A 144,179-nucleotide genomic window follows, 5' to 3' on the forward strand; every position below is an offset into this window, starting at 1 on the left:
CTTTAGAGTTTAATGTGCATTGCACTGCACTGCACTTTCCACACTTTTAAGACATGGGACATTCTTGCGCACTTACTTCCTGTGGCGTGCACGCACCCTCAAGTGGCCAAGACCGCAAGTTTGGGTATTTAGACAAAGCAGAAACCACATGTGTTTAGTACGCGCCTTTCTGTGCATGCTGAAACCTAAGTGCCTGTTGCCACCAAGTCTTGCTCCAGATCTTTTGCAGTCACTCAAGGGTTTTTCTGAACCTCTCTTCTCAGTGATCTGGTTGCAGCAATTGATAGCTTTCTTTCTCTTTCCCGTCCAGTGTAACCACCGTTCTTTTAACTTGCGAACTATGCCTCTGACGTTGTCTCTAGGAACATTTAGTTCCTTCACTGTTCCTACTCCTTCACACTTTTTATATCCTGTTCCTTGTTTGTGAAGGGCGATGATATCTTCTCTTAAAAGTAGGCCTACATTGTGTGATTTTTACCCCCATCTAGCGGTGAAAAGGTATATGACCATCCAGTGAATATTAGTTTCTGTTCCTCTCAATTCTGATTTCGTTTTAACTCCTATGGTGGCCAATGTAGTCCAAGATTAACATGGCTTCCAGTTCGACCTCGTCCATGAGTGTTAACTCAAACGTAAACGCGAAAGGCGAAGCTTGAATTAACGGTTATGTCCCTCTTTGGCTAATGTACTTTCAAGATGGAGGGGCAACATGGCGACCGACATTAGAACCCCTTACCCGTATGTATTCTCAATGTTGGCATATTATACACTCACGAGAATACTTTATTACTTGAACGAACTAAATATACATTAATGAGCACATATATTTTTGAAAGAACGAAGAGTTACACAGTGTAGCTTTAACTTTTTGGACCAATCTTTTGACTTAGCCATATGTCTAACATGCATTTGAATATGACACTCAACAAACCTAGCCAGTTCAGGTATTTAATGTGTTCTAGCTTAAGCACAACTGGTGCAACTAATGAAGCCCTTGATTAGTTGCATCAGGTGTGCTTGAGACAACACCTGTTTTGCAGATTTGATTCAATTTTTCAAAATCATTAAAAGTTGCATTTTCAGTTGAATTTGGGGAAACCACTTGAAAAATTTGTTGTGTTGAATTATTTCAATTACTTTTGTTTGATTTATTCAATGCAAACAGCTGAAAGTCTGTAAATGTTACCAATAAACCTGGCAATGGGGATTGAAGAACTGTTTATAAATATATTTTTTTTCATCTTGATCTTTTTAAAATTGTTTTTTAAGTGTTACATCTATTTAAAATTAATTACATATATGTTTTGTTACTCTGCATGAATAAAAAAAATACATATTTACTGCACTGTATGTATGTATAAGTAAATTTCTAATAGAAAACACAACTGAAGATCTTACAAAGTGAATCCAGGCTGTAAATTGACTCCTTGAAAAAAACAAAAAAAAAAAAAAAACATCAAGCTTTTAAAAATGTTGTGATTATTTTAATTATTATTTATATAGAATTTTGTCTACACATGTACATGTGTATTTCCTCTTGGGGGTTTGTCTTATTTTCCCTTGTTAGTCATCGTGTTATATAATGTAGTTAATTGAATAATGAAAATAGTTGTAAAACTTAAAAATGCAGGTGGAATACAAAGCCAGTAATGAGAAATAAATTCTAATAAATGCTGGTATTTTGTCAAGTGTCATTCAGAGTAAATTCTAGTAAAAAATAAATCCAATAAATAAAACACGAAAAAGAACAAAGTGGCATTTGTAAAAGATTTATTGTGGTTTTTACAGCTTCATCTTTGGCTATTTGTTTGCCTGTCCAGTAGAGGGCGGTGTCATGCATCTGATCCAGTAATGACTGCACTCGTGGTGTTTACTCACAGCCACATGGCATTTATCCTGTCACCGTTGTAATTAAAAATATATCATGAACAATGCAAACAAATATGTTGCTTTACAAGTTACAATGTCTTAAAATACACCTATATTCATATATTTTACTAACTGAGGCAAACAATTTGTCATTACGCACGCAAGCTTACAAAAAAAAAAAAAAAATCAATTTCTCAGCCTATGAAGACTGATAGCTGATCCGAAATGCGTTTTCAATTGCATTCATTTTTTGATTGAACAGTTAAATGAATTAAACAGCAGGCCTTAGACTTTATTTCTTGAGAAAATTAAATTAATTCTTTATAATTGGGTCATTGATCATGGCCAGAGATAAGTTACTTAAGAACTACTTTATTTAATAACCGGTTTACTTTATAAAACTCCGCCACAGTCTGGCTTAAATCAGTTTTTAAAAGAGTATAGGGTGAGAGGAAACATCTTTGGAATCCTTAAAGCAAATGTTATAAAAGATCACAGCCACATTGCATTGATGGGCACATATGGAAGAGCATTTTATGAGGAGACAGATTTGAACCCTGACTAAGAAGAGCTCTCTTTCACTCTTAATCCTTACATGGTGACAAAGGCCCTTTAATGAAGAGGTCAGCATCAGAACAAAGAAGGAACACAAGCACCACCCCCACCAGTGTTTGCCTTGTCCGTCTGCTGTCATGTTCGGCCTCCCACCAGTGGATGACTGGATTAAGGAATTGCAAAAGAGGAAGGAAGTGCAGAACATGAGCGCTCAACACTGAAATCTCATATCTCATTGCGAGAACAAGGACACAAGCTTGAGTTCTGAGACTTTACATCAGAGTACAAAGTTGAAAGGGGCTGATTCAGCGAGCGTCATGCTTCTGTATTAGGAAACACAAAGTCTCCAGTCACCAAATAAAACGTTCACAGCTGAGTTTCTTTTCTTCTTTTTTCCTACAGAAACAACAGCGCAGAGATCGAGGGTAGAAGTCAGCAGCTTCAGACACCGGCTGAAAGAATGTCTGGCCTCCTTCTCCACAGATGTGTAATCACAAAGGAATGCCAGCAGATCTCTCGGCTTTTCCACCGTTCGCTCGTTCTCTAGTCGCTTTCCCACGCCTTGCCCTGGTCTCCAGCCTCCTGCTTTTTTCCTGGCCGAGGTTCACAGCAAATGAACGCACCTCAGAGGGTCATGCTTTCACAAAGGACACAATGCCACTTCAGTCAGCAAAGCATGCAGCACACAGACCCCAAAATAGAATTGGTGGTGAGAATAAGTTTGTCTGCCCTCCCCATTCATGCGACCGTCGTTACTCACAACTCACACGCACTTCCCCAACATCCGACGAGAGAACTGCTCTCTTCTGAGCATCTGTCTGGTGAATTTTTCATCTGAAATGTCAGTCTGTGAAATTAGCACAAGCTTTCAGCCACTTTTGTTTGCTCTACGTGATTGCGATTGCGGTAATCAAGAAGTGTTGCAATCCGAAACGAGCAAAAACACATGGTGTGGTTTGCTTTCGTTTGGAAGATCACGGACGCTAATCCCGTACAAGAGCATAATGTGGTGTATTTGAGATCATTTTGTCTTGATTAATGTAATATTGCTGTGTAAACATTGTTCCCTCCACCTCTCTCTCTCTCTCTCTCTCTCGCTCGCTCTGCCTGGGAAAGTATAGAGAGCTGACGGGAAAAACTACCTGTTAATTGTTTATTATTTTCCAGTCCTCCAGGTGTATAGTGACTGCTGTGATTACCCAAGCTCCACCCAAAACCACCCTGCCGAGTGGAGATGGACGGCTCATGGGGGATAAATACACACTCGCATGCTGCTGTGGTGTTGAGACGTGGCTATTATCACGGTGTTGCCGATGGCCTAGTTTTGATCATTCAAAAAGGAGGTTCCTCCGAATGCCTGACCCCGCTCAGCGCCTAGAGCACAGGCAGCACTGAGCCGAAATGACTAATTAAAGCAGACGTTGTTTTTGCATAAATCAAGGTTTGATGCGGACTGACAGTTGGCGTGAAAATTGAAATAGATTTCCTGAGAAGGGAAAGGGGGAACAAATGCGAGCGTTCAGTTGGCATTATGCAATTTAATGTTAGCAAGACAGGAAAGGGGAAGGTGTTTCGCAATGAGATCATTAAAAAGAAGTTGATACAGGCTGGCTTTGTCTCTTTCTTCCTTCGTTTTGGATCTTCAGATGTCTGTCTTTGAAATTTACCTTACTGTACTGCTCTTTTGCACATTCAGAATTGCTGCATGTTTTCAATGCCCTTGGCACTGATGCTAGTGGCCGTAAATAGCTCCCATATGACATTCGTAAGAGCGCATATATATGCGCGATAAAGCGGCACGCTAGCATCGTTCCATTGTTCCAGTTGAGCAGAATGTAATTGAGAACAGCGCGTCAAGGCCAGGGAGAATCATTTATGCACACTCCTTTAATTTCCGAATAATTCTTACAACTGTTGTTTAAGGCCTCATTTTTTTTAAAAGGGAATTTATGTTAAATATTTCCATTAGCGCCTCGCACTGTAGGCACTATGATAATTTAAATAGTCACCCAAAAGGGTTATTAAATAATATTATCTTTACAAATGGAAGCAGGCTCAGCCGCTGAAAGCTAATCTCGGGAAATTGATCAGCCGCAGAGGCTGGCCTCTGTTTTTTCCTTCCTTCCATCCATGAAAATGTACCTCTGTCTTTTTTTTTTTTTCTCTCCAAAGGATGGATGTTGCAGGGTTGCTTGACAGATCCTATTTTACTGATCTCGGTGAACGCTCAATCTATTTCCCTCCCCCCTTTATTAATCCTCCTAATGTTTTCTCTCCTCCTCCGGCGGCTGATGCACTCTTTGATATATCATTGCTGAAGGGAGTGAGGGAAAATGTCAATTACGACTGTTAAATGTGAACATTTAACTACTGTACGGATGTTAAAACCACTGCTGTGTTTCTATAAAGAGGGCTGGTGTGTAGAGAACGAAAAGCTGATCATTTTTATTCGTTTATCGGCCAGGTTAAGATGAACTCTGCTACCACTTAAGGGAGTTATTCTCAAATAAAATTTTAAACTATGATGCATTTTGTCTCTTAAATGGAGGAATTAAAACCTTCGCTGCGCTGTTCTCCTGACTCAGACCCGTTCGTTATGAGAGGATGCTCCATTTTAAAGCCATGACTAGATTCGGGTTTTTTTTCCTCCTCACATTAATGACCCCTTCCTGGAAATCAGTGTGTGTGCTCGAGAGAGAGATGGAGAGAGTAAGCGAGCGAGCAAGAGAACAAGGGCTGATGTCAGTGGTCTGTCACACCTCATGTGGTTATCCCCCGTGGGTCTGCCACTCCATCACTTCCTATCTGTTTACCTCATCGCCGCCATATTAACAAGACTTTCCTCACACAGAGATGATGCACCTACAGTAAACAGAAGAAAAAAAAATAGGTAAGCATCTATTCTCATGCCTTTGCAGAATCATTACATCCATAGGTCAAAGGTCAGCTTATGTGCAGCCATTATGATAATGATCGGTATACACACTGACGCGTCATGACCAGGGCGCAAATGTAATTTATTGCCGTGTGAGAAAGTATTTTTGGATGACCTTGAAACTCTATTTTGCATACATTTTGATCTTTTCATAAATGATTTTTTTTCTTATACAACACAGGCTATTGTGTTGCAGCTGTCAACTGCACCTGTCCCAAAAGTGATTTTCTTATCACATTTGTTTTGGTGGATTAATGCAGGGAATATTCCACCTTTTGCGACATGTAAACCCCACATAAATTTTCCAGCAAAGTAAAAACACTCTTTCTTTTCTACACAGTTTGCAATTATTTGATTTGAACCACTTAAAGGGATTGTTCACTTTGAAATTAATTTTTTGCTATTTTTAGGTCAAACCGTTCACCTATCAGTCATATAATGGAGGTCTATGGGGTCCACCACAAAAAGCATGCGCAGAGAAGTCCAAATTAAACATGATTTAATGACTCATAAATGTAAGTACACATTGATGGCCTAAGACACGAAACGAGCGGTTTGTGTGAGAAAACGAACAGTATTTATATCGTTTTTACCTCTTGTAACCACAGTCACAAAGCGCCCGCGCCCTCAACTTGTACGTGGCAGTGGTTACAAAAGGTAAAATCTATATAAAAACTGTTCGTTTTCTCACACAAACCGCTCGTTTTGTGTCTTAGGCCATCAATGTGTATTACCATACCGTTTAATTTGGACTTCTCCGTGCATGCTCTTTGAGGTGGACCCCATAGACCTCCATTATATGACTGATAGACACCAACGGTTTGAACTAAAAATATCAAAATTGAAAATACAGCGGAAGCAAAGACACCTACATCTTGAATGCCCTTGAGGTAAGAGCCAAAAATTAATTTCAAAGTGAACTATCCCTTTAAGTCAACAGGATCAGACAAGTATCCAATCAGTAAAACAAAACTGTGTAATGTTACAGTTCCTGATAAATTCTGTTTTATTAGGGTTTAATTTTATATCCTGGTAATAAATGATGAAACGATCCGTGAGCTACATTGTAATACGAATAATGTTCATTTAAAGCCAAAACGACCGCTTTCATATTTTCCCAGAGATGAAACGGCTATATATACACACACTGATTAGGTAGAAGAAGATAGCCTCTGCCCTAGTCAAATATAAAAATTGTCCTTGCTGACTCACATACAGGTGTGTGTATAGCACACCACACAACCTGTATTTTAACTCTACTACGAACCATAATCAAGCGACTCACTCTCTCATTTGCAGTCAGATATATTAAGAATTTATAGCTGTATAAATTATGTAAACATTTAAAGGTCATCTTTTATTTATGGATACAAACAGCAGCACTGACAGAGGAACAAACAGCTTGAATACATTTCTGCTCGCATTGGTGTTCAACTCTAATTGTCAGTCCGACGCAAAATCGGTTGCTCCAAAGTCAGTCGGGAGAAAAAAAAATGCTCTTTGCTCTTTTAAAACGGGCTAATAAGGCAAACCGAGGAAACTATCGTCTCTTTTGCACTGATTAGCTCTTTGCCTAGTGATTTTATGCAAGACTAAGTGAGAGGATCGCAATTCAATTATTCCAGCAAGCAAAACCTTAAGGCCAGCAAATTGCGCAAAAACACTATTTGAGACTCTTGGAGAGAAATTTGTGTCATTGGAAATTAAACGCTTTTGTGCCGCTGGAAGGTTAGTGTTGTTAATGGTATTAGGGGAATGTGGTGTTCTGAGATGATTAAAATCTGTGTTGGAGAGAGGGTGGTGAGAAAGAAAAGAGGGAGAAGAAGAAAAAAAAAATCAATAGCTGCAAGCGCAGCTCCCGCTCTAGATGGACATCTCCTCTGTCTTTATGCACCCTAATAGAAAAATAACAATTAAATCCAAATCGCCACATTCATTCGGTTTCCATCAGTCTCGAGGGAGATCATCTTTGCCAGTTATTAGTCGCTAGGATATTATATCTTCTAATCAAGCCTCTTAAGAAACAAAACCCAGCCCAATGGAAGAGACAGGCTGTGTTCCCTCCACTTCCCCCCTCCCCCAGCAGGCTTGCATTGCACTCATTGTACTTGTGCTTATTATGTTTCAAATGACCGAGGTACGGCTGACATTCTGGCTGCATGCAGAGAGGCCCAGCCTCTGTTAATGACGCAGCTCATAGTCCTAAGAGCCTCAGCTCCTCACCCACCCACCCACCCACGTCCCAACCCCCAACACACACACACAGGGTCTAATGAAGAACCACCAACACAATTACAAACCCCGGTGTGTCTCTGCTGGAAGAGGGGAGGAGGTTATACACATAGTCACTCAAGAGGGAGGAATATTGCCATCATGTGTGCACACACACATATAAGCGCAATTATGGCTTTCTTATTGTGGTCGCAGATAAACACACATGTTCAGATGCACGTTTTGCACATCTTGTCCTCCCGCTCTTCGGAGCACTGATCCCAGGAGGTCTGCCGTGTCCCTCCATAAGCATCTCTTTTCACCCACCTTCATCTCTACAGGTGAAGAGGGGGGTCAGAGAGGATCAATGGACTCATGCATAAATTGGTAAGCGAATGTGTCCCCTCTATACCCGCTCAAGCTTTCAAAAACACCACTGACCAGCTCTCCTTTGAACGATTTCAAGTATAGTTTCGTTAGACGACAGCAGCAAACGGTCTCCTATTATGATCGGAATTAGCGCGCAGTTGTAGTTACATGACTATAACACTAGTCATTTCTAAATACAGAGTAAGCTTAAATTATTCAAATGTGCCTGACTGTTTGCAACACTCACCAGAGAGTGGAGATGTTTTGTGTGTAAACATGTTTGTCACCTATTACTATACTAAAAATAGAAAACCAGAAATGTTTAAATAAATAAATATACATTCAACTTAATATGATTACACATATGTTTTGATATAAATCTTCTCATTGAGAAAAGCAGCTTTACAGCTGAAAAGAGATTTCTGTAAACGTCTCATTCCAAGTAAACCCTAAACGCACGCAAGTCAGGCATAATCTGAAGCGTGAAGCTAAACTCCCGAAAGAGTTGCCCCTCTCTCCCCTCCTCCTCTAGTCCCTCTCCCACTAAGGAGTGGCAGCGTGTCCCTCCTTGCCCCCCCCTGTTGTTGTTTTCTTGCTCAATGAAATAATCTCCCACCCCCTTCATCCCTCACCCCATGCCAGCCCCTGTCCCAGTCTAGGTCAGAGGGCCCCCCTCAGCCTGTTGCTGATTGTGAGTGCAGCGGCAGGGAGAAAAAGCACACAATTAGGCACAGATGGCTGTCTGCCTCGTGGTGCCCAGCTCGGCTCCCGCTGCAAAGGGCCATTCTGCCTCTCGCTTTGCCCGCAAGTGTAATTCAAATGAGAGATCAATGAGCGTCATCCTAAAAGTAACAGTTCCAATTATTCTGCCTTTTATTTTCTGTTCCTCCTGAGCGTCACGGGGGCAGATCCTCTTTTTGAGTGTGTGTGTGTGTGTGTGTGTGTGTGTGTCTCCTTTCAACGTGAGACGACATCAGCTCATATGATGCTACTATCTTTTGGATTACGGAAATTCTGTTGTCAGATCGGAACGTTATCACCTTGTCTCACTCCCCTGATGATTTGAGGGGAAATAGGGTCAGATTAGCTCGGTTAATCCATAATCCCTGAATTTAGCTATTGAGGTAACTGGAGACAAATGCAATCAAGTTTGATCATGCGTCGCTGTCTTGCGGTTTATCTGACAGCTTTTGAATGACAAGTAACCAATCTTAGAATTAAATTTCCATTTCATTGGACACCATATTATCAGATTTCCACTTCTATTGTACTTATAATGTCTTCAAATTCATTTGAAAGCACAATCTCATTAACATGTGCTGCTTTGAACTTTTACACACCATGTGCCAATTTTGATAAATGATGATATAACTTGATTACAAATGACACCCACCCCACCAGCACCAACAGGCAAATTCAAAACAATGCTCAGCCATTATGTAAATACCAATAATTACTATGAACAGATAACACTTCTGAAACCGTTTTCAAAAATAAAAATAAAAAACAAAAACAAAAAACAGCGTTTTCGGATCAGTCATTGACAGATGTTTTAAAAATATTAACAATGCTGAAAATTCTGTGCGCAACCTGCACTTAGGCTACAAATAGCCTACTTTTGTCTATTCGCAGCGAATAAAAGTTTTATCGTTTAATTATTGTCCGCTGACGTCACTTTGATTCCTTGAAGTGAGGCAGAATAAACCTTGAAAGGACTCTCCTTCAATCTGCTGTTCGTAACTAACACACACGCACACACAAACACACACGCAGTCACTCACTCACTCACACACACCGAGACTCAATTACTGCCCAATTCCCTTCTTCATCATCTCCTGCTACACTGGCCTCTTCCAAAAGCAAATCGAAAAAGGAAAACAAAGAGCAACGTTACCTGAAGTGATACTTCGAACCCGATCGAGACGGAATTACACGAAGTGTCAAAAGTAAGGGTAAGTTTTGAATTTATTGAGAGCTGGATCGGTTATTTCATTGGAGAATTAATGTTGTGTCGCTGGCTGGCTTGATCTCTTAGCGAGGGTTGCTAACTCGATAGTTTCTTTAGGTTGGCTTAACGTTAGCTACGCGCGTCCCTTAAAAAGCGTAAAAAGCGCAAAACTTGTCGAAACCGTTTCAACGGCGTTGTCGAGAAATGTTCCGTTACGACTGCGAATATAGCAAAACTTTACGAGTGGACACAATGTTGCGCGCGGGGGTTGTGACTTCATAATAGGAATCTGCCTTTGTGCCCCCTCGCGTGCGCTTTAACTGTAACGTGTTTTAAATGTAAACTGTTTGTAAACACTCCTGAATGTATCCAAACATGTTTGAAAGGAGCAAACGCTTTCCCATCGTTCATTTGGGTAGGTAAAACTGCAATATTTGATTTTAGAGGGCTTATTTCGAAAGGGCGATGCGGGAGAGTCACTTGGAGGAGCTGAAGCTACCTTTGGTCTGTTTAATGTCCGTCTCTCAGATGATGGCAAAAGCTAACAGCTCTTCATTTAAACAACAGTATAAAGCATTTACTTCACAATTCCGTTTGATATAAATCGTTAAAAGCACCCAGTTAGGTGTTTTCGACGAGAAAATCGCCTGCTTAGTCGGAGTGGGTCGCTGGTGTTGAGTTGGAGCTTCGCGTTGCTCTTATCTTTGTTGCTTCCTTAAAGAGCAGCAGCTGCCGCCTGGCCGAGTTGTTGAAATTTATCCCTTTGTGTATATTACAATATCCTCCATTTTTTCTGCCCTCTAAACAACAAGCCTCACGCCATCTTGGTTAATTTTAACTGGCGGATCCGTGTAATCTTAGGACTCGACCTGCACATGTCGTTACAGGCAGAAAGTTTAGAAATGTCTTATGTGGTAGCGGTGACGTCATGTGAAGTTTAAGTAAAATGTGATGTTTTGCACAGAAGGCGTCGAATGTGTTATCTCGCTTGACAGTGCTGTAAAACTCTGTTTTTAGTGTAGTTTTGGTGTTGGAATGACTCTGGGTGAATAAAAGCAAACATTTGATGTGGTCTTGAGAATTATACGCGATGTTTAATTCGGTGTTTACAGGTGGAATGGATGACATCAGCATGTAATGATGTCACTTTGTGAGATGAACTGTTTATTGTCTTTGTTTCAAATTGAGATATTTTATTATGAACCTCGCAGTTTAGAAATTTCAGAATTTCCATTAGGGGATTTTCTTACAAGAAGAATGGGCTAAATGATGAAGCAGTAAGCTGAGGTTTCACATTCATTTTAGAGATTTTTCCCCGAACGACCTGAATCGTATTTTGATCCTTTCTGAATTAGGAAATCAGACCTATTTGAGTTTGTCACATGGATAGCTCGCAAGGTTTATAATTATGGTCTCACTGTACAATCATTTCCCCATTTAGAAGACTTATGTTCTATCTTATTATGCATATGCAGCTACTTTTGTAGGCTTACAGGTTTATTTGTGCACATATTGCCTCCACACAGAGTTTTACTTTACAGTTGACCTCCTAATGCGTAAGAAGTAATGATAGTTTACCTCAATAAATTAGTTGTGGTTTGTGAATGAACAGTCCACTTCAGCTTCAAAAAGCAAGTGTTACATATTTAAAAGTTTCTGTTATGCATGTCATGAACTTTTTACAATTAGCGGTCAGCGACGCAAAACCCTCAGGCTCGCCATAAGCTGGTTAAATGGCCGGACTGTCTGTTTTGTATCAGTAGGGCTCTGTCTCATCTAGCCCAGTGCCCTAGTCATTATGCATGGAGCAGGCTGTTGTTTTTACAGAATGCCTCAAATGGAGAAGTCAGTGTTTCCACCTCCCATCTCTTTGTCTGAGTATGTGCTGCTGCTGCTAAAGCCATGAGAGCAGGGGAGCAGATGTTTAGCCAAACATCCTGACGTGATGCTTTTCTCTTGTGGGAATGCCGCCTCTTCCTCCCTGTTCCCGATGCATCGCCTTGACAGCTGCTTGATTTCATGGAACCGCTAAGAAGCCATTAGCGGTATCAGTGAATTGAAACGGAACAGTCTCACCCACTCTCTTCTTCCATTAGAAATGACTATTGTTGGAAGCTTTTTTTCCTCTCCTTTCGTTGCGAGTGTGTTTGTGCTTATTCAAAGCACATAGAAGATCTCTTTTATACTTGTGCTGTTTTTCTTACCACGAATTAGGGAGAGCAAATCTGTCAGGGCCTGTTTGTACTGTTGGGGTTTGAAGGGATCTCACACTGTGCTCTCTCAAGCACACACAGACCCCTAGATGTCTGTGACTGCGAAAAGGAAAAAAATGAACTTTGCTCAGGGTTAGAGTGTCAGCCACACGTTTCTACCCAGGATGTTTGTTGTTTTCCCGACAGGATATGGGTTAGGCCTGTGAGAAGATGTTCATATCTAGGAATTAGTTTAATTTGCGATCTTTAGACGGATCTTGTTTAAGCTCTGTTTGCTTGTCTTTGTTGTTCGCTCAACAACAAATGTTTGTAGTGTAATAATGAGCTGATTATGAGAAATGTGGGCTGGGATGCAGTCTGTCGATTCCAGTACAAGTTTAGCGCAGACGATCCCAAATGCACATGGGTTTGAGTTTATAATCACACTTCCTCCGAAACCGGGCACTGATCAGTGCGGTTCGTTTAAAGATGATTTGAATTTATTGGATATTCCACTCATGCTGATACATATGAATGACTGGAGAGCAGTTAACACGCACAGCCCTGGCGCGTCTCATAGTCGAAATGGCTCTATGGGGTTTCATTCTACATCTTATTGGATTAGATGATATTATAGTCAACTGCAGTGTATAACATAGTGCTTTTCACTTTAACAACTTTCTTTTATAACCTTTCCGAGAATTATTCAAGCCTGGGTTCTGTTTGGTAAATTAACGTTTTTTTAAAACTTTTTTTTCCTTCTGTACTTACACACTTAATTAAACTTAATTATTTAACTTGTTCTATGATTTAAATAACTCTCTCGCTCTCTCTCTCTCTCTCTCTCTCTCTCTCTCTCTCTCTCTATATATATATATATATATGAAGAGTTCAGATGCAAAAGCCTCTAAGTGCCATTTGAAATTTTCTTCTAGAATGATCATTTTTATCAAGCTTGTATATTTAAGTTCAGTAATTTCAATTAAATTGCAATGAGGATTACCTAATTGTCATTTATGTGAAATTACTGAACTTGAATATATAAGCTTGATAAAAATGATCATTTTAGAAGAAAATTTCAAATGGCACTTAGAGGCTTTTGCACCTGAACTCTTCATATATATATATATATATATATATATATATATGATAAAGTTTATTCTGTGATAGACTAAAAATAGATTCTTGCATTGGCACCAAAATCAGGGCAAGGTGGACCAGTGTTCAATCAAAACAAGAAGGAAGACGAACAAAAGCAGGAGTAAATGCATCCCCCATCATCAATCTGGATACAGGCAAATTATTTGCAGCATCTTCAGTGGAAGCCATTGATTTTGTTTTTTAATCCCGCATCAATCATCGCCGTGTTAATGGTGAAATTGATTTGAATGAACTTTGGAAAGCTCGGTCCCATAAAAGTCCAAGGCAGCGAGAAGTTTTCACCTGATCATAACACCTGTCATTTAAAGAGCTCAAACCCGAGCGCAGGCTTGATTATACAAGCTGTGGTGTGCCGTGTGTGTGGCCAGTAACTGCCAAATGAATCAGCCCTGAGTGCACTCGATGCCGGAAGGTCAGCGTCGAATTTGTTTTCAGAGAGTTTGCGTCCTTGCACTCATAACGACTTGGCAAATCACCTTGTAAATACTGACAGATATTCTTCCCCATGCTGCTCGGTGAGACAACAGTTGGCATGACGCTAAACGGTATCATGGATAAGTGCATCTCTATCTCGCTTTCCTTGGCTAATGATTTATTTTGTCGTTAGCAAACAGCTTTGATTGTAGAATTTCCTCTCAACAGTTGGCTCTTAGATAATAGCGGGTTATGGGGGTGGCAGTTTAGCGTGAACATTAGCGTTCGGGAGACAACTGTTTGTGTCAGCAGAAGCGCGAGTCGGTCGCAGCAGACTCGATAATTGTGTCGCAGACATGATCTTCTTTACCTTTAGCCCGCCGGTCCGTGGTAACGAGCCGGAGATTCGCGTTTCTGCGGACAGTTAAATGAACGAGCGTTTCTACCAGCAGCTAAAGCGGGTCACACCAAACTGACTCTGTTTTCAGATAAACACAGAGAGGACACAGGGGCCGAATTTCAGAGGCAGGCAATTAGCTGCTTTTTGGTTCAGCGTCCCTCGGGCCTCTGTTTATCATTCAATGTGAGAATATCCCTGATGAAACTCAAGGTTATTTTTCTTGGGCTGTCTGAGCGCTTGTTTTTCACAGACAAGGTGAAAGGGTTGATTTTTTTTCCCTCAAGAATGGCTTCGTATTGAGACTTGAGACTGAGAGAGAAAAATCTCCTTTGCTGTAACTTCATAGTGAGGAATTAAGCTTCGGGAAGTGTACGCCCAGAATACGTGTGTGTCTTTCCACCATACTCTGCTGTTAATCATCGAAGCCGATCTCATGCTCGACACCTGAAGGTCGTCATTCTGAAACCTTTCCGTACGCCTGTTGTTCTGCTTTCCATCCCCCCTTTCTATCTCTTTCAGCTCCTCAATGAGGGTTTGAGTGCATTAGTGATTCCGAGCAGAGTATTCTGGAGAGATGAGGGCTGTTTTTTCCACCCCGCGCTGCTTGTGTCTCCGGTGTTGTTTGCCCTCCAGGAGACTGTCATGTCGCCTGTGCCGTGGGTTGCCACTGCGGCGCTCCAGTCCCCCTGCTGAGATAATGGAGCCCGTGTTTGAAATGCCAGTAGTTTGGCCTATTTGTTCTAGTGCTTATCGCTATATTTGCATCCAGAGTAGAAATAGCCAAGATTTCAGGAATGGCTGGAATAATGCTCCTCTTGTGGGATTTGGCGAGAGCTATGGGATGGGAGAGAATCTACTGCGCTGTGACAGCTGACTGCAGGACATGCAGTATTTGACCCTCACACACACATACACACACTCAAAGACATTCAGAGATTGTGCTCAAGCAGCCCCCTCTTATTTATTGATCTCGCTGCATTTAAAATCTGGTCACTGCCACCACAAAGCCTTTTCATTTTAGCTGCGCTGGCAAAGAGCACCTCGGCACAGCAAGAATTTTTAAATTTTTAATTTGCGCAGAAAGGCCCACGAAATGACAGGGATGAGATGGAGACAGATAGACAGAAAAAGGTTTGAAAATAGAGTCGTTTCAGCTGACAGCGTCATGTACTTTGGAAACCGAAGCCCTTTTTGTTTTGTGTTAAGTTGCTTGCTCTCACATTTTATGTAAGCCCTTTTTGATCTCTTCCAACATTTCTGTGCAGAATTACGGTTAATAGAGCAGCGACACGACACGCCAAGTAAAGGTATTTTCTTTCGTAAAATAATGTAGCCTGGGTTAAACTAGGTCTTGAACAGTAAACAAACCTCTGTTGGATTAGCCGCGAGGTTTTATAAAAAGATCTCCAGATTGAGAGAGCTGGATTAAGGGTTCTAATCTGCGTTTGCTTGAAGGTGCATCGTGGTGTGTTCCTGGAGTCTACAGACGTGGGATTAGGCGCTTCAGCAGGCCTCATGCTCACCGACCCGCAACAAATGTGTGTGCGTGTGTGTGTCTGTGTGTGTTTTGAGGGGGGGCGTCTGTCTCAGTCATTAGAAATTAGGCTGAGGCTGCTTTGTCTAAGGTTGGGACGGACGGGCAATTCTTTGTTTAAATAATGTAATCATGTAAAGAGATAAGGTTAAGGACTGCAGGTTGTTTAGGTAGCGAAAGAGTGTTTGTGTCATCAGATTGTTCAGTGAAACAGACTGCAGTGTGGTTATTTCACACGGCACGCAAAACGAGAGGAAAAACACTGCATTGGCTCTTTCTCTCAGTTTCTATCTCTCTTATCTCTCTATTAGATGGGTAGAAAGCTGTGAAACCCGTCTGTAATATGAGCAGTCTGTAAACTTGGCAATAGCACTAGGAGAAGCCTGATCCGGAGGCCATGAAGAGCCTCTTGTTGAGTCCTTCAAGTGTTGGCGAGTATTATTGCGTGGAAGTATATCTGTACATGTGTGTTCTGTTGGCAGAGGATCATATGGACACGTTCTAGGGCGAAGGATTAAATGAATGGTAGAGTGAGCGGTGCATCCTTATTTGACCACGCTCTCTGTGTGTGAGCACCTTCGTAACCAAAAGCCTCGTTTTGTGCTCTTAGGGTTTTAGTGTGTGTGTAGGCTACACACATACGGGTGACTGTGCATCTGTGTGTGTGTGTGTGTAGAGATGGAAATATCCTTTGCTCCTGCAGGCTAGAATAAATCCTGTGTGAGAGCTCCCTGGTGTAATCCAAACACTGCCAGCTAATTTAAGCGTGCAGCAGGAGCAACAGCATCTTTCATGAAAACAATGCATTTAGTCTAGAGCTCATCTCCACTTCCTTCTGCCATCTTATTCAGCCATCACCTTGCACACAACTACTCATAACACCACTAAACACCCAACAGACCAACTCAACACGCCACTGGACATCCAAATAATATACCTCAACAAACCACCGCACAACTTAATACTACAGCACAACACGCTACCTTACCACAGCATTGCAGATCCAACACATCACTTGACTAAATATCAGTGCACCGCCATAACCCGACACTACACGCAGGCCTACAAACCACCACAGGAACCAAAACTTTTGCTCAACACAACACTACAGCGCAGCCCTCAAACCTTATTCACTTTAGCCCTTAATCCTGTAATTGTGGACAAATATGGGCACAGAGGACTCTGGTGTGATCCTAATTTTTATTTATTATAAATGTTATATCACTGTCTTCGATAAAGTTTTGTCTATCCATTTATGGTGTTTTTTTTTATTTTGGGGGTATTTTTGAATTTATTTACTTCAAAATGTAAATTATGCAATTTTTTTATGTTTTTTTTATTGTTTTTTTTTTTAACTACATTAAAATATCATTCCAATAAGTTCTTGGAGCTAAAACCTAAAGATGAAGTGACTTTGCTGTCACCTGGTGTCTTATTTTGGCTTATTTAGAATGCTCTAAATTAGTTTTTCCCATTCATTTCTATGGGTGCCCATTTTTTACCCAAATACAATACAAACTTAACATTGTAGAATTAAGTCAAAAAATTGTGTGTATTCAGGAGGCAAACTTAGGAAAAGTAGCCAAGTCTTGTACCACTCAGATCAAGGGAAAATTTGATTTAATTTGCTAAAACTAATTTGCCCACATTTGTCCAGAATATGGTTTTAGGGTTAACATGCTACAGATGATGCAAATATAGATCACTCTATACACAAAACACCACACAAATTTACTACTACAGCTCAAAACAGAACCATTGCCCCACATTACTCCCCAACCTGCCACCAGATGATCCAACACAACACCTCAATATGGCACTGAACATAGCACCATAACCCAACACTCTAGACCCAAATCTGTAGACCCAAATAGACCACTGCATGACCCAGCATTTTAGCCCAACCCACCAAAAGGTGACTCAACACAAGACCATGACACTTGACTGAACATCCAGACACTTCAACAATAGTGCTCAAACCCCCATCATCGTGTAACACAACAGCTCCCATAACACCATACCAATGACCCACCGCAACAGCTCAACACACTGCTTGAGTGAACATCCTAAAAATATATAAAAAAAATACCACAAGCCAACACTACACAATTAGCAAAGCACCATGACCTAGCACAACAACCTAAGCCACTACAACAACACTGTAGTGTTGGCTTAACATGCAGTCACACGACCCAACACAATAGCTGAACACGCTAACATCCCAACACCACCATAACCAACACTACATGCCCAACATTTGTCTAAACATCCAAACACCATACCTCAATACTATAGGCCTGCATAATATTGGAAAAAAACTAACATTGTGATATTGCGATTGCGATATGACTTTCACCAGAGATTTTGTAGGGGAGTGCATCTTTCTGCATAGAAAAAAACTAACAAATTACAAGCATAGTTAAATTTCAATAGAACAAATACAAATGAAGCAAACCATGCTTTGTTTTTCAGGTAACAATAATAGAGTAAAAATGAAATATATTGAATCTTTGTTAATGCTACAAAAGTGATTTTCTCTTTCTCTTTTGTTGTTTGATTAACATTATTGACATTGAAGACAGCAGGTATATTAGGCTGCTGTCACTTTAAGACCTAACGCACCGATCCAATATAATACGCTTCCATTTTAATTCTTATTTGTTTACGTTCAGTTAAAACATAGCCTAAGCAATTTAAGGATGTTTTTTAGGGATACTCACCAAGACAGGCATTTTGATTTGTCTATTTAAGCTCCAAAATACGGAAAAGTGGTCTGAATTCAGTGTTTGCGTGCTGTCTGTGCTGCTCTATGTGCGCTCACAGAAAAAAGTTGCCAAGTTCCGAATTGTATTATTTGTGTTTGAATGCTTTAAACTCGCTTAAATTATTAAACTGACAAGACTTAAAAACATCTGTAGGCTAAATGATAAACTTTGAATTTTGCATTCTAGTCCATGACAAAAACCATAGGTATATATTTTATGTTTCACAGAAGAAAAAAACATCACTGAGCTTAGATTTACCAGAACAGTGTAGTGGGCTTTTACACTACCGTATTGCCATGAGCCAACCTGCTATCAACAACACTGATCACCTTTGTCGGCATACTGCTTAAGACCAAGTTGCATCATGCTACTGTTTATAATATATTGTAATATTTGTTAGAAACACATTTTATATTCGGTAAAAAAGGCAGGCAGGTTTCGTCATTGCTACTTCTTCACTGGATTGATGTCAGGTTGCTGGCTAGAGCTTTCATGTTGGGTGTGTTGAGCTTAGCGATGATAGATGACTATCTGGTTGGTTTGTGTGTGTCAGTGTGTTTCTTCATATGTGTGCATGTGTTTGAGAGGAAGGCGTGACAGCTGCATAGGCAGCGGGATTGACCTTCACGCAGAGAAATCTCAAGGCCTGTTTGATTACACGGTATTCTGCTGCTTTGCGTTCTTTGGCGCTTAACTTAATTCTCGGACAGCGTTTAATCTGTGATCGGCTACTTTTGGCTGCCAGTGTTATTGTTCAGGACCCTCAATTAGGGTACATGTTGTTCAAATAATATGGTCGCGTATTGCTGTTATCTTTGTTTTTTGAATTGGTGGTATTATGTTAGGATTAGTATATACTTGTATATACTATTTGCTTGATACAAAGTGGCCTTAAAGAGTTTATTACAATGATATATTTAGACACTATCAAGATTACAGAGTCTCTTTGTGGTTTATCAAAATGTAACAGTAGATTTAGTGTTAGGCCTATACTATTTGCATGTTCTATACTGTACTTATTATTTTCAAGATATTTATCTAAAAAAGAAAATAAGAGAGATTATGCATTTTCCTGATAGATTCCACTAGACAAAATAATAACTGAATTTACACAAATGTTTTGCCTTAGTTCGTAATGTCATACGTTGCCTCCACAAGCATCAATGACTTTATGTAATAAGGCTGTAATGGTTGATTCATATGTAATGGTTTAAGGGTCACGTTTTAAGGGTTTCACTAGGGTTCAGTATGTGTTATGTTTAGGGAAAAAAGGTCTACTGTCAAATAAAAAGAAAATAAGAACAAATAATCAAACTACCAGCAACAGCACAAATAAATACAATAGAGCAAAGATACACAAAAGGTTTTTTTCATGGTATCAGTAGTTTTCAGGTACAGCAATAAAGCAACAGTAAACAATAAATAAAGATGAATCATAATTAAAGTTACAAAAGCCATTCGGTTAAGAGCAATGAGGGATTTCCTTGTCTTCTGTTGTTTGATTAACATCAAAAACACAGACAGCAGGAATAAAACTTTAAGACTGCATCCAGTACACTGATATTGTACACGTGCGTTGTCTTTCTCAACATAAACAGACATAACCTTAACCTACTATGTTTGCTAGGGGTGGGAATCTCTAGGCACCTCACGATTCGATTCGATTAAGATTCAGAGGGCTGTGATTCGATGCTAAATCAATTATCTGAATCTTTGTGTGTGTCTGTGTGTGACTATAAATACTTTGCTTTAAAAGTACAAAGTAATGACCCTTAAAGAATTAACATACAATATTTTATTAACATTGCAAAGATCCAACAGGAAATGTGTGCCTGCACTAGCAGCATACTTGTAGTAAATTAATAATATAACAACGACCGGTACAGCCGAGTGTTTTTCCTCCTCTGGGTGGAAACGCGTCATATGGCTTCTCATATTAGTCGTGTTTCCGAAATAGTTTTATTTTACAAAGCTTACAACTAGTGTGGCTCTTTACTGTCCAGCTCCTTTCCCCCTTCAACTTCAGAAGCCAAAATATTTCCACACGTCAGCTTTTAACGACGGTGTTTGGATCTTGCGCGCCATCACGTCTCTGTTATGTGACGGTCCGGCCACTGCACTTCCGCGCTTCAGAGTTCCGTCTCTTGCGTTCCGTCAGCATTACGTTATTATAAATGTCTAAAAAAAAAATTTTTTTTGAAAATCAATTTTTGACATTTGTGAATCGATTCAGAATCGTCCACGTCCGCATCGCGATGCATCTAAGAATCGATTTTTTTCCCCCCACCCCTAATGTTTGCCAGGATACTCACCAAGACAATATTGAGTTCTTTTTCAAGCGTAAGACTTGAAAGAGAACTCAATATTTGCACGCTTTCTGAGATGTGGCTCTCCGTGGGCGCGCTTCAGATGATTGAATTTTCTCACATCACGCGCGCAAGTTCTCATTCGCATCTTCTTGCTCTTGAATGGCTTAAATGAGTTTAGTTTAACACGGATAGCAACTTGTGCTGCTGAGGTCTCGCCTGCGGTCGCGCGCTATCAAAACCAGGGTGATGACGGAGTAAATGACTGCATAAAGCATATGTTTAGGGGAAGCCAGAATGCCTATTGATTGACAGTAACATACATTAGCCTAACTCTGTCTGTCTATAGTTGTAGCCTAAGGGTCACAGTCAGTTAAGATTTCAAAACTCCTGTAGTCTGGCTTGCTTTAGTCTTCTAGGTTCTATAAGGTAAATAAGTTGTCGCCTAGATGTTATTTGTTTTCTCAGCATGCTTTGCATATTTGAGTTCTCTTCCATATTGGCTATGCTGTGATCCTGCTTTGCCAATTGCAACTCAGGTGGAAAATTGAGGGCCTGACTATGTTTGGGATACAACTATCACAAAAGATGACCAGATAAAAAGAACAGTAATAATTTCTGTAAATTCAGTATTAAAATATTTTATGATTGTATGTGCTCCTTTTATATAGGGGATTTTTTTAAACACCTTTAGTATTTAGGTAAACTTAAGAGTTTGTATACTTTTGAGACAAAATGGGTTATGTAACTATAGTTCCTTTTAGTTATGACTTTGTCATATCATCATAAAGATCATTAAATGTGTGTGCATGAGGCATCTCAACTAACGAGAAACATTTCGAAACACGACACGCACCGTCGTGAGATTCCTTTGACTGACTAGTGAATAAACCTTTTAAGTGAATGCTCTTGTAAGGCTTGCATTTTGCTCACATTTTACAGCATTTCACTTGTAGGCTAACCTAAAGAAAAGCCTGTGATCATTTTGCCATTAGTTTGTTTGTTTTCGTATCTGGGAGTGCCTAAAACATGTTTTCTGTTCGTGCCGTGTCTGGCGATGGAGAGCTTCAGAAACTTTCCCACATGTTGTACCTTTGTTTAAAAAGCGCTCCATTCCATGTGGAGACTCTCTCTTTTGCTCACTCTTGTTCTTCCTTTTGCTTCCATCTGGTCTTCATTTCCACCAGACTTCAAAGGTGAAGGAAAGCGAGGATAGGAAATGGGTTGAATATTAATTTAGCCTTATTGTCACGAGTTGCTGTGTTCTGCACAGATGAACTTTTACCACAAATGTAAAGCGAAATTACCACAGTGTTTAGCAATCCGTTCAAACACGATTGCTGCGTCCTTGTGTGTTTGAGAGAGAGATAGCGACGTGTGTGTGTGTGTGTGTGTGTGTGTAGCATGGTTCTTCCATTAGCGTGTGAGTGATGACCTCCAATGTGGGCAGTTTAAGTTATAGCCCACCCCCTCCTCTCTCTCAGATGGAGCTAATTGTCTGGTGGCCATTTTTGAGGAAGTGTTTCCAGGTATGAGGATTTTTTTTTTTTTTCGCCATTCTTTACTCAATACTGTCTCCTGGAGAATCCTCATTCCTAATGATGAAAGAATAAGATTATCAACAAGAGAGAAAGAGATCTGGTCCAAGGCTGTTTTTTCCCAGTCACAGAAGTTACACACAGATTCCATTTTGTCAGCTTTCAGCTGGGCATAATACAGCAATAAAAGACTCTGCCCTGCAGCCACACTGAATCATACAGAGCAAAGAGAGGGAGAGAGAGAGCAAGAAAGAGATGAGAAAGCGAGAGAAAAGGAAAGAGAAGTCTCTTTGTGCTGTGTGTGCTCATATTGTATGAAAAAAGATGAATCACTTCTATTTAGGGATCAGTTTCCTGAAACTGGACGGGTGAGACGATTCCACGGGAGATAGATTGTTGGGACTTGCCTGTGTTTCTCTGAAGGGCTGGAGCTAAACGTCTGCAGTCGTGGCAAGGTGCTCCCTAAAGGACCGGCTCCTCCGTCAGGAAGTATCAACCTGGAGAAGAAAGGAAAAAGAAAAAAAAACTCGCTCCCCTTTCTCCTCGCACACCATCCTCACAGCTGCGCACAGTTTGCAGTCTATCCGAAGGGGGTGCGTTATCATTTCATCTAAATTCCTCCCCCTAGGCAAGTCAATAAAAAAAATGTAGCGTCAAGACGTTTTTGATTAGCTGGTCCTCAGGATGGATGAAGATGTTTGGGAAGAGCTCAGCACTCGTAGAGTGCGCCACTACACACACATTCCGGCCTTTGTTTGCTGTAGCACCGTGTTCTTGTTCTAATGATCAGGCTGTACGTATCATCTAGAAAATGATCAACCCCACCAGTTGTTCTCACCAATATCTCAGTCTTCGTCTCTCTGAGCTGTCATTACGACTGAACCCCCCCCCAGCTCTAACGGCGCACGTGTCCTTGGTCACTGCGTGGACGGATGAGTAAGATTTTGATTGACGTGTGGATGCTGTCAGTCACAGCCTGGTTCAATGTGTAGCAAACAGTGGTAAACTCTTCCAGACTTCTAACTCTGGCCAGATGGAAATGTTTTAAAGAACTAAAAAGAGGAACTAACTGCCCGGCCACAGATTACTCTGAGTGTGTCTGCTGTTCGTTTGTGGTAGTAATTTGTTTGAGCTTTTTTTTTTCTTTTCCTTGTGCATGTGGTGTTTGTTTCTGAGCATCGTGTGTATGTGCAACAGATCGAGGAGATTGCAAACCGAATCTGATTTGTGTGTCTGTTTCACCTTTGTGTCTCGTTGCTGTGATGTTCCTGATAATTCTTAAGCGCACACACACACACACAAATGCTGTGAGAAAACTGGAGCAGGCTGGTTTTCTGTACAAGACAGTGTGTGTGTGCTTGGAAAATTGTCCCACACACCCTGGGTTTTAAAGCCTTGCTGTAATTCCAACAGGTTTAGCAGGAAAAAGACGGAACCAGGAGCGTGTATTCACACATTCATGTGTTTTTGCTTTGCGTGTGTGGGCTTGTGAAAAGTGGTTGTCAGTGTCTTTGTGTATGTATGCATGTGTTTTTCTTAGTTAAAACCATTGGCAGCCACAGGTTGGGTGTAAACACTGTATCTCTCCAACCTGTTGCCGTAGACTTTTTCCCCTTGGGGCCAAGCCGCTTATTAAGTCTTATTTAGGGCAGTTTATCTCCGTTTTGGTACTGTTTAGTGACCAAATGTGCCATTAAAACACTTCTCTCTGTCTTTTTTTTTCTCTCTCTGGTCTGCTACAGGTGGACAAGCAGTGATGTCACACAGCTGAGGACACTCCCACTTAGTGAGTATTCATACTATAATGCTTAATAGCCAGTTGTCATCCCTTTTTCTTTTATTTATACCTTCCTTCTGTGACTTTGCATTTGTTGCAAGACCAGTTTTCCAGTTTTGAAGTCATTTGTCACGGTTATGCGCCTCTATGTTTGTTTCGGGTAATTGGACGCTGTAACCGAAAAGAGTGAACACAGATCCAGCTGATTTAAACCTAATTTAATTTCGTTCTTGATGTGAGCTTCTCTTTTCACCCTTCTCCCTCCCAATTAGCTGAAACAAAGCTCTCCAAAGGCAATTGTTAGGTTGACATTTCTTAAGCGTGCTTTGTTTTTTTTTTGTTTTTTTGTGTTCGTAAAGATCTTTAATTTAGTAATATATTTTTTACACCCGAGTCTCTTGAACGAACCGCTGCGGTGAAGAGAGTTTGTGCTTTGGAACAAACAAATCAGCCAGTTTCTCTCTCTCCCTGTGTGGGCTCAGGCTAATTGGTAGCGCGGATGCTGGTCGCGGTGTTAGCGGTGATGCTAGGCGGGCGGCAGCCTCTCAGGGCTCTCTGCTCGGCTGCATCGTTTCATTCCCCAGCTCCCTGGTGGTTTCAGAGAGTGACAGAAATACAAGGACATTTCTTTCCACTTTCTCGCTGTCTCCTCCTCCCTCTCATTCTCTATGTCTCTACCACTAACAAGTGACAATATAGAGTTTGAGTTCTGGAGTGCTTAAAGACTGAGAAACGTACTGCAGCTGCCTCAGGTGAACATGCAGCTGTGTGTAGACCAAGTGCTTCCTCAGATGTGTGTGTGTGGTGGCTTACAGATGTCTTTTATTAGAGAAGTGTTCCATTCACACTCCAGAGGAAACAATATATATGGATGGCAAGAAGGAGAGAATGGGATAGGGAAAAACAGAGAGAGATAGACAGGAAATTGGCAAACAAAGACCGTGAGGCAAGGACGGGCTCTCAGCTACACATCATTGCGGCCTCTCACATTGGCAGTAGTCACTGCCACCGTCTCAGCCATCAATAATGGTAATGGAAGCTCCATCTGAGCATTGATTTCTGGGAATTGTAGGAAGGCGTGAAGGGTCATCCGTGCTCAGCGGCTCTGCTCGTTTAGTAAAGGCGAGACAGGCCAGGATTTCAGCATGAATCATTCTAACGTTCCTGTATGAAGGCAGCACCATGCATGTCAATTTTAACGCTTAGGCATTGCCCTAGAAAAGTTAGAATAATGTTTTTGTTGTTTTTAGGTTGTCAACACCTTCATTTACTAAAATTAAGGAATTGACGCATTTAATTATGGCCTTTGACTTGCTGGCAATGTGCCTCATCAAACAACATTTACTGAGTGGAGGCAGCAATGGATACAGTCTCACTTACATACAAAATAAGCTGAATGGAACGCAAATGTGGAGAAGAGATGCGTCTTAAACTGTTAAAAATCATTTTGGGTAATTGAAAAACAGTGGAAATGAAATAAAATATAAATATTAGATGAAAATCAAAAAATTGAGAAATATTGCAATTACCTGAAATAAGACAAATTTAAGTACTAGAATTACGATTAATTAAAATCAACAAATCACATAACAAAATTGTTAACTATAATTATGAAAACAGGATATAGTAAAATTAAAAGCTATTTCAAAATATGTATAAGTTCTATAATAGTATATAAATCATACTAAACACTGGACACTAAAAATGTTTGACTTTAAAAAATAATAGCATCTTAAAAACTGACTCAATTACTGAATTAATTGCTGTGGACTGTAGGTCAGTGATGGGCTCATAAATCCACTTTTTGAAATGTTTATTTAGTGATTTTAGTTTACTCTTCTACCACAATAATGTAACCTGTTTGATTTATTGTAACATTTCTCAGCAAATATTGATATACCGGTAGGCATTGTGACTTTTGTTATTTTATACATAATTTTTAATAGAATTTTTTTTCTTTAGAATATTAGAACAACCATTTTGAAGTAAGGATATAGTGTTCCTGTTTCTCAGAGAGCTCGACAACAACAATGTCATCGGTTGAAGTGAAATGCAAATGAAGTTTCTCAGGATAGAAGTGTCTGCCAAATGCATTAAAACTAATATACGAAGTGTTAACTGATATTAGAAACTAAACAAAAGCATACCGTGCAAGAGTATCAGTTATAAGGAAGAACTTTGCTTTCTCATGAAAAAAGAGAGGACTGAACAAAACAAAACAAAACACTGCTTGAGTACCCAGAGGGAATTACAAAAGTTTATGGATGGAGAGAATATCAAACTAGTCTCTTTGTCTTTGGAGAGTTGAAATTGAAGAGTAAAAATCAGGTCTGTCTGGACATATCGAGGAAAAACACACTCCTCTATCCTTTTCGTTCTGAAATAGAGGTTATAAGTTGTAGTCTTATAAATGCGGGAGACTGTATAGAAAAGAAAGAGAACTGAGCTCTTGCAATCTTGCCCAGGGGCAAAACAGCTATTTATTAGCGCACATGTTAAACCCTCTCCCTTCAAAGCAAACTTTCCTCCCAGCCTCCCACAGAGGGGGAAAGAGAATAATAAAGCAGAGGAAATGGCATTTCTCTGCACAAAGTGGATATGAGTATGTTCAGTGTAACCCACTACTCTTTATTTCGAGTAGAGAAAGAATGAAAAATGAAAGCAAAGGAAGACAAAAGAGGGTGGTGAAAGAAAAAAAAAAAGAGGCAAGAGAGTTTGTTTGAGCACAGGCAGTGTCAGGCTCCTGGCCTCTCTCTTTCTCTTTCCTGCGTCCCTGGGGATGGCTCATAGCTCATACTTCCTGCTGGATCTTGAACAGGAATCATGGTAGAGGGGTCTGTTTTCATTGCTGGTGCTACGCAGTAGGATTGTGTCTGTACTTGTGCGTCAGAGGCAAAACATACCAGTTGTTTGATACAAATAATGCAGGCCTGCTGTTTTTTTTTTTTTTGCATGTGTGTGTATGAAAGGTGTAATGGACCCCTGCCTGAACTCGACTGGTCCCTCCAGATCCCTCGTGAGAGTTATAACCTCAGTACAAAATGCTGGACACAACAGAGAATGAGAAATGGGGTACCTCAAGTGTCTGTCTTGGGTCCCTTTTGTTTTTTTCTGTCCCTCTGTTTGCCACGCTTGCAATTTTACGGTTCCTACTTGTCTTACATATTTATGCCCTGGCTAGGGTATGGGGCCATGCTGATTCTGACTGTACTGGAGGGTACAGCAATAAATGTCGAATCTTCCATAGAGAGAAAGAACGAGTCGGTTAGATGAGGCAGTTAATGTTCAGAGTACATATCATAAACATAATCTCCTGTTATCTTGTTTCTTATCTTAGTCAGGTCCCCCACTTGCAAAAGTGTGTCTTCATCTATGGCTCCATACACCTACACACATAATATACATGTTTCTATGCAGGCTAAAAAGTGGATAGATGCTATTCATTTGCTGATGTCGTTGTGCTTTAAAATGGCAGCACAATGACAACATAAGCCAAAAATAACAGTATCAGACATGTATTCACTCTAGTATCCATCACAACTAGAAACATAGATAAATGCATACATAAAATAGAGGAGTTGGAAGACAGGGCTGAGAGAGCGGGAGGGAGAGAGAGAGAGAGGAGAAGGGAAAAACATCCAGAAGGTCAGGATCAGCGGGTGGCCATCTAAGTGAGCGACATTCAGAGTCTCCGATTGAGTTTCACCCGCCCTGTTACCGTGGAGATCCATCCAATAATACCTGCCTATCCGCATCAGAATCGCTACAATACACTACACCTACAACAAACTGACAAATAGTGCATTGGCTAAACTGACACAACCACAGCAGGCAGTGCTCAAATCTGAAGCAATATCTCGACATCTGCAACAACACGAATGTTTTAAGTTGGCGATTCCAACCGTAAGACTATGTGTTGATTGTGGTTCAGCTAAACACTGTGGTACCGTGTAGGCATGTCTACATGGTTACCATGTTTTTGGATTGCAGATAACTTAAGACCAACCTATCCAAACTTTTGTATCCTGATGAAAAGCCGACACACAAAGCGAATCTGAGAATTAAACAAGGGCTTGATCGCCACTGCTCTGAAAAACTTACTTTACTGCTTGGAAGTAGTAACCAGCAGTCACCTTCAGGCTCCATGCAGCCACTTATGCCATTAAGCAAGCAAAAGTACTTGATTTTGAGTCATTTTCTTACCTCCTCAGTGGGTAAATGACCATTTGCTGAAACCACTGTCTCATTGTCTCCCTTGAAACAGCATATTCCTTGACATTCCATTAAATGTCATTTTTAAATGCTTTCAAGCCATTCACTTGAAAAAGTTGAAATGCTTTATTGAGATGCCACAACTTTTGTTATTTTGCAAACAATACACAATGGAAATCATCAGATAATATTTAACATAAAACGCCTTCTAGAGTTTGCCTCCAGTCCAGTTGTAGACCCACTAAAATCTGTCATGGTGCAATAATCACAGGGAGCAGATGCGAGTGAACAGGGATTTATTGAAACTCAGTCCAATGCAGTAAGCCAGAAACAAGGTGACGCAGGGACTTCGACGGTCAACCAGATGATGTGAAGACAGACGGTGAAATCCACAGGACACGGTGAACAATACTCAAAACACGATCGACACTTCACGGAGGACGAGACGATCAGGAATACAGGGACCAGGAACAGAGACACACCAAACACCAAACAACGATCTGACAAAGATGAGAGAACAGTGGTGAGTATATATGCAAGGTGGTGATCGACTGCAGCTGGTGATGATTGATGATGAGCAGCTGGAGTGGATCAGGTAATGCCACACAGACACGCCCCTCACACACGTGCATTCATACAACAACATAAACACGAGACTAGAAGGAAACAGAGGAACTGTCCACCGTGACAGTACCCCTCTCCCTAAGAACGCCTCCTGGCGTTCTCAGACTCCCTTACCTGTCGATTGTAATCATCGATAAGAGAGTGATCCAGAATGTCTCTAGCAGGAACCCAACTTCTCTCCTCCGGACCGTAACCTTCCCAGTCCACCAAGTACTGGAATCCGCGTCCCCTCCGTCTAGAATCCAGAATGCGATTGACCGAATAGGATGGTTCCCCATCTACGAGTCGCGGCGGTGGAGGAACCGGGACTGGCGGATTAATGCGAGCATAAAACACGGGCTTGACTTTGGATACATGGAACACGGGATGAATTCTCTTGTACGCAAGAGGAAGTTGAAGGCGGACTGCCACCGGACTAACGATCTTGGTGACAGCAAATGGGCCAATAAATTTGGGAGCAAGTTTATTCGAGACGGATCGGAGAGGAATGTTCTTGGTAGAAAGCCACACTTTGGAACCGACGACGTATACGGGAGGCTTCCGCCGGTGGCGATCGGCTTTGGCCTTGGTGCGCGCTCCCACTTGGAGTAGAGTCTCACGGGCTCTAGTCCAAGTGCGATGACACCTCTGGATGAAGGCGTGGGCGGAGGGGACCGCGACTTCGGATTCCAGACTGGGAAAGATTGGTGGCTGGTAACCTACACTACACTCAAACGGAGATAGGCCCGTAGATGACACTGGTAACGTATTGTGGGCGTACTCCACCATAGACAGTTGCTGACTCCAAGAGGAAGGGTTCTTGGAAACCATGCACCGCAACGTTCTTTCCACATCTTGGTTGGCTCTCTCAGTTTGACCATTGCTCTGGGGGTGAAACCCAGAGGACAGACTAACAGTCGCCCCCAGTAATTTACAAAATTCTCGCCAAAATTTGGACACAAATTGGGGACCCCTGTCGGAAACCACGTCCATCGGGAGGCCATGTAACCGAAAGACGTGATCTACGATCGTAACCGCTGTTTCCTTAGCTGAAGGTAATTTGGGTAAGGGGATGAAATGTGCTGCCTTCGAGAATCGGTCCACCACAGTTAAAATCACTGTGTTACCCTGAGAGGGTGGGAGGGCGGTAATGAAATCTAGAGCGATATGGGACCAGGGTCTCGAAGGCACCGGCAGCGGTTGAAGTAACCCATCTGGAGGTTGATTGGAAGACTTACCAATAGCACAAACTGAACAAGCCAAAACAAAATCGTGAACGTCGCGAGCCATACGTGGCCACCAAAACCGTTGCTTGACTGAAAAACCAGTGCGAGTAACTCCTGGATGACAGGCTACGTTGGAACTGTGACCCCACTGAATAACGTCAGACCGTAATCCCTCCGGCACAAACAGACGATTCGGTGGGCAACCGGGCGGAGGCGTTACCCCTTCTAAGGCTCTCTTGACCTTCGCTTCGATCTCCCATGTGAGTGTTGAAACGAATATGGTTTCGGGTAAAATACACTCGGGAGTAGACGGGCGATCGGAAAAATCAAATATGCGAGATAAAGCGTCCGGTTTGATGTTCTTGGAACCCGGACGGTAGGAGAGAGTGAAATCAAAACGACCGAAAAAAAGTGCCCACCGAGCCTGCCTGGAGTTCAATCTTTTGGCAGTTCTAATGTATTCAAGGTTCTTGTGATCGGTCCAGACGATAAAAGGTACCCCCGACCCTTCTAACCAGTGGCGCCACTCTTCCAACGCCAACTTGACTGCCAACAACTCTCTGTTACCAATGTCATAATTGCGTTCGGCTGGAGATAAACGATGTGAAAAAAACGCGCAAGGATGCATCTTGTCGTCCACAGGTGAACGCTGGGATAACACCGCTCCTACTCCCACCTCTGATGCGTCGACCTCCACCACGAACTGACGTGATGAATCAGGGGTTATTAAGATTGGAGCTGAAACAAAGCGGCTTTTCAGTTTAGCGAACACAGCCTCGGCTGAGTCGGACCACCTGAACGCAGTTCGGGGGGAGGTCAAGGCAGTCAGAGGCACGACTAGCTGGCTGAAATTGCGAATGAAACGCCGGTAAAAATTGGCGAACCCCAGAAACCTCAACAGGGCCTTGCGTGAATCTGGGCTTGGCCAATCCACCACAGCCTTGATCTTCTCAGGGTCCATCCGCATCCCCTCGGACGACACGATGTATCCTAGAAAGGGAACAGACTGTGCATGAAAATCGCATTTCTCCGCCTTGACAAAAAGCCCATTCTCTAGCAGCCTCAGAAGCACTCGACGGACGTGCTGCACATGTTCCTGGAGAGACGAAGAAAAAATCAATATGTCGTCCAGGTAGACATAAATGAATTGGTCGATCATGTCTCGCAGCACGTCATTGACCAATGCCTGGAAAACTGCCGGGGAGTTGGACAATCCGAACGGCATGACCAAATATTCAAAGTGCCCCCTAGGGGTGTTAAAAGCAGTTTTCCATTCATCACCCTCCCTGATGCGAACCAAATGATATGCATTACGTAAGTCCAATTTCGTGAAAATGGATGCTCCCTGCAACCTCTCGAAGGCTGAAGACATCAACGGCAAAGGATAAGTATTCTTTACCGTGATGTTATTCAACCCTCGGTAATCAATGCAAGGTCGCAGCGATCCATCCTTCTTCCCCACAAAAAAGAACCCCGCCCCCGCTGGAGAAGAGGAAGGGCGAATGAACTTGGCTGCTAGAGAATCAGAAATATATTTCTCCATAGCCTCTCTTTCAGGAATCGAAAGTGAAAATAACTTGCCTTTAGGCGGAGACTTACCTGGCAGTAAATCTATCGCACAGTCATAGGGACGATGCGGAGGGAGAGAAGCAGCACGAGACTTACTGAACACTTCCTTCAGGTCTAGATACTCCGCGGGCACGTTAGACAAATCCCCCGCCTCCTCCTGTAACACAGAAACAGGTACAGACGAACAAGCAGACACAAGACAAGACTTATGACATTCCTTATTCCACTCCAGCACAGCTTTATGAATCCAGTCCACACGGGGGTTGTGTTTGATGAGCCAAGGATGTCCAAGAACAACGGGTGCCAGGGGTGAGTCCAAAATCAGAAAAGAAATAGTCTCGGTGTGGTTGCCAGAGGTGATGAGAGTGATATCTTCGGTTCTGTGTGAGATGGTGGGGAGTTCTTGGCCATTTAATGCGTGCACAGAAATCCGGTGATCGAGGGAACGGAGGGGAATTTGAAAAGTGCGTGCAAAATTAAAATCCATAAAGTTACCTTCCGCCCCGGAGTCCAGTAGTGCAAGACAGTCGTGTTGATTAGTTGACCATCTCAGTCTTACCGAGAGGAGAGTGGAAGTAGATGTTGCTGATGAGGTCTTCCTGGCGGAGATCCCACCCGACAGTAGCCTCACGTTTACTGTCGGGCTTGGCCTTTTACCGGGCAGCTGTAAGCATAATGACCAGTCCCTCCGCAATACAGGCAAAGGCCCTGGGACCTCCGCCTCTCCCTCTCCTCCCGGGAAAGCCGAGCTCGACCCACCTGCATAGGCTCGTGATCGTTGACGGGACTGACCACGTCCCTGCCGCTGGATCGCTGGACGTCCATCTCTCCGAACGTACGGGTGGAAGTTGTTCTGCGCTCGACTCTGGACAGTCGAGCGTCCACCCGTAAGGCGAGGTCAATCAGGCCGTTGAGAGTCGTGGGGAGATCCAGGGCGTAGATCTCCTTCTGGACGTGGTCAGCCAGCCCATGCAGGAACATGTCCCACTGCGCCTCCTCGTTCCAGCCACACTCCGCCGCCAGGGTCCTGAACTCGATTGAGAACTCCGATACTGAACGTCTTCCTTGGCGAAGTTCCGCCAACGTTCTGGCCGCCTCTCTTCCTGATACTGACCTGTCGAACACTTTCTTCATCTCGTTCGACAGGTCCTGGAACGAGGCACAGCATGGGTTCTGGTTCTCCCACACCGCCGTTCCCCAGAGTGCCGCTCTCCCAGTCAATAAAGTCAGTACAAATGCAACCTTGGTCTGTTCGTTGGAAAAAGTGCGTGGCTGCAAGGCAAAATGCATAGAACACCGGTTTAGAAATGCTCTGCAAAATGAAGGCTCACCCGAATATGCTTCTGGTACCGGCAAACGGGGTTCCGACTGGGAGGGGCTTCCCGATGGTGCGAGAGGAACGGCAGGTGTGGGGGGCGCAGCGGGAACACGTAGGCGCTGGATCTGCTGGGTGAGCTCGGACACCTGCGTCACCAAAGCTTGAACTGCGCGACCCGTGTCGCCGATCTCCTTCTCCTGAGAGTTCATTCTCTGAATGCTGTGATGTACGAACTCCTCGATGGATGTGGCTGCCGCACTCGCTGCTCCCATTTGACGGTCAGATCGTTCTGTCATGGTGCAATAATCACAGGGAGCAGATGCGAGTGAACAGGGATTTATTGAAACTCAGTCCAATGCAGTAAGCCAGAAACAAGGTGACGCAGGGACTTCGACGGTCAACCAGATGATGTGAAGACAGACGGTGAAATCCACAGGACACGGTGAACAATACTCAAAACACGATCGACACTTCACGGAGGACGAGACGATCAGGAATACAGGGACCAGGAACAGAGACACACCAAACACCAAACAACGATCTGACAAAGATGAGAGAACAGTGGTGAGTATATATGCAAGGTGGTGATCGACTGCAGCTGGTGATGATTGATGATGAGCAGCTGGAGTGGATCAGGTAATGCCACACAGACACGCCCCTCACACACGTGCATTCATACAACAACATAAACACGAGACTAGAAGGAAACAGAGGAACTGTCCACCGTGACAAAATCCAGGTCAAGAATGGGATTCTTGAGGCTTAGATTCTGACAAAGACCCATCCAGTCAACCTATCAACTGGAATAGAAAAAAAAAAAATTATAGCTTAGGTAATATCTGGGACTTCCCATGAATATATTTTTTCCTTTTCAGTAAATGGTTGTGGAGTTTGGTGGTTAGAAAATAAATTGTCAAATTTAGGAGGCCAAACTAAATATATTTAGTTAATATTATGTTCTTATTGTTACATGTTTATTTTCCATTCATATTATAGGTTTGTGATTTTTGCAAACATGATATAAAAAAATTCAGACATGTCTAAATGTAAAACCTTCATTAGAGTGAAAAATTGTTTTTTAGCAATGACATTAAATAATCGTCAAAATGTATACTAATAATTAAAATTGCTAGTAAGAGGTTTTAAATTAAAGGGATACTCCACTTTTTTTTGGAAATATTCTCATTTTACAACTCCCCCACAGTTAAACTGTTGAGTTTTACCTTTTTTTGAATCCATTCAGCCGATCTCCGGTTCTGGTGGTACCACTTTAAGCATAGCTTAGGATACATCATTGAAGTGCACACGACCATTAGCATTTCTCCCAAAAAAATGACCAAAGTGTTTCGATATTTTTGCTATTTAAAACTTGGGTCCCACTTTATATTAAGTGGCTTTTAGTACTATGTACTTACATTGAAATTAATAGTTTGTAACAATGGACTTATTGTGTACTTACATGTTTTTACATTGTACTTATATTTTAAAATTCCAGCATGTAATTACAGCCATAATTACTTTATGTAATTACATTAGTAATTACACAGTTGACCCTCCCCTCACACCTTAACCTACCCTTAAACCGACCCATACCACCACACCTGTCCCTAACCTTACCCGTATCACATCTCAATAGCAGCAAAAGTGTTTTACAATACAACAGGAACACAATAATACATTGTACTTATTGTTCAATGTAAGTACATAGTACTTAAAGCCACTTAATATAAAGTGGGACCAAAACTTGACTTGGCTGATATAACTAGGAACTATACTCTCATTCCTGCGTAATAATCAGGAAACTTCACTGTCGCACCATGAGTGCAGCAGGCGCAATGACTACACAAACTTAGTCCCGGTAACGTTGGAAGCTGGGCACTATTTTCAGGCGCTGCGTCATAATATTATGCCTGCTGCACTCATGGTGTGACAGTGAAGTTTCTTGATTATTACGCAGGAACCTATTAAATCGCAATTTTACATTTTCCCTCTGTCTTAGTGCACGATGTAATTACAGAAGAGCCAAGTTTTAAATAGGAAAAATATCGAAACACTTTGGTCATTTTTTTGGGAGAAATGCTAATGGTCATGTCCACTTCAATGATGTATGCTAAGCTATGGTAGAAGTGGTACCACCAGAACCGGCCAGATCGGCTGAATGGATTCAAAAAAGGTAAAACTCAACAGTTTAACTCTGGGGGAGTTGTAAAATAAGCGTATTTCCCCAAAAAATCCCTTTAAATTAGGTTGTCACTCTACTAGTTTATATGACAAAACGAATAGTTTTCAGAATCTAAAAATATGGCAAGTGCACCTGTAATGCTTTTTAAAGAGCCATGAGTGTACAGAATTTGTCGGAATTGCTATAGAATTCTTGTAAATTCTGGTAAAGCCTTTTAAGTACATTGGAGACAGACTACTGTCGTGTCTGACCATAAACTGAGACCCAGACCAAGGCCACTCAAAACCAATAGCAAAAAATGAAGACCCCAACTCTAATATCTTCTCACTAAAGTGATTCTACCAGTCAGCATCCGTCAAAATGTCTAGACTTGATCACATTATGTCGTAATTAGTCTGGGTGAACTTATTTCCGTAAACAGCGTGTAGGATTTATTGCCTCGCGAATGTGAAGTATTTTCTTTGCGTTTGAAGCGACAAGAGTTTGAGATGGTTTGGTGGATGGGCAAAACGCAGAACATAGCTAATCTCTTTCTAGTGCTGGTGTATGCGTTTGTGTGCGTGTATATGTGTGTTTTCCCGTGCTGATGCTAAAAGCGGCGTAAGGATGGATCTAAAGGAGTGAGTGCTGGAATACTAATGAACAAACAGCAGAAGCGGTTGTGTGCTCTCATCTACCTCTCTGCAGTGGGCTCGCTCGTTCCTCTCTCTTGCTCTCTCCCTTCATCTGCACCTCTCGCTCACACAGAGGATAAACTGTGTACATGATGACATTTACACCGCAGTTGCACGCAGAGGGAGTGTGTGTGTGTGTGTGTGTGTGTGAGCCCTCTCATTCCTCTCCCCACCTCTTTTTTTTCCCCCTGCTCTTCCTTCATTTTGCTCTGTGCTCATCTTCACTCCATCTCTCCTTCTCTCGCTGTGTGTGTTCAGCACAGGATGCGCACCTCAAGGGAGCACACACACACAGGCCATTATTTATGTCTTTTTTTTGAAGGGCAAATATAAAAAGGAGTGGCTTTGCTTTACTGCCACCGATTTGACGTGCTGGCTGTGGATCCAAACACACACTTACGATTCTTACTGAACAGTAGCCATAAACCATGTGTGTTGTGTGAAGAAAAAGCAGCATCACAGCTTACATGCTTTACTCTGTAGGGTTTATGTTCCATTTAGAGTGCAAAAATGTGTGTGAATGAGGTGCGACGACGATGAGGGGGTGTGTGTTTTTGAGGTCGGCCGGCGGGCGTCCCTCCAAACTCCCTGAGGAATTGGGCGGTTAAGGGCAGTTAGAGGGGCTCTTGGGGAGGTTGGGGGCCCTCAAAGAAGGTTAAAAAGATTATATTGAATCTAACTGTCCCACTCTCTCACACACCGAGATTTGACCCCTCATAAACGCACCTTTCACACCAAACACACACTTTCTCACACCTCTCTCGTTCACATAACTAGACATAAACACACGCACACACCCGACCCTGGAATAGCAAGCCATCCAGAGGACCCCATCCCTTGGGCTGGGGTATTTAGAGAGAACCCATGCCAGGCCCCAAGCTCAGAGCTGTAGAGTGCCGGAGCCAGGCAGATCTGGATCCAGGGTGGTCCGGGGAGATTCTCAGAGCATATCAGGGGCTTTTTGTATTCTGGGTGTCCAGGGAGAGCTCATTACTCTGGGTGTGCATTCGCAGAACCTCCCTCACCTCTTGGAAATGGAGAGAGAGCTGAGATAGTGGACCTCAGGGAGGTCATTACAGAAAGAGAGGCTGAGACGGAGAAAAAAACAGGAAGAGAGGTGGGTATTGAGTCTTAGAAATAGAAGCCATAAAGTTTGCTGATTTGTGTGCGTTGATAGGGTGTCTGTGTGATTTCGGGCGTTGGGAAATTGATGCTTAAAGGGTTAGTTCACCCAAAAATGAAAATTAAGTCATTAATTACTCACCCCCATGCTGTACCAACCCAAATGAAAAAAACACAAATGAAGATATTTTCGATTAAATTTGAGAGGTGGATCACTGCTACATAGGCTGCCTAAGGCCGTGTGTCCACCAAAGCGTTTTTAGCCAGCTGAAGACACCGTGCTTTGGGCGCTTGAGAGCGTTTTGGCAGCGTAGCGTTTTTTTCCGTTAAAGGGTTAGTTCACCCAAAAATGAAAATTCTGTCAGTATTTACTCACCCTCATGTTGTTTCAACCCCGTAAGACCTTCGTTCATCTTCGGAACACAAATTAAGATATTTAGGATATTAAAATCGCTCCTGCATACTAGTCCATAGGCTTCTTGAGGGACTGGCTCTTGCTGTCCTCGAAAAGTAATTGAAGACATCGTTAAAATAGTCCAAGTGACTACAGGGGCTCAATCTTAAGTTTATCAAACGACGAGAACACTTTTGTGCGCAAAAAAACAACAAAAATAACGACTTTATTTCAACTATTCACTTCCTTCTCCATAAGCCTATAGTCCGTTAACGTAGTGTGATTGCGTAGAGCTACGTCACACGTAGGCTCACTATTGGTCGACGCTGGTCATGTGTGTGTGATGCGTGTGACGTACAATAACAGAAGCTTACGCTATTAAACTAGTTAGCTGACTCGCGCAGAGGGAGAAATAAACCAATAGTTGAAATAAAGTCGTTATTTTTGTTGTTTTTTTGCGCACAAAAGTGTTCTCGTCGTTTGATAAACTTAAGATTGAGCCCCTGTAGTCACTTGGACTATTTTAACGATGTCTTTTATGACTTTTCGGGGACGGCAAGAGCCAGTCCCTCAAGAAGCCTATGGACTGTATGCAGGAGCGATTTTAATATCTTAAATATCTTAATTCGTTTTCCGAAGATGAACGAAGGTCTTACGGGGTTGGAACAACATGAGGGTGAGTAAATACTGACAGAATTTTCATTTTTGGGTGAACTAACCCTTTAAGACGTTTCGTTGCTATGATACAGAATATCCGCAGCAGTTTGAATGTTGACAGTTGGTCGGTGTGGTATTAGTCCCGCCCCTCCTCCACCATGATTGGACGGCTGGGTAAAAAGTGACAGTGATGAGCGCTGTGTTTTATCCAAAGTTGAACATTTTTCAACTCCCAGCGACCAGTAAAAACGTTGGGCACTCGGCGCTTCAGCGTGAAAAAAACGCTCAGCGCCTCTGTACGCTCATGGCATTTAAAAAACGCGGCGCTCCCATTGAAAACAATTGAAAACATACACCATGCGCGTGGAAAAACACTTTGGTGGACACACGGCCTAAGGGATCGAAACTTGATGGCCGAGAAAGTCAATGAAGAAAATGTTTAAATATTCCATGTGACTACAGTGGCTCAAGTATAATTTAATCAAGCGACGAGAATACTTTTTGTGCGGAAAAACAAACAAAAATAACGACTTTATTGTAGGCCTTGTAGGCCTGAGACGAGAGTTCAAGAGATTTCCACGACGCATGCGCGAGAATTGCGATCTCCTTCAACTACTTCAGTTCAGTTCTCGCGTATGCGTCGTGGAAATCTCTTGAACTCTCGTCTCAGGCCTACAAGGAAGAAAATGAATAGTTGAATAAAGTCGATATTTTTGTTTGTTTTTCCGCACAAAAAGTATTCTCGTCGCTTGATAAACTTATACTTGAGCCACTGTATTCACATTGGATATTTAAACATTTTCTTCATTGACTTTCTGGGCCGTCAAGTTTAAAATCCCGTAGGCAGCCTATGTAGCAGTGATCCACCTCTCAAATTTAATCAAAAATATCTTCATTTGTGTTCCGAAGATGAACGAAGGTCTTACGGGTTGGTACAGCATGGGGGTGAGTAATTCATGACTTAATTTTCATTTTTGTGTGAACTATCCCTTTAAAAGATGATGCCAGGCAGACTCGAATCTGCATCACCCACACAAGCACCACTGCGCAATAGCTACATTTATACATGCTCGCAAATAATCCCTTAGTAATTGGATTGATGGCTCAAACGGATTGAAAAGGCTTCATGAATGAAATTTCGATTGGATTGAAAGGGGTGGTTTTGTTCAGGATGTGCACAGGTAAAAGGATTTGTGAATCCGATTGCCAAATTTATGGTTCATATAAACCAAACTTTCAGATTCTTAAATCAGATTGGATTAATTCGGATTGGTGACAATTAGTGCATGTAAACATGCCTAATGTAGAGATAATGCTACACCGCAGTATTAGAGCGTCTTATGAATATTAGGACAATTTCTCTGTCATTATACCAAAATATTTGACTGACCAATCAGAAAGTATTTCAGACAGGACTGATAGCAAATTTCAGATTGATTTCACACAACAACATTCAGTCAAGAATACTTAAAAAGACAAAAAAGTACATAATAATACCATAACAAAACTAAGTAGATTTTAGAAGTGACACAATGGGGAACTACTACAGGAAAAAAAACTAATTATCAGCCAGTGTGGGGATAATTTCAAAATTGCGAAGTATCGATTTATTGGTCTGTCACTAATCAGGGTGGTGGTTTAGAGCCACAGATACAACAAGAACGTTTTTCCATCATATCTGGCTATTGTTTACAGCTCACAAGGGTCTTCTTGAGTGTCAGGGGGGAGGGACGGATGGTTTGGCGTGCAGATGGTCCAGGGAAGAGGGGGGGCATTGTGTCTGTTGTGTGGGTGATGTGCAGGGAGATGTTTAGTATTTTATTGGTCTGTTCCAGAGGACCCAGCTGCTAGGTCATTCCCTGCTGGCTCACACGGAGCGCGAGAGAGATGGCGAAAGAAAATACAGAGAAAGAGGGGGCATTAGTGTAGATGTCGATGCGAACAGAGAGGATTTAAAGCAGAGAGGAGAGAAGAAAAGTGAAAAATCAGAGCCAGGATGAGAAAGAGAGCGAGACGGAGAGGAAAAAAGGGAGGGAAGGAGTGGGAGAGAAAGGAAAAGAGAGCGGAGAGAAAAAAGGAGGGAGGGAAAGAGAGATAAGCAGCGAGCGAGTGAAATGTGTCCGCCGTGATCCATCAGCCCTGCAGCCACACTAATCACAGGTGGAATTCAGCGAGGTCTTTAAAACGCTGCCTCTCATTTCAAACCCTGCCCTCAGGCTCTCTGTGTGTGTGTTTAGAAGTGTGTCAAAAATCTCTCTGCTTGCCCTATTTTGTGTCTGTTTGTGTGTGTATGTGTGCATTTTAAGAGAAAGACGGGGATCTCACGAGACGGTGTGTGTAGGTCGGTGTGTGTGTATGTGTGCATATTTCTGCACGTGTGTGCACCTGTTTGTGTGTGTAAATCCCCCAGAGACGATATCTGGCTCACACAGCTCCAGTGATCACAGATTGTGCCGTTACTCTGTGCGTGTGTGAGCGAGCAGAAAAGAGATGGAGCACAGAGAAGAGAGGTGTTAGTGTGTGTGGGGGGGGGGGGGGGGGGGGGGGGAGAGGGCAGAGCGTCTTTGTGTCTCTACCTATCCCATCATCCCGTTCAGCTCAGCAGAGGTGACACCAAGGTGAGCGTGAGTGCTCTCTCTCCTTCTCCATCACACCAGCACTGCCTCTTGCCCTCCCTCTTCTCCTTCTCTCTCTCTCTCTCTCTCTCTCTCTCTCTCGCTGTGCCTCTCTGCACGGCTCAGTGGCAGATGGAGGCTGTGTCAGCAGGGAGAAATGGCCATTCACACACTCTTCCTTACACACACTCTCCTCTCTCTTTCTCTCTTGCTCTATCGGGATGAAAAATGTTGGCCGATACGCATAGCCGATAATGAACTGATACTGAAAAAGATAGACTATCTATCTATCTATCTATCTATCTATCTATCTATCTATCTATCTGTCTGTCTGTCTGTCTGTCTGTCTGTCTGTCTGTCTGTCTGTCTGTCTGTCTGTCTGTCTGTCCATCATCTATCTGTCCATCATATATCTATCTATCTGTCTGTCCATCTGCCAGTCCATCCATCTATCTATCTATCTATCTATCTATCTATCTATCTATCTATCTATCTATCTATCTATCTATCTATCTATCTGTCTGTCTGTCTGTCTGTCTGTCTGTCTGTCTGTCTGTCTATCCATCTATCTATCTGTCTGTCTGTCCATCATCTGTCTGTCCATCAAATATCTATCTATCTATCTGTCAGTCCATCTATCTATCTATCTATCTATCTATCTATCTATCTATCTATCTATCTATCTATCTATCTATCTATCTATCTATCTATCTATCTATCTATCTATCTATCTATCTATCTATCTGTCTATCTATCTGTCTGTCCATCATCCTATCTATCTATCTATCTATCTATCTATCTATCTATCTATCTGTCTGTCTGTCTGTCTGTCTGTCTGTCTGTCTGTCTGTCTGTCTGTCTGTCTGTCTGTCTGTCTGTCTGTCTGTCTGTCTGTCTGTCTGTCTATCTATCTATCTATCTATCTATCTATCTATCTATCTATCTATCTGTCTGTCCATCATCTATCTATCTATCTGTCTATCTATCTATCTATCTATCTATCTATCTATCTATCTATCTATCTATCTGTCTGTCTGTCTGTCTGTCTGTCTGTCTGTCTGTCTGTCTGTCTGTCCGTCCGTCTGTCTGTCTGTCTGTCTGTCATCCTATCTGTCTGTCTGTCCATCATCCTATCTGTCTGTGCCTGACCATCTATCTATCTCTCTATCTATCTATCTATCTATCTATCTATCTATCTATCTATCTATCTATCTATCTATCTATCTATCTATCTATCTATCTATCTATCTATCTATCTATCTATCTATCTATCTATCTATCTATCTGTCATCTATATATCTGTCTGTCCATCATCCTGTCTGTCTTTCTGTTTGTCTGTCTGTCCATCATCTATCTATCTGTCTTTCCATCATCCTATCTGTTTGTGTCTGTCTGTCTGTCCATCACTTATCTATCTAACTGTCTGTCTGTCTGTCATCAGTATATTCACTGTTACATTGTACAACCCTTCTGTCTATCAATTTTTTGGCTGCTTGTAATCATGGGGTTCTTGTAGTAGTACTTCATCAAACATTAGAAGATATTTTTACATCTTTCTCACTTATGTCACTACAGTCAGTCACAGTGTATCTGGGTTTCACCTCTTTGCACAGGTGTGTGTGAGCGTGTCACACAGGTCAAAGAAGTGGAAATGTGCGATCATCATTTTGTGTTAATACAGCTATTAAAACTCAAGGTGAGCGTGAGATAGAAAGGTCGGATAGAGTGAGAGAGCGGGAGACTGAAGAGACGGCAGGAGGAACAAACGATGCACAAAGCGGGTGACAGCGCAAGCTGCTTTAATATGTATGTATTGCAGGTTGATGGTTGATTTCATTAGCAAATCTCATTGTTATGCATGGATTGTTCTCCTGCAGCAAAATGAATATTGCATTCACGCCGCCCGTAGGTTTGGACAAAACCGTTTGGATTTTTAACTGCAGCCTTAAGGAAAAACAAAACATGTTTTATGAGGTTTTCCCTCCGTTTCTCTCTAGATCCAATTGATGGCAATTAAAAGCATTTAGCACGTTGTCATTCACTATAGATGAGGCCTTGCGTAGAGAAAGAGGGTTTAATGTGTTTGCCCCTGGTTTTGTGTCTCTGACATGTTTAATTGTAACCAAATGCCCGTCTTTCAGTGTGTGTGTCTGTGATTTGCTCTTTCAGCCGGGTGTTTCTATAGAGGTAGTGTGTGTTGGATGCCTGTTTGAGAGCGTGTGAAATAAGGGGTTGATGTTAGTGCATGTGGAAGTGTGTGATATTAGAGTGTGTTTTGTTAATGACAAGCCTGTATTGCCAATCTTCGGTTGTATAACAGGACTTTTGAACTGTGCTGGCTCTCTGGTGTATATAGAGGTCTGTGTGTGTGTGTGTGTCTCAGAGGTATTAATAGCCTGACCAGGCACAGGAAAAAAAGACTCATGTTTTTCCATCTGTTTTCACAGGAAACAGTCAGGACGGATTATCTCTCTCTCTCTCTCTCTCACACACACACACACACACGCTTTCCCTTATTCTTTGGGCTAATGATCTGATGGCTATTGCAGCACATCTCTGGTTTTCTGTGAGGATTATGGAATCATTTGAAATATGGACGTTACATTTTCCATTCGGATATCCCAGTTTCTCTGTCATATTCATCAGAGTGATTCAGGGAGATATAAAATCATTTCTGGGCTCAGCGATCAAACTGACGGAGGTGTGGAGTTTGTGGATCAAAAGCACATAGCAGACTCACACACTCAAAACCACCGTGTTATTTGCTTTCAGGCAAAACACACATTTTTGTTTGAGAATTAAGAGAGAGCTCAGACTCTCTGCTGCTCTGAATAAAGGTTAGTCACACATTCGAACAAATTCACAAGTGGAAATAAAGAAAGGTGTGTTGAGATGACTGTACGCTGGGTGATTACAGTAAGCACACCCAAACAGACACAAGCACAATGTGTGCACAGGAACAGACACAGACACACACACACACACACACATTGGGTTTCCATGTTTCATAACTTTTCATAGACAATGATTTTTATACTGTACAAACTGGTCTCCAGGTTTTGGTTATATCGTTAAGTGTAATTTGAACAACAATCTGACTAAAATGTTAAGTTTAGCGAAAATTAACATGAATAAACATTCAACCTGCATGTTCTTCAACATGATTTGACAATGATCCAAAGAGCATCTTGAGCTTCTGTACAGTTCACAGATTTGCTTAGTGCCCCTATTATGCTATTTTAAAGGTTCCTAATAGATTTACATGCTTCAAAGGCGCATCACCTCATTTCCAGACTGATCTCATGAAATGGCGCATGTATGACACGCCAATTCGTATTTCCATTTTTGCCGTGCTATCAAAACGCATAATCGCTTTTCAGCGTGTTTATCAACGCCGTTGACTTGGGTATCGAGAATCGAGTATCGATTGGAACCGAGACTAACTTTTCGTTTTTCCCGGAATCGTTCAAAAGTTAAAATTTCGATTCCTAGTTTCAATATTCACAGTCCGCCGAGCGGAAGAAGAAACCGCTGAACAACACCGAAGAAGCGTCTACCGGAAGTGTTGGCATAACCACGCGAGTCGAACATGAGTACCTTACGTCGGAGATCCAACGTGTGGCTTCACTTTTCTAAAAATAACGAAATCTCGGCAAAATGCAAAATTTGTGACAAAAGGAGTATTTTTGCAGAAGGAGTATTTCCTTCAGAATGGATTTTTTCCTTCAGAAAGGCCGTTGGTTAGCAAGGTTAGCTAAACTTTTTTGACCCTGCCTCTTAAAAGAATCGGAATCGAGAATCGTTAGGAACCGGAATCGAAACAAGGAATCGGAATCAGAATCGTTCAAATTCAAACGATACCCAACCCTAGTTACATTACTGTATATATAAATATATGACCTACCCCAACCCCGTCACTAAACCGACCCGTCACTGGGGTTAATAACTTTTATGAGTCTTCCCCTACCATCCTAGGAAAAAAAATATCGCTCCCCAGATGTAGATCTACGTTTTGCTTCGTTTCGCTCAGACATTTAACGGCGTGTACATACACGCGGAATCAGTCGGACATTTAACGGCGTAGACATCAGAGGTGGGAGTCAAGTCCAAGTCTTAACATTGCAAGTCAAGGTCAAGTCAAGTCATTCTGTTGTAAGGGTCAAGTCAAGTCATACTCTTTGTCAAGTCAAGTCGCAACTTGGTCTTCAAGTCACACAGATCGCAAACAGGCTAGTTTTACACATTTTTTTAAACTCTGGGACTTTTATTACTTTATTTAGACACAGAGGGCTGATGGGTTACAAAAATAAATACATTAACTTGTGTGTAATAAATAAAATATAATTAAGAAGCACTTTAAATGCTCTAAATTAAAAATAAATTAAATGAACACAAGTAAACAAGAATTAATACAACTTTTCCCATCTTGTAAAAAAAAAAAAAAAAAAGATATTGCATTCTAAATTAGTACTGTATGCCAAAGTTTGTATGTTCTCACTCTAAATATCCAGGTGATTTGATCCCATAACACAAAAAAACAAATCTAATCATTTAAATGATTTCAACCCGGCTATTTTTTAAAACGTGGGTCGTTGTGATTGATGTTCTCAACTTTCTATATGACTTTCTTCCGTCCGCAACATTTATGTCTCGTCCCGCTCCTGCTCGCAAAAAAACTTTTTGTCTGTACCTCCAAATACTTTCAAGTTAGCCTACGTGTCACCACCATACACAACAGCATAATTGCTCCTGATAAATTATTTGTTATTAAGGCATTAACACACACACCGTTGTTACAACATAAAAGCATGCCGCTCCTGCATTCATGGTTTGGCATGACTGTGCGCTCCTTTAAAGAGGCTACATGCGTTTCCTGAAATTTAAACTCGCGACTGACACCTGTGGCCAAAAAACAGAACTGCTCTCGCAACGCGCGCTTTTACGTGCACACTTCACTAGTCATCTGCTGCAAGGAGGTCAACATTATGTTTACAGAGGTAAGAACATTGTTTGAGATAAAAGTGTTCTGCTTGCGAGTGTAGGCTACTTGCTGACTAGCGGTGGTGGCAGAGTGATCTGAAACGTTTAACATGAACGCGCTTGACGTCACATCCGCAGACAGCGCGGGAAAAGTCCGACCTGACAGAAAATAGGAAAAATAGGATACAGGCTTATAGGTGCACCCACTGTGAGCGGACAAGGTGTCAGTATGCTCATCAGGAGATGTTTTAGTCATAAATGGTAAAATAAAAAGGGTATTGTTATGTTTATTTTGGGGAAAAAACTGCATATAGCCTTTTTAATAATTCCAATAAAGCTGACAGTTCATCACATCTGTTATCAATGAAGCTTTCATAATATATACACTTTGTTTGTTATAATTAGAGAGGATTTGCCAACATACAGAATTCAGCACTGAACAAAAAGTCAGTTTTGAGCGGTGAGAGGAGTTTATCGTTAATGCTTCTGATTGGCCATTGCGTTCAAGAAAACAACACACATGTCTGTGATAGTCAAGTAAGACTCAAGTACAGAAAATTGCGACTCATGATGTCATGTTGTCATTTCTCAAAAAGTATGAAAACGGTTCGTTCAAAGATTTTTTTCTCTCTAAACCCCTTCGTTCCGCGAGCCTTCTGTGCCCTCATTGGTCAGATGGCCCAGTCTGTTGTGATTAGTCTACCGCTTACAGCATGTGTGGGAAACAAAACGGCCATTACCATGTCAAAAATGTTCTGTTTTTTTCCCGTATCAAATGTCCTCACCTTTTGGAAATGCACGCTGTGAATTGGCAGTGTTGAAAACAGGGAATGAGACTAGAATTGCTGACGAATCGATTCTATCTTTTAGTAGATTTGTCATGCACTTTGATCTTTAAAACTTAGCAGACTTTTACATTCACAAACGGCTATATTACACACTGCATGGAAGGGTAATATTTACATAAAAGAAGCATAAATGGGGGCACTTTTAATTTGATTAATTTTGATGAATGATCTAGAAATGGTAGATCATTTGATATATTTCTTAATTTTATGTTATAAAAAAAGTCCTGGAACTTTATTTCTAGGTTTTAAGTACCGTATTTGGGTCCCAGACTTTTGGACTCCACTGTACATATGCAGACTGATATGTTTTGCAGAAGAGGCACAGATTGTGTCCAGCCATCTGCTATTGAAAGAGCACATGCTACAGTGTCTGTCAGTACATGTGTTTTAGAGCTGAGGAGAGAGATAGAGAGAGAGACCTGTCAGATGCAGCCACATTCACCAAACCAGCTTAAAAGTGATCTTCAGTTGCTTCATAGGACTGAAGCACTATGTGTGTGTGTGTGTGTGGAGAACATCCTGTGCCATTAGTGTGTTTTTGTGTGAACAAATACACCCACATTCTCAGTTTTTCTCACTGATTTGCAGCATTGTAGCTGCACAGGAAGGGCAGAATCAACTTGCGGTCAAAAGTGAAAGTGACACATTTGTATTTAGGGGTGGGGGGGCTTTGCTATACTTAGGAGAAAAAAAACTGCTACCACTGATTTGCAAAGAAAACCTTACTGTGGGTTAAAAGTGATTTAATAAATCATAATTTTGAAATAAATAAATCATGGTGATCAAAACTACTTTTTTTCGTTACTTTTAATGCTTTTTTGTGTGCCTGTTATTTTATATATAGGGACAATTTTTTACCCAGAAGTGAGCTAAACCTGACAACTTCCTTTTGGGGAAGTTAAAAAAAAGTATAAGAGTAAAGTAAATAAAGTTTTTTAGCAATTTTAATGTTAACCCTAAAACTGTATTCTGGACAAATGTGGGCAAAATAGTTTTGATTTATTTAAAAAAAATACTTCCCTTGATCTGAGCGGTACAAGACTTGGCTACTTTTTTAAGTTTGCCTCCTGAACACACACACATTTTTTTTTTTACTCAATTCTACAATGTTAAGTGGGTGAAAAAAACCCCCTCCTAAATCTTGTATTTGGGTCAAAAATGGGCACCCATAGAAATGAATGGGAAAAACTGAGCATTCTAAAATAAGCCAAAATAAGACACCAGGTGACAGCAAAGTCACTTCATCTTTAGGTTTTAGCTCTAAGAACTTATTGGAATGGAATGATATTTTAATATAGTTAAAAAATTAAAAATAAATAAATAAATAAAACATAAAAATAAGCATAATTTACATAGAAAATATGGTACTTTTTGAAGTAAATAAATTCAAAAATACCCCCAAAATAAAAAGAAACGTCATAAATGGATAGACAAAACTTTATCGAAGACAGTGATATAACATTTATAATAAATAAAAATTAGGGTCACACATGAGTCCTCTGTGCCCACATTTGTCCACAATTACAGGATTAAGGGCTATAAAGTGAATACGGTTTGAGGGCTACAATGTGGGTTAGGCTTAGGTTACATTAATTATTGCTAGTTCTTTTTTTTTTTTTTTTTTTTCACCCACCTCCACCCCCCCTCTTCGGAGGACAACTTTATCTATATACATTTTATCTATATATCTATATATTGTATATTTATCTATATACAATTATTGCTAGTTCTACATTGACGTCTATTGTTTTTTGTTTGTTTTTATACAGTGTCCCCATTTATATCGTTAAGCAAATGTATGTATGTATGTGTGTGTGTGTGTGTAGCATTTCAAAGCCAGTCATTTTGTGTCAAATGTACAGAGACACTCTGTCACAATCAAAGCAGGAGACATGAATACTGTTGTAAGCTGGGTGTGTGTGTGTTTTTGTGAGATAGTCGTGTGTCATGTTCTCTGATAACGTCTTGAAAGGATCAGCACGAACGGAATGTTTAAACAGTGAGAGAATATTTACAGGTACATCTGTAAGACACACAGCTGCAACCGTTGCGTGTGTGTGATGGAGATGTGACCGTTTGCCCGTCAGGTGATTTAGGAGACCATTAAGGGCTTAAACCATCAGCTCATTTTACCAGCACAGTCTATTTCATTCATTAAACTGCATTAGCACGATTCAGTCAAATGCATCAAACAGGTCCATCCGTGGAGACAAGTGTGTGTGTGTGTGTGTTTTGTCTTCCCTCCTGCTGCTCTGGTTTTTCGTGTGGGTATCAGGTAGTAGATTCTAAACCAACAGCGACCTGCGCTCTTCCCCTGATCTGATCGTCTGTAATGGCAGACACACACTCACAGCTCTCAAAGATGGCCGCCTCCACAAGGATGACAGTGCGTTTGTTGTTCTCGCTCCGAGGAGATTGGAATGTCAGGATACGTGAGCCGAACGAGCGAGAGAGAGAGAGAGAGAGAGAGAGAAACGGCTGTGTTTTCTCTCGCTCTGTATCTCTGCAGGCTGTCTTCCTGGTTGTGAGTGAGGCGTGAAGGATGTGTGCTGCCCCTCCCCTCCTTCCTCTCCTCTTTCTCCCTCCCCTCGCTCGTCTGATTGGCTGAAGGGACAGAAATGGAAACATTATTCGATTCCGTCTCCTCAGAGGTCAGCGACCTCTCTGAACGCTCTAAAGACCGAGCTCAGCATTTGGCTGTGGGACGGCTCAATGTTAATGAATGTTTAAAGAATAGCTAAAAAGCTCAAAGAGAGAGAGAGCTAGAGGGAGACAACAGAGAGTCCATGTTTAGTAAAGTGCGAAGAACCCTGGCTGTGTGCACAGTATATCGGTGTACTGTCTACTAACATTTTAAAAGAACATATGAAACCGTAGGCTATTATTCTGAAATATATCAAACTATAAATAGGGGTGCATTGGTAAAATTGCAATACTAATATTAATGGCTCTCTTCATTTTAAGAAATAAAATAAAATGAAAGAGCTGAACACTCTGGATCATAATCATGCAGCCCTTGAAATAAAGTTTTCTTTTGCATTTTAAATCTGTGCGAAATTGTCTTAGTTTTTTTGTTGTAAGTTCTCCTGTCCCAAGTTGATATTTCGAGTCAGTAAGCCATTTGTAAGATGATTGATAAGATTTGTAAGACCCCTGAAAAGTGTCAACACAAGCGTGACTCAGCCTGACAAAGCAAAATTGGCTTTACCAATGACATAAGTTTGGGGCGTAGCTATTTGTGTATATGACCAATAGAAGACAAGGGGAGTGTTTGTTTAAAACCTGTTAGAAAACTGTCATTATTTTTACAGTTTTGTTTGCTAGTAGTTCAGAAATGACACGGTTCAGGTTTAACATTTTTTTTTATTTATTTTATTTTTTAAAGTTAAGCTTATTTTCATTACACCATTGCCTTCTAGGAAACCCAGTGCTGTGTGAAATATTTAGGTATTCAGGTATTTTCTGTATACAGTATATTTGCATACCATGCATGGTACTATATCCCGCTGGAATAGTAGGCTAGTACATGATTTTTTGGTGAAGTAAATACTAGTGAAAAAAAATGTAATGTATGTAAAAACGGCATGTAATGTAAAACGGCATTGTAATTTACTTGAACAAGTTAGTTCAGGCAAGAATTAAAAAAACTAAGTAAATTCCATATCAGTACTTAATTCAAGAGAGTAGAAATGAAAGTGTAAATATCAACTCAATAAAATTAAGTAAAACTACTCAACTTTTCTGATACTGGGTTTCCCACCATGCACTGAAACTTGAATAATTAATGAGGTTCATTTTTCACTGTTTTCCAGCTGTATTTACACTGTTTTGTCTGATTTTTGTTGTCGGTATTAGTAACTTGCCATTTTGTGACATTTCGAGTAAATTTTCAAGCCAAGTTCAAATTACTTATTTTTTGTGAAGTTTACTTAATTCCATATTCCAAGTAAATTTAACTTAAAGATTTCTAATTCAAGATACACTGTAAAAGAATATTATTGGTTCAACTTAAAAAAAGTAAGTAACCTGGTTGCCTTAAAATTTTAAGTTCATTGAACTGGAAAAAGTGAGTTAATACAATGAAGGAGAATGATTTAATCATCAGAAACTCAAAATGATATGTTATCTGAACTAAATAAATTATTTAAGTTGATTTGACAAAAGAAAAAATGGTTGGATTACTACACTGTAAAAAATATTGTTGGTTTAACTTAAAGTAAGTAGCCTGGGTTGCCTTAACATTTTAAGTTGATTGAACTGGAAAAAGTGAGTGAATTTAATCATCAGAAACTCAAAATAATAAGTTATCTCAACTAAATAAATTATTATAAAGTTGATTTGACAAAAGAAAATATGTTGTGATAACAAATCTTGAAAATATTTTTTACAGTGTACTGATTAATATGTTTAGGTTTTTACTTGGCAAATCTTTGTAAATTTACTAGCATTTTCTGAGTGAAAAAAGCTAGCAAGCTTTTTTTCAAGTAAATCCTACTTTTTTTTTACCGTGTACTTGTATGGTGGTTTGCTGTTCTGAACATGCCCATGTATCCTTAGAGCTTTGTGATGGCTAATTTTCTAAAAGTACATATCCTGGTTTAACCCCAGACGAGATGTTGCATGTTACACTTTCTAAAAGGAGAATAGAAACAAGTTTAATCCCTCATATATAACACAGGATCAGAAAGCCAGAGTCCTGCTCTGTGGTCGTTTTACCCTTCAGCAAGGATGTTAACCTCAGGTTGCTCCATTGGGACTCTGCCTGTAATTAGCATACTGAAAGTCACTTTAAATAAAACGTGTCTGCTAAATACTACTAATAATTTGTTTTTTTTACGCTTGCCCTTCAAGTTTGCTTATGTACTTAATTAGGGTAGTTTGGAGTAGTGGTTAAATATCTGGGTTCGTAACCGAAAGAAAATCTGTTTGAACTCCACAGGGGGTGCTCCTTGTGCTATTACCATTGGCATTGGCACTTAAAGTCAGGTTTCTCTAGGGAGACTGTCCCTGTAAATTTCAGATGTATGGGGTGGTGTAGGTGGTGCCAATGCAAAACGGACTCGGGTAACATATTTTATTTCTATGATCCACTTTAGACGTTCTGAACTACGTGTCGACTTATTCTAACCCGAACCCTAACTCAGATTACTAATACTCTGAGGGCTAGTTGACATAGTTGAAAAGTTACTTATAGTTAGTAGAATGTCTGAAGACCGTCAAAATAAAGTTTAATCAGATTAGCTGACTGATTAATATGGTGACTATTTTAGCATTGTTATTCCAGTAGGTGGCAGAAATTATTGTGTTGTTATTCATCATTCACTCCAGTTTGTTAAAATCGATTCATTGATGACCAAATGAGTCAGACGTGCCTTATTAAAATTGATGTCCGAACAAATCTACTAATAGCCTATACTTTAAAAAGATGGTTTATCTGCTGGGTTTTACTCTTTCAAGCTATAGGAAAATAGAAGAAAAACATAAGAGCAGTAATACCTCATAATCCTTTGTTGTGAATGAGATCGACTCACATGGTGAACTTATCAAACATCAATCAGTGTTCATTCACTCTCATTCAGTGCTGCTCTAAGACAGAATCAAAACCGTGAGTTGGGCATATTCATTCAGTAGGTCTAACCTATAAAATGTGCTTTCACTTTCACTTTACTCGGTTTGCTAGTGCTATAGAGTCAGTCTACAAAGGCAGGAAAGTTGGTTGTGAACTTAATGATTCGTTCGTTTAAAGCATTTGTTCAGAAAAACGTTTTTCACAGTCTTCACTGAATAATCATTATATGCGCACATTAGATGTTCTATGTGAACAATTAATAAATAGTAAAATCACCCTTTCGTGACCAACACTTGTCATGTGGGGGGGGGGAATCTAAGGTGCATTGATGCTTGTCACGTGACAGTGCCTTAAGTTGAATTAAAGCGTATGCTAAATGGCTGCTTGCCTGCATTGTGTCATGTTGAGGACATATGAAAGCTACGCTGAATATGGCTGTTTTTGTTGTTGTTGGTGGTTTTTTACATGGCCATGATGACTTATAACTCCTTATAGTCACCTCACATCGCCTAGGGTCGATTGCGAGCACTGAGCAGGATTTGTTTGGAGCAGGATTCAGTTTAGATTGGATTCATTCATTTGGAAACAGATAAAACAGGCCAATTGTATGTGTTTGCGGTGCAGTCCAAGGCAGAGAATGTCTGCTATTGCTCAAACTGAATTCTAAGTGTCTTGCTATCTCACAGAGAGGAGCTTATCAAAACTGTGTAGATGGACACAATGTATGTGTGTGAGGAGCGACAATGTGTGTTTTAAAGAGTTTGTGTGTGTGTGTGTGTGAGCATTTTATTTGTTGTTTCCATTTATCACACGCAGCTGCTTCAAGGTTTATTCTCTCGTTTTCTCTCTCTCTCAAGCTTGAATTGGGTTCAACGTCCACATCTGTGTGTGGCAGCTGTGTGGGACCTTGATTGGATGAAATGATCAGATGAGAGGGGGAGGACAAAGGGAAAGAATATATAGAAGGAGAGATGAGGAGTAATCAGAGGGAAGTCTGTCTGATTCTTTTGATTTGTCTGTCTCTCACTGTTTCTCTCTTCAGATAAAGCTCAGTGTAAAATCAATTTTAGATTATATTGACCTCGGCCTGATTTTCCCTGCCGGTTTTTATTTGGCTCTAAAGGCGATTTGAGTGATTCTTTGAAAGAGAGAAACATTTTCAGAGCCATGGCCTCTAGTTGTTAGTGCACATAGGCATTTATCAGCTTGCTTTTCCTGAACCTGTTGCACATTCAACTCAAAAATGGGAGACTCGCGCAGTGGAATAAAAAAAGGGGAAAAAGGCGCTGAAAAGATGTGATGTAGCTCACCATGCTCACATTTAAAGGGATACTCCACTTTTTTTTGAAAATAGGCTCATTTTACCACTCCCCGAGAGTTAAACAGTTGAGTTTGACCGTTTTCGAATCCATTCAGACGATTTTCTTATATTTCGAAGAATATCAGTAACCAGACAGTTTCTGGTCTCATTGACTTCCATAGTATTTTTTTTTTCCTACTATGGAAGTCAATGAGACCAGAAACTGTCTGATTACTGATATTCTTCTAAATATCAGAAAATCGGCTGAATGGATTCGAAAACGGTAAAACTCAACTGTTTAACTCTGGGGGAGTGGAAACATGAGCCTATTTCCAAAAAAAAGTGGAGTATCCCTTTAAAAACAATGGAAAGTAGCTTAGTAAAATGCATGTTTGGCGTGAACGGGCTCTTGTTCACCTTAGGGATGTCAAAATTACCAGTACTTGTGTAGTTTGTCCCAAGTCTTGTCTTAAAAGCCACACGGAAGAGGAGGCTGACACCAAAAAAAATGTCCCCATGAGTGTTAGCAACGGCTAATAAACATGACAACATGTTCTTAAGAAAGTTAAAGAAAATGGCTGAATCTGATTTGACGGACATGCATGTAGGTTAAAGGTTACCAGTTGAAGTGTCACACTCTCAGTTGAATGTTTTGTAACAAAATAAACTCGATAAACTTCACAACCGAGTCCGCTGTTTGAGCAAGAGTTCCCTGAGGACAACCACTCTCCCAAGAGAGAGATAGACGGTCGGATTTCCGCTCGAGTTTGTTCAGATGCAGACCTTCACTTGTTAACTCTTGTATTTGAGCAGAAACAGCTTTCTTGTCATCCCTTGTTGTGGTTTTTAGCTCTCGCAGGAGGATGAGGTGCACGCGGGCAGTGTGTTGCGTGGCCTAGATTTAGCGTGTTTGTGTGTTTACCTCGCTTGTGTGTCTTGTCTTACCTCTCTGTGTTATTGTTGGGGGCTGTGAGTCACTGGATGTTAATCATTTCCCACACGGGCAAAGTACACACACACACACACACACAATCACAAACACACATGCTCACACAAGCAAACTGGCAGGATCAGCCGTGATTACTCACTGCTACACAGGGCTAGTTTTATTAAGAGCGTGTTTACAGCCTGACTTTTAGTCATTAGTCTCTGCCTGTAAACACTTCAAAATCTCATAAACAAACAAAGAGTGATTGAACGGCCGTAAATTGTGTTAAAGTAGAAAATCTTTTTTGGAGAATGATTTGTAATCAGTCCTGGATTATTTTTAGCTACCATTAAACCAATGAAACGGCGCAATGCTAATGCTACCGTGTTTACGTCTGGTAAACAAACATGTACAGGCAACGAACAGGTGCCAGTGAACCGGTGAGGGGCGCCCGAAGATCTCTCTCCTCCACGGCCCTCCGAGGGTTTCACACCGGAGGAGCTCCTGGTAATTAAAAGACAATTTTGTGAAATTGATTAGATTATGCTAATCAGGGGAGATAATATCTAGAGAAGCCTGAGAGTGTGTTAGTGTGTGTATGAGTGGGTGGATAAGCGTGTGTGTGTGGGTTTGAGTGATTATGAAGAGATGGCAGTCCGGTCGCCATTTCAAACCCCTGAATCCACCGCACTTGTGTGTGTGTGTGTGTGTGTGTGTCTGGAGATCACTCTCACGCCGCCATTTCACACAGCTCTGCTCGGCTGTCTCTGCCGTTCCTGAAATGTCAGAGCGATGTTCCCTGGACTAGGCGTGAGGATATGACAGCTGGCTGCTCACCTGCTGCGTGTGTGTCCGCACGCTGGGTGCTTTTAACTGATCCCGTCCCGTGCCTTTAATGCATTCTGTCAATGATAGATAATATCTGTCTCGAATGAAAAATAACTGGAATCGTTGTGTCCAGGACAAATCAGTTGAGATGAGGCAAGTCATTGTTACAGACTGATGATGTAACGGCCAATCAGATTCAAGATTCTCTCTCTCAGTCTGCATTAAGACAAACTGCCTGTCAGTGACCTTTGACCCGCTGGATAAAGAAACACAACAGGCATCGTTCGCCGCTGCAGCAATCTTTATCAAAAAGTACAGCTCTCTAAAAGTTGCATGTAAGTAAACAAACAAATAAATAAATAAGCAACATTCATCTCATTAGATGCACCATGGGTGTCTTTGTAACTTGAGACACTCGCGCAACCACAAAGACACACACGCATTATGACTCATGCATGTTATCATCAGAGATGAACGGTCTTGCCTATATTTGGCTTGCAAAGCCACATAAACTTCACATAATTGGCTTTCTGTTGGGAAGGAACGAGCTGCACGGAAAGGCGCTCTGAGAGACTGAGAGAATGCATAAAGCTAAAAGACTATCTCTTTAAACGAATGCCTAATTATGCCATTACATTAACTAAAGAAAGAAGCTCTGTTCTAAAAAGAACAAGGAAAAACAAAGACAGCATTTTAGGTGGAGAGAGAGGTGGATGGAAAAGTCCGAGACTGAGAGAGAGAGAGAGAGATTGTTGCCTTCAGGCTTTATTTAGCTGGGACAACAGAACATGAGCTCATTACACACAAATACGTTGCGGCAGCTACACCTCCAGCGCACAACTACACATTTAATATGATCTCTCTGTGTAAGCTCTTAGACACTCTTTTAGCCTGATCTCTCCATCCAGATCAGCAGATCTTCGATGGGGCTTTGCAGTAACTGATCACCGTAGCCGTTTTAAAACCCTTTCTGCCTTTCTATCTAATATCCATATAGGCAGCTGCATTTTAACACAAATGGAACCTTGTAATTGGCTGATTTAAACAAGTCTTGGCTGTAATACACTCTGAGAAAATGTGCAAAAATGTTACCTCAAGGGGCGAAACAGCTTGTCACTAGGGCAGTTACCTCAAACTTGCCTCTCCATATTTTCACCTAAAAGGTTCATACTAATATGCCGTGTTACAGGGTACAGAGTTGTCCTTTTAACATACTAGTGACAAGCTATACTAAGGTACAGTTGTACTGTACACTGTAAAAAAAAATATTTTCAAGATTTGTTATCGCAACATTTTTTCTTTTGTCAAATCAACTTAATTTATTTAGTTGAGAACTTATTATTTTGAGTTTCTGATGATTAAATTAATCTCCTTCATTGTATTAACTCACTTTTTCCAGTTCAATCAACTTAAAATTTTAGGCAACCAGGTTACTTTCTTTTTTAAGTTAAACCAACAATATTTTTTTTACAGTGTACGGGCTGGGTGTCGAGTTCACTACCTTTAAGGTACTGACCGGATTGCCTAAGGGGTTAAAGAAAATCTGTATGCTTCAGCTAGCTAAAGTACATTCTATTGTCAACAAACCAGTGATTTGGCTCTCTTCACGGTACTTTTAGCTGTAAGTTACTTATTCTGAGAGTCTGAAGTATTCATGCTGTTCACTGCATTTCCAGTTTGTGGGCAGTAAAATGTCCAGTCATGCGACTGACGTTGTATGTGACATGACAATGCTGACATGGTGGATGTAATGTGCCTGGATTGTATTCATTCTACACACCTGAATACTTTATTAACTGTTGAGATGTGTACATAATCATTAGAATTTTCTCTTTTTGGCATTAGCATGCTACGAAGCTAACTAAGCTCATTACTGTTATACGGAAAGAAAAATATAGCACACGTTTTGAGCCATGAAATAATGATCTGTATCATGAACATTTGTGTTGGCTTCTGTTGAGCTCATCACAGTGCATCTTGTAAATACAGAAGACAATAGCAATGGCTGTCTTCTGTGATACAATACTAACTAAGAATTTGACCTAAACTGGAGGTGCATACTGTCTATGTACAGTGAACTTTGCAATAGTTAAAGTATGTTACTATATAGGATGAATGTAATGAATTAAATGTCGACATATGGACTAAATCTGCCATATCTTTTTGTCATGCGTCAAGAGGTTACGTTCAGACTGCAGGCAAATGTGTCCCAAATCCGATTTTTTTTTTTGCTCACATGTGACTCAGATCTGTTTTTCTCGTGACTGTGAATGGCTCAAACCACATGGGATCTGATCTTTTCAATTCCGATTTGTGCCACTTCCATATGTGGTACTAAATCTAATACTGGTCAGATGTTTTGCATTGCAACTGCAGCTTGAACAGTCATATCGAAAATTAATTTTTCCATCACTCTAGAGCAACATTCGTCACAATTCTGTGCTCATGGGAGTCACTCAAAAGGAAGTCAGTGGAGAGGACAGTGATGTGTCCGTGTCAGAGCTCATAAGTATTACAGTGACAGCTCATATAAGCGAAACACGAGGGCTTGTATCATAAATGTTTAAAAAAAACTCTGCTCTTTTTTCACATCCTTGTCTTTCGTCACAGCAGATCACACTATAAATAAAGGCATAATCACTTTAATGTTCTCTGTGTTTACCTGTGTTTGACAGTTTGCTGCGTGCGTTATTGACTTTTTAATTTATTTATTTTTTGCATTTGGGTCAGTTCAGGACAGTGATTTGCACTGGAATATGATATCGGCCACATTTAAAACAACAATGTGAAGAGCTATTAAAAAAAAATCGGCTCTTAGCAACAAATCAGAATTGAGCACTAGTGTGAACGTAGCCTTCATCCAGATGCGCACTTTAGAATCTTACTTTTGAACCTCATTTTGCATATTGTTTTGCCTATTTTTAGTAGGGAAGTAGGCATATTGGGATGGCAGCATATTTACTACCTATCAGAACTGTTTTTGTGTCAAGACTCGGGAGTGTAATGCATTAAAATGCTCTCTAGCTAGGCAGCTCATTAAGTTTTGGAACAAAGTTAGTCGGTGTTCAGGATTGAAGGATTTGGGCCAATCTAGTCTGCTTTACTTCAACCGAGTCCCTCTTTACCTACTCAAACCCACATAAAAATCACGCAAGCAGCTATTCTCATCTGCTCTCACTCTGTTTGTCCTTTCCGCCCCTTCTCGCTCCTCTTTCTACTTTCTTTCCTGTCAGCTCCTCTCTCTTTCTCTGGAGGGAGAGAGGCTGATGCAAACGGGTGGGCTGTGGTGTAATCCAGGGCCTGGGAAGGTCTGCGGATCAGACTCCGCGTTCCGTATCCTCCGCGTGTCCTTCGGCCTTGACGCCCCCCGACCCGCCCGCTCGCCCACAGTCCTTGACGATGCCATCATTCGCTCGTAAATTCCGACCGCATCCTCCCTGACCCCGCGGCCGACTCCTCCCACACGGCGCATGATTGACTGCTCGCGGCAGACCCACTGATTCCATTTAGTCCTCCCAGATTAGTAGCGCTTCCCGCTCTTGTGTACATGTTTTTTTTTTCTACATGTGTGTGGGATTCCTCACGGTTTTCCAGGGCTTAGCCCACCTTTGTTTTAAAGATCAGGCACAGTAACGGCATAATCCAACGCCTGTTTGCCGCCAGAGCTCTTGGTAATCGTAATCGCCTTGAAATATTGTTGCGGTTGTCGCCATGTGTTCGTCCTGGCACTTGGAGAATTCTCTGGAAGGCTGCCGGTACAGTCGAGCAGGCCCAGACTCAGAGAGGGGCAGGGAGTGTGTTTGGGTGCGCAGATGTGGGCCGTTTTCAGACAGATCTGTCTGAGGAGGTAACGGCTCAATAAAAGGATCATATGACCGGGGTGTGATGCACAGAGCAGAGGAGGAAACTTCAATGTGCTTTTTCAGCTAAAATTAGGCAGATGGTTAGGCTGCACTGGAGTAAGTCTAGAGTGAGAGAGAGAGAGAGGTGGTTCTTGTTTAATTTGCAACTCGTTCTGTATTACTCCCTAAACTTATAACAACACAAATGACTGAAAAATTGAACTTGACTTGTATTAAATTATGCAACGTGTCTATGTTTGTTGTAGGTTTTGATTTATACTCTGGGTTGTACTGAAACAGTCTAGGTTCACCTCTAGTTGATGCTTTTGGGTGTTTGTTAGCTAGTCAGGATTACATGACCTCAGTTTCAGTTGTTTTATATTGTGGAGGAGGAGGAAAGTACCCCTGCCTGCAAACTTTGAACTTGTGTATTTGTGTTATCTTTTCACAATATTAATTGATCAGGATTCATTTTACATGTTCATCTACAAAACTGTAAAAATAAACAAATACCTGATCTGAGATCACTGAAACAAACAAAAGTGTTGTCTAGAGAAACTGTGCTTTTGGCGTTGACCGAATTAATTTGGGGATTGGAGAGATATGCAAGCTTTCTTGTTTCACCATCGTTCTCACTTTTCTGGATGACGTTTTATTTATTTATTTTATTTTACCAGGAAGGTCCCATTGAGATACAATATCTCTTCTACCAGGGAGTCCTGGTTAAGATAGGCAGCACAAACAAGAATACAAAGTAATGAAACAAGAAAAAACAAAAACTGAAAAGCAATATTAATCCAAATCAACTGTTAACATTTACACCGTTCAATAAAAACAGACTTTAAAAGGGTTTTAAATGAAGCTAAAGATGGTAGACATTTCATATATGATATACCCTGTAGTTCGTTCCATACATAAGGAGCATAATTAGAAAAGGCTGATCTACCAAACTCTGTATGGAAATTTGGAATCTTAAGTAAAAGTTTGGCTGTTGATCTAGTATTATAATTAGTACAATAAGTCAATAAACTAGATATATACAATGGTAATTTACCCCGTAAAGCTTTTAAAATAAAGATTAACATATGATATTTCCTCTTCAAGTTCAGTGAAGTCCAGTTTGTCGATTTATATAAGTTACAATGATGTGTGCAGCATGATAAACAGCATCTAATTTTTTCAGAGTATTTAAAGGCGCATGCCTATATATTATATCACCATGGTCTAATACTGACAAAAAGGTACTTTCCACTAGTCGTTTTCGAGCAGCAAAGGAAAAAATGTTTTCAAACGAAAATAAAACCCTAATCTTGGTCTCAGTTTCTTTAAAATATTATCAATATGAGTATCAAATGTAAATTTATCATCTAGCCAGATTCCAAAATATTTATAGAATGCAACCCTCTCAAGCTGAATACTATCCATAGTTTTAATCATATAATAATTTAATGAAAATAATCTGGAGCGGGTAAAAATCATATATATATATATATATATTTTTTTTTTTTTGTATTCATTGCTAATTGGACTCATTGCTATTGGACTAGTATTGTGCAAGTCCGACTATTATTTACTTCTTTTTTATTTTCATTGATCATTTTGCTTAATTTCAAAAGGCATGCGTGTGTGATTTTGTTGATGAGACAAACGCGAGTTTTCCCTGCTGCTTGTAGATGTTTATGTGCTGTGCATAGCATCCAAAATTCACTTTTGGCCACTACAGTAGATAATTTGTCCCAATGTCAGAGTTTATAGCCCTGTAGTTTGAGTCTGGCTTGTAGTCCTTTCTGATCTTGAAGGTATAAGATAGACTTAATGTATGTATACTCCACACTGATTTGTTATCACAACATTCTTTTCTTTTGTCAAATGAACTTAAATAATATATTTAGTTGAGATTACTTATTATTTTGAGTTTCCGATGCTTAAATCAATCTCCTTCATTGTATTAACTCACTTTTTCCAGTTCAATCAACTTAAAAATTTAAAGCATCCAGGTTACTTACTTTTTTAAGTTAAACCAACAATATTTTTTACAGTGCAGTGGTACAAGATGCATGGAGATGTGACTGATTTGAGTGGCCTACATCCCTTATTCTTTGAAAAGTTTCCATTTATTTTACTCATAAAAGACACTTTTTACTCACATTTGGCACTTGCCAATTGTTATTGTTGGACCCTGAGCGTGTGTGTGTGTGTGTGTGTGTAGTTTGCAGGGACCGGCGCATTGCTGTGCCCTACAGTTTCCTTTTTGTTTAGTGGGACTGGCACCTCAACGCATCACCCCATTCTGTCTCTCCCCCTCTTTAACTGAAAATGAATCTCTAATTTCACAGTTATCATCATCATAACCCCCCAATGAATTATGCAAAGTTATTCAAAGAACCAATCTATAACTTATTAATTGCTGCCTTTTCTCATTCAGTCTTTTCTCTACTCGCTCTCTGTCTCTCTCCCTCTCCTCTTTGCACACTTTTATTTGAGACGCCACTTCCATCACCCTTTCCATGTAGAAATATGATGACTCTTGTGTTATAGCACTGACATGCTGATTTTACTCCCTTTTGAATGTTTAAATCATCCCTAGAGCTAGGCACTGTCAAACACACACACACATTACAGAGTCTACAGGGTGAGTGTTGTGGAATCACACACACACATTACGGAGTCTACAGGGAGAGTGGTGTGGATCTTGCACGCCTGTCTCGCCAATCATGGCTGTTTTCTTAGCTGATGGTTGTTTTGCAGTGATCAATAGAAGATATTTCTGCTCTGTCCGATCTGAAACAGGAGATGGATTTTCTCATCAGGTTTATGCTTTTGTCAATGTAAACACACACACACATACAAACACAGGAGATGAGGGGAGGGGAGGATGTGTGTTCCTCTTTTGCAGAGCTTTAAATCATGTTTATGACTGTAATACAGGTATAGATCAGTGTGTTGATGGAGAGAAGAATTGAAGTGATGAAACTGAATGTAGTATAATTGTTTCTTTCTGTCTGTGTGTGTATGCGTGTTGTAATGTGAAAGTGATTGCATATGAATGTCATTTTTGTGTGAAGCCTCCTCAGATGGAACGTGTGTGTGGACTCGCATGCTTGTGTTTGTGAATGTTAATGGAGATTGTATAGGGACATTGAGCATGTCTCTCTCTCTCACACACACACACACACACACACAGTTCTCTCTGTAATGGAGTGTCTAAATATATCCGGTTTTTGCCGGATCTGCTGCCTCCGGAGTGAATAAGAAATGGGCTTTAGTAAAGGACAGAATCTCTCTCTCTTTCTCTCACACACACACATTCACACTCTCTCTCTCTCGTCTTTCTGTCTAACGGTGTGTCGTTGGCATATCGCTGCTCACTTGCCGCGTGTAACAAACCTAGATCAGTGGTTTTTGTGTAAATTAGAGCGATCTAGTTTTGTCACGTCGCTTACTTGTAGATGGAGCATAAGACACCTGCGCACACACTTATTACAGCACAAACACACACACACATTGAGCGTGCTGTGGCAAGCTAAACATCTAATGCTCCTCAATGGTCCCACTGGGATCTTACGGAGGTCAAAGAATGCCAGTGAATCCTGTGAGACTTTTTACGCGCCTCTGAACTGACCAGTCAGCTTGCACGTCTCATTGGTGGTCAGACGGCTGATTATCTGTGCGTCAGACTCTTTAACGGAGCTCATAAATTAACATTGATCTTTTAGTTATGTGTGGCCCGTACATGAAAGTGTTTTTTTGTGTGTTTCTTAAACTTTGACAATTGTCAAATTAATTAGCCATTGTTTTTGCTACTGATATTGATACAGATGGTATTGCGAGAAAAGGAAATGATGGGGTGAAAACGGACAGATGACATAACTGGCTTATTCCGTTTGTCTATGCAAGTGAAAAAGACACGATTATATACAAGCCACGGAATTTTGGTAAAGCTTATATAAAGTAGCTGCGAGAGGAAATATTATTTTTCAAAGTCTTGTTTTGCATATATTATTTTAAAATACATTATTTAATAAATATTTGTATAAATAATTTATTTTATAATGTATATATATATATATATATATATATAATTAATAATTATAAATATTTTAATTAATTTCATAATACACAAATTTAAATGTAATGTTTACATATTTTTCAAAGCTGTGTTTTGCTTATTGTTATTAAAATAAATATATACATTATATTATTTTATTTAGGCTATAATAAAATCAATTTCTAAATTATTTTTATAACAAATATAGCCTTGTTTTGCAAATATTATCAAAAATAAATATATTATTTATAATAAATAAATGTATACATTTATTATAAATGAATTTTATTATAGTATGTATTAATTTATTATGTATAATATTTAATAATAATGTAGTTTATCATTTTAACAATGTATTTGACACAAATTTAAGTTTAAAATGTCCCTATTTTATTATAATTTTATTTTATTATAGTAGTATGTATTAATTTATTATGTATAATATTTACTAATAATATAGTTTCTAATTTTTAAAATGTATTTGACAAAAATTTAAGTTTAAAATGTCCCTATTTTTCTCAAAGCCTAGTTTTGCATACATTTTATAAAACAAATATATATACAATATATTATTTATAATAAAATTAATTTAGAAGTTATTTTTTATAAAGTATAGTTATTCTAGTTTATTCAATTTTAATGTATATCATTTTATAATACAGCTGTCACAGTAGAAGTGGCATAAAAGTAAACTGGAATCAAACAATTTGTGCCAAATGATAATGATAAATCAGAACAAATTTCAGACAAATCAAATAACTAGTTCTTAAACTTCTAGTTATTCGAGACAGAGAACATTGCTGTTATGCTAGTTCACTGTGTGTGTGTGTGTGTGTCAGCGCCAGTGTGTGAAAAAGTTTGTGTGTGTGTTAATGGATCCATACCTATCTTAGGGCTATATGTAGCTGCTTTATATGCACTACAACAACTACAAGTGTGGGCGTGACTAGAAGCTTGTGTGTGTGTGTCAGTGCCAGTTGGCCTAAAGGAATGTGTGTGTGATGCTTTCCAGCTGACTTAAGAATAGAGATCATGAGATCAGAACAAAAGCATCCACCATTTCGCATGTGAAGAAAGCCGCTTTGCTTATAAAGAATGGTTAATTCCTCCTTTTAACATACACTCTGCCACAAACAATTTAAGAGATGTGCTCTTGTAGGACAGTGATGTGTGTGTGTGTGTTCCTCAGGTCTCATTTTGCATTGTTTGTGTGGCATTGTTTGGGCAGACGATCCGCTCTGTATCTGCTGATCTTTGTTGCTGTGGAAGCGGATCTGGTAACTCCTTATTGGACCACATAACAGCTCACGGACGAAAGGCCGAAGTATCCCAGCATGCAGCTTTCCACCATCTGTCACGGGCCCTTTGTTTGGGTGTGGGTTGAGCTGCTGGTCTCTGGTTACTCATAACACGCAAAGACACACACACATATTACAGCTTTAAATCACGTTCCCGTCCTTTGAATTTCCACTTATCTGATACTGTGCAGCACAAGAGTGATGTTTGTTACGGCGGAAAGGCGCACTGACGTGATCAATGGCACCTGTCTCGTTTTGGCTCATGATCGAAGTTGTAGAGTTTTTGCACGAACGGACACAGCAGCACAGATCCGTGGAGAAACGCGCGGCTTTTACCGCTCGGAAATCCATTTAATCATTTCGACCCTGTTGCCCTGCTTTTCTTACCTCTAGATTATTCATCCATGGGGCAGGACACACACACACACACACACACATACATAAAATCTAATACCCTCTCACTCACATCTGAGACGGCTGAAGAAAGAAAGGTGAATCCCACACCTCTTTGTACAGGCCCAGCCCACATATCATTTCTCTTCTCCATCCGCCCTCCCTTCCTTGATTTAGAGACTGGTGTTTTTAACACGGCGCCATTCTCTCTCTCTCTGTGCATGCTGGGACACTGACGGTGGTGTGACTGCCAGTGTCACCAAGCAACCGTGTCTTGCGACAGGCGAAGCCATCTCACGCTTCAGGAAAGCTGCTCCAGCCAATGGCGGCGCCGCACTGTGGCCAATCGATGAGTCAGAAGGGCCGAGGAGATGGATGTATTTGGACACTCGTTAACCAGAATCGCGCGCCCTTGTGAAATAGCGTGTATTCTGTGTCCTGTGTACTTACTGTTGTAGGAATGAGCATTTATGCCACTGAAACTGGGAATTAACAGCGATATAAGGTCAAAGGTCACTGTTCTCCTGCCGCAGGTCACCGGGAAGGTGGCAGGCCTGTGCTGAGCGTGTGCTGGTTGAAGAAAATGGAGTCTTTGTGTCAGTGTGGTTGCTGGCGCGCTCTGATTAGCACTGATCCATGCTGACGACTCTGTTGGCAGATTAGCGTGGCTAGCATTGGCCATCTGTTACCACGGGCCACAGCAAGTGAGAAGTGTCGGTCACGTGCGCACACACACAGACAGATACGCAGCATTATGAAGAAACACACACTCCATGTTCTGTCTCTCTCTGATTTTCCACACACACGAACGTACACAATTACTCGCACACTCGCCCAAACTCAGCAACCTCAGCAGTATATTTCACTGCCTCAGGAGTGTATGATTGATTTTCGGGTTAAATTAAATAACACACAGCTTTATGTAGTGTCTCTCTTTGGAAGCACGTTCATGAGAACGGAGTTCGCGTTTCTCCCAGCTGGCTGGAGAGCCTGGAGGTGTCGTCCATATTGCTCGGACTAAACATATCCCGCAAAGCGCCCAGATCGCGATTAGCATATGATTCGCTCATTCGCAGAATCGAGGACCTGCTGTTTTTTTTGTTTTTTCTGACAATCTCATTGGCCGCGTGCACCAAGTCAAATTAATTACGCAGCTCATGGAGATTACGATGCCTGCCTTCCAGTGCCACAGTGGAAGATGGCTAATTAGCTATAAAATCAGACTAATTCTGATGCTAAAGCTGTTTTAATTTCTGATAATTAAGTCAGGATTGGATCCTTAAATACCCTGGCATAGCATTATTGCGGTAATCATGGTTGTTGTTATGAATTATTTCGAGGCCCTCGTCTTTTACCGTTGATGTTTAAGGTAATCAGCCTGAAGTGAGTAGCTGGAGAGAGGTAGATGGGAACCTATGAGCATTCACTAAATAAATCAATACTTTTTTTCAGCAAGGTTGTATTAAATTGATCAAAAGTGACAGGAAGGATATTTATGATGCTACAAAAGATTTTTATTTCCAGTAAATGCCGGTAATGCTTACTATTTATCATAGAATACTTAAGTTTTTGTTTTATCGTGGTCCCCAAAAAATATTAAACTGCGCAATTGTTTTCAATAAAAATAGGAAATGTTTCTTGAGCACCAAATTAGCATATTAGAATGATTGTGATGTGCTGATTCTGCTTTGCCATCACAGGAATAGTGTCAATATTACTGTTTTCTCTGTATTTTGGTCAAAGAAATGGCAAGCAAAAGCGACTTTTGAACGGAAGTGTACATAACATAATATACACTTTGCATTATATATGTTACATTAAATTTAATGACATCATAAAATGTATTTTAATGTATAGTTTAAACTTTAATTACATTTTATATCACATGTGAGACATGGTTGTGAATTTTAGAAAATGTAAGTTTTTCCTTTATACAATTTGCTGTGAGTTGCGCCATTGTTTTTTTCCCCCACAGTTTTATTACTGATTGTCGGTGTTACCACATCTAACTGTGCTCTTTTGTAATTTATGTCACAGTTTCAACAAGAAATGCTTTTCCACTGAGAAGTTGGGTGGTGGTTGAGGATATACACTCTTATAGAACCACAAAGGGTTATTTCAGGTGCTTCATATATAGAGTATTTTAGGGGTTTCCATCATGGGATCATTTTATGGATTTAGTTTTAATTCTCTTTTCTCTTTTTAAATTTTGAATTAAGCTTGTAAACTTACTGTATCTCTCGAAATTTTTTGAAATGGCATGAAAGTGAAATGCAATCATTTAAAGCTGTAGTCCGTTACTTTTTTGTGTGTTCAAAATGTACAAAATTTATATAATAATTAAGTACATCATGAATCCATTTTGCAAGCCCTGATTTTGTCTCATCCTAAATAAAGTGACTCGTCATAGACGTACACAGAGAGAAGTAGCTCCAGCTACTAGGGCTGTGTAACACCGACAATGTCACGATACGATATTAAAGCCACGATACGATACGTATCACGATATGGATCAATTTGGAATTTAAATTTATTTTGAGCTGAGTTTAGTAACCGTGTTATAACAGTTGTGATAACTGAAAAACAATTTAGTTTTTGTCATAAAAAACAATGAGTTAAATAAATAAAAATGCTACTGCTTTTAAAGTCTGCCTCAATAACTGAAATGACAATTATAGTGGCACTAAAGCATGTCTAGTCTACACTGCTCAATGACTAAACAAAACTTAAAACATTTCATTAAAGCAAAAACAGTAAAAACTTAAATTTAACTTAGTTTTCTAGTTAAAAACTAAGTTACGCCTAGTATTTAACAATTTGGTCTTAAGAAAAGATATTACTTTGTTTGGTGCACATTTCAACAATGTTGAAATCATTTTAAATTATTTCATTTTCAGATTTTTATGCAGAAACAACAATTGATTGACATTTTCAGGCTGAAGAGAGTGACAACAGAATATCTCGCTTAACTTAACGTTTGTGCTTATAATCATAACCAATTGTGTTTAGAGAATACTTACCAAGACCCAAACTTTTGACATCATTTTGTGTGTTTTAGTCTGTTAAAGCGATATAATCTCACGAGCTGTATGTGAGGTGGCTTTACTCTAGTCTATATGCGCGCAGAGAAAAAATAACACAGTCTCATCCCAAGACGTCATGTAACTGACGTCTTGGGACGTCTTTTGACCATACGTCAACATCCGTTTTAGGGTACCCTTTAACGTCAGTTACATGACGATCCTGGGACGTCATACAACTGACGCTTTACCTTTAATGTCAGTTAGGTGACGGGGTAAGTTTAGGTCTGGGGTAGGGTTAGGATCCGATAACGTCATCTAACCGACGTTAAAACGGCGGATGTGGACGTATGGTCAAAAGACGATATACTGCGCTGGAAAAAACAGCTATCAGAGAGCGCGCAAGTACTGAATAGTTTAAAATCGTTTGAATGTTTAAACTGGTAAGACTTAGGCTGTGTGTTCACCAAAGCGTTTTTAGCCAGCTGAAAACGCTAGACGCTCTGCTGAAGACGCTGTGCTTTGTTGCGCTTGAGAGTGTTTTGGCAGCGCAGTGTTTTTTTCGTTGCTATGATACAGAATATCCGCAGCAGTTGAATGTTGTGACAGTTGATCGGTGTGGTATTAGTCCCGCCCCTCCTCCACTGTGATTGGACGGCTGGGTAAAAAGTAGGCCTGCACGATTCTGGGAAAAATATGAATCACGATTTTTTTAGCTTAGAATTGATATCACGATTTTTTTCTCATAAGTGTAATCGGGGTTCGTACAGATTCGTGAAATTCCAGGACTTTCAAAGACTTTTCAAGCACTACTTTTTTGGATTTCAAGGACTTCAATAACCGATCCCTGAATTGTCACTGCATTTGTAATTTTTAAATGTATTTAAAAAAAAATAAAAAAAAATAATGGAATTACAAATAGGACAAATAAATACAAAAATAGAACAAAGAAAAGCTGCAAATGAAATAAACAGTGTTTTTAGAGTAGATCGGTATACATTTGAATAAAGTAATCAAATGTGAAAAAATTGCATATTTATTACTGTATAAATTAAATATAGATGGATATTTTTGTAATGCGCGTGGAAAAACGCTTTGGTGGACACACGGCCTTAAAGACGCGCAAATGGTAAACTTTAGTCACGATGCAATGCTGACCCAATAAAGCAAGTGAATATTCCGTCATGTCCCGACTACTTAACGCAAGCGTGTAGTTTCAAGCAGCCGTTTTGAAAGGGAGAGAGAAGACGCACTGTTCGTGAAATTGCGTCTCACAGAACGTTTTCAAACTACTGATTTGATTTTACAATTTGTGTGGATTTATTTTCTAATACAAAATACATGCTAAAGTAAATCAAAATTTGCGGGAATGTCCTGCATTATAAGTGCGAGAGCTGTGGGAAGTATTAAAATTATGCGCCAAAATTCGAGCCCTGAATTGGCTACATTCAAAAGTACAATATCGCTACGGCAGCTGCTGTATCGAAAAGCGCATCGCCAGGAGTTCATGACGATGTATCGTTGGATCGATATTTTGAGCGCGGCCCTACCAGCTACAATGTTCTTCCGCAAGACGCACAGTTCTGTTTACGCTTTGTATATCTGCACTCCTAGTTTCCCTTTTTGAGTGAAAATACTCTATTGATGCCTGCTGATATAGACAGATAGTCCTGTTGGTGTGTTCGGGCGCATCTTTTTTGGCCGAGACGCCGCACAGTCGGCTTTCATCACCGCTAGTTCTTTGACGTCGGTCTTCGGTGTGTCCCGGGCTTAAGAGTGCAGATTTTCAATCTAGCATTAATTTTGAGTAACCTACCATGAACTTGAGTTGGCAGGGTCATGACCTGATGACCTTTGACATTTAGAGGCACGGTATGAGTGAGGAAAAAATGGTTCGAAAGTAAAGATGGAAGATAGATCCTAAAGACGAGAGAGTGAAGGACAGGTGGAGCGAAAGAAAGAGGGGGATAACAACCGCAGTGGCAGATTGTGGCCTTTGCCACTGTTTACGCCAATATGCAGACACTTTCTTTGTGTGTGTGTCGGTTTCAGCATTGCTCTTGGGCGAGGGATGTTAGTTGATATTCTGTGGACGTTTCCATCTCCGAGATCTAATCGGTGTGTGTATGCGTGTGTGTAGCAGAGACATACAAGAAGGAGAGAAGCTCAGGGAACCGGCCACGAGTGTTTATATATAATGACAGAATAACAAAGCTATGTATGCCACACCATGGTCCTCTCTGCTGCTTCTCACACTGCGAAATCTCCTTGTGAGATCAGCATCTGTGCGGACATGCGAACAAACTCAAGATTTACAAACACATAAAGAGTTCACTCGTTTCCAGCATGACTCTTTCGATAAAAAATCTACATACTGAAATCACACTCTAAAGCCTGTTAATTGTGTTTTCATGGGGTTCGTTTTAAGTATGTGCGGATATGGTATGTTTTGAGAATGAAATGAACGCATGTGGGGGTTTGTTGGCTGTGTGCGTCTTTAATATGCGCCTCTCCAAACTGTGAAATCTCGGCAGAAACAGTTAAAGGCATAATTTGCCTGTTAAGCACATCAAGTGTGAGAATGCTTGTTTTACGCTGTGTAAAAAATGACTGTGAATAGTCTCGTAAAACAGCGCGCTGCTCACTTTGTGTGTGTGTGTTTGAATGTGCATGAGCTCGTGCCAGTCTCTCTTCTATCCTATTGAAGAGGGTCTCGACAGTGAATGAATGGTTAATGTGACAAGCCGAGCAAACCCTCTGCCCAAACGGGACGTTAATATGTGGTCCTGTAGAAATGTGCTCACGGGGTTGGTTCGTCTTGCGAGCAGACGTGTGTGTGTGTGTGTGTGAAGGAGACTGACTGGTGTTAAATAGAAATATTGTTCATGGCAAGTGAGATGTGAAAGTAAGAGTGGCAGGCCGTGTGTGCGTGCAAGAGCTCACTCTAATTATCGATTGGATTGTGCTTGACAGATATGGAGTCTGCAGAACGGCTGGCCTCGCCTTCCGCCACCCCGGCCTCCGTCCACACCACCTCTTCAACGTCATCTTCCTCTTCCTCCTCTTCCTCATCCACAGCAGCCTCCAATGCCAAGAGCAGCCTGAACCACGGAGTCACAGCCACGCTCGGCACATGCGGTAAGAACTTGCGCACACACTTGCTCTTTCATACCCTGACGCAAGGGTTGCTTATTGTTACAGTGTGAAAAGTGCTCAGTCAAAACTCAAGCACATCTACACACACACACACTGAGTGTCACACAGACGCCCTTTGAGCATGTCTCCCAGTTTAGGTTGGCGGCAGATCGGAGACTGATGTCATCGGGGACCTCCCTTCTTGTCTGATGAAGCATAATTTTTTTTTTCCCTCTCTGGGTGACATGTGATAAAGCGCAAATCTTCTCTGCTGATTGAGTCTCGTCTGATAAGCCACAAGGGTTCACTTTCTCAGAGTCTGCTCTGTTAAAGGGATAGTTCAGGAAAAAATTAAATGATCTCAAGTTGTTTCAAACTCTTCCTTCCAAGGAACACAAAAGGTGATTTTGTCCACTCCTCTTTTATTGTAATTAGTACAGAGGCCAAAAAGGACAAAAAAACACTATAAAAGTACCTGTAGACCTCACTGGTTTTTGTGCATCAAGCAAGTATTTTATCTTCAATTTATGTGCTTTATTAATGTGTGTTGATCAGTGTTAATGTATGAATACAATCCTCAATGAATCTGTTCATCATATAAAGCAATTATGTGTTTTCAGAAGATTAGGATTAAACTGCTTGATTCATATGAGTTATATTTAATTATATTTATATATTTTGTACCTCTTGACACTTGAAATTTATGGTTGCATGGTCTGTCAAGGGATGGACGAAAATGAGAGAGATGAGAGAATATTAAAAATGTCTCTCGCAGATGAACGGAAGTGTTCTGGGTTTTGAACGACACGTAAAATGTAAAAAAAATCCTCCCCTCTGCCACAGCTCGTGAATCTTAATCAGTTCAAAAATAGGGCTTCTATTCGTGATGGGACCACATTTGACATCAGTGGTTAGATTTGCGAGAGCCAATAACATTGGCATATTTAAATTTAACACGATCATGAATGAGATTTAAGAGCTATGGCGGTGGGGAAGATTTTTTATTCAGCAGATAACGACTTTTTCTGTTTCTCACAGAGAAAACCTTTTGTGTTCCACAGAAAGAAAGTCACACAGGGTTGGAAATACAAATGATGACAGAATTAGCTTTTTTTGTGTGAACTAAACTAAACCTTGAAAAGCTTTGGCAGTAGCATCACTAAAAATAGCGAAGCTATTAGATTAACTATATTTCTCCATAACAAAGTGTCGCTAGTTTTTAAATAATGCCTTAAAGCTATTTTAGCTGTACATTGCAGTGTTACATTTTTCCTAAGGGTATTTAAAGGGGCACTTGGCAACTTTTTCAACTTAATAAAACCGTTTAGAAATCATTTGAATGGTTTAATAACCTGTTCTGGAGAGAATGGGGACTTTCCCTGTTCCCCCCAGCGTTCCCAGGCGGAAAACTTATACTTCTGCATTGGGTGCGCGCAGTAGGTACGGCGTAGCATACGCACAGCCGTGTACCATATTGCATACCCTTCGCCGCCTGACCCGCACCTCCACAAAAATGTAACTACATGTCGCGACGACGCGGACCTCAAGATCTGCGATTGGTCGGCTTGGTTGCATCGCATTTCCTCCTACGCATTTCCTCACGTACCATCTCACGCATTTCCGCACTTACCATCTCCTCCGAAGTCTTCTCTCGTTTCTGCCTTTTAGTTTTAGTAATTTCACTAAAATGAACTGTTTTTCCACCTCAATAAGCTCCAACTCCAACATGATCCGCTTGCTTTCAGTCGCCATTGCTTGTAGAAACCTAGCCGCAAGGAATCTAAACATAGTGGGACATTAAAACCCTCCGCTGCCAACTAGCGTTTCGGAGCAGTACTGCAGAGCAACCAAGACCTGAACGCAGAAGTATAAATGCTCACAACGGCGTCGCCCACGTGCGTAGCAGAACTATAAATTGGCCTTAACCTTGCAAAATCGGTAAGTTGAAAATGAGAAAAGTCTCGTGAGAAGAGAGAACGAGCGAGAACAAGTGAGAAACACGAAGTGCTTTATGGCAATTCGACATAATTCTATGATAACACAGTGTATGATGTATTACTCGGTAGACATAGCTTCACACGATAAAGTTGGCCGGCTCCGATAATAACAGACGCACATAAGGAGCGGTAAAAAGCGGGAGGAAGGTGCTGCAAGCGAGTTTTTTTATGACAGTGTTGTGAAAAATATACGCCGCATAGCTGTAGGGGGAGCTGATGAGAAAACATGCGAAAACAAAAGTGAAAATCAGTGAAGAAATGACTAGAGTTGCCAAGTGCCCCTTTAAGCAATTTATTCACATTTCTGGTATTTTCTGTTGGACAGTTACATAAACCGCTTAGACTAGTCTTAAGTTAAGTTAGTCATCTATTTTTTTTTTCTTTAAGAATGGTCATAACTTTAAATAAGTTAATTAAACCGGTAGATTGGTCTAATTTCAACCCAAAAAGTAAGACTGATTACCTCTTGAATAAATGCTAGTTGGTCAGACTAATTCTTAAGACTCTGACTTAATATATTTTCTATATGCAATTTGGTGGCTGTTTAGAATCAGAACTACTGTAGCAATGGCTGATTTTTGAATGAATCCAATTTTTCATTGAACCGATTTACAGTTCACTCACTAAATTCTAAAAGGTCTCTTTCTCAGTCAAACAGTAATGCGATACTTTAAAACAACTGGAGTGCTGTATGCAAAATTAGAATCAGAATCAGTTAAAACCATTTTAAAACCTAGCCCTGGCTGTCCCCCATGATAAAACAGAGCAAAATTACTCCATACGTGTTACCCTGAACGAAGAAAGACAAAAAAATTATTTATTAATCTTTTTTTTAACTGTCTAGAGTTTTTCCATCTGATAAAGCATGTCTTCTCCCTCCCTCTTGGGTTTTGTTCTTTCTGTGGTGCAGTCAGGGCTGAAGAAAGCCACCGACTTGCTCCTGTCGTAATTACACACTTATTGTTCGTCATGTGAAAACACCGACCAGGATTTAGCACTCGCAGTTTTGGCTGCAAATTGAAAAGCTGCTGCATTAATGAATCTCAACCAATTAACCAGACCTTTGTTAATACTGCTGTCATCTCACTCTCCAACCCCCTTCACATAAACACACGCGCACACGTGAACGCACAGACACAATAACACAGCTTTCCCTCCGTCCTTCCTGACACTCTTAAATATCCTCTTCTAGTCTATAAACTGTGAAGTTTGTAAGGCTCCACTGGCTCTTTCCTGTTTGAAAATCGCTCTGGTTTAGTTTTTGGCCCCATGTCGCTTTCTGGCGATTTCTCTCGGCTTTCCACTCCTTTACCTCAACACCAGCCCGACAAGAGGAGTTACGGTGAAGGGAGACCTTTTGTTTTTGCTGAGAGACTGCTATTTTTTTCCCTCAGAGTTTTGAATTTTTGAACATGTAATTCCGGCTCTGACTCGTCTCTCTTGAAATTTAAGTACCCTGCAAAATTCGGGTTCAAGTACTCACCAACTCTCTCTGCTGTTTTGTTTTTACAGAAATAAAGCTCCAGTTTTAGTCAGAGCCATGACTTAGCGGTTACTGCAGATACACTAGACATAGTGTTCATGTGGCTATCGCAAGCTTGATTATTGCTTTCTGAATCCATTCCACTTTCCACTATAACCCTTTACAGTAGTTAGCTTCGCTCGACTAATTTGATAAGGAAAAGTGGCATTCAAAGTAGGGATGGGTCACAATACAAGACTAGTTGACTGACTATTCGCTCGGGGATGCTGACTTTATTTTTTAAAAGTATCACATTTTTCATATTTTTATTACATTGATCATGTGTGTCTTAGCTGTTTACACTTCAAAACTGTTTTCACTACTTTCTCTGAGATGTTGCGTCTTTAAAGGAGTAGTTCACTTTTAAAAAAACGTTTGCTGATAATTTACTCACCCCCATGTCATCCAAGATGTCCATGTCTTTCTTTCTTCAGTTGTAAAGAAATTAAGTTTTTGATGAAAACATTCCAGGATTTTTCTCCATATAATGGACTTCAATGGGAACCAAACGGTTCAACGTCCAAATGAGACTTTCTGTGCAGCTTCAAAGGGCTTTAAACGACACCAGACGATGAATAAGGGTCTTATCAAGCGAAACGATCGGTCATTTAATAAATAAATAAAAAAGTTTAAGTTTTATAAACACAAATGCTCACCTTGCTCTGTTCTGTGATGAGCGTTTGTGACTGCCCTGTTCAAACGCGTTCATCAAAATGAACAAATCTTTTTTGAGTCATGACTCGAAGGGTCCTAGATAAGACCCTTATTCATCGTCTGGTGTCGTTTAAAGCTGCACTGAAACTCTCATTTAGACTTTGAACCGTTTGGTTCCCATTGAAGTCAATTATATGGAGAAAATCCAGTTTTTCATCAAAAACCTTAATTTCTTTTCGACTGAAGAAAGAAAGACGTGGACATCTTGGATGACATGGGGGTGAGTAAATTATCAGCAAAAGTTTTTTTTTTAAAGTGAATTACTCCTTTAAATGTAAAGCACTGCTGCTACTGCCAAACATGGATGTCAGATGTCTTTGCTGCTGTTTTTGAACATCTTGCAACACTAGGATTGCATTTTTAAGACAGCAGCATGTCTAGACAGAAATCATTTTCTTTTTCATTCTGTTTTACTGGTGAATCAGCCGAATTATTCAGGGAGACCCGTTAGCCAGCTAGCTATTCAATAACCCACCGAATAATTTTACAAATATGAAGTTTTCAATTCCAAGAGTGCTGATGTTTCATAAAATAGGACTGGGACAGTTTGCATCACTCCACCTGTCGGCGATTACTACATAGAATCCCAGCGCTTGATCCTGCTTTGTCCTCTATTGGGACTATTTTTGTTGGCTGTGCAAAAATAAAATAGCTGGCCATATTGTGTCCGAAATGTGAAGCTAGAGTGATGTATTACTTAATATCACCAACCATGGCTGAGATTACCTGTGATACAGTAACATTCCTTCTCATGTGATTATTGCTTAATTTGAAGAGAAAAAAACTCCCAAAACAAAGACTGATCCATTATAAAGTGATTTTACCTGGGTTAAACCGACAAGAGGACCTCGGTAATTCAGTCCTAGTTGAGCTGATTAACGTTCAGAATGAGACTTTCCCTCGACAGGTTCGCACAGTGCTATCATTACCACTTTAAATGCAATTAACACTTTGTCCCACTAAATCACCGGCCCACAAGCGTGCCGGAGCGATAGATGATGTTCAGGTCGAGTATGAGGTGCATCTGGGCTTAAACAGAGAATATTCTAACCTCTCTCAGAACAAACGGCGGCCACATGTTCGCACTTTTTCTCTCCGTCCCCCTCAGACACACAGACAATTAAGTCAGCTGTCAGATCTGTCTGTAGAAATGTGATTGATGCAAACAGAGGGCACATTAATCGGCTTCCGCCGCATCCCACATAAGAGAGCGAATGAGGAGACAGGTGGGGGAGGACAGTGCCGCTTTTCAAGATGGCTCGGTTTGTCAGAAGATGGAGAACATGGGAAGGTGTGTTGGTGGGGGGGTTGGGGGACAAGCGAAAAAAAGAGAGAGACGGTGAGAGAGAACGAAGGAGAAAGATAAAATAAGAAGGATATCAGGTAATCCGGTAATTCTGCTCTGCTCCTCTCAGAGGCTGATTTAATTATTGCCGGCTGAAAGCGCATTAATATGAAACTGGCGTTTCTGCCACTGTGTGTGTTTATGTGTGTGTGTGTGCCAGCAGGAGCGGATGATGGTCTTTGGGGGAATATTTCCTCTCATTTATCTTCACATCCGTCTCTCTCCTTCTCAAGCTCCTCCTTTTCGTCCTTTTTCCCCCTCTTTCATCGCCACTGTATATATCAGGGCTAAACCCAAAACATACAGGCTGTATTGGATTTGTGTATTGAATTAAAAAGGACAGGCCTTAAGCTCAGGAACTGAAAGCTGTCAGTCGTCGTCTTTCTTCTCTTTTCCATTCTAGAGCCTAATTAAAAGAGGGCATATGCAAAACAGGATTTTCTTGCTCTTTTGAAATGCGCACAAAAACAAACACACGGCATGACCAGTGAAGTCCGATTCACTTACAAACAACTCTTTGAGCCAGTTCTTCCGATGAATTTGGCAACAGAAAAATCACAGACTCACACGTTGCTGTAATGAATGCCATTTTAATAAGCAAAACATTCAAATGTGTCACGAACACAGTGGTACACACAGTCAGGTTTTTGTAGGACACGATGCATCACAATCAAACTAGTCTTACACAGGAAAAATTTATAAAGACTTTTATCACTGGCAAATGATACATTCGCAGGTTTGGATTAAGTGGATTCTGGGTAAATATTCCACATCACCCATCATTAAAAAATCCTGTTACTGTTTCACTGAATGAGAACTGGGTCACAGTTCAGTGGGTGAGGAGGCTGTCTGAATGATTCAAATGGAATTGCGAATTGATTTTAACACGTTCTAGTCCGTTATTCACAAAATTAGCGTCACTGCTTCTAATTCTAAATGGCTAAATAAGTAAATAAATTGTCAGGGAAATGTAACGTACTGTTTGTCAGTGTTTGTTCTCAATCTTTGCTACTGAAAAGCAACATGGTTTAAGAACTAGCTGCATTACCACCTCGCCAGGGCTTAAAGGAGTAGTTCACTTTTAAAAAAAAAAAACTTTTGCTGATAAATTTTCTCACCCCTATGTCATCCAAGATGTCCATGTCTTTCTTTCTTCAGTCGAAAAAAGAAATTAAGTTTTTGATGAAAACATTCCAGGATTTTTCTCCATATAATGGACTTCAGTGGGAAGCAAACGGTTCAAGGTCCAAAAGACAGTTTCAGTGCAAACTGTTCAAAGGGCTTTAAACGATTCTAGACGCTGAATAAGGGTCTTATCACTCATTTAAAAAAGCAAAGTTTAAGTTTTTATAAGCTCAAATGCTTTATAAGCTCAAAAGCCCTTTGAACAGTTTGTAGTTTGCACTGAAACTGTCTTTTAGACCTTGAACCGTTTGGTTCCCATTGAAGTCCATTATTTGGAGAAAAATCCTGGAATGTTTTCATCAAAAACTTTTAATTTCTTAAGGTTGTAAGACTTATTCGACTGAAGACAGAATGACATGGATGTAGTAAATTATCAGCAAAAGTCCTTTAATTTGTCATGGAGCAAGCTAGATCTGGCACCTCATTTGGGGGATCCTCCATCTCATGCATCACTGAAAGATGTTTTTGTTATGGCTTGTATTCAGGAAAGTTAAATATAATAAGGCTAAAGTTATTTAATAACTTGCTATGTTAAATTAAGAAGTGGGAGAAACAGCAACAAAGTAGTCCATGCCATGTTTGGGCAACGATTTATTGGATTTGACCACTAATCACATTTCCAACGCATGACCAGCAATGTATAGATAATATTTAAACTTCAATTTGCAACGTTACATCATAAGTATGCAAATAAACACCTTAATGTGTCTTTGAACACAAAACTCAAAACAAAACTTGCGTCTAGTGCTTTGTTTCTATGTTAATACTGAGAGTATATTTGCATGTCATCCTCTTCCATTAAGGATTTCTTATCCGGATCCGGCATGTTAGTATGTTATATCTTAAAGGGATACTCCACTTTTTTTTTTTTTTTTTTTTTGGAAATAGGCTCATTTTACCACTCCCCCAGAGTTAAACAGTTGAGTTTTACCGTTTTTGAATCCATTCAGGCCATTTTCTGATATTTAGAAGAATATCAGTAACCAGACAGTTTCTGGTCTCATTGACTTCCATAGTAGAAAAAAAAATACTATGGAAGTCAATGAGACCAGAAACTGATATTCTTCCAAATATCAGAAAATCGTCTGAATACATTCGAAAACGGTAAAACTCAACTGTTTAGCTCTGGGGGAGTATCCCTTTAAACTTCCCCCCCCAAACACACTTTTTTTCTGGAATCTACAAAAAGCTCTGCACCTCGCCAAAGAGAAATGAATAGCTATTTGTAGCAATGCTAGTACACAACTCTGCCTTTTCAATGAATTGTTAACCCAAATTTTTATAATTTGCTCACCCTGAATGTATTTTTCTTTCTTCTGTGAAGCATAACAACAGAAGAATTGAATTGAAAAATATTCACACATGCACTATACAGGTATGTGAAGTCTTAAGATTAGATGAGCGACATTTAGGGAAAAGGTTTATTTGCTCAATAGCTCACTCAGAAGTCACTTTCAAAACAAGCAGCTTTCTGTTGGTCAACATGATAAATCGGCATGACCGATATAAACCCGTTGCAAAATCTTTCCCGCATGCATGAAATATCCATGGATTCATAACAAAACTACTGGATTTATAAAGACATTTTGTGTGGAGAACAGTGGAAATGTATATAATATTGGTCATATGGGTTATGACGAGACATATAAGAGACACACAAGAGTTAATGACAGAACTTTCATTTTTAGGTCAACTATTATTTTTTTTTAAAGGTTGCGGTTTCTAAGGGTCAGAAAGAAAGTGGAAAATGGAAAATGTAAAATTAAATCATGACTGTTTTTGTGGACGTTCCAAGTGGACAAACACTTTAAGTGGACTCTGGGGGAAAAATACTGCAATAAACCCTGTATGCAGCAGAAAGTTTCTAGTCTTCACACATAAACAACAGCAAAGGGAAGTCAAGGCCCTCTCCTCCTCTCTCTCTTCCTCCTGGAGTTATAGCTATCTGCAAAAGTCCTGCATTTCCCATCATCACTTTTCTGTCTGTGTGTGTGTGTGTGTGCAAGAGCGAGAGAGCTGGCACGGTGCTGCGCTGGCGGAACGGTGCGCTCAAGCCTTTCTTCTCTGTGCTCCCTAATGGAAATTGAATTTGCATGAAATATGCGGCTTAGAAATTACATGTGACTCCTGAAGGAGACAATGGGCAGCATCAGCGCTGCCAGAGGAGATCGATCCCAGAAAGGATGCAATCTGGATGATGATGATGACGACGACGATGATTAATACGAAGAGCTCTGTGTTTACATGTATGCCGAGAGCCCATACAATGTCAAACAAGAGATTGAAGTGATTTATCGGACTTGGAGAGGGTGTTGTTGTGATATCTTATAGAATATTGTGTAAGGTGCAGGAGCGCTTTGGATGTCTTCTCTCCCACTTCTTCCTTGTTCTATCACGCAGAGACTTTCATTTGGTCTGATCATAGTTATTAATCAAATAGTGTCAGAAAGCCTGTAATTACATTAACATTAACAGCCATCAAACTGTCTGTCACACACGGAGACACACACATACACACACACGTTTACTAACGGTCGAAATGAAGGCGTACCATACTGCTGTTTTTTTAAAGCTAATTATAAATACAATAGACTGTCCCTACCCCTAATATAAAACCTTTGCATTTTTACATTTCAAAAAATGACACTTTTTAAGGGTGTCCTCAAATGTCCCAGAAGGGGGGGTTATGTCATATTCAGCTAACATCTGGGAAAACCCCTTCATGTCTGCTCTCATGGACATTTAAAAACACGATATTGAAAAAAGGGAAAATACTCATGCTGTCGCTTCTTCACTAGGCATGCAAACATAAACGCCTCACGTCTTTTTGACTGAGAATGCAGCTTTATGAGCAAACTGAATGTTAGAACTAACATTAGGGGTGAACTGTTTTAGTCATATCCAGATATGTGGCTTCAGAGGCTGACACAGCACTATGAGGCGTACTCTTCTCTAGGGACACACACACAGAGCCATAGAGATTTCCGAACTTCTCTTTGAAGCCCACACACCTTGACAAAACACTCAGAACACATATACTCTCTCACTGAACTCTGAATCAATCAACACTAACACTCACTTTCTTTTTCATACAAATAGCTTCCCACTCCTAAAGTATCACAAGAGGCAGAGAGAGTGATTCGACTACTTCAAAAGAAAAAAAATAAAGAATCCAGTTGCCATTTTAAAATCAATTTACTTGGATGCAAAACTGATTTACATATAATATAATTAGGATTATTTATTTATTTATTTTAGGGATGCACGATATATCGGCCAACATATCGGTATCGGCCGATATATGTTCATTTTTAATGTCATCGTTATCGGCCTGGTAAGAAAATGTGGCCGATATATTAAAGCCGATAAATAATGTATTATTCCCTTCTGTTGAGGACTGTTTGTTTTTGAATTTCTTGAAATATGATTGAAATCACTTCAAAAAATGAAAATCTGTCATATCAGCTGAGAACATTATTATAATTGTGCGCTTGGGACATGGATTTAATTGTGAGACTTTTGTTTTTGTAATCAGGCTCTCAAAATTAGATAAAAAATTTGGATTTAAGTTTATCGGCCGATATATCGGTTATCGGCTTTCAAATATAAAGAATTATCGGTTATCGGTATCGGCGCAAAATTTTCATATCGGTGCATCCCTAATTTATTTGTTTCCCCCCTGTGGCAAACATTTTCTTTTTTTAAGCATTGACCTTTCAAAATGGTGTGATTATCTAATGCTGAATGTGTAATTGTGTCTTCTCTATGTGTGTGTTTGATGGGGCAGGTCCTCTGTTTGGACTGACGGGCAGTGACCAGAACTTCAGTGTCAGCTCAATGACCTCTTTGCCCAGTGCGTACCCTCTCATGGCCCACCCAGCCTTTGGTTTGCTATCACCGGCCACGGCCCGCCCAGAGTTTGGAGGTCTAGGTGGACTGGGGGTCTCTGCTGCCCTCGCAGCTCACCCACAACTAGGAGCCTTCTCAGGTATGTGTGCGTACAATGTTGGTGGCCGTTTATTCATGACCGAAGGCCTGATGACACAAAGTCCTGGGTTATTAATTGGCACAAAAGTTTCAAATTCGGAAGCTAATATAAAGTAATAATATTGTCATAGTATATAACAGTATAATAATAATGAGCTCTATGCACGGCGGTATTTCCGGTGAAGGTCTAAGGATGCTGGATTACTTCCGCCAATCATAGAGTCCAATGCAATACCGAGAATTTATATTGGTTTTTATACTCTATGGCTATACTAAAGAAACGTCAGTCAAAAAAAAAAAAAAAAAAAAACACGCACACCCCTCATTTTGTTTATGCTTCTTTGTTTATTGTATTAAATAAACATAACGATTTATAAAATTACATCTAAACGTATTAAAGTTTCGTTTCAAAGACGGGAGGACAGTAAATTTTGAAGACTCTGCCATAATCCTGTTTTCCTCCGCTTTAAATCTCCCCAACCGGAAACTGAAGAGCAGCCTTGCGTCACCATATAGCCTATTATTATTATTATTATTATTATTATTTGTTGTTGTTAATATTGATAATGTAACTGTTTTTATTATTATTATTAATAATTTAATAATATTATTATTATTATTAATAATATTAGTAGCATTAATAAATAATAATAGTAGTAGTAATACATATTATTATAATAAAAGTAATATTCTTATAAATAATAACAAAAACATCATCAGTAACAATAATAGTGATAATATAATAAATTATTATTATTGATATTTTTTATAATAACCTAAATGTTAAAAAATGTAATAAATATACTGTTTATTTTGAATTATATTGGAAATAATTAATAAATTATTATTATCATTTATTATTTACTTCAGTCCTGTCTCATTTTGATAATCTACAGTACCCTAATGTATGTTATAAGGTGATTTACTCTACTCTTTTTTTTTTTTTTCTCAGAATGGTGGAGAGCAGCAGAAGCACACGGACGGAGTCCTCCAGCTTTCTTCCCGCATTTTTTGAGCCTGCCACCTATGTTCGCCCCACCCCTTCACAACCACGAGGCCAATCCGTATACATCCAAAACACCCAGCAAGAGCAGTCAGGCCTCCAAAGGTAATAATCTGTCTATATCTGCCTCCTGGGAATCTGATATCCCTCGGAGGCAGACTTAAACATGAAACAATAAAGTAATAATTCTTAAGCAAAAGTAAAGCAGCAGTAATGTAGCCTTCAGGCGGCCGTACACTCACAGTAATCATCGCCTTGAGCATTCGCCTGCAGTGTTGAATTCATCAGGTGCTTATCAGGAGATCTTCTGCCATTTGAACCTATACTTTAGTCTCAGAAATCCATACCAAAGGCGATTTGACATACATTGTATATTTTTTGAGGGAAATTTTGATTTGTCTCTCTAACTTGTTTAAAAGCATCTCACTGGTTCATGTAAACTCTCTGGAGCGCAGGTGTGAACGGAGCTGTGAATGGTCGTTCACTGTCTCCATCTGCGGCTAAAGGAACTGTTTCGGCTTCTGCCTCCCCCTCCCCCGCGCCCCGGCCCCCTGAGCACAGCCGGACACTCAACGCCAAAGCCCGCGACCGCAAGGCCAGTCACCATAGCAACAGCACAGGGGAGCTTCAGGAGAAACCCTCGCAGAAAACTAAAGAGAAGGTACGACGTCATTGCTACGCAGTGTGTGCGGTCCAAACACACAAACATTACATATGCATGACCAATTATTTAATGGTTTGTTGAATTCATTGAAACTGTTTTACAAGATGAATCATTGATGTCTGTGTCGACCAAAGCAGAAAGCCCGTAAGAAGCAGGTAGAGGGTTCTGCCGTAAGCGAGAGTGAATCTGGATCATCGCTGGATACTGACAGTGACGGAGTGAGCAGCAGTGATATTGATGATCTTGGAGAGGAAGAAGATGATGACGACGAAGACGAAGACGAGCAGAGTAAAGACAGCGAAGAGTCAGACTCGGAAAGGGAGCGGCAGAAAAAAAAGAAAATGAAAGTAAGAGACTGCTCATATTAGCTTATTACTGTTTTCCAGGCTTGGAACCAAAAGGTTACGGGTTTGAATCCTGAGCCATTGAGTAAAGCACTTAAAGGAGAACTCCGGAGAACAATGAACCTTTGGTCTAATAAAACATCGGTACATAGTCAACCATTCTCTGGGATTTGTTTTCATGATAATCGAATGTAAAGAGTTTTATCTCTAAAAACTGTTTAGCGTATAATGCTAGTAATGGGGGCATTGAGTAAGTAAAAAGAAATCGCTAGTTTATACCACTAACAAGGTTCAAAATAGCCCCACACTCACACAGTAACATAATGAGGCTCCATACATGCAAAACGAAGCATTGAGAACTTTGTAAGTGTACAGACCGTTTAATAAGAAGATACTTTATGAAGATAGTTCACTTCGCGTATACAGACAGGAGCCATCTTAAAAAATAGTCTCGATAAGTCAAACCACGAACGTCGTGCTGAGTGATCTGAACTTTATGAAGTTCAACGAACTTCTGAACTGTATGAACGGCGTTCGGGAATCGACTTATCGAGACTATTTTTTAAGATGGCTCCTGCCTGTATACGCGAAGTGAACTGTCTTCATAAAGTATCTTCTTATTAAACGATATGTACACTTACAAAGTTCTCAATGCTTCGTTTTGCATGCATGGAGCCTCATTATGTTACTGTGTGAGTGTGGGGCTATTTTGAACCTTGTTAGTGGTATAAACTAGCGATTTCTTTTTACTTACTCAATGCCCCCATTACTTATACGCTAAACAGTTTTTAGAGATAAAACTCTCTACATTCGATTATCATGAAAACAAAACTCAGAGAACGATTGACTAGGTACCGATGTTTTATTAGACCAAAGGTTCATTGTTCGCTGGAGTTCTCCTTTAACCTCAGATTGCTCCAGTGAACTGGAAGTCTTATTATATAAAAGTATCTGGTAAATGACATAACAAAGGTTGTTTACATATGTCTTGAGTGACAAACACAACCTGTTTAATGCTGAAGGTCTGTGAGAATGGAAAATAATCATGTAAAAACACATTCCAGACTGGTTTTGGTGTAAAAACCTTAATCAACAAGTGGATTTCTCCCTGTCTTGTTTGCCCAGATTGTGACGCCAAACTCTGGGCTCAGTAAGAAGGAAAAGGCCAGGCTGCTGGAGGCCCAGGACTTCCATGTAGACCTGCTGGGCAGTGCACCTTTAGAGCCCTCTCCTCCAGTGCACCTTCATCGCTCTCCACCTCCGCCAGCCCTGTCTCAGTCCCCTCTGCTGTCTCTATCGGGCAGCAGAGCCAGGGATAGACCCCTCCACACCAGCGTCATCCAGTCCACCGGCCTGGCTGCTGCCGCTAAACCGTTAGCGCTTATCGCACAGTCACGTCGAGACGTTTCTCCTAAACATTCTCCACAGCATCTTAACTCCTCCTTTCCAAAAAAACCCTCAGCCTCTACCAAGCCCCTCACTTCCTCACCTCAGCCCCTCCCACTCTCGTTATGCTCCTCCCCCAAACCACTATCAGTCCCCTCCCCTCCGAAACCCCTCCCCCTGTCCTCTTCCCCCAAACCGCCTCCGCTCACCCCTTCCCTCAAGGCGCAATCCCAAGCTTCCTCCCACAAGTCCCAATCTCCAGCACTGGATGCTCTGACCAGCAGGAAGATTCTGGAAAGTTCTCTGGCACAAGTCACTGCTGACTACAGGCTGAAACAGGTGAGTGTGCCACGGTCTGGCAGGAGAAATGTGAGAATGTTTATCCTTCAAGTCCATACATTAATCTCACTTTTCCCTCAAGGCCGGCATCCACATTTTCATTTTCCAGAAAAGCAAACCAGCTAAAGCAAATTCTCCACAGTATCCGTCCATATCTTTTAAGCCAATTTAGGATTATCGCTTTTAGGGTGCTGTTGGTATTCAGGACGTGTCTTTCCTTATTGACCAGCCTATTTGAAAAGGTCAGAGTAACGGAGAGGGAGAAAGTGAGTGGGAGAGAGAATTATTTGTGTGTGTGTGTATGAGAGAGAATGTGCTGAAGACACAAACGCAGAGAGAAGGACAGAAAGGACAGCTCCATTCTCTTATCAGTGGGGACTGGCTTCCCTACTGTGTAGCTTTAGTTGGTAAATGAAAGTGACAATGTGCATCGCTTTATTAGAATTACTGAAGCAAAACCAACAGGCAATTAACTCCATGACTTCTTAAGGGGCCAGATTTCAGCAAATGAGTATAATAAATGTGCCTTTTCCTCACCTCTCCTTTTGTTGCCTTGAAATTACTGTTGAAGAGGTTAATATGTTTTTTTCTTCTTCTTGTAATTAACCAGAGTAATTTTATTAATATGTTACAGTGTGGAACAGTTTCATAATATTTTGATTTTATTAGTGGCGCTTACTAAGGCAAGCAACTGTGTTGCTCTTGCTTATACCTTGGGTTGCAGTTTGTGTGCTGGATGAATGATTCCTGAAAACACGACTGGTTAAGGTGCTATTACTTTTTAATAAAAGTCAATAAAATGACCCAGTTCATAAACCTAGTTCATATGTAGGGAATGGGGCCTGGTTGCACTAAACCTTAAAGGGATACTCCACTTTTTTGGAAATAGGCTCCCCCAGAGTTAAACAGTTGGGTTTTACCATTTTCGAATCCATTAACCAGACAGTTTCTGGTCTCATTGACTTCCATAGTAGGAAAAAAATATACTATGGAAGTCAATGAGACCAGAAACTGTCTGGTTACTGATATTCTTCTAAAAATCTGAAAATCGGCTGAATACATTCGAAAACTCAACTGTTTAACTCTGGGGGAGTTGTAAAATGAGCCTATTTCCAAAAAAAGTGGAGTATCCCTTTAAAGGACAACTCTGGCGCAAAATGAACCTTTGGTCTAATAACTCATTGTTATTTGTTTTCATGATAATCGCATGTAAAGAGTTTTATCTCAAAAAACTGTTTAGCTTATAACGCTAATATATAGGGCATAGAGTAATGAAAAATAAAAATCGCTTGTTAATACCACTATCAAGGCTCAAAATAGCCCCTCTCTAACACGGTAACATAATGAGGGTCCCTACATGCAAACCAAAGCATTGAGAACGTTGTAAGTGTGCAGACAAGATATTTTATAAAGACGTTCTACTTCACGTATACAGGCAGGAGTTTTCTTAACTGAAGGTCCTTGGAACGCGCAGCTTTTTATGTGTTGTTCCTACTGAAATAGGAAGCTAAGGCAGGACATATTAAATGGCTTTTAGCGTTTAGTTTACCTCACAGACTGCAAGTCGTACTTGACAAAACCATGAAAGCTCATCCAATAGTAGAGGTGTGAATAAATTCTAGCCATTTAATTCTTAACCACTGACAGTTAGAAAACGGAATAAAACTGAAGCGTTTGAGCAAGCGAACACACGTCTCCAACCTATATTGCTCCGTGACGTGTCAAACGGTCGCTTTGGCCAGGTGGTATTTATTGCATGGGGGCGGGGCACTTTAGATTAGAGCGCATTTGATTGGACAGAAGATGTGATGAGAAGCTGAAGTCTGCGGTGATGTTATACAAATCTGTGATCAATTTTAACGGAAGTGTGAGATGTAAGATTAATGTTTGTATCTCTTTAATGCGAATTTTGTCATTGTTTTAAAACGCATAAGGCTAACATATTCATACTAAAAGCTAAAAAAACTTACATTTTGGTTTCAGGGGGCCTTTTAAGAAGTTTATTGAAAGGCTCCAGAACATCATAGAAACTCTTTGGCAACTCCCAAGCATAGAAACACTCTCTAGCAAGTGCAGATTTTATTATTACTTCAGAACAAACTTGTTCACGAGTCAGAAAACTATAATGTTGCTATAAAGATTTCAAACCATTGAGCTCAGCGGTTGAAGGCAGGCAGAGTTTGAGCATTTCTTCTCTCTTAATGAATGTTGTGGAGCTGATAGAGTCATGGCCGCGTTGTTGTTCTCTGTTTCAGTGAGTCAGAGCAGCATTATGCTCACTCACACTCTTCCTCCACCAGCACTTAAGCCACATGACAACCAGCGCAATTACCACATCTCCTCTGCTGTTTTCCCCTTTCTCACTCTCACTCTCTTTGTCAATTTTTTGTTTTTTCCTCCTCTCATCTTGCTATCAGTATACATATCTCCCTTTATCTGAAGATGTGCTTCGTTCAAGGAAATTCATTTTTTTTCCTTTTTGTTTTGAAAACAGCAGTGCCCCGCAGCAGAACTTGCCGTAATATTGATTTCAAGAAAAAGATAAATAGATATGAATAATAGAAATGGATATAAACAAATTAAAAAAGTTAGTTTTACGCAAAAATATGTCCGAAAAAAGGTCTCCCATGTGCACTATTGATTTCTTGATGTAAGAGCCATATACATTAAGAACAATATCTAAAGAGATAGCTTCTGAATAACGATAACTATATTAGCGTCCACACCAACGGATGATAATGGCTTTATATTATAAGCCCACGCTGCAGTTATGCCATCTCCCATTTTAAAATCTCAATGTCTGTAAAGTTGGGTGGATTGGGATTGACTTGCAGTGTTTTTATTGTTCATCACTTGGAAAAAAATCATTCTGATATGATATCGTTCCTCTGTATCATTATTATTATAGCTGTGGTTTGGTCTTTAAAGGTCCATGGCGCAAGTATCTGAGTTTTCGCAGAACTTCGCCCCCTCTGGTGACAAGCGAAACTGCAACCAGAGGTGTGCACGATCATGCATGAGCTGTTCAAAACCAAAGGAGCATCAGCCACACAAATCTTTTGTCACTCGAGTTGTCTTCTCTGATACGGAGAATGGTGGCGAATACACAAACCTGTCAGACATAGCCAGGAGAGCGTGAACGCGCATGACGTCACGCCCAGTCTCAAATTCGAGCACGAATCCCTCTCGTTTATTTTACTGTATTGGATTATAGTGATCGGAGTGATCGGAGAAGGGCTCATTCAGCCCATCAGGCAATTGTTTAAGCATGTATAGGATAGAAAAACGGGTATTTTTAACATGAAATGTTGCATAATGCACCTTTAATATACTCATAGAATTAGAATGATTCTAATTATTTATACTTTATAGTTGTAGTTATTGTCCTTGGTGTGATATATATATATATATATATATATATATATATATATATATATAATTTTGCACTTTGAACGTTTGTGTTGATATAGCTTTGAAACTTCTGTATAGTTTTTTAGAGCATAAAACTGAATGTGACGTAGACTCGCTTTTCTTACTTTCCATCATCGTTCTCTTTGTTTTTCCTTCTGCAGTCTTTCCTGTCCCAGGACCAGACGTTTCCACTCCTGTTAAAGAAACAGCAGGACCACCCATTTAAGATAAAAAAGAGGGCAGGGGTGCCCACATCCTCATCCTCATCTTCATCCTCCTCCGTGCTCCCTCTTAAACTCAACTCGGAAGCGTCAGGTAGGACCAAACCCCCCTCAGCGCAAGGCTTGTCCTCCTCCAGTCTGCCTTTCTCTCATGGACTGCTGGGTCTTGGCCAGCCCAACGGAGTCATCCAGAGCACACAAGATGTGCCGTTGGCACTTACCACCAAACCCCGCTCAGACGTACCCGTCAACCTCAGCACAGGAGGTCGTAAGAGCCCCGCTTCTGCGTCTCCCACTCCTAACCGCACTCGTGAGCCACGGAAGAGCAAGACTCCCAAAGCATTAGAGGCCTGGAGGGGTCTATCCCAGAATCACCTGGTGCAGTCTCTGGTGGACCTGTTTCAACACAGCGGAGCCGAGCAGGAGCTGCCCAGCAGTAAAGACTCGGATGACTCTGCTGAAGACGAAGACGACGAGGATGATGATGTGGAGGATGAAGAGGACGATGATGAAGAGGACGATGATGATAGTCTTTCAGGTGAGATGCCTAGAAGAGTGGTTTTGTGGGTTCATTAAAGAAATAGGTCTTGCCACCTAAATGAACATCCTTTCATTATTTACTCACTCCAAACCATAGAGTATCAATTATCATGGAAACAGTTCATGGTATACTATGTAAAAAAATATTTTTCAAAGTTGTAAGTAGAGCGGAGTTTGCTGGAGTATGTTTTGCACTGCAATACCATTTCAATCGTCCTCTTAAAGGGATAGTTCACTTTGAAATTAATTTTTGATATGTTTTAGCTTACCTCAAGGGGATCCAAGATGTGGGTGTCTTTGTTTCCACAGCATTTTCAATTTTGACATTTTTTGGTCAAACCGTTGTTGTCTATCAGTCATACAATGGAGGTGAAGGGGGTCCTCAATCGGTTCACCTCAAAGAGCAGCACAGAGAAGTCAAAATTAAACATGATTTAATGACTCGTACATGTAAGTACACATTGATGGCCTAAGACACAAAATGAGCGGTTTGTGTGAGAAAACGAACAGTATTTATATTGTTTTTACCTCTTGTAATCATAGCCATGACAAAATGATCTGACGGCACGGGCGCTTCGGTCTGCGCATGCGCTGGAAGTGATCTCTTGCGCGCTTACGTCACTCTTTGTTTATACAGAGATTTCGGAAGTTTTACCTTTCACTAAACATATTTAGATATACGGGAAACCGCAATGGAAGACGATTTCGGTATATCTAAATATGTTTAGTAAAAGGTAAAACTTCCGAAATTTCCGTGTAAATATTGAGTGACGTCACACGCAAGCGATCACTTCCAGCGTAACATTGAACTGATTCAGTTCGGTTCAGTTGGACATTGAACAACTGATTCAGATCACTTGGATTACACGAGGTAAAAAGATATAAATACTGTTAGTTTTCTAAAAACTATCTGAAAAATGTCAAAATTGAAAATACTGTGGAAACAAAGACACCTACATCTTGGATGCCCTTGAGGTAAGCTAAAACATATCAAAAATTAATTTCAAAGTGAACTATCCCTTTAATTCAATGTGTTACTTTACCTAAGATCCTGATCCGATGAAATACTCCTTACATTATTTCATGCTGAATATAATTGCATTTTTTACTGGGAAATGCATCAGATTATGGAAGTTAAATATGTTGTTATTGTGATTTCTATTTCAAGTTGCCTTTAATTTGGCTCTTTGGTGCCAAATTCTCATGTCCTCTCGTCTTCTATTTCTCAGAGTCGGACAGTAATTCAGATAGCGAGATGAACGGTTCAGAGGGTGGTAAAAAGAAGCGCAAGGATGGAGTCATGGAGATGGACACAGATGGAGAGAAGACTCCTCAGAAACTCAGCAAGGGCTTTTCCCATCTTAACTCGTCCACCAATCACAGCCTGTCAGACTGTCTGCCACTAAACCTCCAAGTCATTAAGCCCTCCAGTGTGGCCACGCCCACCATTGTGAGCAGCTCCGGTGCCTTGACCTATCACAGCTCTCCCTCCTCATCGTACTCTGTTGGCACATCTCCAGGTAACCACAGGCAACATCATTACTATAAATAAACTAAAACTGTAAATGCATGACACCTTCCTTCAGAGCTCCGTCAGTATTAAAAGTGTGCACGAGTTGAATATGTGTTGTGTGTTTGCGCATGCCCTTTGGTTTGTGTGTTTGCCTGTGTGCGGGCTGTCACACTCAGATGACGGAGTGTCTATTTTTAGAAAGATAAATGATGGCGTCTGGCATCACTGGGCTCCCTCTGCTCCCGTCTATTTGGGTGTGTGTCCTTGGACCTAGCCATTGTATTGTAGCCAAAACAAAAAACAACAAAGCGGAATTCATTTTAAACTGTTTCCATTAATTGTTTTCCTCTTGTGTTTGGTTTGTACAGGGTCAGGTTTAGGGTTATGTAAATGTAGCTGTAACAAGAGCTCTTTGTGCGGTGTCTGGGTTAACTCCGGTACCCGTGTTTGCCTTAACCTGTTAGCTGAGACACATCAACCAACTCTGTTTGGCTGACTTAATCTGCTTTTTCCTTCTGAAGCTAACAGAGACATTTGTTAAACAAAACACTCTCAAATCCAGCAAACATGGCACAGGAGTGCATCCGCTCTTGGATGGCGTTCAGCATCCCTCACCGTGATGGAATGAAACACTTATTCTAATGAAGCAGAATTGTGTCCATTGAAAAGTGTGAGGAGTCTGTAATAAGCTGAGAAGAGTTACTGGGAGGATTTGTTTTTGGAGCATTATTTGAGCTGCTAAGGGATTCACTTAACACCCGTTATGTTCGCAGACTTCCCTTCTCTGAAGGAGAGATTTGATCGATATGATTTTTCCTGTGGTTTTTGTTAGTGTCACTATTGCTATTAATCATATTTTGAACATCACCCTATTCCATTATATGTGAGGGGGTAGCTCGTCTTGCATCATTTGTGCTTCGGAAGTAAATCATACTCTTAAATCATGCTGCTTGTTTAGGAGAGCTATTACTTTTACTATTATGTAATCAGGTGTTTCCTGCCTAAAAGAAATTAGGCTAAAATACTGCATTGATCTAGCATACAGGAGGTCATGTTTAAAGGAGTAGTTCACTGTAAAAAAAAATGCTGATAATTTACTCACCCCCATGTCATCCAAGATATCCATGTCATTCTTTCTTCAGTCAAAAAGAAATGAAAGTTTTTGATGAAAACATTCCAGGATTTTTCTCCATATAATGGACTTCAATGGGAACCAAATGGTTCAAGGTCCAAAAGACAGTTTTAGTGCAAACTGCAAACTGTTCAAAGGGCTTTAAACGATTCCAGACGATGAATAAGGGTCTCAAGTGAAACGATCGCTCGTTAAAAAAAAAAAAAATGTACGTTTTATAAGCACACATGGTCACCTTGCTCTGTTCTGTGATGCGCGTTCGTTCGTGACTCTCCTGTTCGAACTCGTTCATCAAAATGAACAAATCTTTTCCCGAGTCAACTTGTTCAATTATTTTTTTTTAATGGACCAAATGACACGAAAAAAAAATTCGTTCATTTTGATGAACGAGTTCGAACGGGAGAGTCACAAACGCGCATTACAGAACAGAGCAAGGCACTTTTTTTTTTTTTTTTTTTTTTTCAAATGAGCGATCGTTTCGCTTGATAAGACCCTTATTCATCGCCTGGAATCGTTTAAAGCCCTTTGAACAGTTTGCAGTGTGCACTGAAACTGTCTTTTGGACCTTGAACCGTTTGGTTACCAGTAAAGTGCATTATATGGAGAAAAATCCTGGAATGTTTTCATCAAAAACCTTCATTTCTTTTCGATTGAAGAAAGAATGACATGGACATCCTGGATCACATGGGGGTGAGTAAATTATCAGCAATTTTTTTTAAAAAAGTGAACAACTCTTAAGTCATATCAATGAACCAAAATATAGCATACTTGAGACTTGAGATTTGGTTCTTTTGATTTTGATGAAACTATCAAAAACATCATACAAATTGACTTCTAAAAACACTGACACACTTAAAACTAGGTATGCATAATATATAGGTACCATATCAAATATTGGCCAAAACTTTGCAGTTTGTGATATTTTTTTTATCTGCTCACCAAGGCTAAATTTATTTGATACAAAATACAATATTTTGAAATATTATTACAAATTTAAATAATGTTTTTAAATTTTAATTTGTGAAATGTGATGCAAAGCTGGATTTTCAGCATCATCACTCCAGTCTTCAGTGTCACATGATGCTTCAGAAATCATTCTGATATGCTGATTTGGAGCTCAAGGATATTTCTTTTTATTAATGATGAAAACTGTTGTGTTGCTTTATATTTTTATGGAAACAGAGATTTTTTTTCAGGATTCATTGATTAGTCTTAGTCTAGAAAAGTCTAGCGTTATTAATGTCTTCACTGATCTGATCAACATAATGCATCCTTTCTGAATAGTATTACTATTTTGAAAGAAAAAAAAAAACTGACCTAATATCAGCCAGTATTGCAAATTTTATTGTTCATGCTCATTTGTCCTGTTTTTACATTGGATTTTTTTAAATAACAGTGTTACATGTAATCTTTAGCTAATCTCAAAATGAATATCAATTTTTCATGCTGTATATTACAATGTTATGATGCCTAGATTTACATTATCTTAGTTCGTGTTCTATTTTTGATTTATTACAATGATTTTTTTATCTGCCAAGACAAAATAATTCGCCTTATCGCTATTGGCCAGAATTTTCATATTTGTGAACCCCTTGTAAAATCCAATCAGGACGCCTTAGCAATTGCATTGCAGTCCCCTGATCTTGTGGAGGCGGGTTTTATGCATGCAGGCACCATCAAAAGCAGAACAAATAAAAAATCGAGGTTTTATTTGATGTTGTTTGCTGCTTATTATGTGAATTGTAATTTGTAAGAGACGATGAAACGGTTTACTTAAAGTGTGTGTTTTTGTGTGTGTGTGTGTGTCTGTCTGGCTGTTGTCTTGTCTCAGGCTCTGCAAAGAGAAAGCGAGTGATGAATGAAGATGATTTACGGATTCCGCTGGAAATGGGGTACGTTTAAATATGACACGCTGGTGGCAGCATGACTCAACACCTGTTAACTGCAGATCTGCATTCTGTGCTTCTAAAACAACAGAGCACAGTCTCGTATAAACATCACATTAAAACTGCAGATGAGTAAACATTCTCCACAAATCACAATTATTTTCTCTATTATTACAAACCCATTCAAACAAGCACTGGGGCAGAACCATTGCAAAACGATGGTATAATACCATCGTACTTTGCATTCATATTTATTATTTACATGATGTCATGGTACAATCAAGGTACATGTGAATGCCACAGAAATAAGTTCTAGTATCAGAAAAGGTTATTTTTAGTATTTTCAAATCTTACCATTCAAGATTTAAACATGATTGAAAGGAGAAGAACCACCATCATGCCTTCCTTTGCCTGTTAAGGGTTAACATATTTTCTTGACTGCACCGTTTTAATGTAAATACTGTAGATGTGTTTGCTTAACCGATGTATTTTTAAAAAGCTATCACCTAGAACAGCTAGATTTTTTTAATGTCTAATTATTGACACGAAGATAATCTTTCTGCTGATCTGCCGTTAAAAATAAAAATAAATGAATAAATTAAGCATAAAATCCATGGTATCATAAAATTACCATATAGAATAAATTAGCATAAATATAAAGATTTGTTGTTTTTTTTAAGTTTGTGCACAATGATAAACACAAGCGTTTTTCTTCAATGTGTTTGACATTGTTCTAGCTGGCAAAGAGAGACCAGGATGAAAACAGTGGGCGGTCGGCTGCAGGGAGACGTCGCGTATTACTCTCCGTGCGGCAAGCGACTGCGACAGTACCCGGATGTCGTAAAGGTAACCAGTCTTCCCCGCTGCCTCTCGCTTAGACCCCCCCCCCCAAATGCTCCCTCCCGTTAAACCCCTTTCCTCTCCCAGTGCACCATTAGCAGTTATTGTAAGATCCAGCAGTTTTCTTGAATGATCTGGTCACTTTAGCTAGCTATGCACTGTTATGACAGGTGTGCTAGGCTGCTTTGAGTTTGGTACCATTATAGTGCTAATGGCTCTCTGGATGTCCTGTCTGACAAAATCACTATTATTCTCTCTTCTGTAGTATCTGTCCAGATACGGAATAACTGACATCACGCGTGATAATTTTAGCTTCAGTGCAAAAATAAGGGTTGGTGACTTCTATGAAGCCAGAGAAGGACCCCAGGTGAATGCCTTTCATCTCCTCTTTTTTTTTTTTTTGTTCTCTATGTTCTTTTTTCTCTCTCTGTCTCTCTCGCTCGTATTCTTTCGCTCTCCCTGTATCTCTCTTTCATCTTGAACAGGGCAGGGAATTTGATTGAACCCCGATAGCCTGGATTTCCCCTTTTAAACTGTAGGGAGTCTGTGCAATAATCAGCGCTCGTTGTTTCCACAGGGTGTTACTTCATGTTTTGTCTGTCATGTGTGTTGAAAGAGATTCGTAAGATTAAAGTTTTAAAGTTTACTGATTAAAATGTAAATCAAAAATTGACTTTCTTGACTCTTGTTTTTCATGCTTTTAATTCCTTTGCTAAAATTGGATCTGCAATGAGAATAACATTTCTGAATATTACCAATTTATTATCGTAATGTATAGTGATATATTAATCTATAGCGTTGTGGCACTAAATTAGGAAAGTTTCTGTGTTTTTACCGTCGTCTTCATAAGCCTGACCCTCCTCTGTTCCCTGCAGGGTTTGCAGTGGGCTCTTCTGAAAGAGGAAGAGGTCATCCCTCACATCTTGGCCATGGAGGGTCGGCGAGGTCGTCCGCCCAGCACGGAGCGGCAGGCGAGGGGCGGCAGTGAGGGTTCGGGCAGCCGACGTCGAAAGGGCCGCCCTCCGAATCTAGGAGAGAGCGAGTTCCCAAGCCCCTCTGAGGCCAAGCTGTTGCGCAAGCTTGAGGCTCAGGGTAAAGTGCTACTGTTTGACTTATCTCATTCACTCAGTCCTGTTAGACTATTACATCCCCCCTCTGAAAAACGTAGAATATTCCACAAGACACATTTTCAACAGTAAGTTGCATCATCTGGATCTTCTGAAGGCAATGGGGCGACTATAAGTCACTCCTCTCATTTTCATTTCTGTATATTTGATGAAATTGTAACTATGAATGAGAAGGTCAATCCCAACATACAGTCCTGTTACCTAAACTTTTTCTTAGATTTAATTTTTTTATTTTAAAAATATTAACTTGTGGTAAGGCACTAGAAATGGCTCAGTGTCCTCACGCTATTACTGTAGCATCAATGCTATGTGGCCATATGCCATATATTTGATAACTTTTTGCTTAAAAACCTGTTACTTTCAGTCCTGTTACAATTTTTTTTTTTCTAAAAAAATAAAATGAAACCTCTATTTTTTTTATCATTTTTGTTTGGCCCATAATATATACAATTATTGAATTAATTAATTCTAAAAAAAAAAAAATCTACTTTTTGAACATATAACCAACAATTTCTTTAAAATAAACACTTTCTTGTGGGGAAAACAAAGGAATTAATTGACATGCTTCTAAACTTGCTTTTAAACGACACATTATTTTCGGGAACAAGATTGAGAAAACATGCGTCCATATTCTGCTTAAACCTTGTAAAAAAATAAAGTTTGACCAATACACATTTTTGAATAGTTAAATATGTGTACACTAAAAAATATTTTCAAGATTTTTTATCGCAACATATTTTCTTTTGTCAAATCAAGTTTATAATAATTTATTTAGTTGAGATACCTTATTATTTTGAGTTTCTGATGGATAAATGAATCTACTTCATTGTATTAACTCAACTTAACATTTTAAGGCAACCCAGGTTACTTACTTTTTTAAGTTAAACCAACAATTTTTTTTACAGTGTAGTAATCACAACATTTTTTTCTTTTGTCAAATCAACTTAAATTATTTATTTAGTTCAGATAACATATCATTTTGAGTTTCTGATGGTTAAATTAATCTCCTTCATTGTATTAACTCACTTTTTCCAGTTCAATGAACTTAAAATGTTAAGGCAACCAGGTTAAACCATCAATATTTTTTTACAGTGTAGTATTAGAATCAATGTTGAAAAAGATTATTATTTAACGTTTATTTTTGAAGAGTTACAACAATCAAATGTCAACCATTCAGTGGAATGGCCCATGTATTCATATTGATGTGAGGGATTTGTCTGTTTTCATCATAGAAATCGCCCGGCAGGCGGCTCAGATGAAGCTCATGAGGAAACTAGAGAAGCAGGCACTCGCACGGGCGGCCAAGGAGGCCCGTAAACAGCAAGGTAATCCACGCTTATGAATACCACTCTATTGCTCACAAAGATGTTCATACATCTCACCTCATTCTGTATCTCTCGTTCAGCCATCATGGCTGCAGAGGAGAGGAAGAAGCAAAAGGAACAGTTGAAGATTCTCAAACAGCAGGTGAGTCAGTCTTAGGGTCAGTCTTAGGGTCATGTCACATGAGATTATAAGCGTTCATTTCAAACAGAAACTGATGGTGCTCCCACGACTGCAGCTTGGCTGCCATTCGACTTTTTTAAATGCATAGCAGCACTTTCAATTAACAGACTTCCTCCTCCTCTCCTACCAGGAAAAGATAAAGCGCATTCAGCAAATCCGTATGGAGAAGGAACTCCGCGCACAGCAGATTCTCGAGGTATGAAGTGACTGCGGGAAAAGAAAATATATATAAAAAAAAAAAAAGAGTTGAAATGGGCTTAACATTCTTAAAATACACACCACCTCCTTCAGTTCCTGTTTAACATGGAACCTGGAGCACGGAAGAATCACTCACCAGCATTTTGGGGCTGTGAATTTTGCATAATTGTCGTCAGGACTAATGCTAAATTGGTTTTGGTGGACAGTTTTTGAATATTAAATTTGCTGCCTCCTGTGTTTCAAACCAGAGGTAAATTAGACATAAAAGATTTTTTTTTCCATCAGACAATGGCAGTTCTTGCATAAGTAGCAGGAGGAAGACACTGTTTACTTTACTCACCCAATTATAGAGGCTTCAAAAGTGTTTTAGCTGGGCAAAATCAAATTGAAGCTGACACGCTTGGCAAGCCATTCCGAACAGGATTTCTTGCTGTTTGTAATTACGTATTTAAATTTTCAGCTAATTCGCCTTTGCTTTCTTTTTATATTGCCGTTGTCAAAGCCCGAGGAATATTGAATAGTTTTGAAGATCTGAGGGTTGATTCCGACACAGACTTAAGGAGAAAACATTCTCAATCACTGACGCAGTGATCTGTAGCTAGAGCTAGCGCAACAATGGCAAGACTTGAGACTGAAGGGCTTTCCTGAGTGTGTGTGTGTGTGTGAATGTTTTGGATGCTCCCGCTTTTCCTCTCGCAGACTCATCAATCAAAGTGTTAGTATAAGTTATAAATAAAACAGATGTTGGTTTAGCATGTTTAATTTAGGTTTATACTCAGCACGGCAGCACTGGTCTGACCCAGACCTGTTTTGCATTGGCAGGCAAAGCGGAAAAAGAGAGAGGAGGCTGCCAATGCCAAAATGTTGGAGGCGGAAAAGCGAATAAAGGTCAGTTTGTGAGTGAGAAGAGATGCTACACACCTACTCTGCACACTATGAATCATCGCCGTGGAAACCCCCCACCCCAAAAAACTTCCGTCGTTCGCACCTACCCCGGCTAACCATTAACATTCCTCGGCCACAACAAAGGAGCAGAGCCTCTGTTTGACTGATGTCTGTTGGGGAATATTAGCTTGACATCTGGATTTTTGCTGTTGTCGTTTAAAGTGAAAAAATGCACAGTGCATCTTTTTATGTCTTGTACACATGGGGCCCTCACTGGAATACAGAACCTGCTCTAAATAGCCTCCCTTATTTAATCAAGTTTTGTGTTGAGTTTTATTACTTGTTGTCCAGCCATCTTGTATCATATACACACATGAAATTATTTACACCATGTGATCATACTGTAGATTTTAAACATTACAATAACAGTATTTCACTATAATGTTATTTTGTGGGACATTTTTTTTTTTATAAAAATGGTTTATATACACTACCGTTTTTAAAGAAATTATTTTTATTCAGCAATTACACATTCAGTTCATTAAATCGTTTATTAAATTGAATCAAAAGTTTCGGTATAGTATCGAAGCTTGTTTCCGCCACTGAATAAAAAAAGCAAAAAATAATTGCGACTTTTTATCTCACAATTGCATGTTATAAAGTCAGAATTGTGAGATTAAAAAGACAGAAGTGCGACTTTTATCTCGCAATTCTGACTTTATAACAAATAATTGTGAGTTTATGTAGAAATTCTGACATCTTTTCTCAGAATTGTAAGGTATTAACTCGCAATTGTGAGATATCAGGTCAATTCTAAGGGGAAGAAAAGACTAACTTTTGTCCCCCTCAGAATAGTTTAAATCTCACAATTCTGACTTTATATCATGCATTTCTGACTTTATAACACGCAATTGCGACTTTATCAAGCAATTTTTATTTTTTATCTCGCAATTCTAACTTTATAACACGCAATTGCGACTTAATATCACGCAATTCTGACTTTATATTTCGCAATTCTGACTTTATATCTCGCAATTGCGACTTTATATCACGTAATTCTGACTTTGCGTCCTGCCATTCTGAGAAATAATGTCAGAATTGCAAAATGTAAACTCGCAATTGTGAGATAAAAAGTTCGAATTGTGAGATAAAAAGTCGCAATTACCTTTTTTTATTTTTCATTCTGTGGCAGAAACAAGCTTCCATAGTATAGACTTTTCCATTGTTATACAAAAAAAATATTTTTCAATTAAAGCTGTTCTTTTGAACTTTCTATTTATCAAAGGATCCTGAAAAAAGAATATTTGTGCAGTTTCCACACAAATATTAAGCAGCACTGTTTTTAGCTTTGATAATAATAATAAGAAATGTCCATTAGCTCCGAATCAGCATATTATAATGATTTCTGAAGGATCATGTGACACTGAAGACTGGAGTAATGATGCTGAAAATTCAGCTTTGCTGTTGTAAAATAACAATATAAAAAGCAGTTATTTAATATTGTTGTCTTTACAACATCACACATATTTTTCTCACACAGTATGAATCAGTTTTTAATCATGTTTATGCAAAAAAATAGCTAGCTGCCTTTACATTTTGGAAAGGAGTCCCTCGCAAGTGGATTATCATATTTCCCTAGCATCAACATATTTGAAACAAAATCTGCCTATTTTTTAAATAATTTTATTGTAACACTGATTTGATTATTTTCTCTTTTTATTAAAAAAAATATATGGACACAAACTTAAAGATAATATTATTCATAATATATACTATTGCATTGTACAGTATATGCCATCATACCACTAGGCCCTAGTCATTCTCTTCAGGGAAAATGAAGCCAAAGTTGATGATTCATCTTCTTTTTAGGGGCATGTACGACTATGTAGATGGTAAAGCTCGTTCCAAGAAATTATTCTCATTTCCAGGGTTAAATATCACATCTATCTTGCATGACTTTTTGCAGAATAAGAGTTACCATCTAGATACTAGATACTGTCAGAATATAGAAAAGTTTGTTTAATGAAGTGGTCTCTCCCCCTAAATTATAAATATTACCTGCTTCCGATTATCTTTTGATTATTAAAAAAGGGAAACATTTTGATATGTCCTAACCCAATCTGATTCACTAGCCAACAGAGCAGTTTCATGTACTATTTAAATCCAAAGAGATTGATATTTTCTTGCATTCATAGGCCTCACAGTTTGGACTGAAGGCCGAGACAAGACTCTGATTGGCGGTTTCTTTTTAGACGGTGTCATAATGAGTGTTTTGGTGCAGCGTTGAATCGTTTTTATGTTCTGTGTTTGTAGGAGAAGGAGATGAGACGCCAGCAGGCTGTTATTCTCAAGCACCAGGTCAGTCACCACTCTTATAAATAATAGGTCTCATAATGGCCATTTATATAGTAGTACTGATTTTTGCTATAAAGAAAGGAAAAAGCAATGTTTTATTGTAGAGCTCACAGTCACCATCTGAGATGCAGTGCATTATGGGTTTAAAATTGTCCTAAAATAGATTTGTTCAGCCTATGCCCAATGTTAGAAGTGGCGAGTCTCATGTGGTTCTGTCTTTAACTTTCTGCTGTTTCTCTTGGTTAATTTCCATGCTTTTTTTGGGAGTGGGGTCTGTCTCTTTGGGGTTACAGGCTACAGTTTTGAGTTTTCCTTTTCTTTTTAAATGACGCTGTGATTTTTTTTTTCTGTCTCATAATACTCTGCCAACTCTCTCTCTCAGGAGATGGAGAGGCATAGACTAGATATGGTATGGGTATGTTTCATCTTCTGTACATCTAACACTCGCATCGTGAATCCTGGTTGTGATATGATGTCATAGCAGCACATGTTTAAATGTAGCACTGGCTGCTGTCAAAACTACATTTTCCTTCTGCATGGCTTTTCGAGCTAAAAAAAAGAGAACAAAAGAAAAAAAACTGCATCGCCTACATCTGCTATGTGTGTCAATAAGAGAAAACGGCTTTGATGCAGCAGGCCTGTGCCTTGTGTGTGTGTGTGTGTGTGTGTGTGTAAGTGTATGTGTGTGTGTGTGCGTGTGTGAGTGTGTGTCTATGGAGCCTGTTGAGTATATACTCTCATTGGTGGAAAGTGCCACACACCCTCATTCCACGTGTAAAGTCATCCCAATATTGTATATATTATCATTACCGCTGTGAAAATGTGAGTGTTGGTGTGTGTGTGTGTGTGCGTGTATGTATGTTGTTGTGGCAGACTATTTGTCACAATGTTGCATTTGCACTGTGCTGATTGTCCTGTCTGTGAGATCATCAGTACAGGTCAAAGGTCATAGTGCCTGACCAATGAGAGAATTTGAGGAAACTCACACTTCCCTCTGTTGTACATTCCATGCCATCTGTGGGTCAGAATTGAAAATATCACACTAATTGGCTTTGTCCTTAAAGTCAACATGAAACGCCATCCGCAACCCATTTTACTTCCTTAATGTGCTTTTTCCAAGAAAAAATTGATATTTAGTAAATGATGTGGATATTCCATACTATAATGTAGCCAAACCAGAATGTGAGTTTTCTAAAATAATGAATACATAATGATTTGGTTAATGGTTCCCTCTGAAATGTAAGATTTCTTGTTTTAACTTTACATCATCAATAATCATATTGACTTAGCCCAATAAAAGTTGTAATTTACATGGATCTCTTCATGGGGACAACTTGGATGATGCAACATCCACACCACTAGATGTCAGCATGAATCCAAGGCATCAGTAGCACAAACTAAACAACAAATTACTGATTGCACATTAACATTGACTGCGTTTAACTCCACTTTTACACACTCGCAAACTACCCTAAGCACCTGCCCTCGGGGGAATCCCTGCTGCTATTTTGAAGTGCGTTCAAAAGTGGATGAGGGAAGTTTATTTGGACTAGAGCCAGACCGATTTATCGGCAGACCGATATTATCGGCCAATTTTAGGCATTTTCCAAACTATCGGTATTGGCAGTTTTAATGGCCGATAAATAAATATTTCAAAAATAAAATAAAAACGGACTAAACACGCTTCAACCATGTCATGAGTGTTGGAGTTGTACAGTTTGTCCACCAGAGGGCACTCTACTCCGATGGCAACACTTGTGTATAACGCGCCACACATCCGGTGCATAAAAGTTAGCTTTTCTTTTACACGTGTGTGAAATCCAACGACGCCAAGTGTGCGTTGCATACTGTCGTTCTGTAATCGATTTAGAATCGCTAAATAGTAGGTTTTAGAAGGCGGGAAAATGGTTTGATGTAGCTTGATGGAAAGAATTTAAAAAGTGCAGGTAAAGGGATAAGCAAGCTGACATTGTAATTATAAGGTAGCTTATAAGGCAATGTAGGGACTAATTATTATTTTATTTATCAGAACTTTAATACATTTCGATTTTCCTCTGTTCTGTTGTGACAATAAAAGAAACAAGTTTCCTTTTAAAATGCATTATCATATTATTTTAGTTAAAACTCATAAATAACTAAAAAATAACTAATGTTAGGGAAATCTGTTAATGTTTTGTTGCGCGTTTCTGAAAAAAAAAAAATATCGGCCGATATATCGGATTTTAAAACCAACAATATTTGTATCGTATCGGCCTTCAAAATCCTTTATCGGCCGGGCTCTAATTTGGACCCCTCGATTTTAATTCGATCCATAGACCACAATTCAACACAATTGTGACGTCACAACAGCAACTTGCAGTGTTCACACTTAATTTACCCACATGTGATCTAGGACCTAGGGTGTTCCACTTGTTGTAGGCACCAATTGAACGAGACGGAGGAAGTCAGTGAGGGAGGGGCAACAAAAAAGTGGACTTAAATGCAGCCATTACAACTGCAAATGAGTTTTACGTTTAAAGAAAGATACCAGAAACGCGTATTAAGAAGTAAATAGGGGCGTTGACTGTAAATCATGTTGACTGTAAATCCATAAATAACAGTGACCGAGCAATGTGCTTCACTGTAAGAACTGAGGGAAATCTGCTTTATTTCCCCTTGTTAGCTTGTAACAGTAGCTACGCTAATCTAACTCAAGACGCACCGACAGCTTTCCTCCTCTGACCTGCCCATTACATCTGTGGCTTTTCTTTTCGCTCTTTTTGTTTCCGTCCGATCAGCTGTAACACATGTTTTTGTGGCTGCCTCATCCTGGCCATAGCAATGTGTCCGTTCTTCACCTACTTTTTCTCTCTCTCTTTCTGTGCAACATGCTAAACCACGCTGATCAGTTTTATCGTCTGTCTCTGGCTTTTATATTTCATTTGTTTTCTCTGTGTGGATCTGTATGCTCTGCTTTCCTCCACTGAACGATGGAATCATTCTGTCTTTTCAGGAGAGGGAGAGGAGGAGACAGCACGTAATGCTAATGAAAGCTGTGGAGGCTCGGAAAAAAGCTGAGGTGTGCAAAAACAAAATAAATAAATAAAAGAACACTGTCCTTCACCACTCCACTCTCCTCTCTGCACCTCAAGGCTTTCTCACATGTCACGTCTATCTGCTCTGCTACGCTCCCTGAATGTGTTTGCCGAATAATTTTGATGTAGTTCCATAAAGTCCCCTAAACATTCCTAATTCTCCAATACAAAGTTTTCTTGAAGAACATAAAAGCCTAATGTCAAACACGGCTGGTTTGGCATCCAACCGGTTAGTAAAGCCTCTCTTCCACCCCTCAGGAGCGCGAACGCCTCAGGCAAGAGAAACGCGATGAGAAACGTCTCAACAAGGAGCGGAAAATGGAGCTCCGAAGGCTGGAGCTGGAGTTGATCCGTGAGATGAAGAAACCCAATGAAGACATGTGTTTGACAGATCACAAGGTAATGGAAATATACGGCCAAACCGGAAAAAAGTTTTGCATTGCATCAACTTTAATATTCATATTTTGTAAGATTATGCATAAATGAGCCATTAACAGAAAGACTCGTTCAATCAGAACTCTCAGAGGTATGATGTCATACACCGAACCTTACCAAAACACTTTACAGTCAATTCACCTGAGACAGAATACTGCCACCTAGTGGTGATGCAGACAGGATTTTGCTGAAAGTTTGCACCGTTGTATCTTGGATCAAACTTTTGATTTTGATTATAATGACCCCACAATTTGATGAGCTCCTTGTGAAGGACCCCCTACCTAAAATATAAAGGCAGCTGCCTAATTTCATATAATTACTTTTTAACCTCCCTTTTCTCTCCCTCTACAGCCCCTTCCAGAGATTCCTCGTATCCACGGTCTGGTTCTGCCTGGGAGTGTGTTTGCGGAGTGCCTGATGGTGGTACAGTTCCTGCGGAGCTTCGGGAAGGTCCTGGGCATGGATCCCTCTGAGTTGCCCACTCTGGGAGTACTGCAGGAGGGACTGCTCAACCTGGGCAACAGCATGGGCCAAGTGCAGGACCTGCTGGTCCGGCTACTCTCATCTGCTGTGTCTGACCCAGGATTACCTCAAGGACACAGGGTGAGGAGGATATCTATCTATCCATCCATCCATCCATCTTTTAATTAATATGCTTTAGTAATAAATGTCATCCCCTTTTCTCCACCAGGCTAAGTCTATCTTGGGTGACCACCTGACCAATGTGGGTCTGAATCGGGACAATGTGTCTGAGGTTTTGCAGCTATACATGGAGGCTCACTGCTCTCAGACGGAGCTAGCTGATCTTGCTATGAGTTTAAGGACCAAAGCCTTTCAGGCCCATACTCCAGCTCAGAAAGCCTCTGTCCTGTCCTTCCTGGTAAATGAGCTGGCATGCAGTAAAAGCATAGTCAGGTAAGATCCAGTAGATTCCAGTTCTGTTCAGCTGCTGATAATTCATGACTTGATTGATGTTTATATTGGTACAGAATTCAGTTGTTACACAACATGGCAGTTTTTTTAGTAATCACATTATGTGCTATGCAATACAACACTATTTTCCAGCAATCATTCCTAAAGAGCAGTCAACTGCTTTTAAAGGTAATTTGTTGTTATAGGCATAGATTATTAACTGAATAGCAAAACATTTAAAAATGGGGCAAGGATAGATTTTGTTTACTTTAAACAAATGGCATCCGTTTGTTTTTGAGAAACATGTCACATACCTTTCAACTTCAATTCAATTATGTGACATTTTCAAATTCAAATGATTCCTGCTTGGAGTATATGATATGTGTAAAAGTGATATGTGCTTATTCTGTGAAGCCTGTGTGGGCACTGAAATATTCATCTTGGAATAATAGTGCATAAAGAGGCAGTGGCAGTGGAGGGGTCACATAATGTGATGGTCACAGAGCTTTGAATACTTAATGCATGAACACTGTAACCTCAACAGCTTGAGTTGATCACGTGACATTATCACACATGTACTGTATGACATGTATCTACCAGGGTTATTATCAGGGTTATAATATTATACAAATAAAATATATATTAATATTCAATTAAAATACAAGAAATGTTGCCTTAGTTTAAGCACTAAAATTAGTAACTGTAAAACAAACTAGCTAAATCTGAAGTAAAAATAAATCTGAAATAATTCAACTTCAATATATATAAATATATATTTATATTACATAAAAAAACACACTTTTACAAAAATAAAAACAACAAAATTACTAAAAAATGAGCTTTAAATAAAATTTAAATTACAAATAGAAGCTAATTCAAAAACTATTAATATTTATAACTAATACTAAAATAACACTGGAATCTACAGCAGTACGAAACTGTTTGTGTGTTTTGCAGTGAGATCGACAAAAGCCTGGAGCACATGAATGTGCTGAGAAAGGACGAGTGTATCGTGGAGGGCAAACTGAAGAAGTGAGTATCTTATTTTCCACTTGATTTCCACTATTTTAATGGCTGTTTCAAAACTGACCCTCCTAGACAGAGTTTTTAGCGTAGAGTCATCTTACCATGCATTAAACACAACCGACGTTTCTATTTACGACTGCGAAAGATGTGTGCTGAATGTACATAATTAATTATCATAATGCACATCACTAACCAATCAGTATTTCTGCATGTGTTCATGCAGAATGAAAACAATCTACGCTAAACGGACAGGAAAACGTGAATCAATGGCTGGAGGGGAGGAGCCTCAGGCTGCGGGCTGCTCTGGCATTGGTCACAAGCGCAAGAGGAAGGCTGGGGATAGTGATGACGAAGACGATGAAGATGAGGACAGTGATGACGCAGGGGATGAGGATGATGATGATGAGGAGGAAGAGGCTAAAAAGGGAAAAAAGGTGGAGACGTGTGATGAGGTAAAAGGCGTTAATTTTGAGTACATTTTCATACATGGATTCTACCTTTATCACTATCTTTGACCTGTATATGTGTGTGTGTTTGTGTCAGGATGAGGGAGACCCATCAACAAGCGTTGAAGAGCTAGAGAAACAGATCGAGAAATTATCAAAGGTAAATTCAAACATGATTTAGGGCTGCATGATTTGCTATTTCAATTTAAAATGTGATTTTGTTTAAAATTGTGCTTGTTTGTAGGGCTGCCGTTTAGCCCAAAATATTGTGATTTTATATCAATATGCTGCAATATTATTATAAAAATATTTGATATTAAACAAAAAAGTAAATATTACTGTTGTTACTCCAGTATTGTTTTTACTATTTCACTTTTTCACAGCTTCTACGATTTGATATCTTCACTAAGCAATAGCACGGTTTTGGTTTTATTTCGATGAATCATGCAGTCCGATCATAATTACATATAAAATCCCCACCACACACACTCATAAATGTATTTCTTTATGAGTACAGCAGCAAAACCTGATCCGTCGGAAGCTGTTTGAGTCGTCTCACGCCCTGCGGTCCATGTCATACGGCCAGGACCGGTACCGCCGCAGATACTGGGTCCTCCCGCAGTGTGGAGGGGTTTACATAGAGGGGTTAGAGAGTGGAGAAGGTGAGTCTCATCTATCCATCCATCCATAAATGCATTTGCAAACAGCCACACCATTCATTTTACACTTTCTTTCTCTCACGTAGGGCTCGAGGAGTTGGAAAAAGAGCGTGAGAGGTTGAGGAACTTTCCAGTTGTGCAGGTAAAAGAAGAGCCCAAGGAGGAAGCTCTGCAGCTTCATCAGCATGAGGAGATGCAGGGGGCTGTGAAGGAGGAGGTGAAACAGGAGGAAGAGAAGCTCATCCAGCCTGATCTGGAGGCACATAAAGAGGTGAGCTCCTCCCCATTAAAAGAACTGCAGGAAACAGTGGTTGCGACCACGCTCCCTCAACCGCCAGAGCTCCGCCCCTCACAGAGCCCTCGATGTCAGGAACTGCCTTGCACACCTGCCGGGGCCAAGGGGCTCGGCCACGCCCACAACGGCTGCCCGGCAACAATCGCCATGGAAACAACATTAGCATCATCTCCGGCTCACTCATCAACTACCTCTAAGCTGACGGAGGCCAGCAGCCCGAGCGCGGACCACGCGATCCCTCCTCCTCTGCAGCTGGGCATCCCCGCGCACATCCTGCAGCCGCAGCTGACGCAGACTCAGCTCCTGGCCAACGACCAGCTGCTCAAGGTCCTGAGCGAGCGCAGCGGCCACTGGTTCAGCCTGCTGCCTCGCTCACCCTGCGACGACACTTCCCTCACCCAGCCGCAGTCCTCACACAACAGCAACACCCCCAAAACTCCACCTTCACCGTCTACCTCCTCCCCGCACCATCACCTGCTTCCTCTTTCTGCATCTGCAAGCACTCTGAACCCCTCAGCTGCTGGGATCAGCAACCTCAGTTTGCAGGTAATTACCCGTCCTATTTAAAACGTATTTCATATTTACAGTGTCCAACATGATTAAGCCGCAAGCAATGAATCTCTTTCATGTTAATCTGAGTTTATGTCCTGACCAGCTGCAACCCTGTCAATTAACGCCAGACAAGACATTTTATCGGTTTCTGTTTCTTTCATGTCACTCTGGTAGGGCTGCGCGATTGATCGAATTTTAATCGTGATCAAGATTTTGGCGAGCGATATTAAAAATGCGTCATTCCGAACGCTCATTGTCTGATTCCACGCTCATTGTCTGATCACGTGCCTTCATGAGCCCCAGTGCACGAGAGAGACTGAGTGTTTGTTTCTGCGCACGAGAGAAGAGCGCGCTCGAAAGTGCGCGAGAGATACCGAGTGTGTGCATTAGTAAATTGGTACATAGTAATATATAATCACTATATAAGAGCCATGAAATTTGCGATTAATGGACTCGATTAAAGTAGTTTGAAATATTTTTTAATAAATAGAAATAATTCGAGCACATAAACTTTCATATGGAGGATTAAATAGATTCAATTTATGCAGTAAGACTTCACAACTAATCACTAACACTGTACCACAACATTTTACATTTCGTAAGCGTCAAATAACAATGACTCTGAATTTCATCCATTAATTGAACCTCCATAGTGCGTAGTTCTGCCTTGACATGTTCTCATTTGGTTACATTCTGTTATGGAATATTAGATTTTTATTGATTGTATATTTTGCACTTTTTATTCACATCCATTATGCAGGGACAATGCAAGTTTATATTTTGCTTCCTAAAATATATTTACACAATGTAAAATAGTGCCCTGTTGAAGTTTTGCTACCTTTTCTTTATTGTTTTATTTATTTATTTTTTTATTTTTTTATTAAGAACAATTTAGTACAGACATTTATGTATACAGCAAAATTAACATACAACATAGATATTACAAAGTCTTTCATACTAGGGGGGTATTGTAAACTTATATGAAGATATTATAACATTTGCATATTTTCAATGTTTTAATTGCTTTTTGCTTCATAGAAAATCGGAGTGAATCAATATAAAGCTCAATTTCTTTCCTAAATAAAATAAAATTTGTTGTTTTTTTTTACTTATTTTTATTTATTCTTTAAAGGAGATGCACTGAATTTTGGTGAATAAGAGGACCTATTTTATTGTACATTAGCAGGAATGTAGCATAATATGGACGTGAAAGCAGTTATCATTAGCGTATGTAACTATAAACTTTGTTTTGGTTAAAATCAACAAATAATCATGATAATTAATCGTGATCTCTACATTGATCGAAATAATCATGATTATCATTTTGGCCCAAATCGTGCAGCCCTACACTCTGGGTTGCTCTGCCCACAGTGAAATCTTATTGGTTTGTTCTGATTGTGTTTAAAGCAACACCATAGATTTTTATTTTTTTTTCTCTTCGGTCGCCCTACTGGTCGGAAACGAAATTGTCCATTACAGCTGTCATAAATAGTTTAGCCTACCATCGCACGCACGCTTGTTGTTTATCCAGCACCGGCTTTAGAATGAACGATGTCCACAGACAAGATAGATTATGTTGCATGATTTCATGAAAGGATGATGTATTGGAACATCAGAAACGAAGAAAAACGAAATAATGACTATTGTAGCGCTTGACGTAAAGCAGTCGAATTTTGTAGTTTTTTTTTTTGTGGTCGGGTTACTACCCGAACCCCGGAGTTCCGTAGTGCCAGTAAAAGCGATACAGACCCCGTCAGGCTATGGCAGAAGTGCCTTTCACCCTGCTATGACTTGATGAACCACTGAAAAGATTTTGGAAACATTATTTTAAGGTAAAACAATTTACATAGTGTTGCTTTAATGTTGCACAGAATAGGCTTTATGCGGAGCCTCACGTGACCAAACCGGAAAACATAGAAAGTGTTAAGAGCCGTAAGAACTGACTACGATATCTATGGATTTTTAAGGTAATCAGCTAACCCCCCTAGTTCACTTTGTTATTGGCGTTTTATTCCATTTAAATATCTAAACGTTACTGTGAAGAAGAAAAAATATAAAACGTTTAAATTTAAATCTGCATATGTGAGGGACATTGGTTATGCTAATCTTTGCTCGCTCCTTTTAAGTTATCTTGAGTAAAACCGCAAAAAAAAAATTCAATGAAGCACCATACAAAAGACCTGGACCGGAAGAGATGAGACCTGTTTAAACAGAATGCGGAAGTAAGTTGTGCATAGAGCCTATTAAAAATCCTTGGCCGAAGCCAAAATCCGATTGATTTTAAATCAATATCAATTACTATATATTACTATATTGATGTAATATTATAAAATAGCTGATTGGGGTCCATTTTCCTTCAATTGCGGTGACTTTTATATTCCATATTCAGGGGCTTGACATTAACTTTTTTCCACTCATTATTTAACTTAAATTCAACACTGGCTACAGTTTTGACATCGATACCATGGGAGAAAAACTGCCACATAGATATTATCTCATAATCTGGCAACAGGTATATTAGGCGGCTGTCACTTTAAGACCTGACACATTATACTGTTACACATGCGGTTTCTCGTTTTTGTGAATACTCGCCAAGAACATTATTTTGACATTATTTTGTTTGTATTTGACTGTTTGATAATAAATTTCCATAAGCAGCGAAAAATAACTCAATTTAATACTGAGAGAGGTGGCTTTATGTGTGCACACTTTGGGTATGAGCACAAAACCTGCAGGAATGAGTAAAAACATTAACAATATTCATCCGGAGCAAATGAAACGAATGAGTGTGGGGAGGTGGGTTTGTGTCACCTCACTGTCGGAGACATGAGAAACCGCAACTGGTATCTATTTTACAGATAATGAGTTTTGGAAATCTATATCTTTAACAACACTACATTGCACTTAGTTTATTATTTCAGATGCCTTTTTAAAACACTACAATTGAAAAATGTATATATAAAATTCAATATCTAAAATCAAATTCTGTGCATATAACATAAACAATTTTGATATTGTTTAAATAAATGGACATTTATTATTATTATTGTGAGTGTTAAACAATGTAATACTTTTGTAATAGTTTAAACAGAATTAAGCCCGAAAAATGATTAGATACTGAAAACATTATGCGAGTGGAAGTGAATCTAAATCAGTGACTCGCATCCTTTTTTGACTCCAATGTCCCCCATTTTCTACAACAATATTCAAAGCCCCCATGACTGAAATATAAATGTGGTTTGTATTTTAATTATTTTTTTCTCAATTCTACCTGATAAAATATTTTAGCTTGGCATAAATGGAAAAAAGAACAAAAGTATATTCATTTGAATTTAAATTGTTGCTACATCTCATGTATTCTCATTATCTCCCACAGGTGAAGCCCAGTGGAGCTGTTATTGGTTTGCCTTTGTGCAGCTGGTCCAGTGGGATCATCAGCCCCAGTCTACCCCTGTGCAGCAGCCCCCTGCACATGTACCCCTCAGTGGAGGGCAGCGCCAGCCCCCTGCTGGCTCACAGCGTCTCAACCAGCAAAAGTGGTTCTCCTGTTCCCACTGGGGAGAAGCTTACAGCAACGCCTTCTCCAATGGCACTGGACCTTCCCAGAAATCATGACCACCCCGAAGCGCTGCCAATTCCAGAGGGTGAGTGTTGTGTTGGTATCATGCACACAAATGCTACTTTGTTAAATGGTAATATCGAATTTTTAGGTTGCAAGATTTAACCATAACATATATCAACAAATGTGTCATGAGTCTAGTTTTGTTTGGGGTTGTTGATGGTAATGGTTTTGGCGGATTGGCAGACATGCTGCTGGGCTGGTGGAAGGTGACAGACATGGAGGAGCTGAAAGCCCTAGTGAACACCCTCCACAGCAGAGGCGTCCGAGAGAGAGCCCTGCAGAAACAGCTGCAGAAATCCATGGAGCTCATCGCACAGACCTGCAACAAGAACCGAGAGGGTGAGCACCATGTGGAAACAGACCAAAATAAGATGTTTATTCATCATCGTTAACACAATTTGACATTCCAGTTGTTTAATTCTATTCACTGTATTGATTCCAGGACACACACGGCACACAATAGTTCAAAGTTGTTTGTGTCATAAAATATTGGAGATAGTCCTTCATGCTGTCATTCTTTCTAAATGAAATCCAGGGAAGACTTTACAAAACTATTGTTTTCTTTTCATTTTTATTTCATTTTTTAAAACTGATGGTTCCGGTGTTCTGTCGATTTTTGCTGCCTTGTCGAAAAATGCTACCGTAGCGCGAATTGATCACAGAAAGTCGTATGAAATACAATTATAATACAATTCTAAATTATGAGTAGCTACTGTATACTGTCGACTACTGTTTTTATTTTTAAAACGGTGTGAAAAGAAAAAATTATCATAAAATATTCATCTTTGACTTGTCAAAGTACTTTCCTCATAGTAACTGAAACTTTCAGTTATTCTTTTTCAGCTGGTAGTAAGGTATAGTATGGTAGTAAGCATTTTTTAAAGGGAAATTATACATTATAATTGAGATTATAATATAATTGAGATTGTTTAATAGCTGTGATTTACTTATGATAAATTGTCCGTTTCACCGAATAGATCTGTTTCACTGAGAAACACCCTTAGCAACAATCAATATAGTGTCAAAACTGTTCCATTTATTATGTATTTCTGCAAAATTAACAGTTTATTGTTTATTTCACCCTTTCTGCCATTATGTCTGCATCATTTACCTTTAAATTTAAGACCACCCCCCTTTATGTGTGTGTGTGTGTGTGTGTGTGTGTGTGTGTGTGTATATATGTATGTATGCATGTATGTATGTAGGTGTGTGTTTGTGTTAGTGTGAGTGCATTTCTATGTGTGTGTCTGTGTGTGTGTACACACATAGAAACGCACTCACACTAACACAAACACACACCTACACACACCTACATATACAGTACATATAATATATATATATATATATATGTAGGTGTATGTATCACACACACCTACATATACAGTACATAATAATATATATATATATATATATATATATATATATATATATATCAATTTAAGAATATTCACACATTATATAAACAAAAAATGTTTATATTAGATGCAATTAATTTCGACGAAACGATTTGACTAGCACTAAATACAGTATATTTTCAAGTCACGAAATGTGAGTAAATTTAAGCAAATTCTAAATCGGAGGTTAATCAATATAGAAAGCAAAAATGTCAATCAGAATAACTGCAATTAATTATTTTGCCATTTTATTATTTGCCAGCCCTAAATAACAGTCATAAAAGCCCTCTAAACCACTATGCAACTGACTCAGCCGAGCATGCAGTTGTCAAAACGCGCTCGATTCTGCTGTGCTGTGCCTTACGGATGTTATTTCTCCTGGGGTCTTACGGTTGTCTTATTTTTTGTTTGCAGTGGCAGTTATGGAGGTCTCGGAGCTCGACGAGGGCCAGGTTTCCGTGGAGACGCTGCAGGAGTGGTGTGTGGAGGAGCAGGCCATGGAGACTGACATTGCTCTGCTGCAACAGGTGGAGGAGCTGGAGCGCAAAGTCACGTCCGCCAGCCTGCAGGTCAAGGTGAGCGCACAGTTAGAATGCCTCCAGAAATGCATCAAATCACAGTCATTTCTTATATTAACCGTCACTTTCCCACAATCCCTTGCTCCAGGGCTGGACATATCCAGAGCCGCAGTCTGAAAGAGAGGACCTAGTCTATTTCGAGCACAAGCTCCTCCCCAAGCCCCGCCCTGGGGCGGAGTCTCAAGAGGAGCGCAGCTCGGAGAAGGGCCTGATCCGTCGTCCCAGCAACCCTCTGGACATCGCTGTGACGCGATTGGCAGAGCTGGAGCGCCACATCGAGAGAAGGTACCTGCGGAGCCCCTTAGGGACCACCATCCAGATCAAACTGGATAATGTGGGTACAGTCACTGTCCCAGCACCTGCACCATCCACTAGCGCTGGAGGGGAAGGGTAGGTCATCCAGACTGCCAGCCTTCGTCTCTCCTCCTCCTCCTTCTCCCCCTCCCCCTCTCCCTCTCTCTGCTGGCTGGGGCTTCTCTGCTCGTCCGTCCATGCGTTCTCACCCTGGCTGCAGTTTCGGGTTTCGTGTTTGTTTTTTGGTTTCATTTTCCTCTCACTCCCTTGCCTGCACCCTTCCTGTTTTTGGCTGCATGGTTTTAATCAGCGGTGCACAGACGGAGTTTGAAAACTTGATTTGTTTTCTAATACTTCTAAGTGCATGGTACACCACGGCATCCTGTGCTCTCCGTCCTCATGTATGGCTGTGAAGTTATGCCACGGAGTTGAATGACACTATATAGAGCGTATGCCTGTTCTTCACTTCTCTGTGTGTGTTTATGTGTGGATCTCAGAGTTACTCAATCTGATATACATTGAGGGCAAATGACATCTTTGAAATAAAGCCCTCTCTGATGTGTGTGTGTGTTGCAGGGGAGAGGAAGAGATCGCTCCAGGGATGAAGCTGTGGCGGAAGGCACTGACTGAGGTACGCAGCTCCTCTCAGCTGGCCATGTGTCTGCAGCAGCTTCAGAAATCCATTGCCTGGGAAAGGTCCATCATGAAAGTGGTAAGTGACGTCATAAACTTCACTGTCCTTAAGTTTTGGAAGTGGAACACTCGTTTGTTATGGATATGTTGTAGTTTCCATTCTTACGTGCCTGTTTGTGTTTTCAGTACTGTCAGATGTGCCGAAAGGGGGATAATGAAGACCTGCTTTTACTGTGTGATGGCTGTGATAAGGGGTGTCACACCTATTGCCACAAACCCAAGATAACCACCATCCCAGAGGGAGACTGGTACTGCCCTGCTTGCATCTCCAAGGTAATCGCCTCCAGATCAAATCACCAATGGTGCAAGTTTTCAGAGTGATATCTCTAAAATATTCAGATACTTTTTTCTGGATGGAGCTGGATGAACCAAATTTAACATGCAGATTATATTTCTATATCTTGGATTAGATTTAGTTTTATTTATATATGAAATGAATGACAGAATTTTCACTTAAAACTAATATATATATATATATATATATATATATATATATATATATTAGTTTTGTGTGAAAATTCTAATATATATATATATATATATATATATATTAGTTTTAAGTGGTTTTAAGTGAAAATTCTGTCATTAATTACTCACCCTCATTACTCACCGTAATACTTATGTTCATCTATATGAGAGAGATATCTAAGAGATTTCTGTCCCTCCATTGAATTTAGGCTTTTATTCATATATAAACATTCATCACCGAATACATTAAAAATGATAAATGGAAACTCAAGCATGCTTGTGAACCAATGAGGTTCATTCTCATGTAACACAGCACGTTTGAGCTTCCACAAGAGGGTTGTTCTCGTGCGTCAAGCAGGTTCGGCTGAGCTTCTGTTTATATTAGTTAATCAATGTTTATATGTGAATAAAAGCCTAAATTCAATCTGTTCATCATAAAAAGTGATCATGTCTCTTCAGAAAATGTGGACTAAACCGCTTAAGTCAAATGGATTTGTTTTATGATCTCTTTATGAACTTTTTGAAGCGTCAAAGTGGTAGTTGTGTAGCTTTCAAAGGAGGGACCGATTTTATCAAAAAGTCTTGCGGGTTTGGAACATCATGAGAGTAATTGAAGAGTTCAGATGCAAAAGCCTCTAAGAGCCTTTTGAAATTTTCTTCTAGAATGATCATTTTTATCAAGCTTGTATATTTAAGTTAAGTGATTTCACTTAAATGGCAATGATAATTACCTATTAATTGTTATTTAAGTGAAATTACTGAACTTAAATATACAAGTTTGATAAAAATCATCATTAAAGAAGAAAATTTCAAATGGCATTTAGAGGCTTTTGCATCTGAACTCTTCAATTATTGACAGAATTTTCATTTTTGAGTGAACTAACACTTTCAATTTTCTCTCTCTCATTCTCATCAAGGCTGAATTTATTTGCTTAAAAGTTGCATTCCCCTTTTTGCACCCTTGCCTTTCACATGCAGAATTCAGAATTTAATAATGTGAATAAATAGTAGTTGTATAAATAATGATAATACATATGTTTTTGCTTAGTCTTCTCATTATTTCATCTGTGAAAGTGACTGCAAGTGCTAATGACTTGCATTTTTTGACTTGCTAATGACATTTGGAGCAATGATGTGTACTGTTCACTGGCTGATTTGAAGAATTATTCCTGTATGTTAACTTGTAAATCTAAACTGGTCCTGTCCACCATTTCAGGCAAGTGGTCAGTCACCCAAATCTAAGAAGACTCCGAATCGTGCGCCACCAGCCAGTGGAGGAAAAAAGACAGAATCCGCCAAGAAAAGCAAGAAGCAGATGGAAACGTGTGAAGAAGAGGAAGCCACCAGCAGCAACAACAGCACCCCAAAGAAAGCAGCCGCCACCTCCACCCAGGCCAAGAAGAACACCTCCACGCCCCCTGCACCCAAACCAGACAGCCCTGCCTGCGTAAAAAGAGCCAAAACAGCCAGAGACAACAACAGGGACCTGGGTCTCTGCAGGTACCACTCGCATGCTCTCATTTTCTATTTATTTGTGGATGTAATGTTGCTTTTTATGCAGAACTCATGAACGTTTGAACTTCTCAGGATTCTGTTGGCTGAACTGGAACGTCATCAGGACGCCTGGCCCTTCCTCACACCTGTTAACCTCAAATCTGTCCCAGGGTACCGCAAAGTCATTAAAAAACCCATGGACTTCTCCACTATCCGTGAGAAACTCGTCAGCAGCCTGTAAGTGTCTTTCTCTTCCGCTTTAAAGTGTCTGGAATTCCCTCTAACTTCCTCAGCAAAGCTCAGATCTCACAGTTTTGAAAAATGAAGAAAAAAAAAAGAAAAAAAAAAAGCTAAATCTGCAGAGTGGAGGGGAGAAGGATATGGTGCCAGGGACACTTTTTTTTTTTTACAAGTTTATATCTTGTAATTCAGACTTTTTCTTATGTAATGTTATTATAAAGTTGCAATTCTGAGAAATAAAGTCAGAATTAAGTAATATAAATTCAAAATAATGACTTTATAACTCACTATTGCAAGCTTATATCTCACAATTTTTTCCCCATAATTGCGAGATATAAACTTGCAATTGCGAGTTATAAAGTCATAATTTTGAATTTATATTACTTAATTCTGACTTTATTTCTCAGAATTGCAACTTTATAATAAACTTGAAAAACTTGAGATAATTGTGAGAAAATAGTCACCTAAAACATCGGTTCCCAACAAGGGGGGGGGGGGTTGCGGCCCACAAGGGGGCCTCAGAGAGCTCTGTGGGGTGGGGGGGGGGTCGCATCATATTTAAAAAAAGTTGAGCAATGAGCATTAAATAAAAGTACTTAAAGGAGTAGTTTACTTTAAAAAAATAAACTTTTGCAAATAATTTACTCACCCCATGTCATCCAAGATATCCATGTCTTTCTTTCTTCAGTCGAAAAAAAAAAAGGCTTTTGATGAAAACAATCCAGGATTTTTCTCCATATAATGCACTTTACTGGGAACCAAACGGTTCAAGGTCCAAAAAACCGTTTCAGTGCAAACTGCAAACTGTTCAAAGGGCTTTAAACAATTCCAGACGATGAATAAGGGTCATATCAAGCGAAACGATCGCTCATTTAAAAACAAAAACATAGTTTAAGTTTTATAAGCTCAAATAGTCGCCTTGCTCTGTTCTTTGATGTGTGTTTGTGACTCTCCTGTTCGAACTCGTTCATCAAAATGAACGAATCTTTTCCCAAATCAATTCGTTCATTTCGTTCGTTGAATGAACCAAATAACACGAAAAAAGATTCGTTCATTTTGATGCTATTATATAGTATATTATAGGCTATTATTTATGCATAAACATATCTGGTTATAGTAAACATACCGTTTGTTTGAAAACAACATATTTTGTCATCCTTGCTGCAAGTTTACAACAGCGATAATATAATTAAATGTGAAGGGGGGCCCTAAAATATTTTCCACCAAAATTAATAAATAAAATATTAATAAGAATTATACAAATAATAACAAATATTCATAAATAAATACTTTTTTTTTTTTTTTTTACAAATGAACATAATATCAAGAAAATATCAAAATGTGTTTATAAAAAATGAAATGCCTGTTTAAGTGTTTCATGAACCTTTAACAACAAGATAAAGATGCAGTAACCGACCTGCAATTTTTGCTGTGTTTTTTTAGATATCAGAATTTAGAGACGTTCATCATAGACGTCAACCTGGTGTTCGACAACTGCGAGAAGTTCAACGAGGACAACTCGGACATCGGCCGGGCCGGGCACAACATGAGGAAGTTCTTCGAGAAGAGGTGGACTGAGCTGCTGAAGCAGACTAACTGAGGTGGTTTCAGACCACAGGCTGTCATTTCAAACCTGCGATAAGGCTCAGAAGCAGACTATTTCTGCGACCTAGGGCCCTTCAGGACCGACCAATCACACATCAACACCCAAAGAGACACAAGACAGAGGGTGTCTTTGTGCAATAGCATTTCCTTGTAGAAAAGAGAAATCGCACTGAAATTTCAACCATCAGAGCTGTACTAAGGAGAAAAATCCCTTTCCACTACTTGTAAATATCTTTTTATTTTTGGTTTTGTATTTTTACTTTATCGTTAATATTATAGTGAATGTATTTAATTTTTTTAAATGATTATTTATGACTTAATAAAAGAGAGGTCCACTCTTCATTTTCTATGAAAAGGAAGAAACAGCGAAACTGCTTTAAATCTAATGGAATGTTTATTTGTTTGTGTTTTTCCTCTCCAAATATGAAACAAAGCCAAGAAAAAAAAAAAGAAGAAACTGTTTACACTGTTCTGTGCCATGTGGCATCAGAGTATTCAACCCTCTGAAAGTGAACTAACGGCATCACTGTACACACACACGCACCCACACACACACACACACACAGACAAGCAGGAGGCACCCATGTGTACATACTGTCTATTAATGTCAATATATTGAGTCTTGTTTGGAATGATGTGTACATATTGTTTCAGACATTGGATATTGTTTATGCCTTAGAATGATTGTAGCAATTAATTTTAGTCTTAAAGTGATTAATAATATACATTTATTGTTTGTACAGTATATACATATCCTCTACAAAACACTGTGGTCTCCTTAATCTTAGTAGTGCCTGCCCTTCAGAACAGGGTATAGGGAAAATAATTTGTTCTTTTTTTGTTTTGTTTTTTTCCCTGTTTTGTAATGTTATTGTTTTCTTATATAAAACACATCACGGCCTCCACTCAAAGGTATACTGTACGAAACTCATATCTGAACCCATATGAAAACTGTCGGAGTATTCTTCAGTATCCCTGGCCCCAGAGCCGCTCAGAGATGGACAGCAGGCGTTCTGTAACCACATGTGTCTGAGTCTCCCGCGTGCGTCGTGGCCCACTGGAGGCAGCTAGAACAGAGTTTTTTTGTACCTGCGTCAGAGTACTTGAAGTTATTTTATTTAAAGATATTGTGGGATACAAATGGTAGCGTTCTTTTTGTAGGAGCATTATTTTTCACTAGTGAGTGTGTGTGAGTGTGTGTGTGTGTGTGTGTGTGTGTGTGAGAGAGAGAAAGTGTGTGTGTGTGTGCACGAGAGAGTGTTTGTGCGAGTGTGTGGATGTTTGGCACGGACTTATTAAAAGGATGTTTTTAAATCCAGCCAGTGTCTAGTGTTGTTTTATTTAATTGTCCATGGGCAATGCTTTCATTTACTGGTCACGATTTTAGTATTTTAAAAAAGGAATGCAATAACTTTTATTCACCGTTTTATTTCAATTGAAATGGGCAGCAAAATAAATAAATACTATCAAAAATCAATGGATTTTTAAAACCATTTAAAAATATTAATGCAATGTACATTTAATTTACCATTTTTATTCAAGTGTTTAAATGGGCAGCAAACATTTTTAATTAAAATAGTATCACACTGAACTATATATATATATATATAACTATACAAAAATATATGTTGGCTTTAATTTTTTTTCGTCAACAGGTTCCACATAACTGATCCTGTTAAACAAACATAATTTGTTCATGCAACTTCAACATCATGGAATTAAGACATTTTAAATTACCCAATTTAAGTAGTCTCAACGTGAATTTTTAAAGGCTTCCTGACATGATTCAGGCATTTTATTATATTCATTCATCCATTTATATTTAATTTAATTCAGTGACATTTAATTAAATGTATAAACTATAGCTATAGCTATTTGCTAACAGTAGCACATATTAACATCTGAAATGCTTAGATTGACATGCTCCTTCATCCAAAACTATACAAAATAATGAAATCTCTCGACAGGCAAACAAAATGCTCAACTCTTCTCCACAATGGTAACCCACTGTAATTTAAATGTTTTAATAATTCTAATGTAATTTAACATTAAACACTATTACACACTATCAAGTCTCCCCCTTTTCTAAATTTCCCCAAAAAAAACAAAACAAAAAAAACCCCATAAAATAACACTTAATTTTAACATTTAATTCAACCATATGCAAAGCATGCTGGGAACTAAAAGCATTGCCCAGTTTCAGTTAATGCAGCACAAATCAATCATGTAATCAAAACACAAATGGTAAACTTAAGTTGTACGTATATTTAAGCAGATTGAACGCAATAAAATTAAGTTCGGGCAAAATGGCAGTTGGCTCGCGCTACACTCCCACCCTCTGGATGTACAGAATTTTTTACTTAACATAAATGGTTTGTGTTTAGACAACGTGTTAGGATTTTGTACTGTTAAGTTGAGACACAATTACATAGACCTTAATAGAAAAAAAAACATTTCAAGTCAAAAAAACACAATTATTATAAGTAAACTATTCATATTTTTGAGTGTAATATATATATATATATATATTATTATTATTATTATTATACTCTCAATTTTGTATCTTGTATCTTGCCAAGAAAATTAGTTGTACCAGATATCAAACATACTGTACCTAAATGGATAGTTTACACCAGGGGCGTTTCTAGGTTTCAAAAACATCAGGGGCTGAAACCGAAACATCAGGGGCTGGGGTGGGGAATAACAATAGCATGATTCGATACAGAGAATAATGCATATTGCAGGCCTATATGCAGCGGCAGACTGGCATCCCTGGCACTGTAACCATACCAGCTCACATTACCACACAGTCACACATTCAAAAGTGAGGAAGTTAAGGGGGTTCGGGGGCATACTCCCCCGAGAAAATTTGGATTTCTCAGACCTACATGTGTGCATTTTAGGGTGTTTAAAGGTCATAAAAATGGTATAACAATAGCTTTAAAAGTATGTCATGGGCACTGGCAGTAGCATAAAAGATGACAGATTCTTAAATATGAGAATGAGGATAAATGTTGAAATGAATGATCCACGCTTGGATGCAAATGCAGAATGTTTCTGCTTATTGTTGACAATACACAATCCATATTCCTAACAGGAATGGCCTTAATGAGAAATCTTTCAAGGATTATTTTGCATAGCCTAGATGAATTTCAATCAAACACCAGTGCAATCTTTTTGTGTCCAGACGAAAATGAGCATTTTATATATTAGCATTAAAGATTGGTTTCAGCAACTTGTTTCTTTCTAAGGTTAGATAATCAATTTTTTTGGCAGTAATCTTTAAGTTAAAGTTAAATTGTTCACTCATAAAGACAGTCACTTGTCGCCACCTACTGACTAACTTAATAATGCAAGTTGGGCAAACACAGACAAGCAGAGTGATACATTGTGAAAAGGCTGATACTGAACAGGTAAGTTTCAGTTTAAGTGTAAGTTTCACGTTTGAGGGGGTTTAAACCGTGACATCTACGCGTTTTCAAAAGTGCACCAAAGTGATTATTTCACGTCTTGTCACGATACCGGGTTGAAGAAATATTGTTTAGGCCACTTTTGTTTGATATAATCACAACAAATTAACGCAAGTATGGAAATTGAACTCAGGTCTTCTTAATTAAAGCCCAACGCTTTATCAACTGAGCCACTGAATCTGTTGAGTTCAAGGGTGTATGGACGGTGTTTTATTGCTGGTTTGGTTTTATTTGTTGGAAAAAATAAATATAGAAATATAATTTGACACAAGAGGGCAGTATAGCCCTATTTATGGTTCTGAGTTTAAACTAAACCGTGACATCTACACGTTTTCCAAATTGGACCAACGTGATTATTTCACGTCTTCTTGTCGTGATACGGGTTGGGCACTGAAGTTACAGGAGTTTCTTCCCGTTGCTAAGCAATGGAACTAGGTCGAGTATTTAAAAGGTTATGGTTAACACGGTTAACGTGGGTTAACGTCGACGTAATACGTTAGCGTACCTTTTGCTTAACCCCCTCAGACCTGAATTATGTTTCAAGTTTCTGAAAAATATAAAAGTACATTTTCCCAGCTCATGAGGTTTCTATTAATGAAAACAAATGAAAAAAAATTATATAATTGCTTTCATTGTGATTTTCTTTTTTTGTCCATTCCAATGGATATCAGGTCAAAACAGGTGTGCTTCCCAAAAATGTACCAACATGAAATAAATTAATAAACATAAAATTTGTTGGTCTATACTTTAAGCTTTTTCTCAAGGTCAAAAAAAATCCAGCAGTATACCATTTAAACTATAATTTTAGGTTTTTGTTCTACAGATTGCATATTGTTTGTAACAAACTAAATATATTCGAATCAATCAATCTGGTCATATTAGAGTCATTTTCTGTGTGCATCTTTCTTTTTTTAGAACAAAAACTTCAACATTATAACATTATAACTTTAATCGTAAGGTTTTTCCTTAATATTGCACATTTGTTTATTCACAACAATATAAACCTAGGAATCAATCAATGCATTCATGTTAGAGTCTTTTCCTGTGTGCATCCTGTGTTGTCTTGTAGTTTTACAGTACTGGCAGGACGGTTGCCCGCAAGTCACTGTATTTCGATTTCCAGTAACTCTAGCTAGTCTAAGGCCGAAAAAAAGGTCCATTCCGTCCTTGGGCCATAGGCAAACGGACGTGGGTTGGCGGTCAAGCGGTCAATTTTTGGGGGCCGCCCTGACCCCCCCGGGCGACAGGAGGAGCCCAAAGTTTCGGGACCCCGGAGGCAGTTCTGCAAAGGCCCCCTCGGTGGAGCCACCCTCGAAACATCCCACGAACCCACTATTCATCCGACCGACCACCGCTTCAACAGGGCGACTGGCCCCTCCGCCCCCCGCCCACTCCCGGGCCACGCCCCCGTCCCACGAACCCACTATTTGTCCAATAACCCACTATATTTTTTAAAGTTTTTCCGCAGTTCATTCAATATGCTGCAATTGGACGCGGTCCCACCGGCAATCTATTGAATGGGGATTCGGGTAGTGTTTTTGATAGACATTTTAATTAAAGTTCCTGTCGTGAAAAAAAACTATTTTACCGCACTCAGGAGGCCCCCCGGGGTCCGTAGCACCAAGCGCCGTCCCAAAATTCCACTGTCCACAAACTCACTATTTGTCCAGTAACCCATTACTAACCCCAGCCTTCATGAAATAAGCTGCAATTGGACAGAATCCCACCGGCAATCTATTGAATGATGATTCAGACAGTTTATTTGATGTAGACAATTTAATTAAAGTTCCTGTCAAGATGAAAACCATTTATTTGCAATCAGCTGGGGCCCCTGAGTCCGTGGCACCAACCGCCATCCAACAATTCCACTGTCCACAAACCCACTATTTGTCCAATAACCCACTATTTTTGAAAAGTACTAACCCCAGCGTTCATGCAATAAGCTGCAAATGTACAGAATCCTGCCTACAATCTATTGAATGGGGATTTGGATAGTGTATTTGATGGACATTGTAAATAAACATCCTGTCATGATGAAAACCATTTTACGGCACTCAGAACTTCTTGAAACTCTGGATTCTGATAGAGAGCCATGAGACTTAGACCTGAGAGCAAAAACTGGAGGCTCTAGACCCTCCCAGAGCTGAGATATTGAGATCCCACGTAGCATTTATGCCATTATAAATATCTCAATATCTCAGCTCTGGGAGGGTCTATAGCCTCCATTTTTGCACTCAGGTGTAAGTCCCATGGCCCTCTATCAGAATCCAGAGTTTCAAGAAGATTGGAGAAACTTATTTTTTCGCAACAAAAAAAAAACAAAAAACGAAAGGGGTACCACTGTCGTTTTTTTGGAAGGGGTCGAAATTTTGGGTTTCTCTGATCTTCTTGAAACTCTGGATTCTGATAGAGGACCATGAGACTTAGACCTGAGTGCAAAAGTGGAGGCTCTAGACCCTTCCAGAGCTGAGATATTGAGATCCCACGTAGCATTTATGCCATTATAAATATCTCAATATCTCAGCTCTGGAAAGGTCTAGAGCCTCCATTTCTGCACTCAGGTGTAAGTCCCATGGCCCTCTATCAGAATCCAGAGTTTCAAGAAGATTGGAGAAACTTATTTTTTCGCAACAAAAAAAAAATCGAAAGGGGTACCACTGTCGTTTTTTTTTTTTGGGTCGAAATTTTGATTTTCTGTGATCTTCTTGAAACTCTGGATTCTGATAGAGGGCCATGGGACTTACACCTGAGTGCAAAAACGGAGGCTCTAGACCCTTCCAGAGCTGAGATATTGAGATCCCACGTAGCATTTATGCCATTATAAATATCTCAATATCTCAGCTCTGGGAGGGTCTAGAGCCTCCATTTTTGCACTCAGGTGTAAGTCCTATGGCCCTCTATCAGAATCCAGAGTTTCAAGAAGATTGGAGAAACTTATTTTTTCGCACCAAAAAAAAAAATCGAAAGGGGTACCCCTTTTCCTTTTTTTTTTCGTTTTCGGGCGAAAAATAAAGTATCTCCAATCTTCTCAAAACCCTGAATTATGATAAAGTGCTGTGAGACTTTGACTTAAGTGCAAAAATGGAGGCTCTAGACCCTTCTAGAACTGAGATATCAAAACTCAAAATTTCGACCTGAAAAAAAAACGACAGTGTTACCCCTTTCGTTTTTTTTTTCGTTTTCGGGCGAAAAATTAAGTTTCTCCAATCTTCTCAAAACTCTGGATTCTGATAGAGGGCCGTGAGACTTTGACTTGAGTGCAAAAATGGAGGCTCTAGACCCTTCTAGAGCTGAGATATGAAAATTCAAAATTTCGACCCGAAAAAAAAACGACAGTGTTACCCCTTTCGTTTTTTTTTCATTTTCGGGCGAAAAATTAAGTTTCTCCAATCTTCTCAAAACTCTGGATTCTGATAGAGGGCCGTGAGACTTTGACTTGAGTGCAAAAATGGAGGCTCTAGACCCTTCTAGAGCTGAGATATGAAAATTCAAAATTTCGACCCGAAAAAAAAACGACAGTGTTACCCCTTTCGTTTTTTTTCATTTTCGGGCGAAAAATTATGTTTCTCCAATCTTCTCAAAACTCTAGATTATGATAGAGGGCTGTGAGACTTTGACCTGAGTGCAAAAATGGAGGCTCTAGACCCTTCCAGAGCTGAGATATCGAAATTCAAAATTTCGACCCGAAAAAAAAAAACGACAGTGTTACCCCTTTCGTTTTTTTAATTTTCAGGCGAAAAATTACGTTTCTCCAATCTTCTCAAAACTCTGGATTATGATAGAGGGCCGTGAGACTTTGACCTGAGTGCAAAAATGGAGTCTCTAGACCCTTCTAGAGCTGAGATATGAAAATTCTAAATTTCGACCCGAAAAAAAAAACGACAGTGTTACCCCTTTCGTTTTTTTTTTTTCATTTTCGGGCGAAAAATTAAGTTTCTCCAATCTTCTCAAAACTCTGGATTCTGATAGAGGGCCGTGAGACTTTGACTTGAGTGCAAAAATGGAGGCTCTAGACCCTTCTAGAGCTGAGATATGAAAATTCAAAATTTCGACCCGAAAAAAAAAACGACAGTGTTACCCCTTTCGTTTTTTTTCATTTTCGGGCGAAAAATTATGTTTCTCCAATCTTCTCAAAACTCTAGATTATGATAGAGGGCTGTGAGACTTTGACCTGAGTGCAAAAATGGAGGCTCTAGACCCTTCCAGAGCTGAGATATCGAAATTCAAAATTTCGACCCGAAAAAAAAACGACAGTGTTACCCCTTTCGTTTTTTTTCATTTTCAGGCGAAAAATTAAGTTTCACCAAACTTTTCAAAACTCTGGATTATGATAGAGGGCTGTGAGACTTTGACCTGAGTGCAAAAATGGAGGCTCTAGACCCTTCTAGAGCTGAGATATGATAATTCAAAATTTCGAACCGAAAAAAAAAACGACAGTGTTACCCCTTTCGTTTTTTTTCATTTTCGGGCGAAAAATTAAGTTTCTCCAATCTTCTCAAAACTCTGGATTATGATAGAGGGCCGTGAGACTTTGACCTGAGTGCAAAAATGGAGGCTCTAGACCCTTCTAGAGCTGAGATATGAAAATTCAAAATTTCGACCCGAAAAAAAAACGACAGTGTTACCCCTTTCATTTTTTTTCATTTTCTGGCGAAAAATTAAGTTTCTCCAATCTTCTCAAAACTCTGGATTCTGATAGAGGGCCGTGAGACTTTGACTTGAGTGCAAAAAATGGAGGCTCTAGACCCTTCTAGAGCTGAGATATGAAAATTCAAAATTTCGACCCGAAAAAAAAAACGACAGTGTTACCCCTTTCGTTTTTTTTCATTTTCGGGCGAAAAATTAAGTTTCTCCAATCTTCTCAAAACTCTGGATTATGATAGAGGGCCGTGAGACTTTGACCTGAGTGCAAAAATGGAGGCTCTAGACCCTTCTAGAGCTGAGATATGAAATTTCAAAATTTCGACCCGAAAAAAAAACGACAGTGTTACCCCTTTCGTTTTTTTTCATTTTCGGGCGAAAAATTAAGTTTCTCCAATCTTCTCAAAACTCTGGATTATGATAGAGGGCCGTGAGACTTTGACCTGAGTGCAAAAATGGAGGCTCTAGACCCTTCTAGAGCTGAGATATGAAAATTCAAAATTTCGACCCGAAAAAAAAACGACAGTGTTACCCCTTTCGTTTTTTTTCATTTTCGGGCGAAAAATTAAGTTTCTCCAATCTTCTCAAAACTCTGGATTCTGATAGAGGGCCGTGAGACTTTGACTTGAGTGCAAAAATGGAGGCTCTAGACCCTTCTAGAGCTGAGATATGAAAATTCAAAATTTCGACCCGAAAAAAAAACGACAGTGTTACCCCTTTCGTTTTTTTTCATTTTTGGGCGAAAAATTAAGTTTCTCCAATCTTCTCAAAACTCTGGATTATGATAGAGGGCCGTGAGACTTTGACCTGAGTGCAAAAATGGAGGCTCTAGACCCTTCTAGAGCTGAGATATGAAATTTCAAAATTTCGACCCGAAAAAAAAACGACAGTGTTACCCCTTTCGTTTTTTTTTCATTTTCGGGCGAAAAATTAAGTTTCTCCAATCTTCTAAAAATTCTGGATTCTGATAGAGGGCCGTGAGACTTTGACTTGAGTGCAAAAATGGAGGCTCTAGACCCTTCTAGAGCTGAGATATGAAATTTCAAAATTTCGACCCGAAAAAAAAAACGACAGTGTTACCCCTTTCGTTTTTTTTTCATTTTCAGGCGAAAAATTAAGTTTCACCAAACTTCTCAAAACTCTGGATTATGATAGAGGGCTGTGAGACTTTGACCTGAGTGCAAAAATGGAGGCTCTAGACCCTTCCAGAGCTGAGATATCGAAATTCAAAATTTCGACCCGAAAAAAAAAACGACAGTGTTACCCCTTTCGTTTTTTTTCATTTTCAGGCGAAAAATTAAGTTTCTCCAATCTTCTCAAAACTCTGGATTCTGATAGAGGGCCGTGAGACTTTGACTTGAGTGCAAAAATGGAGGCTCTAGACCCTTCTAGAGCTGAGATATGAAAATTCAAAATTTCGACCTGAAAAAAAAAACGACAGTGTTACCCCTTTCGTTTTTTTTCATTTTCGGGCGAAAAATTAAGTTTCTCCAATCTTCTCAAAACTCTGGATTATGATAGAGGGCCGTGAGACTTTGACCTGAGTGCAAAAATGGAGTCTCTAGACCCTTCTAGAGCTGAGATATGAAAATTCAAAATTTCGACCCGAAAAAAAAAACGACAGTGTTACCCCTTTCGTTTTTTTTTTCATTTTCGGGCGAAAAATTAAGTTTCTCCAATCTTCTCAAAACTCTGGATTCTGATAGAGGGCCGTGAGACTTTGACCTGAGTGCAAAAATGGAGGCTCTAGACCCTTCCAGAGCTGAGATATCAAAACTCAAAATTTCGACCCGAAAAAAAAAACGACAGTGTTACCCCTTTCGTTTTTTTCCATTTTCGGGCGAAAAATTAAGTTTCTCCAATCTTCTCAAAACTCTGGATTATGATAGAGGGCTGTGAAACTTTGACTTGAGTGCAAAAATGGAGGCTCTAGACCCTTCCAGAGCTGAGATATCAAAACTCAAAATTTCGACCCGAAAAAAAAACGACAGTGTTACCCCTTTCGTTTTTTTTTTCATTTTCGGGCGAAAAATTAAGTTTCTCCAATCTTCTCAAAACTCTGGATTATGATAGAGGGCCGTGAGACTTTGACCTGAGTGCAAAAATGGAGGCTCTAGACCCTTCTAGAGCTGAGATATGAAAATTCAAAATTTCGACCCGAAAAAAAAACGACAGTGTTACCCCTTTCGTTTTTTTTCATTTTCGGGTGAAAAATTAAGTTTCTCCAATCTTCTCAAAACTCTGGATTATGATAGAGGGCCGTGAGACTTTGACCTGAGTGCAAAAATGGAGGCTCTAGACCCTTCTAGAGCTGAGATATGAAAATTCAAAATTTCGACCCGAAAAAAAAACGACAGTGTTACCCCTTTCGTTTTTTTTCATTTTCGGGCGAAAAATTAAGTTTCTCCAATCTTCTCAAAACTCTGGATTATGATAGAGGGCCGTGAGACTTTGACCTGAGTGCAAAAATGGAGGCTCTAGACCCTTCTAGAGCTGAGATATGAAAATTCAAAATTTCGACCCGAAAAAAAAACGACAGTGTTACCCCTTTCGTTTTTTTTCATTTTCGGGCGAAAAATTAAGTTTCTCCAATCTTCTCAAAACTCTGGATTCTGATAGAGGGCCGTGAGACTTTGACTTGAGTGCAAAAATTGAGGCTCTAGACCCTTCTAGAGCTGAGATATGAAAATTCAAAATTTCGACCCGAAAAAAAAAACGACAGTGTTACCCCTTTCGTTTTTTTTCATTTTCAGGCGAAAAATTAGGTTTCTCCAATCTTCTCAAAACTCTGGATTCTGATAGAGGGCCGTGAGACTTTGACTTGAGTGCAAAAATGGAGGCTCTAGACCCTTCTAGAGCTGAGATATGAAAATTCAAAATTTCGACCCGAAAAAAAACCGACAGTGTTACCCCTTTCGTTTTTTTTCATTTTCAGGCGAAAAATTAAGTTTCACCAAATTTCTCAAAACTCTGGATTATGATAGAGGGCTGTGAGACTTTGACCTGAGTGCAAAAATGGAGGCTCTAGACCCTTCCAGAGCTGAGATATCGAAATTCAAAATTTCGACCCGAAAAAAAAACGACAGTGTTACCCCTTTCGTTTTTTTTCATTTTCAGGCGAAAAATTAAGTTTCACCAAACTTATCAAAACTCTGGATTATGATAGAGGGCTGTGAGACTTTGACCTGAGTGCAAAAATGGAGGCTCTAGACCCTTCCAGAGCTGAGATATCGAAATTCAAAATTTCGACCCGAAAAAAAAACGACAGTGTTACCCCTTTCGTTTTTTTTCATTTTCGGGCGAAAAATTATGTTTCTCCAACCTTCTCAAAACTCTAGATTATGATAGAGGGCTGTGAGACTTTGACCTGAGTGCAAAAATGGAGGCTCTAGACCCTTCTAGAGCTGAGATATGAAAATTCAAAATTTCGACCCGAAAAAAAAACGACAGTGTTACCCCTTTCGTTTTTTTTCATTTTCAGGCGAAAAAATTACATTTCTCCAATCTTCTCAAAACTCTGGATTCTGATAGAGGGCCGTGAGACTTTGACTTGAGTGCAAAAATGGAGGCTCTAGACCCTTCTAGAGCTGAGATATGAAAATTCAAAATTTCGACCCGAAAAAAAAACGACAGTGTTACCCCTTTCGTTTTTTTTCATTTTCGGGCGAAAAATTAAGTTTCTCCAATCTTCTCAAAACTCTGGATTATGATAGAGGGCCGTGAGACTTTGACCTGAGTGCAAAAATGGCGGCTCTAGACCCTTCTAGAGCTGAGATATGAAAATTCAAAATTTCGACCCGAAAAAAAAAACGACAGTGTTACCCCTTTCGTTTTTTTTCATTTTCAGGCGAAAAATTAAGTTTCACCAAATTTCTCAAAACTCTGGATTATGATAGAGGGCTGTGAGACTTTGACCTGAGTGCAAAAATGGAGGCTCTAGACCCTTCCAGAGCTGAGATATCGAAATTCAAAATTTCGACCCGAAAAAAACCCGACAGTGTTACCCCTTTCGTTTTTTTTCATTTTCAGGCGAAAAATTAAGTTTCACCAAACTTCTCAAAACTCTGGATTATGATAGAGGGCTGTGAGACTTTGACCTGAGTGCAAAAATGGAGGCTCTAGACCCTTCCAGAGCTGAGATATCGAAATTCAAAATTTCGACCCGAAAAAAAAACGACAGTGTTACCCCTTTCGTTTTTTTTCATTTTCAGGCGAAAAATTAAGTTTCTCCAATCTTCTCAAAACTCTGGATTCTGATAGAGGGCCGTGAGACTTTCACTTGAGTGCAAAAATGGAGGCTCTAGACCCTTCTAGAGATGAGATATGAAAATTCAAAATTTCGACCCGAAAAAAAAAATGACAGTGTTACCCCTTTCGTTTTTTTTCATTTTCGGGCGAAAAATTAAGTTTCTCCAATCTTCTCAAAACTCTGGATTCTGATAGAGGGCCGTGAGACTTTGACTTGAGTGCAAAAATGGAGGCTCTAGACCCTTCTAGAGCTGAGATATGAAAATTCAAAATTTCGACCCGAAAAAAAAAACGACAGTGTTACCCCTTTCGTTTTTTTTCATTTTCGGGCGAAAAATTAAGTTTCTCCAATCTTCTCAAAACTCTGGATTCTGATAGAGGGCCGTGAGACTTTGACTTGAGTGCAAAAATGGAGGCTCTAGACCCTTCTAGAGCTGAGATATGAAAATTCAAAATTTCGACCCGAAAAAAAAACGACAGTGTTACCCCTTTCGTTTTTTTTCATTTTCGGGCGAAAAATTAAGTTTCTCCAATCTTCTCAAAACTCTGGATTATGATAGAGGGCCGTGAGACTTTGACCTGAGTGCAAAAATGGCGGCTCTAGACCCTTCTAGAGCTGAGATATGAAAATTCAAAATTTCGACCCGAAAAAAAAAACGACAGTGTTACCCCTTTCGTTTTTTTTCATTTTCAGGCGAAAAATTAAGTTTCACCAAATTTCTCAAAACTCTGGATTATGATAGAGGGCTGTGAGACTTTGACCTGAGTGCAAAAATGGAGGCTCTAGACCCTTCCAGAGCTGAGATATCGAAATTCAAAATTTCGACCCGAAAAAAACCCGACAGTGTTACCCCTTTCGTTTTTTTTCATTTTCAGGCGAAAAATTAAGTTTCACCAAACTTCTCAAAACTCTGGATTATGATAGAGGGCTGTGAGACTTTGACTTGAGTGCAAAAATGGAGGCTCTAGACCCTTCCAGAGCTGAGATATCGAAATTCAAAATTTCGACCCGAAAAAAAAAATGACAGTGTTACCCCTTTCGTTTTTTTTTCATTTTCGGGCGAAAAATTAAGTTTCTCCAATCTTCTCAAAACTCTGGATTCTGATAGAGGGCCGTGAGACTTTGACTTGAGTGCAAAAATGGAGGCTCTAGACCCTTCTAGAGCTGAGATATGAAAATTCAAAATTTCGACCCGAAAAAAACCCGACAGTGTTACCCCTTTCGTTTTTTTTCATTTTCAGGCGAAAAATTAAGTTTCTCCAATCTTCTCAAAACTCTGGATTCTGATAGAGGGCCGTGAGACTTTCACTTGAGTGCAAAAATGGAGGCTCTAGACCCTTCTAGAGATGAGATATGAAAATTCAAAATTTCGACCCGAAAAAAAAAATGACAGTGTTACCCCTTTCGTTTTTTTTTCATTTTCGGGCGAAAAATTAAGTTTCTCCAATCTTCTCAAAACTCTGGATTCTGATAGAGGGCCGTGAGACTTTGACTTGAGTGCAAAAATGGAGGCTCTAGACCCTTCTAGAGCTGAGATATGAAAATTCAAAATTTCGACCCGAAAAAAAAAAACGACAGTGTTACCCCTTTCTTTTTTTTTTCATTTTCAGGCGAAAAATTAAGTTTCACCAAACTTCTCAAAACTCTGGATTATGATAGAGGGCTGTGAGACCTTGACCTGAGTGCAAAAATGGAGGCTCTAGACCCTTCCAGAGCTGAGATATCGAAATTCAAAATTTCGACCCGAAAAAAAAAACGACAGTGTTACCCCTTTCGTTTTTTTTCATTTTGGGCGAAAAATTATGTTTCTCCAATCTTCTCAAAACTCTAGATTATGATAGAGGGCTGTGAGACTTTGACCTGAGTGCAAAAATGGAGGCTCTAGACCCTTCCAGAGCTGAGATATCGAAATTCAAAATTTCGACCCGAAAAAAAAAACGACAGTGTTACCCCTTTCGTTTTTTTTCATTTTCAGGCGAAAAATTAAGTTTCTCCAATCTTCTCAAAACTCTGGATTCTGATAGAGGGCCGTGAGACTTTGACTTGAGTGCAAAAATGGAGGCTCTAGACCCTTCTAGAGCTGAGATATGAAAATTCAAAATTTCGACCCGAAAAAAAAACGACAGTGTTACCCCTTTCGTTTTTTTTCATTTTCGGGCGAAAAATTAAGTTTCTCCGATCTTCTCAAAACTCTGGATTATGATAGAGGGCCGTGAGACTTTGACCTGAGTGCAAAAATGGAGTCTCTAGACCCTTCTAGAGCTGAGATATGAAAATTCAAAATTTCGACCCGAAAAAAAAAACGACAGTGTTACCCCTTTCGTTTTTTTTTCATTTTCGGGCGAAAAATTAAGTTTCTCCAATCTTCTCAAAACTCTGGATTCTGATAGAGGGCCGTGAGACTTTGACTTGAGTGCAAAAATGGAGGCTCTAGACCCTTCTAGAGCTGAGATATGAAAATTCAAAATTTCGACCCGAAAAAAAAAAACGACAGTGTTACCCCTTTCGTTTTTTTTCATTTTCAGGCGAAAAATTAAGTTTCACCAAACTTCTCAAAACTCTGGATTATGATAGAGGGCTGTGAGACTTTGACCTGAGTGCAAAAATGGAGGCTCTAGACCCTTCCAGAGCTGAGATATCGAAATTCAAAATTTCGACCCGAAAAAAAAACGACAGTGTTACCCCTTTCGTTTTTTTTCATTTTCGGGCGAAAAATTATGTTTCTCCAACCTTCTCAAAACTCTAGATTATGATAGAGGGCTGTGAGACTTTGACCTGAGTGCAAAAATGGAGGCTCTAGACCCTTCTAGAGCTGAGATATGAAAATTCAAAATTTCGACCCGAAAAAAAAACGACAGTGTTACCCCTTTCGTTTTTTTTCATTTTCAGGCGAAAAATTACATTTCTCCAATCTTCTCAAAACTCTGGATTCTGATAGAGGGCCGTGAGACTTTGACTTGAGTGCAAAAATGGAGGCTCTAGACCCTTCTAGAGCTGAGATATGAAAATTCAAAATTTCGACCCGAAAAAAAAACGACAGTGTTACCCCTTTCGTTTTTTTTTCATTTTCGGGCGAAAAATTAAGTTTCTCCAATCTTCTCAAAACTCTGGATTCTGATAGAGGGCCGTGAGACTTTGACTTGAGTGCAAAAATGGAGGCTCTAGACCCTTCTAGAGCTGAGATATGAAAATTCAAAATTTCGACCCGAAAAAAAAACGACAGTGTTACCCCTTTCGTTTTTTTTCATTTTCGGGCGAAAAATTAAGTTTCTCCAATCTTCTCAAAACTCTGGATTATGATAGAGGGCCGTGAGACTTTGACCTGAGTGCAAAAATGGCGGCTCTAGACCCTTCTAGAGCTGAGATATGAAAATTCAAAATTTCGACCCGAAAAAAAAAACGACAGTGTTACCCCTTTCGTTTTTTTTCATTTTCAGGCGAAAAATTAAGTTTCACCAAATTTCTCAAAACTCTGGATTATGATAGAGGGCTGTGAGACTTTGACCTGAGTGCAAAAATGGAGGCTCTAGACCCTTCCAGAGCTGAGATATCGAAATTCAAAATTTCGACCCGAAAAAAACCCGACAGTGTTACCCCTTTCGTTTTTTTTCATTTTCAGGCGAAAAATTAAGTTTCACCAAACTTCTCAAAACTCTGGATTATGATAGAGGGCTGTGAGACTTTGACCTGAGTGCAAAAATGGAGGCTCTAGACCCTTCCAGAGCTGAGATATCGAAATTCAAAATTTCGACCCGAAAAAAAAACGACAGTGTTACCCCTTTCGTTTTTTTTCATTTTCAGGCGAAAAATTAAGTTTCTCCAATCTTCTCAAAACTCTGGATTCTGATAGAGGGCCGTGAGACTTTCACTTGAGTGCAAAAATGGAGGCTCTAGACCCTTCTAGAGATGAGATATGAAAATTCAAAATTTCGACCCGAAAAAAAAAATGACAGTGTTACCCCTTTCGTTTTTTTTCATTTTCGGGCGAAAAATTAAGTTTCTCCAATCTTCTCAAAACTCTGGATTCTGATAGAGGGCCGTGAGACTTTGACTTGAGTGCAAAAATGGAGGCTCTAGACCCTTCTAGAGCTGAGATATGAAAATTCAAAATTTCGGCCCAAAAAAAAAAGGACAGTGTTACCCCTTTCGTTTTTTTTCATTTTCAGGCGAAAAATTAAGTTTCTCCAATCTTCTCAAAACTCTGGATTCTGATAGAGGGCCGTGAGACTTTGACTTGAGTGCAAAAATGGAGGCTCTAGACCCTTCTAGAGCTGAGATATGAAAATTCAAAATTTCGACCCGAAAAAAAAACGACAGTGTTACCCCTTTCGTTTTTTTTCATTTTCGGGCGAAAAATTAAGTTTCTCCAATCTTCTCAAAACTCTGGATTCTGATAGAGGGCCGTGAGACTTTGACTTGAGTGCAAAAATGGAGGCTCTAGACCCTTCTAGAGCTGAGATATGAAAATTCAAAATTTCGACCCGAAAAAAAAACGACAGTGTTACCCCTTTCGTTTTTTTTCATTTTCGGGCGAAAAATTAAGTTTCTCCAATCTTCTCAAAACTCTGGATTATGATAGAGGGCCGTGAGACTTTGACCTGAGTGCAAAAATGGCGGCTCTAGACCCTTCTAGAGCTGAGATATGAAAATTCAAAATTTCGACCCGAAAAAAAAAAACGACAGTGTTACTTACCCCTTTCGTTTTTTTTCATTTTCAGGCGAAAAATTAAGTTTCACCAAATTTCTCAAAACTCTGGATTATGATAGAGGGCTGTGAGACTTTGACCTGAGTGCAAAAATGGAGGCTCTAGACCCTTCCAGAGCTGAGATATCGAAATTCAAAATTTCGACCCGAAAAAAACCCGACAGTGTTACCCCTTTCGTTTTTTTTCATTTTCAGGCGAAAAATTAAGTTTCACCAAACTTCTCAAAACTCTGGATTATGATAGAGGGCTGTGAGACTTTGACTTGAGTGCAAAAATGGAGGCTCTAGACCCTTCCAGAGCTGAGATATCGAAATTCAAAATTTCGACCCGAAAAAAAAACGACAGTGTTACCCCTTTCGTTTTTTTTTCATTTTCAGGCGAAAAATTAAGTTTCTCCAATCTTCTCAAAACTCTGGATTCTGATAGAGGGCCGTGAGACTTTCACTTGAGTGCAAAAATGGAGGCTCTAGACCCTTCTAGAGATGAGATATGAAAATTCAAAATTTCGACCCGAAAAAAAAAATGACAGTGTTACCCCTTTCGTTTTTTTTCATTTTCGGGCGAAAAATTAAGTTTCTCCAATCTTCTCAAAACTCTGGATTCTGATAGAGGGCCGTGAGACTTTGACTTGAGTGCAAAAATGGAGGCTCTAGACCCTTCTAGAGCTGAGATATGAAAATTCAAAATTTCGACCCAAAAAAAAAACGACAGTGTTACCCCTTTCGTTTTTTTTCATTTTCAGGCGAAAAATTAAGTTTCTCCAATCTTCTCAAAACTCTGGATTATGATAGAGGGCCGTGAGACTTTGACCTGAGTGCAAAAATGGAGTCTCTAGACCCTTCTAGAGCTGAGATATGAAAATTCAAAATTTCGACCCGAAAAAAAAAAACGACAGTGTTACCCCTTTCGTTTTTTTTTCATTTTCGGGCGAAAAATTAAGTTTCTCCAATCTTCTCAAAACTCTGGATTCTGATAGAGGGCCGTGAGACTTTGACTTGAGTGCAAAAATGGAGGCTCTAGACCCTTCTAGAGCTGAGATATGAAAATTCAAAATTTCGACCCGAAAAAAAAAAACGACAGTGTTACCCCTTTCTTTTTTTTTCATTTTCAGGCGAAAAATTAAGTTTCACCAAACTTCTCAAAACTCTGGATTATGATAGAGGGCTGTGAGACCTTGACCTGAGTGCAAAAATGGAGGCTCTAGACCCTTCCAGAGCTGAGATATCGAAATTCAAAATTTCGACCTGAAAAAAAAACGACAGTGTTACCCCTTTCGTTTTTTTTTTCATTTTGGGCGAAAAATTATGTTTCTCCAATCTTATCAAAACTCTAGATTATGATAGAGGGCTGTGAGACTTTGACCTGAGTGCAAAAATGGAGGCTCTAGACCCTTCCAGAGCTGAGATATCGAAATTCAAAATTTCGACCCGAAAAAAAAAACGACAGTGTTACCCCTTTCGTTTTTTTTTCATTTTCAGGCGAAAAATTAAGTTTCTCCAATCTTCTCAAAACTCTGGATTCTGATAGAGGGCCGTGAGACTTTGACCTGAGTGCAAAAATGGAGGCTCTAGACCCTTCTAGAGCTGAGATATGAAAATTCAAAATTTCGACCCGAAAAAAAAACGACAGTGTTACCCCTTTCGTTTTTTTTCATTTTCGGGCGAAAAATTAAGTTTCTCCAATCTTCTCAAAACTCTGGATTATGATAGAGGGCCGTGAGACTTTGACCTGAGTGCAAAAATGGAGTCTCTAGACCCTTCTAGAGCTGAGATATGAAAATTCAAAATTTCGACCCGAAAAAAAAAACGACAGTGTTACCCCTTTCGTTTTTTTTTCATTTTCGGGCGAAAAATTAAGTTTCTCCAATCTTCTCAAAACTCTGGATTCTGATAGAGGGCCGTGAGACTTTGACTTGAGTGCAAAAATGGAGGCTCTAGACCCTTCTAGAGCTGAGATATGAAAATTCAAAATTTCGACCCGAAAAAAAAAAACGACAGTGTTACCCCTTTCGTTTTTTTTCATTTTCAGGCGAAAAATTAAGTTTCACCAAACTTCTCAAAACTCTGGATTATGATAGAGGGCTGTGAGACTTTGACCTGAGTGCAAAAATGGAGGCTCTAGACCCTTCCAGAGCTGAGATATCGAAATTCAAAATTTCAACCCGAAAAAAAAACGACAGTGTTACCCCTTTCGTTTTTTTTCATTTTCGGGCGAAAAATTAAGTTTCTCCAATCTTCTCAAAACTCTGGATTATGATAGATGGCTGTGAGACTTTGACCTGAGTGCAAAAATGGAGGCTCTAGACCCTTCCAGAGCTGAGATATCGAAATTCAAAATTTCGACCCGAAAAAAAAACGACAGTGTTACCCCTTTCGTTTTTTTTCATTTTCGGGCGAAAAATTAAGTTTCTCCAATCTTCTCAAAACTCTGGATTCTGATAGAGGGCCGTGAGACTTTGACTTGAGTGCAAAAATGGAGGCTCTAGACCCTTCTAGAGCTGAGATATGAAAATTCAAAATTTCGACCCGAAAAAAAAAAACGACAGTGTTACCCCTTTCGTTTTTTTTCATTTTCGGGCGAAAAATTAAGTTTCTCCAATCTTCTCAAAACTCTGGATTATGATAGAGGGCCGTGAGACTTTGATCTGAGTGCAAAAATGGTGTCTCTAGGCCCTTCTAGAGGTGAGATATGAAAATTCAAAATTTCGACCCGAAAAAAAAAACGACAGTGTTACCCCTTTCGTTTTTTTTCATTTTCAGGCGAAAAATTAAGTTTCACCAAACTTATCAAAACTCTGGATTATGATAGAGGGCTGTGAGACTTTGACCTGAGTGCAAAAATGGAGGCTCTAGACCCTTCCAGAGCTGAGATATCGAAATTCAAAATTTCGACCCGAAAAAAAAACGACAGTGTTACCCCTTTCGTTTTTTTTTCATTTTCGGGCGAAAAATTATGTTTCTCCAATCTTCTCAAAACTCTAGATTATGATAGAGGGCTGTGAGACTTTGACCTGAGTGCAAAAATGGAGGCTCTAGACCCTTCCAGAGCTGAGATATCGAAATTCAAAATTTCGACCCGAAAAAAAAACGACAGTGTTACCCCTTTCGTTTTTTTTCATTTTCAGGCGAAAAATTAAGTTTCTCCAATCTTCTCAAAACTCTGGATTCTGATAGAGGGCCGTGAGACTTTGACTTGAGTGCAAAAATGGAGGCTCTAGACCCTTCTAGAGCTGAGATATGAAAATTCAAAATTTCGACCCGAAAAAAAAAACGACAGTGTTACCCCTTTCGTTTTTTTTCATTTTCGGGCGAAAAATTAAGTTTCTCCAATCTTCTCAAAACTCTGGATTATGATAGAGGGCCGTGAGACTTTGACCTGAGTGCAAAAATGGAGTCTCTAGACCCTTCTAGAGCTGAGATATGAAAATTCAAAATTTCGACCCGAAAAAAAAACGACAGTGTTACCCCTTTCGTTTTTTTTTTCATTTTCGGGCGAAAAATTAAGTTTCTCCAATCTTCTCAAAACTCTGTATTCTGATAGAGGGCCGTGAGACTTTGACTTGAGTGCAAAAATGGAGGCTCGAGAACCTTCTAGAGCTGAGATATGAAAATTCAAAATTTCGACCCGAAAAAAAAAAACGACAGTGTTACCCCTTTCGTTTTTTTTCATTTTCGGGCGAAAAATTAAGTTTCTCCAATCTTCTCAAAACTCTGGATTATGATAGAGGGCCGTGAGACTTTGACCTGAGTGCAAAAATGGAGGCTCTAGACCCTTCTAGAGCTGAGATATGACAATTCAAAATTTCGACCCGAAAAAAAAACGACAGTGTTACCCCTTTCGTTTTTTTTCATTTTCGGGCGAAAAATTAAGTTTCTCCAATCTTCTCAAAACTCTGGATTATGATAGAGGGCCGTGAGACTTTGACCTGAGTGCAAAAATGGAGGCTCTAGACCCTTCTAGAGCTGAGATATGAAAATTCAAAATTTCGACCCGAAAAAAAAACGACAGTGTTACCCCTTTCGTTTTTTTTCATTTTCGGGCGAAAAATTAAGTTTCTCCAATCTTCTCAAAACTCTGGATTCTGATAGAGGGCCGTGAGACTTTGACTTGAGTGCAAAAATTGAGGCTCTAGACCCTTCTAGAGCTGAGATATGAAAATTCAAAATTTCGACCCGAAAAAAAAAACGACAGTGTTACCCCTTTCGTTTTTTTTCATTTTCAGGCGAAAAATTAAGTTTCTCCAATCTTCTCAAAACTCTGGATTCTGATAGAGGGTCGTGAGACTTTGACTTGAGTGCAAAAATGGAGGCTCTAGACCCTTCTAGAGCTGAGATATGAAAATTCAAAATTTCGACCCGAAAAAAACCCGACAGTGTTACCCCTTTCGTTTTTTTTTCATTTTCAGGCGAAAAATTAAGTTTCACCAAATTTCTCAAAACTCTGGATTATGATAGAGGGCTGTGAGACTTTGACCTGAGTGCAAAAATGGAGGCTCTAGACCCTTCCAGAGCTGAGATATCGAAATTCAAAATTTCGACCCGAAAAAAAAACGACAGTGTTACCCCTTTCGTTTTTTTTCATTTTCAGGCGAAAAATTAAGTTTCACCAAACTTATCAAAACTCTGGATTATGATAGAGGGCTGTGAGACTTTGACCTGAGTGCAAAAATGGAGGCTCTAGACCCTTCCAGAGCTGAGATATCGAAATTCAAAATTACGACCCGAAAAAAAAAACGACGGTGTTACCCCTTTCGTTTTTTTTCATTTTCGGGCGAAAAATTATGTTTCTCCAATCTTCTCAAAACTCTAGATTATGATAGAGGGCTATGAGACTTTGACCTGAGTGCAAAAATGGAGGCTCTAGACCCTTCTAGAGCTGAGATATGAAAATTCAAAATTTCGACCCGAAAAAAAAAACGACAGTGTTACCCCTTTCGTTTTTTTTCATTTTCAGGCGAAAAATTACATTTCTCCAATCTTCTCAAAACTCTGGATTCTGATAGAGGGCCGTGAGACTTTGACTTGAGTGCAAAAATGGAGGCTCTAGACCCTTCTAGAGCTGAGATATGAAAATTCAAAATTTCGACCCGAAAAAAAAAACGACAGTGTTACCCCTTTCGTTTTTTTTCATTTTCGGGCGAAAAATTAAGTTTCTCCAATCTTCTCAAAACTCTGGATTCTGACAGAGGGCCGTGAGACTTTGACTTGAGTGCAAATATGGAGGCTCTAGACCCTTCCAGAGCTGAGATATCGAAATTCAAAATTTCGACCCGAAAAAAAAACGACAGTGTTACCCCTTTCGTTTTTTTCATTTTCGGGCGAAAAATTAAGTTTCTCCAATCTTCTCAAAACTCTGGATTCTGATAGAGGGCCGTGAGACTTTGACTTGAGTGCAAAAATGGAGGCTCTAGACCCTTCTAGAGCTGAGATATGAAAATTCAAAATTTCGACCCGAAAAAAAAAAACGACAGTGTTACCCCTTTCGTTTTTTTTCATTTTCGGGCGAAAAATTAAGTTTCTCCAATCTTCTCAAAACTCTGGATTATGATAGAGGGCCGTGAGACTTTGATCTGAGTGCAAAAATGGTGTCTCTAGGCCCTTCTAGAGGTGAGATATGAAAATTCAAAATTTCGACCCGAAAAAAAAAACGACAGTGTTACCCCTTTCGTTTTTTTTCATTTTCAGGCGAAAAATTAAGTTTCACCAAACTTATCAAAACTCTGGATTATGATAGAGGGCTGTGAGACTTTGACCTGAGTGCAAAAATGGAGGCTCTAGACCCTTCCAGAGCTGAGATATCGAAATTCAAAATTTCGACCCGAAAAAAAAACGACAGTGTTACCCCTTTCGTTTTTTTTCATTTTCGGGCGAAAAATTATGTTTCTCCAATCTTCTCAAAACTCTAGATTATGATAGAGGGCTGTGAGACTTTGACCTGAGTGCAAAAATGGAGGCTCTAGACCCTTCCAGAGCTGAGATATCGAAATTCAAAATTTCGACCCGAAAAAAAAACGACAGTGTTACCCCTTTCGTTTTTTTTCATTTTCAGGCGAAAAATTAAGTTTCTCCAATCTTCTCAAAACTCTGGATTCTGATAGAGGGCCGTGAGACTTTGACTTGAGTGCAAAAATGGAGGCTCTAGACCCTTCTAGAGCTGAGATATGAAAATTCAAAATTTCGACCCGAAAAAAAAAACGACAGTGTTACCCCTTTCGTTTTTTTTCATTTTCGGGCGAAAAATTAAGTTTCTCCAATCTTCTCAAAACTCTGGATTATGATAGAGGGCCGTGAGACTTTGACCTGAGTGCAAAAATGGAGTCTCTAGACCCTTCTAGAGCTGAGATATGAAAATTCAAAATTTCGACCCGAAAAAAAAACGACAGTGTTACCCCTTTCGTTTTTTTTTTCATTTTCGGGCGAAAAATTAAGTTTCTCCAATCTTCTCAAAACTCTGTATTCTGATAGAGGGCCGTGAGACTTTGACTTGAGTGCAAAAATGGAGGCTCGAGAACCTTCTAGAGCTGAGATATGAAAATTCAAAATTTCGACCCGAAAAAAAAAACGACAGTGTTACCCCTTTCGTTTTTTTTCATTTTCGGGCGAAAAATTAAGTTTCTCCAATCTTCTCAAAACTCTGGATTATGATAGAGGGCCGTGAGACTTTGACCTGAGTGCAAAAATGGAGGCTCTAGACCCTTCTAGAGCTGAGATATGACAATTCAAAATTTCGACCCGAAAAAAAAACGACAGTGTTACCCCTTTCGTTTTTTTTCATTTTCGGGCGAAAAATTAAGTTTCTCCAATCTTCTCAAAACTCTGGATTATGATAGAGGGCCGTGAGACTTTGACCTGAGTGCAAAAATGGAGGCTCTAGACCCTTCTAGAGCTGAGATATGAAAATTCAAAATTTCGACCCGAAAAAAAAACGACAGTGTTACCCCTTTCGTTTTTTTTTCATTTTCGGGCGAAAAATTAAGTTTCTCCAATCTTCTCAAAACTCTGGATTCTGATAGAGGGCCGTGAGACTTTGACTTGAGTGCAAAAATGGAGGCTCTAGACCCTTCTAGAGCTGAGATATGAAAATTCAAAATTTCGACCCGAAAAAAAAACCCGACAGTGTTACCCCTTTCGTTTTTTTTCATTTTCGGGCGAAAAATTAAGTTTCTCCAATCTTCTCAAAACTCTGGATTCTGATAGAGGCCCGTGAGACTTTGACTTGAGTGCAAAAATGGAGGCTCTAGACCCTTCTAGAGCTGAGATATGAAAATTCAAAATTTCGACCCGAAAAAAAAAACGACAGTGTTACCCCTTTCGTTTTTTTTTCATTTTCGGGCGAAAAATTAAGTTTCTCCAATCTTCTCAAAACTCTGGATTATGATAGAGGGCCGTGAGACTTTGACCTGAGTGCAAAAATGGAGGCTCTAGACCCTTCTAGAGCTGAGATATGAAAATTCAAAATTTCGACCCGAAAAAAAAACGACAGTGTTACCCCTTTCGTTTTTTTTCATTTTCGGGCGAAAAATTAAGTTTCTCCAATCTTCTCAAAACTCTGGATTCTGATAGAGGGCCGTGAGACTTTGACTTGAGTGCAAAAATTGAGGCTCTAGACCCTTCTAGAGCTGAGATATGAAAATTCAAAATTTCGACCCGAAAAAAAAAACGACAGTGTTACCCCTTTCGTTTTTTTTCATTTTCAGGCGAAAAATTAAGTTTCTCCAATCTTCTCAAAACTCTGGATTCTGATAGAGGGTCGTGAGACTTTGACTTGAGTGCAAAAATGGAGGCTCTAGACCCTTCTAGAGCTGAGATATGAAAATTCAAAATTTCGACCCGAAAAAAACCCGACAGTGTTACCCCTTTCGTTTTTTTCATTTTCAGGCGAAAAATTAAGTTTCACCAAATTTCTCAAAACTCTGGATTATGATAGAGGGCTGTGAGACTTTGACCTGAGTGCAAAAATGGAGGCTCTAGACCCTTCCAGAGCTGAGATATCGAAATTCAAAATTTCGACCCGAAAAAAAACGACAGTGTTACCCCTTTCGTTTTTTTTCATTTTCAGGCGAAAAATTAAGTTTCACCAAACTTATCAAAACTCTGGATTATGATAGAGGGCTGTGAGACTTTGACCTGAGTGCAAAAATGGAGGCTCTAGACCCTTCCAGAGCTGAGATATCGAAATTCAAAATTACGACCCGAAAAAAAAAACGACGGTGTTACCCCTTTCGTTTTTTTTCATTTTCGGGCGAAAAATTATGTTTCTCCAATCTTCTCAAAACTCTAGATTATGATAGAGGGCTGTGAGACTTTGACCTGAGTGCAAAAATGGAGGCTCTAGACCCTTCTAGAGCTGAGATATGAAAATTCAAAATTTCGACCCGAAAAAAAAAACGACAGTGATACCCCTTTCGTTTTTTTTCATTTTCAGGCGAAAAATTACATTTCTCCAATCTTCTCAAAACTCTGGATTCTGATAGAGGGCCGTGAGACTTTGA

The 144,179-nt window shown here is 39.6% G+C and overlaps 1 protein-coding gene and 1 long non-coding RNA gene across 18 annotated transcripts; one reads left to right on the plus strand and one right to left on the minus strand.

The window, feature by feature from the left end:
* Window positions 1-2,801: 2,801 nt before the first annotated feature.
* On the minus strand, window positions 2,802-10,498 carry LOC120491408 (uncharacterized). Of its 3 annotated transcripts, XR_005625246.2 has the most exons (3): window positions 9,834-10,017; window positions 5,184-5,286; window positions 2,802-5,112 (listed from the first exon to the last, which is right to left on the minus strand). It is a non-coding gene; the product is annotated as an uncharacterized LOC120491408 (long non-coding RNA). The 3 variants fall into 3 exon arrangements; XR_016169456.1 differs by lacking the exon at window positions 9,834-10,017 and adding an exon at window positions 10,387-10,498 and having other exon boundaries at window positions 2,802-5,286; XR_016169455.1 differs by having other exon boundaries at window positions 2,802-5,286.
* baz2ba (bromodomain adjacent to zinc finger domain, 2Ba) lies at window positions 9,665-119,940 on the plus strand. Of its 15 annotated transcripts, none has more exons than XM_039689202.2 (38): window positions 9,665-9,891; window positions 23,940-23,983; window positions 70,574-70,738; window positions 81,286-81,486; window positions 82,438-82,593; window positions 82,944-83,149; window positions 83,287-83,499; window positions 84,622-85,221; window positions 88,794-89,391; window positions 90,623-90,913; window positions 93,870-93,930; window positions 94,662-94,770; window positions 95,030-95,131; window positions 95,640-95,856; window positions 97,124-97,216; window positions 97,297-97,358; window positions 97,528-97,593; window positions 98,418-98,483; window positions 100,794-100,838; window positions 101,218-101,250; window positions 103,828-103,893; window positions 104,168-104,308; window positions 104,696-104,947; window positions 105,036-105,259; window positions 106,214-106,288; window positions 106,506-106,734; window positions 106,826-106,888; window positions 107,246-107,390; window positions 107,474-108,228; window positions 111,611-111,878; window positions 112,040-112,195; window positions 113,665-113,825; window positions 113,917-114,218; window positions 114,699-114,834; window positions 114,942-115,088; window positions 116,500-116,783; window positions 116,871-117,014; window positions 118,461-119,940. In XM_039689202.2, exons 3-38 carry the CDS (start codon window positions 70,576-70,578, stop codon window positions 118,615-118,617), a joined length of 6,987 nt encoding a protein of 2,328 aa, XP_039545136.2. In that variant the 5' UTR covers window positions 9,665-9,891; window positions 23,940-23,983; window positions 70,574-70,575; the 3' UTR covers window positions 118,618-119,940. The 15 variants fall into 15 exon arrangements, with proteins under 15 accessions (XP_039545136.2, XP_039545137.2, XP_088989978.1 ...); XM_039689203.2 differs by having other exon boundaries at window positions 9,665-9,885; XM_089133852.1 differs by lacking the exon at window positions 9,665-9,891 and adding an exon at window positions 10,165-10,302.
* The last annotated feature ends 24,239 nt before the right edge of the window (window positions 119,941-144,179 follow it).

This window comes from Pimephales promelas, chromosome 8, assembly GCF_988280905.1.
Source record: "Pimephales promelas chromosome 8, fPimPro1.hap1.1, whole genome shotgun sequence".
Lineage (NCBI taxonomy): Eukaryota > Metazoa > Chordata > Actinopteri > Cypriniformes > Leuciscidae > Pimephales > Pimephales promelas.

What these genes read in the sequence shown, in the direction of transcription:
- baz2ba (XM_039689202.2), top strand. Translation starts at nt 70,576, where the DNA reads ATGGAGTCTGCAGAACGGCTGGCCTCGCCTTCCGCCACCCCGGCCTCC. An exon ending in ACAACTAGGAGCCTTCTCAG is followed by an intron (nt 81,487 to 82,437) that starts GTATGTGTGCGT and finishes TTTTTTTCTCAG; the next exon opens with AATGGTGGAGAGCAGCAGAA. An exon ending in AGTACCCGGATGTCGTAAAG is followed by an intron (nt 94,771 to 95,029) that starts GTAACCAGTCTT and finishes TCTCTTCTGTAG; the next exon opens with TATCTGTCCAGATACGGAAT.